Source organism: Pinus tabuliformis, chromosome 3_2 (genome assembly GCF_031772625.1).
Source record: "Pinus tabuliformis cultivar Carrire ecotype Pingquan chromosome 3_2, CPIR1, whole genome shotgun sequence".
In the NCBI taxonomy this organism is placed as follows: domain Eukaryota; kingdom Viridiplantae; phylum Streptophyta; class Pinopsida; order Pinales; family Pinaceae; genus Pinus; species Pinus tabuliformis.
The window spans coordinates 485,620,741-485,764,919 of NC_142302.1; positions in this window are offsets into that span (position 1 = coordinate 485,620,741).

Sequence of the window (144,179 nt, forward strand, 5' to 3'; positions counted from 1 at the left end):
GTGTTGACGGTCTTGGACCCACCAACATGTCAAGGGATCTCCCCGGTAAGAAGTCCCAACTAGACCTCAAATCGTTTGGTGTAGGAGTCCCAATAGTGGGTTGTACGATATCGCCTTGATCACAATTGTGTGCAGAGGCAAGTAAGATGTCCCTGTTGGTAGCAAGGACGTGACATGCGCAACAATCCAATGAAGGTAAATGAATGGTTCCAACACACGGAAAGTGAGGTGAGTGTGCCCCTTGGAAACCTGTGAAAGCACGCAACTAAGAAGGGAACACATGAGCAAAGATGCATCACAAACTGGAAGGAAAGTAAGTTAGCAATCCAAAGTGATGGTTAAACAAAGAACACATCTCAATAAGATTCATACATACTTATATAGAAAGAGTCCATACATGCATGCGTAAGAAAACATATACATATATCATTAGAGTAAACAAGATAGTTGAAATAAAATAACAACATATGCATGAAACGTGTTGGCTCTATTATATTAAGAAGTGAAAGTTCCAATCATACAATACAACCATGAACAACCACTAGTCCCGATAGCAGAACGTTACAGTCACTGCTGCCTGCTCCTCCAAAGAGATGTACTAGCTCTGCACTATGGAGAAGCCAAGGCTCGTTACAATACTCTCCAAGATTTCTCTATGATACTCCTATTGAAAGCTTGGCTGACTAAAGGCCTATACAATGAGTTATGAGGGACTATATATAGAAAAGGGTTGGGTGACCCTTGACATTCCCCTTTGTGATTGTTCATCTATCCTCATGACTCTTCAACTACTCTAGGACTGTTACATTCAACTATTGACACTTGAAATTCCACTTGACAAGACGTTACATACAATCTGCACATGTACCCATGTGAGACAAAATAGGCTTGAGAAAGCCATGCAAGACATCACTATGACTTGGACAACTCTGGGAAGAGTAGCTCTTTCACATCCTCATGATGGTTGACCATAGTGAATTGATGCCAAGCTCGGTAGTCCGCGATGGTGTCCATGTACTCTGCGGTGACATCTTTCTTGAAATGAACACTTGCCACTGTTGCATCTGGGTACACTGCTCTGGATCCTCTGTCCAAATCATCTAATATCATGTGCATCATTGTCTTGATTGTGGCCATACCAATGAAATACTAATGCATAGTGTCTGCATTGATCACCAAGACTGCGCTGGTGGCTATGCGCATCAACTCGTCAAACTACGAGTCAAGCTCCAGTCGGACTTGTGCCTTTGTCTTTGCCTCGGCGAGTGTACCAATAGATGGGATCACATGTGCGTGCACAACAACATCGATGCTTCTTAATACCCATGCATGGGAAGCTTGCAAACTAGTGATGAGCTACAAGATTTCTTCATAGTTCTGGATCTGACTTCGGATACGTGAATTAAGCTCAACATATTTGGGCTTCATCATCTTGGGAAAGTGTAACGGGGCTCCCTTGTATCTCATTGTCCATGTTTTCATGTGGTCAACAACGGTATGAAAGTTTGACAAGGTACGTGCTCTCCTAGCACATCGTTGTTGCCAACCATTGAGATGGATAGTTGCCTTATGCACGATACCAAATCTGGAATACAACACCTGCATGACTTTCTCAAGGGCCGATACTTCATCCAGTATCGCCTTCTTCAACTATGCTCAGGAAGATGTTGTAACCAATTCTCCTCCCTGCTTGGCCGTTTGTAATTGTTTAGCCATTCGCTCGTTCTCTACTATTAAGAAGTGAGCACTCGAGCTAGTGGCTTTGGCATATGCTATGGTAGCATTGGCCAATGTCGCCGGACGTTTGCACATGTCAGATACGATCACTTGTTCCTCAAACTGCACAAGAAATGTGTGGACATCCGGAGTAGACACTTTTCTCGATTGCACAACTCTATGTTGTGACTTGTCGAATGATATGTTGTGCATCTCTTCTTCTGGATTGTCTCTAAGGATCTCAATGTCCCCTTGGTCGCTCAGGACTTGCTTTGCTTCTGGATCTGGTGAAGCCGCTGGGTCGACCTCTTGGTGGTAATGCATGAGGTCAATGTCTTACTCTAACTCTAGCTACTCCATCTCGGTATCCATCTACTCAAGTGCTCGTTCAATCTCTTGAGCGAAGTCCTGCACCTGGGATGGCTCACCCTTCTTTCTTTGTGTCAACTACTCGGATGAGTCTACCACTTGTACAAGCACAATTTCATATGTTTGTACATGTTGCGCCCTCTCTTATATCTGTCCTTGTTGCACTTCCTTCTTCTATCTGTGCAACTCCTGTTCCTTCCAGAGTTTCTCCTTCAACTCTTGCAACTCCTTCACTGTTTCCTCCATCCTCTATTTTTCTCTCTAGATTTGCGCAGTCTTCCTATCGCGTTGTTACCTCTTTGTCTCTATTGCCAAAACTGCTTTCTACACAACTGGGTCTGCTCTGAACTTGCAGCTTTGTTCTACCTCTATGTTGTCAACAATCTTTCTCTTGCCTTTGTCATGTGCCGGTATGTTTACCTCTATTGCTGTTGCTGCTGGTGTTCTCCTAGATGCTGCTTCACCCTACTTCGCTAACCATTCCATAGAGATGTCGATCGGTTCATTGGGCCTGGATCCACAAAAAACTTACACTCATGTAGTGATCCTTCACAAAACAATGTGGGTCATACAGATTAAAGCTTCTGGTGCTGAAAGGATATTTCTTGAACTCTTTTGTTTCGGCATCCGCATGCTTGAGATTGTGTATCTTGTACAACCCAATCTGCAACGGAAGAGTGGGTAAAGGTGATTTCTTCTTTTGGTGCAACCTCGCTGACATTCATGGCGAGATGTGGTACGATACTTCTTAAATGACAAGCTTGTCCATGGAAAACTTCGGCAAAACATGCGGAAGTTTCTCCATGTTGTACATCTATATGAAGGTGTCAGACGATGACGCATACCAATCTACTATGTCGATCATTGCCTCCATTTCTTCCTTTGACATGCAAGGTGGATCCTGCTCAAATATCATCTTGTATATCGAGGTGAAAAAATGATTTGACAGCTGTGTGATGACTCCTAGAAAGTTGCATTCGTAAAACAATTTACAATAAGTACTAATAGAGGTTTCCGTTGGTATCCATGACCACTTCAAACCCGGGAACTACTGTCAGGCATAGATTGCATCCAAGATGTAAGAGGACGTGTATATTTCTGCTTGCTGACCTTTGGGCAGTGTCGAGCTCCTGTTACCTATCCCTTCAACCTGTGAGCCAACATGTCAGACCAGTTGCATACTTTACCTTCAATGACCAGCTGGTCCAACCCGATCACCCAACTCTGTGAGAAGGTCTCCATGCTCTCTTAGCCATACAAGCAACATGAAAATATGACCAAATACTGATACGCCTTCTGTAGTATCTTTGTCTTGTAAATTTGGTTGGGTGTCATCCAAAATTTGGCTGGCTCCTTCACCCAGTTCTTCAAGATAACCCTAGAGTTGGTATTGTTGTTGGGTATGTTGAAGGGTGTCTCCATGGTGATCATTGGCTTCAGAAAGTGGTACATCTGCTGATAATCTTGTGCCCTGAAGGTAGAAATCTCTGTTTCACTGACACTGCTTAATGCCATTGTCTTGGGATCAGTGTGCGATACGATCCAACGTATTATGTCCGTGCATGGGAACGTGGGGTATCTGCATGCAATCTAGTACAAGCTAGACTTGTGAATGTTCACATAGACTTGGCGGTATTCAAGATCTTCCCAAAATGTGCCTGAGAATGCATCATTGACCTCTTTCCACTTCATCTTGACGTCTTTGTCTATGATCATCTTGGTGTCTTCTTATATCGGCAAACTCATAGAAACTCGCTTAACTATTGCTCCAATTGTGTTTTCGTCGGTGTCCTTTGACCTTGCTCTCTTGAAGGCCATTGATCCTGAATTTCTAAGAGACGGATGAACACCTGCTATATCTGGAAACATTGGGACATGCATGGCAAGAAATATGTCAATTAAAACCAAATCAAACTTGAGGACTGACATGCAACATACCCGGGGAACTGTTGGCAAGGATTATGCAATTTTCACTAGGAAGTTGGGAACTGAATATCAAAACTACTCAAAAGGTACTCTGGGCTATCAGGAGGCTGGTGAATTGCTGGAATTGTGCAATGCATAATCTAAACTGGCTTTTTGGGTGCTGAGATTGCGCAATACGCAGTTTCAGCTGGCAGGTGATGCAGGCCCAAGGACTACATTGCACAATTTTCTGGGCCAGCAGTCACTGCCTCTCAAAATTACACAAAGCAAGATTGGAGGGCACTCACTGGCCAGATTTGTGCATTTTATGGGAGGAAGGAAGAGCCTTCCCTCTCATAATTGCGCAATGTTGTCCAGGTAAGGCAAAGTGCGGGCCAAGGTTGCCCAAACTTTCCGATGGGAAACTAAAAGCATATGAAGATGTGAATGCATGGAAATACTGAGTGTAGGAAGGAGTGAATGATCATGCATTCAAACATCGAATGCAAGATTTAGAAAATAGAACGACATGTGCGTGTGTGAAACAAGTCACCGAATTGGCGATCATTCGTGCAAAATAGTGTCATGCATATGACAACATTGAGATGAAAAAAAACCTAAAATGGTGCTTATACAAGCTAACATGCATGCAAATAATAGAAACCATTCATAGAAATCAAGCAGACAATACTCACACAAGCCAAACACAAAAAGAGACAAAAATGCTGCAAAAGACAAGTAAAGTGAACTTACCCAGAAATAACTGAGCTGGATGTGCCGAAGACTCCTGGATGTGTTGTGGGATGTCAAAGCTCCAAGATCAATGTGAAGAATTATCTCTAAAGCATTGAATAAATAAGTTTGAGGCTTATGACACGCATGCCACAAATCTAGGAAAAAGTGACAGTTGGAGGAAGTTTCTAAAATGATCTTTCCATGTAACCTTGAGCTACTAAAAATAGATCCTTAAAATCTAGGGATGCTTTTTTGCATGTAGCTTTTTTCTATTTCGTGAAAAAGCAGCCCATGCTCACAAGTCAAGTTTTCTCGGTCCCGGAGGGAACTAGTCAACCTGAAGGCACATGCAACAACTTGCTTGATTGAGAGGGATTTTTGCACAATTTCTGGGAGGAGTTAGGTTGGTTTTCCAGAGGGAATGTATAATTTTTGGTAGGAGCAGCTAACTGCTGCCCAAAATTGCACAATTTCTAGGCTGAGCTGCACTACTGGGCTATATTGCGCAATTTCCTTCAGGAAGGTTATTTGACAAGATTGAGCAATTTCTAGGCCCAATAGGCTACCAGTCTGATTTGCACAATTTCTGGAGGGAAGGTTGGTTCCCCTCTAGAATTGTGAAATTTTCTGAGGGAGTTGCTCAACCAGTAGCTGGTCCAAGTTCGAGATGGAAGCCTGTGAGTGGAGTGAAGCAAACCATCATGCACAGGCTAGCAAGCTGCTAGAAAACCAATGAAGCTTATGTACTTGACACTGCAAGGCATGCTACTAAGGATGGTTAGTAGGGAGGCTCCAAAACGAAGCTAAGGCAAAATTTCGGAGGGTGGTTGTAGCCGCTACAACACTTGGTGACACACTAGTAGAACTCGAGCTCTCTGAATGGACCTTGTTTGTCAAAAGAAAGTCTAACACCTCCGGAAGTATTGTTTAGTTCTCTGTTCGTATTGGTTTCTACACTTGCTTGATTATAAGATATAGCATCTACCAAGCTCTTGGTCGGTCAGCACACATTCCAAGCCAAGTCAACATAGTTTTTTTGATTGGGGATGAGGGGTATATTGGTGCACAATCTTTATGGTCGTTAGAGTTTTAGTTTCGTCTCTGGTGTTGCTCCACTGCTAGTAGGCCTAGACAGTACCCCAACAGAGTCACGCAAGAACACAAGCATCGCTATACTATATGCGAGCTTATTCAGTACCCCGACGGAGTTACTTGCATCACCTCTCTGCACAGGAAGCCTTTCTCTTCTTTCACCTCACTCATTTTTCATATTTTTTATGAAATTTTAACATTTTCATTTTTCATTATTCATTTCAATAATTGTGCATAGCACTTATTCATTTCATAGGCAGAAGAGGGATCCCGACTTATTCAGAGCTGAAGAGGATGTTCCTTCAGAGAAGTAGTTTATATGTACCTCTGACGTGCTTGTTAAGGTTTTCCCCCTCACATTACTCTACTTGACTGAGCTTACAATTGTTAATCTAGAACCACCAACTAGATTAGGTGACACTAGTTAGTGTGCAAGCGTTGTGTTTTCACCAAGATTCACTTTGAATAGTGTGTATTTTCCATTGGTGTATCATGGTCTAAAGATAACAATTTCTTCATACAGAGGCAAGACAACATATAACCAAGTATTGCTAATTGCACAAGTCCTCTAGTACTTTACCTAGCTTGTTTCAAGAGTCGCACACAGTTCCATATGAAACTAACCTATGAACGTAAACAACAAAGCAAAGAAAAAGCAGAATAAAATGTGTAAGAAAATTGAGTAATCAAATAAGAAAGAAAACAAACAAACATGCAAAGTAAGAAGCAAACATGCATGCAAGAAAACAAACCAAAAGAAAACACTACTCCTACTCCTAAGCTAACGGTGCATGGGTCTGCTCATGTGAAGTGATACTTCCAATGCAGCCACTGGTGCATTGGTTGACCCATGTTGGTGAAGGCATGGTTCACAAACAACACAGTTGTGTGAACCAGCAAACATGAAAGATATAACAATGAATACAAACACACTCTGAGTTTAAATGTGTCCACAAAGCATAAGTGAGTGCAAATGCATGACATGCAATCCGTGGACTTACCATGGTACTATGTGACACTGTGTGCAACCGTTAAGCATACACATACTCTTGACTATGACATGCAAGCAAACGAAATAAATAAAGATAACTTGCATTGTGAACACGTGCTTTCTATGTAAGATTCCTCCAATGCATGAGTGATGGGATTGTGTAGTTCGAGTGGAGGAAGCATAATCTGTGTGTGAGATTGATCTTCAATGCATACAGATGAGTGATGAGGAGCCTTTAGTGTTTCACAATTTCCTGATCAGAAGTGAAAGCAACCTCGGGACAACGAGGGCCTGACATAACCATTAGCTCGGGTTGAAGTGCCTTGACAGTTTGTGGGGTTTTGACTTCAGCAATAGATAGATCATCATAAACAGGTGGCTTGGAAAAATCAACTGTGATAGAATCATCATCATGATTGAATACAGGAGTAAATAGATCATGACATATATGATCAAAAAATCAATGATTTCATCGGCATCCTCATGATCTGATGAATCAAACAGAGGAGCAGATGAGAAGCGGGAAAATTCACCCTCTGTGTTTCCAAAAAAGGTAGATGAAAAATCGAGTGGATTTTCAATGAATGATTTGTCCTCTTTGTTGTCAGATGATGGACTAACATCAAGTGTATTCTACGAATGATCAACAATGGGTGCATCCGTAGACAGAGATACACATGTGAAATCAATGATGGAAGAATCACCAAAGATGTTAGGAAAACACGGAGGAGACTCGAACAGAAGGGATTCATCCTTTGCCAAGGATTGATGCTCAAGCTCTGAGTCATACTCTTCATGAATAATAGCGCAAGTCAGTTGTGCAACACAAACTTCGTCGATAGCTTGATCCTCCTTCACAACAAATGTAGAGTCTGGAATGGAAGAACACAAGACAGTGTAATCCGAAGGATCAACATAACACAAAGACAGAGGTTGAGGCAAAACAGACATGTGACAACCCATGGACTTCACAACCAAATCTATGTTAGAATTGATAGAAGTGATTTTGGGAGGATGTGACAGTTGAACGGATGTGTGTTCCTGTTCTCCAACATCACTCTGTAGTGGTGGAGTTGTTTGATAAGGGGACGGTGGATACTCACTTGAGATAGCGACCGTGTTCGTCTTTGATTGCACAGCTCCATCGCTAAAGTATGCTAAGTGGGGTTTAGGCTTAAAATTCCTTTTAGGATTAACATATTTGGTAAGATATTACTCAAATCTATCCATGAGATACTGGAATTTCATCTGAATTTTCAGAGCTTAAAACTGCAACACACGGAAGCTGTCCCAAAATTCCATAGGTGATTCATGTGGGGCCTTTCATTGTTGTAACATTTTTTTGTCAAGAGGTTATGGATCAAAATGATGGAAAGTAGATTCAATGAGATCACAGAACTACTCAAGTGAGTGCACGCCGCCGGGAGGCAGACTCCAGCACCATTGTTGTGGGGATTCGTGAAGTGTGTATGCAAGAAGCAGATTGCCTTCTTCTACATAGAACTTGTCTGCATCCTCAAGGAATGCATAGAAGTCTTCTAATTACTCAGCCCAGGCTACTTTTCCTTCACCATCATACGTGAATTTGGACAAGAGATCAAAAAACTCCCTCGCGATGTTGAGAGGTTTGGCATGCGAAAGACATCGCGGAGGGATGAGTGTGATAGAATCCATGATAAATGTACAAAGGTTCAAAATAGGATGAGAGGACATAGTTTGTCATTTTTCCCTCCTTCTAGCGCTAGAAATGTTGACGGTATTAGACTTGCCAACAATTTGGACCTGCCAACATGTCAGGGGATCTCCCCAGTAAGAAGTTCCAACTAGACCTCAAACCGTTTGGTGTAGGAGTCCCAACAGTGGGTCATAGATTATCGCCTTGACCAAAGTTGTGCACAGAGGCAAATAAGATGTCCCTGTTTGTAGCAAGGGTGTGACATGCACAACAAGCCAAGGAAGGTGCATGAATGGTTATAACACATGGGAAGTGAGGTGAGTGTGCCCCTTGGAAACCTGTGAAAGCACGCAACTAAGAAGGGAAAACACGAGAAAATATGCATCACAAACAGGAAGGCAAGTAAGTTGGAAATCCAAAGTGATGGTTAAACCAACAACACATCTCAATAATACTCATACATACTTATACATAAAGCATCCATACATTCATGTGTAAGCAAACATATACATATATCATTAGAGTAAACAATATAGTTGAAATACAATAACCACATATGCATGAAACGTGTTGGCTATGTTATATTAAGAAGTGAAAGTTCCAATCATACAACACAACCATGACCAACCACTAGTTCCAATAGCGGAACATTATAGTCATTGGTGCCTGCTCCTCCAAAGAGATGTACTAGCTCTGCACTGTGGAGAAGCCAAGGCTCGTTACAATACTCTCCAAGCTTTCTCTAAGATACTTCTATCGGAAGCTTAGATGACAAAAATCTTGTACAATGAGTTATGAGGGACTATATATAACAAAGGGTGGGGTAACCCTTGACATTCCCCTTTGTGACTGTTCATCTATCCTCATGGATCTTCAACTACTCTAGGACTATTACATTCAACTATCAACACTTGAACTTCCACTTGACAGGACGTTACATACAATCTTCACATGTACCCATGTGAGACAAAATAGGTTTGAGCAAGCCTTGGAAGACATCACTATGAATCAGTCAACTGTGGGAAGACCATCTCTTTAACGTCTTCACAATGGTCGATAGTAGCAAACTGATGCCAAGCTCGGTAGTCCATGATGGTGTCCATGTACTCTGTGGTGACATCTTTCTCGAAACAAACTCTTACCTCTGTTGCATCCGAGTACACTGCTCTGGCTCCTCTATCCAAATTGTCTAATAACATGTGCATCATTGTCTTGAGTGCGATCGTACCAATGACGTACTGATGCATAGTGTCTGCATTGATTACCAAGTCTGCGCTGGTGGCTATGCGCATCAACTCATCAAAGTACCAGTCAAGCTCCAGTCAGACTTGTGCCTTTGTCTTTGCCTTGGTGAGTGTCCCAATATATGGGATCACATGTGTGCACACAACAACATACATGCTTATTAATACCCGTTCATGGGAAGCCTGCAAACTAGTGATGAGCTGCAAGAGTTCTTCATAGTTTCAGTTCTAGCTCATGATACATTCCTTCAACTCAACCACTCTAGGCTTCATCATCTTGGGCAAGCGTAACAGGTCTCCCTTGTATATCATTGTCCATGTTTTCATGTGGTCAACATCGGTATGCGAGTTTGACAAGATACGTGCTCTCCTAGCACATCGCTGCTGCCAACCGTTGAGATGGAAAATTGTCTTATGCATGGTACCAAATATGGAATATAACGCCTGCATGACTGTCTCAAGGGACGATACTTCATCCAATATCGCCTTCTTCAACTCTTCTCGGGAAAATGATGTAACCAATTCTCCTCCCTGCTTGGCCGTCTGTAACTCCTTAACCATTCGCTCTTTCTCTGCTATCAAGAAGTGAACACTTGAGCTAGTGGCTTTGGCATATGCTCTGGTAGCATCAGCCAATGTTGTTGGATGCTTACGCACGTCAAATACGATCACTCATTCCTAAAACTGCATAGGATGTAACACCCTCTGGGTTAAATTTTCATATAAACAACATAATAGGAACATAATACAATAAACATATCAACCATCAAAATCCAATGTTCCTATTATGTTTTTTATATGCAAATTTAATCCAGAGGGTGTTACATCCTATGCAGTTTTAAGAACGAGTGATCGTATTTGACGTGCGTAAGCATCCAACAACATTGGCTGATGCTACTAGAGCATATGCCAAAGCCACTAGCTCAAGTGGTCACTTCTTGATAGCAGAGAAAGAGCGAATGGCTAAGGAGTTACAGACGGCCAAGCAGGGAGGAGAATTAAAATTGACTATCACGTTCCACTTGACCATAGATTGTCTTAGCCAAGTCTCTCTTCAACCAATCACCCCCGTGCCAAATTCCAAGCGTGAATGTGGGACTCATAGAACACATCAAAAAACACCAATCAATGTGGATGCCACCGGAGTTCTCTGCCGACACCGTGAGGAATTTGAGTGCCTCCTAGTCTCTCAGGCTTTACTGTGAATCCGCAGCCTAATCCAGAGATCACTAGGCCAGTGGCTTCGTGCATCCTCAATCTAGTTCAGGGACCACTACCACCATGTGCTTGTCAATTTGGAGATCCACCCCACTCAGCTTCAAATCCAATCTGGCAATCCTGTTATAGGGAAAAGTGTCTAAACAGAACTGCTTATCCCACTAAGGTGTGATAGCTACCTTAGAAACAAACAAAGTAAAGCTACTTTTGTTTTCCATTTATGAAATGTAGATGAGAGAAGAACAAAGAAGACCAACCTCTGTCTTGTGCTAATCTCCTAGTTCGATTCCTCTCTCTCTTGATAGTCTTTCGCCACTTTCTCACTTGTACGCCCAGCTTCACAGAGTACCTGTAAGATCATAGTAGCATAGCACTATACAAGAACATGGATTTATAATCATAAACAATCTAGGATCAGATGTAAATTGACCATACAAATGCATAAAATATAAATGACACGAGTATGGAGGAAAACTTGAATAGCTTTTATTAATAAACAAGAAAAAGCCAAGGGAGTTACAACCAGTTGTTCTGACCCAGCATCATCCTCTCAGCAAGTAAGCCCCTCTTCACCTCATACAAAGCTTAGATCACCCAACACTCTGATGTTGTCTCAAGAAACCAACAGCAATTCCTTACAATATGCAAAATTCCAGCCTCTGGATCTCTGGGATGAGGGATCCATATATAGATATCTGTAAGGGAGATGAGTCAGCTTGTGATTTGATTATTGTATTTCCTCTGATAGTTCTTGCTTCCACTTGGAGATTGATGATCTCTTACTCATCCTTGGTCGAATTCAGAGAGGCAAGTGTCACAGGAGAAGTTTCTGGAAGATTCCATGCCTCTCCACCTCGCAGAATGACACTGCCATTTGTCACTTATCATCCATCGCACCCAATAGAAGGGATTTTTGAAATGCAACGCACCCACACAGTGTATTTAGGTGAGATGCAATGCACTTTGCCTATGGAGCAGCTGAAATGATCCTGTTTTGACCAGTTTTGAGCAGTTTTTCATGGAGAACTTCTGGGAGAAGCTGTAATCAGTTAACCTTGTTCCTTTAGGGGTTAGAACAACACTTTTAGGGACTTAGGAGCCCTTGGTTTATGGAAATTTCATGCTTGGGGTTGTAGTGCCCAAAAATGTCTATAACAGTTGCCCCCTAAAGCATGAGGTCGTTAATCTTTTGATGTCGGGTGAAATGCTTTATTATGAGGATCTGAAGTTCTTTCAAGCTGAGAGGAGACCTGTAATAAGATACAATACAATACATTATCTTCATAATATTTTCATGATCTAGCTGAGGCGGGCATTCCCATGCTCAGCTTTATAAATTCATTTTCATGTACATAGGACAGACAATCGTCTGAGTGTAGACTGATGATTCTGGTAGAGTCATCATCCCTTTGATTGGATAATTATTTGTGCAGCAATAATGTACATTTGATGTCTTTATTTCCCTGAATATATATTGCAGCCCAGATGGATGAAACTAGATCTGGGGTCTTCAATCTCGTTCGATCTTCACTCGAAGTACAAGTCTATCCATGTGAGAGATGTTCTGTAGTCGAACATGGAAATACATCGCTTGATTACCAGCCAATGATGTAAGCTGTTAACAGGCGCGAGAGGAATCACCGATAATGATAATGACCCTCAAGGTACTACAGTACAATTCACGTGGTGTGAATAAAGGACTTGGCGTCGAACACCATGCAAAATGTTTCGGTCGAAGGCCATTGATGTAAACCTGTCGCCGGAAGTGAGAAACTTGCCATTGAGGCATGCAAGCTTCAAAGTACTGACCCGAGTGTTCCTAGATCGACTTCTTGGATAATGAGCTGATGTCGACAAGAAGCGATCCATCACAGGAGGGCCTTAATGAATCCCACATCAATGACACGGAATGGAGCAAATGATTTTAATGGAGGTGAAAACAATCTGATGACATAAGGTTCAGGGTGGCGGTCATGAAAGAATGGAGTGTAAATGTATTGTAGTGGGTGAGACACAGGTGAATTCTCTGAATGACTTCTCTTGAACATATCGGAGACACTGACGTGATGGACTAGTAGCATTAACCCCAAATGTGGATGGTGTGATGGGACCATGGTGATGTGACCGGTGAATGAAACAACCCAACCCGACTTGGATGCGGAGTGAAAGTGTCATGTTCAAGAGCGACTTGCTACCAACAAAGTTTCTTCAAGTTTTCTTCCCAATTTTTCCCCAGTCATTGCTGACCAGTACCTCTTTATTTTTTTCAAGCTTGAGGAGGATAACATATGCTTGTTCTATAATTTTCCCTTCAGGCAAACCCATCGCTATGTTTTAGCGAGCCTAGAGATAGTGAAACTCGTTCTTGTCTGCTATGGACAAGTTTGTCGCTATTAAGTTTTAACGAGTTTAACGACAAAGATAACTCGGTCCTTTTCAATTTTAGAGAGTCTGAAAAGGAACGTAAAGTAAACTCCAAAATTCCTTTTTCGTCATCTAATCCCTTACGTCCGAAAAAGTATAAAACAATACAGAAGGGATGAATTTTTGATACTTTTAACGAGCCGAACAAAACAAGCGCTCGATATTTTTGTGTAATAATCCCTCAGGTCCAAAAAGATTAAAATCTAGAGGAGGGATAGCACTTCCGGTCACTTTAACGAGCTGGAGAGGCCAATGGCTCAGCAATCTTTTCATATTTTACGAGTCAATTGAAAAGAGCTTAAAGGAGACTCGTCTCTTGAGGAACGAGTGACAAAATTGGGTAGCAGCTGATTCCAAGTAAGGTTTGGAATTTTCCAATCACGGCAGTGTTACAAGGATGGCTAGTGAGATCACTCTTGGCAGCTGTTCCTCAAAAGGGGTAAACAATCAAATGGAGGTGAATGATTGACCAATACAGAGTGGAGGTGATGATGAGAACACGACCAAGGCTTTTAAAGGCTGAAGTACTACATTCACGATGGTTATTTACCGGGAAATAGTTCATTTTTTAATGAGCTTAAACGTGGGGAGAAACATTTGCTCATGACTTATGTTTATTTTTTAACGAGCTTGAACTATGTGCTAAAACTGCTCGATACAACGGTCATTTCTTGACTTTACCATAAATAGCTTTGTTCTTTCAGAGATTGTACTGCATTTTCAATTGCTTCATCAAACTAGTTAGAAATGAACAATATATGTTTGAAAAATGAGTTAGAACACTAATATTTTACTCGAATTACATAAAAAGTAATGTAAAAGTGCTTTTACCTCTCATTTTACCATTTCATTTGAACTTTGGTTTGTTGGAGCTTTGGAGGTGCTTTCCCCCCTTGATCTTCATCAGCTGATTTCGGGAGATTCTGTGGACGATTCGCGGTGCCGTCTCGACCAGGTAGAAGCTAAACTTGAGCTCTTTTATTTCATGCTTTCCATTTTGCATTCTAAGCTTGATTCCTAGTTTTTCTGAGCCTCTGGGGTTTGAAAAACTCGCCCTGGCTTCAGCGCACCCCTTGTGTATCGAAAGGTGCGTTGGATGTTGGTCTGTCTACTGGCCATCTGACATGCAACGCACCCAGAGCACTACTGTAGGTGCGCTGGGTGCAAGGAGGGAACTTTATGCACAATTTTTGATGGAAATTTTGCCTGTTTCTCACCAAAATCAGGATCTAACTCTTCTCTTGTTTGTCTTCAGAGATTTTTGGAGCAAGATGACTATTACATGGCGAGAACTTGAGCATGAAGAAGAGGACATGCTTGCTTTACATGATCCGGTTACAGTAAACGCACTGCAGAATTGTGGCTTGCTGAAGTTTTTCCACATTTCTAGCATGAGACAACAAATCAACTTGCTGCAATATTTGCTCGATGCTTGGGATCCTACCAACCAGGTGTTCCAGATTAGGGGCAAATCCATCCCCTTGACTGTAGTGGTATTTCTTGACTGGCTTGTCGAGGCAGGGTGCCCCCATCTTTTTATCAGGTTCAGCTCGAGGAGGTGAATCTGTGAGAGATTATGTTCACCGGTATTGCAGAGAGGGATCTCAGCCGAGTAAAGACGGCAAGATCATCATCCGTGATGTCACTGACAGGTTCCTCAGGACTATTCTGTTTACTTTTGGTAGGATGGCTGGTGGTGCGGCTCTTCATGTAGCCAACCGATCTTATATGCAATATGCCTTGGAATGTCTCCAACCGAAGGTGTTCAACTGGTGCGACGCAGTATCTCTTGTGATGAAAGAACAGTTGACCAAGGTGAAGAGTGGGAGGTTGAAGAACTTTGGGTATGGTTCTATTTTGACTGCCTTTGCCTTGGAAAAGATACCACTGATGCAGCCGCAGTATATTGCACTCGATTTACCTTCACCGACTGAACCACGTATGCAGAGATGGGTCGACCATATGTCTAGGCATGCTGGTCAGTCTTAGATTTCCTTTTCTGATACCTTCTTCGGGTGGTTTGATCGTCAGGAGATGGTTTATTCCAAGTATCCATATGCTGGTATGGATACTTTTCCGGGGTGATCCAGGTTTAGTACTGCCGGCTGGCGAACAGTGGGGCGCCATTGGTAAATTCTTTGACCATATTCCTGTTTATCGTTTTTCTTTTATAATGTCCTTGTGCTTTATTCTGTCAAGACTTAATCAAACTCATCTGTTCATGCAGATGTTGGTCCCGTTTGACTAGTAGTAAACCTGAGGGTGCCAACTGCTGCCCCAGCAGGAGAGGCTGTTGGAAGGGCTATCCTTCGCGACCTCGATGTGGCCGAGACTCTCACAGCATTACAGGAACAGGTTGAGGGCCTCACTCTTGGTATTCCAGATGTGAGGACTGACGAGCTGCCCTTGAGGTTGCAACGTCATACTATTGGTGTGCCAAGACGATGGACACGGCTCTTACGCATGATCGCACAGGCTGTGACTTGCTATCACAAGCATCATTAGACTAGGGTGCCCCCTAGCGTTTTGAGTTTTGGGTCATTTGACCAATTTTGTCTTGGTTACAGAACATTATGTGTAAACCATAAACAGTTATATATATATTTTTGATTTTCGAAGTTTTATTTTGGTTAAGTTACATGATCCAAATGCAAATATTAATGGTATGCTTCTTTTTATAAATGTTGCAAATGCCTATCTAACACATAATTTGCCAATGAGCCAGTTAATGTGTTTAAGGTTCTGGAAATATGCTGATATTCAATAAAATCAAATTGCCTTTCCAAAATCTTAACCGTTAGGAACATGCGATAAATAGCTGGATTTCGGACAGAGTAGATACCAGTGAGTTGTAGTATGACGAGTTGTGAGTCTAGCCTGACAATCAGTCGGCGTATACCATGTGTGATGGCATCAGAGAGAAGTTCTATCAACGCGCTATATTCAGCGATGTTATTCGTTGATCGACCAATACATACCCCTCTGAAACTTACTAACTCGCCGCTTGGATCAAAAATGGCCCAGGCCGCGGAAGATAGGTTCCGCGAACTACGACTCGCTCCGTCAGCATATCCAACACATGACTCCAATAGGTTTGACATCTGAAATAAATGTAAAAAGTGGATTACTTGACCAAAACAAACACTTTAGCGAAAACAAAAACATAACAAAAGCATACAGGTTACTATACTGAATCACGCATAGTAACGCTTGAGGTACAACCCGTTACGAGGTTGTGCCAGTGGAATCCCGTCATAATCCATTAACTCGTAGGCTCCTTTTGCTAAAACTCGCTTAACAATATAGGGGCCCATCCATAAAGACTTGAATTTACATGCCCCCAATTTATCGGATTCTTGGTCATAAAGCAAGACCAACTCACCTTCTAAGAAGACACGGGGTTTGACATTCTTGTCGAACTGTGCTTTGACTCGTTTCTTATGGGCTTCGTTAGCCAAAGCGGCATCACGACGAGTTTCATCCAATTGGATTAGTTCCAAGAAACGAGCCTCCTCTCCTGAAGTTTCGGGGAGAAGGTCAATTGCGAGTTTGAGGGACGAGATTTCACACTGGATTGGTAAGACTGCTTCCAGGCCATATACCAGTTGGAAAGGTGTAAACCCGGTTGCATTCCTTACCGATGTTCGGTAAGCCCACAAGGTTGAGTACAGGATTAGGTGCTAACTTCTTTTGTGAACTCCAATCATCCTTTGCAACATGCGCTTCAGGACCTTGTTGATTGCTTCAACTTGTCCATTGGCTTGCGGGTAATATGGAGTAGAGTTGTCGTGAGACAACTATTTTGGCAGCTAATTCAACCATCATGTGATTGCGAAAATGTGATCCATGATCTGTGACTATAGCTTGTGGGACGCCGAATCTGGCGACTACATGATTGAAAAAGAAGAGGGCAGCTGTTTCACCAGTATTATCTAATGTAGGCATCGCCTCGGCCCATTTGGTAAAATAGTCAACTGCGACTATGATATACCCATGCCCCCCGGTCGAGGTGGGGTTACATGTCATGAAATCGATGCCCCATTTGGCGAATGGCCTGACAACAACTATTGGCTGCAGAGGTGCGGGTGGTCTTCTGGTTTTGCTATCGAAAATTTGACAAGCATGGCAACTTCTGACTGCGGTTATGCAATATTTGAACATTGTTGGCCAGAAGTATCCTACTCGTAAATTTTTTTGCGCTGTAGCATAACCGGATTGATGCCCCCCACACGTGCCTGAATGGCAATCATTCAGGACTTTTTCAGCCTCCTCATGGGTGAGGCACCTTCTCAGAACTGTATCGATACCACGACGGTAAAGTGTATCACCGACGATCACGTAGTCTTTTGCTTGGTATCGAATACGTTTTTGTTCGGAGCGAGAGGTATTTGGCCTATATTTTTGGGTTTGGAGATAAATGATTATATCCCCATACCACAGATTGCTTGAATATATCAGAAACAAATTTTCGTCCACGATCGTTTCTTCGGATGTTTCATCGTTGGACGATGGTGGGAGATCGCATAATAATTCTGCGAATACGAGAGCTTTCTTTGACTTGGATTTTTCAAATTCCAGATCAAACTCTTGTAGAATTGCTATCCATTTTGAATATTTGCCCCCTAGCAACGGTCGCAACAATATATAAGTCATGGGGTTGCAATCTGACAGAATGGTAGTTTTTCAAAAGAGGACGTAGTGTCGAAATCTTTGTATCGCTTGAACAGCTGCGAGCGCTAGCTTTTCAACATAAGAATATTTTCTTTCTGTATCATTTAAGTTCTTACTTAAATAATATATAGGATGTTCAATTCCGTTGTCTTCTTGAACTAAAAACATTGCAATGGTTGTATCCGCTGCAGCCAGATACAGGTTAAAGTCTTTTTGATAATCGAGAGCGTACATTAATGATGCTTTCATTAGGGATTCTTTTAAAGCATCAAAGGAAGCTTGCGCAACCTGATCCTAGACAAAGGGTACTTCCTTTTTCAAAAGACGCGTATAACCTTTAGCAAGTTTGGTGTAATTTGGAATGAACCTCCTTAGAAAGTTTGCTTTCCCTTGGAGTTTCTGAATCTGAAGAAAATTTGAAGGTGGAGGCAAATTTATGATTGCCTGAACCTTACATGGGTCGAGATGAATCCCGTCTTTTGAGACTACAAAGCCAAGTAAACGACAAGAACTGACACAAAATACACATTTGTGTGGATTGAGTCGTATCTTGTAGTGTCGACAACGAAGAAATATCGCTCTTAAATGCTGCGGATGATCAGTCTGCTTTTGTGAATGAGCTGGAAGGTCGTCGAGGTATGGTTGAACGATGTTTTTGATGTCATGGAAGGCATAATTCATTGCCCTCTGAAATTAAACCAAAGGGTAATTTTTGATATGCGAATGTGCCCCATGGACAAATAAATGCAGTCTTTGACTGGTCCTGTGGGCGGATATTTATTTGATTATACCGGAGAATCCATCCATAAATGAAAAGATTTCACATCCGGCGCATTCATCAATTATCTGGTCGATGAAGGGTGTAGGGTAGTTGTCTTTTGGACAAGCTTGATTTACATCCCTATAATCGATGCACACTCTAATTGTTCCTTGTTTTTTCATAACAGGGACAATATTCGATACCCAATCGGTTAGAGGAACCGGGTATATGAAACCAGCATGGAGAAGTTTTTCAACTTCTGCCTTAATGTCAGCGGCTTTCTTGGGGTGCACCTTAATGTCGTACTGGTTTGACATCTGGATACATCTTGATTTCGTGTTCAACGATACTCAAGTCAATGCCTGGCATTTCACTATATGACCAAGCAAATACATCTCTGAATTCGCGAAAAAGAGTGTTATATATTTCCAGTTCTGAAGGAGAACAACATTTGCCAACATAAATATTCTCTACAACATCTGTTTTGGTCGAGATATTTATGGCGATAGTCTCTTCAATGTTGGACAAGTTTCGCTCGGAATCCACCGTGTTTACAGTATTTGATAGAAAATCAAAAACTGAAGGATGATAAAGGTCATCAAGAGTATTTTCTTCACAATCCGGAAGAAGGGAACGATGGTGGTAATCATCCCATGGTGCCCCTTCAATTACCATTGATTGAACAATTCCTTCGTCGGTGACATGCACTCGTGACCAAGGATCTGAAGGGGTACCATATTCCTTAGACCTATCTATCCAAATGCTTGATGAGCGTTTATTTGGGTTTGCCTCCCATGCTAGGAACATTGATTGCTACAATATTTCTGTTGGGCTTGGAGGCAAAACCTGTGCATGATCCATGTCGATATCGTTTTCTAAGATCTTTTTTGAAGATATCATATTGCAGGTTCCTACCGACACTACTTCCGCCAAATTGATTGGAGGTGGAAGGGCGACAGTTCCCATTAATATAGGATCTTTTAGTAGGCCTACTTCGATATTTTGAAGCGAATGGGGGCTTCCATGGATCATTGGAATGCTTCCCGTAACTTGAGAACCATTAGGGAGGAAGTTTTGTTGATCGACGATTGTAATCCCTCCTTGGAAGGGAAATACAATCTTCCTAAAATAGGTCGACACAACAGTAGCCATAGCATATATCCATGGTCTTCCCAGTAGGATGTTGTAATCGAGATTTCCGTCGATTACCTCAACATCTATTTCTACTGTTTTCCCTCCTAGTTCAACCTTAAAGTTACTTAGAATACCATATGGGGTATATGTTCGTCCGTCAAATGCTTTTAATGTCGTCGAAGATCGTGACAAGGATGGAGATCCTAAAGTTTTCCAGCAACTCATCGACATAATACATGTAGATGCCCCCTCATCAATAATTGTTCGATGAACAATTTTGTTGAGGGCTTTCACTTGAACGAGGAAAGCTAGTTGAGCTGGTAACTGAGGATCGTATCCTTTATGATCGAAGGATACAAGATTGGAATCCTTTGGGTCTATCCCACCAATGGTTGATAATAAAGCTTGCTTTTGGGATGGGCAATTTTGTAGTACCTCAAGAGTCGACATAGCGGATGGCGATTGGGCCAAATCTTCCACTATATTATAATGTTGTGCCACTCTAGCGCGGGGATTAAACGTCGACTTGTGTACTACTCCCTTTGGCGGTTTTACTGTCAACTCGGGAATGATGGGTGGCACAACTTCTGTTGAAGTTGTTGTCGAAATACTAGGTTGATATTTATCCTTGTTGTTCGACAGTTGTGGATTCCCATAATCTTTGTTCCATGTCGATATCAAAGAATCATTTTGTTGTTTGAAAACCGACAACATTAGCACTTGACAAGGGGAAGCATTTCCACTGTCAACCAGATTTGTTCCTGGATTCGGAAACGGATCAGTTAATACTGCTGAGGTTTTTGTATTCTTGAAGAATTTTTTAAGCTCAGCTCTGTGTGGAAAATCTGCGGTCCAATGATCCTCATCGCATATGAAGCATGGATTTCTTGGTTTCCTATTTCTAGGAGGGTTTGCAGAAGATTTTTCAGGTGATGATTCTTCTTGTTTCTTCTTCTTCCCTTTGCCTTTCTTCTTGCCCCTTGGTTGCTTGGTTTCTTTGCCTTTATCTGTCGATACGACATTTACTTCCGAGGAAAGAAGTTCCTCTTTTTCATTTTGACCGGAAATCTTACGAGCCTTTTTAGATGTAGCCTTTGTTGATTTCGTGTCTATTGCGCCAATCACGCCATCGCCGGAATGAGAGTCATTGTTTGATTTAGTAGGAGGAGGAACTGAGAATTCCGATCTAGGAGCATCGGTATTTTATCATAGAGTGTGCCGGACTGAGTGTAAATCAAGTCCAAATATTGCGCACGAGTGATAACTTGCTCTTCGGTGACAACTCCCCCTTTTGCCACATCTTCCGTGATGGAAGGAAATAATGACTTAATAAACCATTCAGCTAAAAGCTGATCGAGAACATACGTTTTCACCATTCTACGACGACGTTGCCACTCATGTATATGATCAGATATGTGAGTGGCCGTCGTTTGTTTGAAATTGGTAAGAAGTTCCATTCCCGTTTCGTACCTTATTGGTAACTAAAAATGGGTTAAAAAGGTTGTGGCTAGGGTACTGAAGTTGTCAAATGAAGCTCTATGCAATTCGATATACCATTTTGTTGCCAGACCAGTTAACGTCCTCTGAAAAAGGCGAAGCCTAATCGAATCATCGTTTAGGGTGTTTGATGAACACCACAGATGAAAGGTCATCACATGATTCGACGGATCTTCCCCCGGATTTCCATTAAATTTAGCAATATCTGATGGAAGTTTATGTGGAATCGCTGGCCACCAAGGGGCGTAAGCGATTGGATCGTTTGTTAACCGATTTAAATCAGGTAACTCTAAAGTCGCCACGAAGGGTAACTATTGATTCAGGTTAGGTGAAGCATACCCAGGATAAGATGGGATTGCCTGAGCAGTTGGTCTTTGCATACCAGCATAATGCATTTGATGCTAGTAACTCTAGTAAGGTTGGTGGGCATGACCATTGTAGAATGGTTGATTTTGACCGTTTTGAATATACGGTTGCCCACTATTTGCAAAGATTTGTTGCTTAGAACCTTGGTATACTTGTTGGAACTGTGGTTGTTGGTATTGTACTAGCCATGGTTGTGAAGCCATGTGTTGTTGCCCGATACTAACTATTTGACCAAGATGAGGGGTGATTGTACCCGTTTGAACCTGTGTCATTCCACCAGTCGGCGATTGTGGTTGAGTTGCAGGATCAAGAGGTTGTTGCATTACAACCTGAGAAACTTGAGGTTGGTATACAACAGGTAGCGCTTGAACTTACGACACCATCACAATAGCTGGCGTAGTTGGTATACTTGACATAGGTAAGCATTTTTGCATCGAATATACAACTCTTGGTTGTTGAGGTAGTATCGGTACCCAACCGCTTGACGTAATTCCAGCATAACCTGAATTTTGTTGTGAACTCCCATATGGTTGTCCTCCCGGAGGGGATAATGAAAGGGTATACTTCCCTCCATACGGTGGTAATCTGGTACTTAAGGGAATGGTTTGCCCTTGAGGGCCGGACTGCCCAAATTGACCTCCAAATGGATCAATTTGTTGAGACTCAACATAAGAGTTTCCGGATATTATTCTGGATGAACAAACTGGAACAGACCATACTGTCAAAATAGCCCCTGAGCAGGCTCCTTCTAGCGATTGAGAACTAGTTGGGACAGATGGTATACCGGCAAACATTGTTGGAGTGATAGGCGGAAGTTCTGTCGTCGCTGTGTCAGACGACACAGTCCTAGATGTTGACGGTTGTTCAGACATTTCTAGTCTATCCAAAAGATTACCTAGCGATTCTACAGGATCTTCCGCTGGCGGTAGACTAATTTCTGATGAAGAAGGATACAAAGTGATCCCGACTTTGCGATGGAGTACTAGCTGGAGGATCTTCCCAATCTCTTCTATAGCAATCAGACCAGGTGGAAGGGGTAGACCGTCAGGTCCGTAGAATATTTCTGGTGCCGAAGAAAGTATGGAATCTGCAGCGACAGATGTTTGGGGAGAAACACTCTCCGAACCAGTTGTAGATGGAACTGGTTCAGTGATACAAGTGTTTACCCTTAGACTAGGATCAGTACTACTGTCCTTCTGTGGCTGCTGAACTTCTTCTGTAAAGGCAGGGATACCAGAAATGTTTGGAGTAACCGGAGTCTTTGATGTTGTTGGAACACTTGTTCTAACTTTACCAGGAGATTTGGAACTAGTTAAACGAGTTCGCTTTGCCCGTACTTGTTTCGATTCCGGAGACAAAGACGGTTGACTCGTAAGCCTCCGCGAATGACGAGGTTTCAATTGACTTTCTTCCACGATTGCGGATTACTCGATCAACTAAAAATCAAGGGGAAGTATGTTTCTGAATTAGATGAATTTTAGACGCTTTGACACAACTTGTTTTTTCAATTTTTAAGAGTCGAGAAAAAACAAAAGGTTTCTCTAGTTGCCTTCGACTTTTAATGAGCCTGAAGTGACAAGTGCTAAGATGGACCTTTTCCGTTCAGGAGTCTGAAAAGGAATGAAAGGGACTGCTCTGGAAATCTAGGTAGAGGGATTACCAAACCAATCGCAAAACTGCAGAATACTTTTTATGGTACGACAGTCAATCTTCTCGAATGTTGTGTTCAGTGCATTGCGATCGATAGGGCGGCAGACACGGCTTCCTCTGGATAAAGGATTAAGCCTATTGTGGTCTCCCAAAATATACTCGACGGTACGTGGGAGCACAAGTCCGTACTGGCACATATCATCTCAAAGTGGAGGAATCACCCAACCATCAATGAGAACAACAGTTACCAGGCTTTACGACGCCAGAATATGTCTCCAGCCTAGACTTCTAAATGTTGTGCGTTAGGTTCCAAAGCGTTGTTAGATTCATTGAATTTATTTTATAGTTGATCTTGTTTAAGAAATTTTCCTTTCAGGTTCACCGCGAGATGTAGATGTATAATTCCTAAAATGAAATCTAAGATGATAAACAGTCTTTTATCTTCTTTGTGCAATGAAAATCCTAGCTACTAAGTGATGCAGGAGCATTAAGGGCGTTTTTTTATTTTGTAAATATGTTAAAAGGGGGTGTGATGATTTTTAATATTTTATTAATTTGAATAAAATAGGAAAAGGTGAGGATTTTTGTAAATATTTTTTTATTTAATAAAAGGATATGAGGGAATTTAATTAGTTGAAGGATTTTAGGGATAAAGATCTATCATTTAGGGATGTTGAGAGATTTAGGGGTTTGTTGAGGAATTGAAGGGATTGAGCATTTAATTAAATGATTTTTTTAAAATTGTATAAATAGGAGGGGGTTTTGAGAGAAAAACACATTGAGATTGTGAGAGGTTGTGAGATTGAGAGTAGGCTTGAACAGCAAGGCTGTAAGCCTTCAGTATTTGTAAAGGGCCATGAGTGTTGGATATCAGGCCAAAGATAAATTTGTAAGTAGCCTCATTTTGTTTATATGAAATATTGCTCCGTATTATATATTTTGATTGATGGATTGAGGAACTTTATATTCGATTTCTGAAGTGAGATTTTGGAGTAAATTATGTATGTGAATTGTGAAAAGTGATATGCCAATTTTGTGAAGAATAACAAGGAAAGTTGTGTGTGGATTCTGGTTAAATGCATATGCTCGAATTGAAGTATCTACTATGGGAGACTCGATTAAAGGAAGTGTGCAATGAACAGATCGATATTTATATAACAATTGTTACTGTGTGAGCTTATTTCTGAATGGCTATTTTAAATCGATCTGTAGTTTGTAGCCAGCACCAGAATGGAAATAGAACAGCGCTTTTCCCTGAAGTTACAAGTCATGGTATGGGTGCATGGCGCTGTTGGTTGAATGACATTGAATGTTGGATATTGCAGTAATTAATTTGGATTGATTGTTGAAAAAAATCGATGCATATAAAAACCGATTGGAGCAATTGGGTGTTTGCTGTATTGAAATTATGATTGAAGTCTATGCTGCAGGCTTAGATGTGGTCGACTTACAGCGTTGAACAAAATAGGATGGCACAGAACCCAAGTCAACATTTGAACAGAGGACGGAGAAAAATCGATCATCTCAGAGAAAGGATTGGTTCGAATATCAATCAAGAGGAGATTGATTCCACGGCTGTGGCAATTCATTTTCCGGAATGGTGAAATCATTTTTGAAAATCTAAACGAACTGTTGTATGCGCTGATACTTATAATGTGTTAACGTTTTACAGAATGGAGCGACTGCAATCCTAGCAGAGATAGAGGAGGTACTATGCAACAACAAAAGAACTTAAAGGTATACATTCATATTCAGTCGATCTGTGAGTAAAATTGGATTGCGGAAGTATGAGTTTGTCACAGTAGTTTTATGGTTAAATCGGGTTGTAGAATCCGTGATATAATCAGATTTGTTCGTAACCTATTAAAGACACAAGGTATATAATTCGAGATAGAAGAATTGGCGGAATTCTAAGGCATGAATGGACTGTAAAGGCGTTCCAAGGCGCAGTTAGGAGAAGGAATCATAAAGAAAAATTACAGTCAATATGATAATTGATGCAATTGGTTTAAAGCTGCATAGCCCAGGTATGGTTTATTACAACTAATGGTCTTTTGAAATAATATCAATCTCATAAATCGAATGCTGAGATCCAGAATCTAAGGCGCGTTCTGAAATGTGAAGGTAAATTAAAGTGTGGCAGTTGTTGTTGACATTCGATGTGTAACAAAACCTGAATATTGTAATTTACCATAGCTGGAAATAAATGCACAAATGTGTTGGGTTTAATAAATCAAATTTGGAAAGTATTAAAGGGGACAGGTATATTTTTACCAAGTCAAAGATTTGATTTCAGATGTTGAACTGAAGACCATGTATTATTGAGAAAACTGAATATGGATCGATTTGCCATAGAATGAGAGAAGAGTGACCATATTGTGTTATTTGGCATTTGAATTCTGGTCGAATTAGAAAAGTAAGGGCGCATTCTTGAATCAAGCCATATGTGAATGAGAAGTATTAAGATTGCTTGTGGAAGCATTGAATGTTTGATTTGGTTTGAATGATGATAAGTTTTCTTTGTGTAATGATTGTTGGGTCCTGATTTTAAATCATAGGATGAAGATAGTAGTGGGCGAGTTTGGCACATGAATATGATCGTGCAAAAAACAAGCTTCTTTACCCACCGCTACCAGCTGCTACTCTCATACTCCCGTCAGAACCAGCGCTTGATATCCGAGCTAAGTACTTGGGCTTTGATCCTTGGATCACATGTTCCTCTTGGTTGTCCCTGGTGTTCGTATCTGCTGTCCCTCGGGCATTGAGGTATAAAATTTGGAAGATGATGAGATGTATGTTTATATGCACAAATGAGGGAAAGATTCTGGGTATTGCAGGCCTAGCCCTCTGTCACTAAGGAAAGAGAGACAATATTCTTTCACAAAGAGCAAAGAGCACACTCTAAATGCACTGTCCTAAATCAAACCAATCAAACAGTCTAAATGCAAATGCACATGCATGTATTTGTTTTCAGCTTTCTTAGTATGTGAATGGTAAAAAGAAATCTAATGCACAAATCTGAATTACTTTTCAAGCGACAATTATTAACAAGTTTCTTTTCAAAATAAAAAATGGAGACAATCAAAACATTTTACGATTTGGAAATGAATACTTGTTTTGGACACTGGAAACTACAAATTCAGACCAAATACAATAGTAACAGGATAATCAACTATCTACAGCAACCAAACTCTTTCCTATGACTGAAAACTACACTTGATACACTTTCAAATCAAAGGAAGACAGTACGATTACGTTACTTTTTGTAAAGGAGAACTGAAAATGACTCAACAAATACACAAAAACATTTACAGTTATTTTTCACAAAGGAGGCGGAATAACAGCAAGGAAAAGGGGTTTCAAATAGAGATATACTGATTACAGGCAGCAAAATTCATGAATAGAGCTGAAAAGAATGAATCACAGAAACCAAAACTGAACAATGCTTAGTCTGATCAGTGCACCTGTAACACAGGGAATTTGAAATGCAGTGCACCTACTACACTCGGGAAGTGCGCTGAATTTCAGATTCACAGAACAGTACCTGCACTGGGCCAGAGACGAGACATTGCTTGGGTTCCGGGTCATAGTTTGCAGTTCAGTTCATGGGTTTTGGCCGAGAAAATGGTAATCAGTAATGCAACAATTAGGGGTAGATCTAAGGAGGTTCTAAGAGCTACCACAAGGGGCAATCAGAGAGTTTGTAAATCAGTTGTTTAATTTATAAACAAATCCCGGAGATTGACTGAAGTGGCATTTATCTACTTTGCATTTGCATAGCAAATGCAGTTCGAAAGCTACTTGGCTCGACTTCAGGATCCGTCTGTAAGTTTATAAAATAAAAAGTCAAGGAAGATAAACAAACAAACTAATTCGTCCCCAGTGGAGTTGCCATTTTGTTACAGGGAAAAGTGTCTACACAGAACTGCTTATCCCACTAAGGTGTGATAGCTACCTTAGAAACAAACAAAGTAAAGCTACTTTCCTTTTCCCTTTATGAAATATAGATGAGAGAAGAACAAAGAATACCAACCTCTATCTTGTGCTAATCTCCTAGTTCGATTCCTCTCTCTCTTGATAGTCTTTCGCCACTTGCTCACTTGTACACCCAGCTTCACAGAGTACCTGTAAGATCACAGTAGCATAGCACTATACAAGAACATGGATCTATAATCATAAACAATCTAGGATCAGATGTAAATTGACCATACAAATGCATAAAATATAAATGACACAAGAGTATGGAGGAAAACTTGAATAGCTTTTATTGATAATCAAGAAAAAGCCAAGGGAGTTACAACCAGTTGTTCTGACCCAGCATCATCCTCTCAGCAAGTAAGCCCCTCTTCACCTCATACAAAGCTTAGATCACCCAACACTCCGATGTTGTCTCAAGAAACCAACAACAATTCCTTACAATATGCAAAATTCCAGCCTCTGGATCTTTGGGATGAGGGATCCATATATAGATATCTGTAAGGGAGATGAGTCAGCTTGTGATTTGATTAGTGTCTTTCCTCTGATAGTTCTTGCTTCCACTTGGAGATTGATGATCTCTTACTCATCCTTGGTCGAATTCAGAGAGGCAAGTGTCACAGGAGAAGTTTCTGGAAGATTCCATGCCTCTCCACCTCGCGGAATGACACTGCCATTTGTCACTTCTCATCCATCGCACCCCATAGAAGGGATTTTTGAAATGCAACACACCCACACAGTGTATTTAGGTGAGATGCAATGCACTTTGCCTATGGAGCAGTTGAAATGATCCTATTTTGACCAGTTTTGAGCAGTTTTTCATGGAAAACTTCTTGGAGAAGCTTTAATCATTGACCTTGTTCCTTTAGGGGTTAGAAAAACACTTTTAGGGACTTAGGAGCCCTTGGTTTATGGACATTTCATGCTTGGGGTTGTAGTGCCCAAAAATATCTATAACAGATCCCCCATAAAACACATGAGAGAACACATCTCATCAAAGCTATCACGAAATGGAAAGGCTAGGCTGAAAATACTGTCACACCTGGAAAAACCCATGCCATGGTAGAAAAGAAACACATGAAATCCCATGCATGCCAAATCTAGCAAGGAAAATACACATGCAATTTGATACCTGCAATGAAGCCTGTTGTAGTTGCTTGATCCTTGCTTCCTCTTGCCTTCTTTTGCTTTCTTTCTCCAATGCCAAAGTGCTCCAAGAAAGATCTAAGTGTCCAAGAGTATGAGAGAGAGATAGAATAATGAGAGAGCTCCAAAACTAAACTCACCAAGTCTTTCCCACTGATCCTCAAAGCCTTTTTATTAATGAGGCCTCTATTTTCTTCATTTTCCACTATTTTCCTTCAATTTCCTCCTCACATGCAACATGTGACCTTTCACCTTCCTTTTCTCCTAGTCTCCATTATTTTCATAAATAAATGTCCCAAAAATGCCATTTTTCCTCTTTAATGCCTTAGCCATTGCCTTTTCCAATTTCCTTAGCCATAAACAACCAAATGAACACCCCCTAGGAGGTATTTCCCACCATTCAGCTTGTAATATGTGTCTCATCATCTGTGCTATTTATATATTTTTACATGGAATTTTCACTAGGGATATTACAGAACCCTCCCCCTTGGGGGAACACCGTCCTCGGTGTTCAATGACACCTATAACCAACATGAATGCTAAAAACAAAACATACTGCCCATGGAGCTTTATAACATAGCTCATTACAGTATTTACAAGGAATGACCTGCTCAAAAGAAAAACATCATGACAAAATGACCAGATAAAAACCATAGCGCATGTTGGAGCTTTATAACACAGCTCATTACGGTATTTACAATAACCACATATACACATATGCACATCTGTTAAACCAACAAATAAGAGAATATGATGCCCATATACATAACAAGGGAATCCAGAGGCTCACACCTCTACCCTCAAAGTAATACTAGGATCCACCTCGTTCCCAGGAAGTCCAAGACCCACTGCAAAATCAAATCTACCTCCAATGTCCAATGCTATAATCCTGCGCCACTTATCTTGTCAACGAACAGTCATCGGCTCATTGTTCTAGGGCGCACTCCCAATGTGCATGTGATTCCATATGGCAATGCTAATGAACAAACCAAATCCATCCACGACCTTCCCTTCTCTACTACAGTCCCTCGGGAATCTGGTCACCTCTTCCATGCAGTCACTCACCTTCCAAGTTTCACTGGCACCCCCATCCTAGGCAGTCCATCCCTTGGCAAGGCTTCCTCGCATCGAAAGATGAAAAAACCAAGGCATATACCTACCTTAACACATCATACCAGTTATAGCATGCTCATGGCAATTAATGGATACTACTAGGTAGCAGTGTCCCACAATGGCCCTGTTCCTAAAGTGATTTACCAACATACTGCTGCATTTCTAATTTATTTCACTATTGTTGCTACTAATTCTTGTAGTCAGTTTCAATCACCCAACCGGGCATTTCATGCATTCCTGTACCAAGCACATAACTTCCATTAGATTTGAAATAAATTGAAATGAATTAACATCATACCTCATTGGTAGCTCGTCAATAAGGTACATTTGCAATCATGTTCGCTTCCTGTCACAACAAGTCAAACTAGCATATTTGACCAAAACATGTATAAAAATATCACATCGGGTTAGCTCCACACATAACCATCAAAATCATAAATCACATGTAACCATCATAACCAAAATCATATATCACATGTAATCATCATATACTAGAATCATAAATCACATGCATAATAAAAATGAAATACAATACCAATACTTGTCCTTCATTGATCCTTAGCTTCTACCTTTGTCTTAGTTCCATACGCACTCCGATTTGGTTTCTACACCCAAAAAACACCCAGTGCCTTCTCCTCAACCATGTGCATAGACACATAGTGTGCATCACACACATAGAACCACACGGCATACCACACCATTCAATACATGCATCTACACCTGACATACAACACCTACACCTACACCTAGTGTATACAATACAATGCATCCATCTATACCTGATGTGAAGTACCACCCAATACATGTACCTACACAGAGTACCACACAACGAGTACACATGCCACAATACCATGACTACATGATGCACATACACAATACCACATGCCCTCAACACAACATGTATGACATGCACATAATACCACACGTGCACCAATACCATACGTAGAACATGTAAACAGTAACAGTTGTACACGACACTACCTGCACAATGTGTGCACAACATCACATGTACATGGCACCACCTGCACAATGTGTACACAATGCCACATGTACACTACACCACTGTATAATGTGTACACAATACCACATGCACACAGTACCACATGCACGATGTGTACGTGATACCATATGTACATAGCATCACATGCACGACATGTACACAACACCGTATGCTCATAGCACCCTATGTACAACATGTACACAACACCACTTATACAATCATGCACACAACACCATATCTACATAGCACCATATGTACAACATGCACGTAGCACCACGTGTACATAACATCATCTATACACAACACTGCATATCCAACATGCAGATAGCACCATATGCACTTAACATCACATATCCATCATGCACACAATACAATATGTACACAATAATGCATATCCAATATGTACATAGCACCATCTATACCCAGTATTGAATATGTAACATTCATACAACACTATCTGTATCATCTTGTACATAACACTGCATAAAAAACACGTACACACACTATATATACATAACAACGCATGTGCACACATCATATATGAGACATGTACAACATATACAATATATGCACAAAAGTAATACCACACATCCAAAACCACATTGTTCTTACCAAGAAACCTTGCTTTCAACTTCTTATCCATTCTTATCCTAGCATGAAACAGGCCACATTGCTTTGGCTTTGCTGATGTATCCTTCAACATACCTGTCATAAAATAAACATAGGCATAATACAAGTATACAGTATCAAGTCATATCCACATGATACTGACCTCGTATATTTATCATGACTATTCTTCCCAATTGATTCCTCGTAAGACCAAGAACCTCTTCATGTCGTTCTCTTGCATAAGCAATCATGCCTCCACAAGAATGATCCTTGACAACCATGTCAAACAAAGACATAGATAGATAGATACATACATATATAATCATTATCATAAAACAATCACCATCCTGTCATACAACGACATATATATATATACACACACACACACACACATTAATGTTAGCATTAATAATCATGATCCATGACAACCCTGTCAAACATAACATACATACACACCAACATGTATACGTATATATAAACATCAACATAATTATGATCATAACGTAATTTTACTAGATAACATAAGGTCTAGTTTAAGAGAACTTCATTATTTGGGCACAACATTGAGAATCACAGTTCCCAACTTAGCGAAGGCATATGACACCCCAGATCCATTTACTTTACCTTCTCTGGTTACATTTCTCATGTTTGTACTGCCACCGTCCATTTACCACAATGGACCCAACCAATCCAACCGGTTGAAATAGTATTACCTTCTGTTGCGCTGACTCATGCACCAAGCTTCATTCATGTATTAAATTACTTGTTGGGTACCACGCATCTCTCCCTAAGCTCCATCAGTTTCCTCTTTCCCAACCAATTCCCAAGACTCAAAACATAAAATGAAAGACAAGAAATAAACATGAATAAGACCATAAAAACCAATAACAACATGACTCTGCAAACAAAGTGGTATGGCCATACACTGACATAAAAAAATATGCAAATCAAGCACAAGAAAATCACAAAATACCTTAAGCACAAGACTAACAACAAACACCATGACTCAATCCCCATGGTTCCCAGTGCATCCAAGGGAAAGCTCAACCTGAGCCTTCTTCAAGATTTCATGGCAACTTGTCTTGTCATGCAACTCCCTGCATCATGTTGCCATAAACACATAATTGTCAATGTATAAGTAAGCATAATAATACACTAGTTACCTCATCTTATTGTGTCAAGAAAGCTGCTTGCAACTGAACACATCCATACCATCTCTCAAGGGACTCTAATCCTTTAACAGATCCACCTATAGCTAAAGACTAGTTAATATACCTGTCAAGTACAAGTTCATGAATATAGCACATATCCACATAATGTCAAACAAAATCAAGGTTACGAAGACTTCCTGTGTGCAAAGCACTCATTCGTTTGGAAGTATGGTTTCCAAACATAGCCAAAGGAATTCTTGTCCAAATCCTTCCTTTTACCTTTTTAATTTGATCAATCGAGTCTTAGTATATACTGTCACATCACCCGACTGTTAGTGATATAAACACATAAACTACTACTTTGTCAAGCTAATACCAACATGTTTCCTATAATTGCTCACACATGTCAACCACATGTTCCAAACATCAAGACAATCATATGTATCAAATTGAAATTAACTTTTACAAACAATCATGTCATAATCCATAGTCAACTCATAATCATTAGACATAATGCTACAACTATCACCTACTATACTCAAGTACATATCCACTGTCTCAATACATATGTGTTAGTAAAATCATATTTAAATAGGATCAATTGAACACATAATCATATTATGCAACTCATCAATCATTCATACCATGTTAAATAAATTGACTAGATGACATAATCAACAGTAAAGCACCAAATAAATGACATAAGCAACTGATACCTTAATGTATCTCGGAGGAGGTTATCTTGTCTGCACAATCAATCTAGTTAGCACGATATAACTTTATGACACATCAGCTCAATCACTCATAAGATCATGATATCCATAAAAATATATAACTAACATCTTCACATCATAAACTCATACATAACTATCATTCACACATATGAAAATTAAATATAGATTAGTATGACACCATCTCACAAATATGTCTATTCATACTTGAATATCACAATCATAACCATCTGCATAGGTCAAACCAGGTTAACACAATACATATAACATCAATATCTTTAAGGCAATGAACATAACCATCACTCATATGACCAATCCAAATTATAACATCAATATCTCAATGAAATAACCCTAATCATCAAGTTAATAGCATATAAAAACAATAAGATATATATCATGTTCATCAATGACATAAAACGGAATCGTCAAGCTAATTGTCATATAACAATCAAAAAGTTAACCTATAACATACTCATTAACAACATATAGCATAATCATCAAGTTATCTAATATAAAACAACAATATCAATGCATACAACTACAAGCTACTATCATTCATGACTATTCGACTCATGTGCATATAACTACACTAATCAAATAACATCCATGGCAAACATCTATCAAGGCTAGCAAACAATCAATAACATCTGAAAACACTAGCATAACAATCAAAATAACATAAACCTAATTTATATAAACCTAATGCATATAAGAATCCTTAACTTACATCCTTGCATGCCAAACATACACTACCTGTATGATGATCTTCTCTTATCCCAAAGTCTAACGCTGCAACCTCATTATGATGATCTGCATCCCTTGCTCTATCTCAACTAGCTCATTAGCATCATAACAACCAATAGCATCATGATGACCTAAATTTCATACAATGACTTTACAAGGCATGTTTTACCTACTATTCATGCATAACTATAACTAACACCATACATGCATAACATTTGCACATGAAAATCAAGGAAATGAATTTTTCATTAATAAATGCAATGAATCAACCGATGATGGGACTACCACATTCCACCTGACCATATATTTTCTGAGCCAAGTCTCTCTTCAACCAATCCCCCCCGTGCCATATTCCAAGTGTGAATGTGGGACTCATAGAACAAACCAAAAAACACCAATCAATGTGGATGCCGCTGGAGTTATTCGCCTACACCGTGAGGAATTTGAGTTCCTCCTAGTCTCTCAGTCTTTATTGTGCATCCGCAGTCTGATCCAGGGATCACTAGTCCAGTGGCTTTGTGCATCCTCAATCTAGTTCAGGGACCACTACTGCCATGTGTTTGTCAATTTGGAGATCCACCCCACTCAGCTTCGAATCCAATCCGGCCATCCCCCACAAAACGCATGAGAGAACCCATCTCATCAAAGTTATCAGGAAATGTCAAGGCTAGGCTGAAAACACTATCATACCTGGCAAAACCCATGCCATCGTAGAAAAGAAACACATGCAATCCCATGCATGCCAAATCTAGTAAGGAAAATACACATGCAAGTTGATACCTGCATTGAAGCCTGATGTAGCTGCTTGATCATGCCTTTCCCTGCTCGATCCTTGCTTCCTCTTGCCTTCTTTTCCTTTCTTTCTCCAATGCCAAAGTGCTCCAAGAAAGCTCTAAGTGTCCAAGAGTATGAGAGAGAGAGAATAGTGAGAGAGCTCCAAAACTGAACTGACCAAGTCTTGCCCATTGACCACTGATCCTCAAAAGCCTTTTTATTAATGAGGCCTCTATTTTCTTCATTTTCCATTATTTTCCTTCAATTTCCTCCTCACATGCAACATGTGACCTTTCACCTTCCTTTTCTCCTAATTTCCATTATTTTCATAAATAAATGTCCCAAAAATGCCATTTTGCCTCTTTAATGCCTTTGCCAATTTCCTTAGCCATAAACAACCAAATGAACACCCCCTAGGATGTCTTACCCACCATTCACCTTGGAATATGTGTCCCATCATCTGTGGTATTTATATATTTTTACATGGAATTTTCACCGAGGCTATTACATAGGATATGTGTGGACATCCTAAGTAGACACTCTGCGTGATTGCATAACTATATGTTTTGAATCGTCGAATGATATGTTGTGCATCTCTTCTTTTGGATTGTCTCCAAGGATCTCAGTGTCCCATTAGTCACTCAGGACTTGCTCTACTTCTGAATCGGGTGAAGCTGGTGAGTCGACCTCTTGGTGGTAAGGCATGAGGTCGATGCCTTGCTCTGACTCTGGCTACTCCATCTCTGTATCCATATACTCAAGTGCTCGTTCAATCTCTTGAGCGAAGTCCTACTCTTGCGATGACTCACTCTGCCTGCTTTGTGCCATCTGCTCGGATGAGTCTACCACCTGTACGGGCACAATGTCATCTATCTGTACATGTTGCAACCCCGGCTGTATTTGTCCTTGTTGCACTTCCTTCTCCTGTGTGTGCAACTCCTCTTCCTTTCGGAGTTTCTCCTTCAACTCATGCAACTCCTTCATTGTTTCCTCCATCCTCTGTTTTTCTCTCTGGATTTGTGCAGTCCTCCTGTCGCGTTGTTGCCTCTTCGCCTCTATTGCCAAAACTGATTTCTACACAAGTGGGTCTACTCTGAACTTGTAGATTTGTTCTACCTCTGTACTGTCGACAATATTTCTCTTACCTTTGTCACGTGCCGATATGTTTAACTCTACTACTGCTTCTACTAGTGTTATCCTGGATGTTTCTTTGCTAACCATTCCACAATGATGATGATCGGTTCATTGGGCCTAGAGAAGTTGTGACAATATCTCCATGGGTGTTCCTTAGCCTAATGACACGCCCCGTGGATCCACAGAAACTGTAATCTCGTGCATTGCTCCTTCACAAAACAATGTGGGTCATACGGATTAAAGCTTCCTGTGCCGAAAGGATATTTCTTTAACTCTTCTATATCGACATCCGCATGCTTGAGATTGTATATCTCGTACAACCCGATCCACAAAAAAAGAGTGTGTCAAGGTGCCTTCTTCTTCCAGTGCAGCCTAGCTGACAGTCATGTCGAGATGTGGTACGATACTTCTTGCATGATGAGCTTGTCCACGACAAACTTTGGCAAAACATGCGCAGGCTTCTCCGCACTGTACATCCATATGAAGGTGCTAGGCAGTGAGGCATACCAATCTACTATGTCGATCAGTGCCTCCATTGTTGCCTTCGAGATGCAAGATGGATCCTGCTTAAATATCATCTTGTACACCGGGGTGACAAAATGATCTGATAGTTGTGTGATGACTCCTCGAAAGATGTATTCAGAAAAAAGTTTACAATAAGTACTGACAGAGGTTTCTGTTGGGTCCGTTAGCACTCTAGGAAGCTCTCCTAGGTTGTAGCTCGGAGATGCCTAGAAACATATAAATCTTCAATATCGTTCTTTGAAATATTGGAATGGATTGGTGTTTGGATCAAGTCAGATGACTATTTAAACTCTATTTTCACTCAAAACATGCATGAACACCCTCAACTTGACAAGGCTTTCAACCGCTAATGCTCAATAGTTTATAGATTCAATGAATAGATGGAGAAACCTAACTATACTAGTAGATATATACATAAACACATATGAATGGCCAGCTACAGAAAGTAAATGAAGCTTACAAATCCAATTTATCAACGTAGAGATAAGATGATAGTTATCTGGCATTCTATAGAGAAGAAAACATGAATAACCCATTCAAGTGTAAGCTTAGAATAGAGGGAAAGATGGTGATTTGATATATAACAGCAAAAGAAGCTTGTATTACTGGGATGAAAATGAGACATTGAGAGGAGCAGAGTCTCCACAGTCTCCAAAAGTTGAACCTTTGATCCTCTATACTTTCAACCTTTTATAGGCCTTTTACAATGCTCTCAAACCCTCTGAGGCTCGAGAGGTCTTAATCTATCCTTTCTGTCGTTTTAATGACTTGATGCCATGACTAGACACGTATGAGCTTGGAGGTCTCTTTTTTCTAACAGCAGAGTAACCACATTCTGGTAATTTTTCCACGCTGTCAGGTAGCTCGCTTGTGCCAGCAATGCTCCATGATCATTTTTGTTGGTTTAGTTGTGTTGCATTGTTGTTTTTCCCTTTTTCGACTTTCTTTCTGCTTGAATCCCTGAAACAGGCACTTTCTATTAACACAGAGAAATGCATTCAACTATGAAAATCCGCCAACAACATTGTTCACCTGGACTTCAGATGTCCTCAAATCTGACCTATTTTTCTATCGGGTCCAACCTCAATCGCTATCGCAAGTCGCTTCGGCCTTGTTTCCAAGGTTTCCTTTCGTATTTCGAGATACGTTAAAAACACTAAAAATCCTAAAAAATTGGCTTTGGTGGACCGGAAATATTATATGTTTTCATTCCCGAACCCCTTCAGGTCCGGGTTTTATGGCATCAGTGTTGTTTCTTTATATTTCATTAAGAAACAAAATATGCGGAAATACATTAACAAATGCCTGTTGGTGGATCTCAAAATCTATGCAATGATGCTTATATAGCCATCAGGTCCATCTAATCGCATCGCACATATACATGTGCAGAGGCCACGCTCCATAATGTTTCTCTGATTGCGATATCACGATGCGATTGATCACAATCACATATTGTGATAACCCCAGTCCGTTTGGTGAACGCTCTATTGTTGTGTGCCGATTGCGATTAGCCGATTAGTTTTGGACCGTTGATCGGCCAGATCTGACGGCTGCTGTGCCAAGTTTCTATAAGCCTCTGCTAAGCCTTATTTCACTATTTTCTTGTGTTTTTAGCCTCTCGATAGTGTTTTTCCGCATGTTTGAAGGTTCCCCTTATGTGATGGTTTTGATCTTTTGAATGATTTTAAGAAGGTTTCGAAGACTTAGAGAGTGTTTTGGATCTGTTTGGTTGAGCACCTCAGGGCTAGCAGGACCCGATGCAATTATAGATGCGAGAGTAATATTTTTGAAGTATGGCTTATGGACAGAGTAGAGCAAGAAGAGACATGGTTGTCAGAGCTAAAACAGGGGACATTTCCGCTAAAAATGGCAACACTGCACCTCAGAGGCTAACGTTGGCTCCTTCTGGGGATGAAAGCCTCCCTGTGAGGTTTCAAGAACTACAGACTACTACCTTTCTAGTAACAACCAAAACAAATTATTTCCTAGTGTTCCATTGGGCATTGAGTTTATTTTCATAGAAAACAAAAATTGAAAAACCTATTACAATATTAAGGCCTTAAAGCCTCATATGAAGTAAAGTTTCAAAAACTGCCCATTGACTGGGCCATAAAAAACACCTTCCCCCTCCAAATTGTGCAGAATGAAAGTATTGTTCATCTGAACTTGAGAAATGACAAATAGTCCCATCCATAAGGCATCAAATTTACCACGGTTTCCCTTCTTTTCCTTCAATGCATCCCATTTGAGAACCCAGTCACCAACCTGAAAACTGTCCATTTTTGCCTTTCTATCAAAGGTTTCTTTGATCTTCTTCTAATGAATTCTTGACTTCTCAACCAGTTGTTCTCTAATCTGCTATAATTCAACCAAGTTACTCATTCTCCTTGCTATGTCATTCTCTTCATCCTGTTCTTCTTGCAAGAATTTAGCCATAGGGAGAATCAGCTGGATAGGAAAAACAACATCAGTGCCATAAACCAGCTTAAATGGAGAATTTCCTATGGACTTCTTTTTAGTAACTCTGTCAGCCCATAGTGCAAACTTCAACTTGGAATCCCAGTTCTTTTTGTTGTCCTCCAGTAGTTTTTTTATTATCCTTACAAGACTCTTGTTAGATGATTCTGCCAAGCCATTGCCTTGAGGGTAATATGAGGTAGAATGCACCAATTGAATGCCCATGGATTCACACATTTCCACCAATTCTTCTACCCTGAAAGCTGATGCATTATCAGTGACTAGTTTGGTTGGGCAACCAAATCTAGTGAAAATATTCTCATTCAAGAACTTTATGATAACCTTATGATTAGAATTTTTAGTGGGTATGGCCTCAATCCATTTGGTGAAATAAGCAGTGGCTACCAAGATCCATTTTTGATGGCCACTGGAATGTGGATTGATCTCACCTATGAAGTCGAAGCCACACTGCTGGAAGGGACCATTGACGTGTATTGGCTTCAAGGGCAGAGATTTTAGTTGTTGTATTCCTGTAAACCTCTGGCATTTCTCACAAGATTTCAGAAAAGAAAACACATCAGAGAACAAAGTAGTCCAATAATACCTAGCTCTCAAGATCTCGTGGGCCGTAGTTTTCTAATAATGATGCCCTCCACAGATGCTAAAATGGAACTGGTGCATGACTTCCACAGATTGTCTTTTGTCTAGACATCTCAAGAGGATGCCTGATGGGTCTTTCAAATAGAGCATGTTTTCATTAATGCAGAATTTTGTTGATCTGAGCTTAATGGCCCAGGCTTGACTTGAGCTATGCCCTGGAGGGACTTCTAACTTCTACAAAAAAATGAACTACACTGGAATACCATTCATAAGTGGCTAGATTTTCAACCAATGATTGATTCTTCTCTCGCTCTACTGCTGCTTCCTCTGTCCGCTCACCACCTAAATTTGAACCCACGCAATTGATGTCTAACAAACTACAATTTCCCTCAGCCATAAGCTTAGCCAAGCCCTGGCCCTTGACAATCTTGGTGGGCTTCACCTCTATGTTGAACTCTATGAATTTTGCAACCCATTTAGCTCTCTTTCCATCAATATCTGGCTGAGGTTAGAACATCTTTTACTGAGGTTGACGGTACATATGTGATCACTTTGGAATGCAGAATATAAATTCTGAATGCCTTTAAAGATTTTATGAGAGCATAAGCTTTTTTTTCAATAAGGTCATACCTTATTTCAGCATCCCTCAGAGTTTTGCTGAAAAAGGCCAAAGGGTGTTCTACACCTTCATTGTTTTTCTACAATAGAACTACTGCAAGTGTATCATAAGAGGCAAAAGAGAAGATATAAAACTCCCTGGTATAATCTGGGCTAATTAGAGTGGGAGCTTCCATGATATCTTGTTTGATGGCTTCAAAAGAGCTTCTTGCACCATCTGTCCAGTTTATTTCTGATCATTTCTTCAGCATGGAAGTGATGTGGTTCACTAGCTCTGCGAAGTTTGGAATAAACCTCCTAACAAAGTTAATCTTACCCAGGAAAGATTGAATGTCCATTTTTGACCTTGGGATGGACAATTTCTGAATTGCTTGAACTCTTGTTGGATTGATTTTCACACCTTCAGTAGAAACAATATGTCCCAGAAGTTTGCCTTCTTCTAGAGAAAATTGTGACTTCTTTGGGTTCACGTAAATTCCAAACCGTCTGCACTTTAGAAACACCTTCTTCAAATGATGAAAATGGTCCTTGTGACTACTGGGAAAGACTGTTATGTCATCAAGGTAAATAAGGACAAACTTGTCCTTCTCTCCCATAAAGGCTATGTCCATCGCCCTCTGAAAAGTAGCTCCAGCGTTCATCAATCCAAAAGGAATTTTGGAGTACATGAAAGTGCCCCAAGGAGTAGTGAAGGGAGTCTTTTCCTGATCTTCTAGATGTACAACAATCTGATTGTAACCTGAAAATCCATCTAAGAAAAACATGACTTTAGCCCCTGAAACTTTTTGCAGCAAGTGTTCCATCTTAGGCAGGGGGCGGTTGTCTTTTTTAGAGCATTTGTTCAGATTTCTGAAGTCAACACAAAGCCTGATTTCTTCATTCTTCTTTCTTACTACCACAAGGTTAGCTATCCAATTTGAATACCTTAGGGGAACTATAATCTTAGCATCCAGCAGCTTCTTGATTTCCTTTTCAATCAAAGGCAATAACAGAGGGCTGATAGGTCTTAATTTCTGCTTAAAAGGGATGGTGTTCTTCTCTAGCGGAATCTTATGCTGAATGATGTTGGTGTCATAGGTCTTAAGATCATTGCATTCCCAAGCAAAAATATCAGCAAATTGTTTCATCAAGGTACAATGCTCGGAACATTGGGCAGAAGACAAGTGAGTGGATAGATTTATGTACTTTGGATGGGCTGGACTCCCTACATTATGTCTATGAACAAAAGACTCGTTTTCTTCTTTGGCAAGCTTATAAGGTATATCATTATGATCAAACAGCTTCTCTACAGGCACCAATCCTTTGGGTATATAGTTACTAGGCAGTTGGACAATGCTTTCCTGGCCAATCTCATCCTTTAGCTTGGACTATTTGCATTCCTCATTGGTTTCATTTTCTTGGTCAATGTGCATTTCAAAAAATTCATCAATGACTTGTAAAATCCTATTAATTTCATCATCATCTTCAAAAACTTTCCAGTACATTGTCTAGAAGAGATGGTATATATTTCACCTGAACTTCATAAGTTAATTTAGGAGGAAAAGGAGGAATAAATGTGCTAGCAGACGTAGCAAGGGAATCAACAAGCTGGTTCATCATTCTAGGGATGTAAGAAATGCTGAAACTATTAAAAGAATCCTTGAGCTTCCATACCTCATCTCTATATGCTTTCAGCCTTGGATGCTTTGCTTGGAAAGTTTTGTTAACCTGCTGAATGATAAGGTCTGCATCTCCAAACACCTTCAAACATTTGATGCCCATTTCTTTAGCAGCGTTTAAGCCCAATATCAAGGCTTCCTACTCTGTTATGTTATTTGTGAACTGAAAAGCTAATTTGAAAGATAAATGAATGCATTCTTGTGTGGGGGACACAAGGACTACACCTACCCCTGCAGCTTCCTTAGAGCAAGCTCCATCAAAGAACATGTCCCAAATTTGTGGGCCTTCTTCCTTTGTGATCCGGAAAACCGATTTCGTAAGCTGCATGGAGGCCAATTAGGATTCTTCAATCTGAAGAATACATGCTCCAAAATCAGTTTTGACAGCATAAATGGGATGATTAGTGGGATTCCTTTCATCACTAATGATATAAGCCAACTGAGCTTCTCTGTATAATCTCCTACTCTCACATCCAAAAAGTTGGGCAGTAGCATAGGACATATCATTTTGCAACATTCCACCTAATCTCTTGATCCAACCTCTGGAAAGTAACATGCCAAACTTGGGGGGTACATCCGCAACCGCAATATCTATCATTATGCTCTTCATAGGCAGCTGAGACAAGGTGACTGCTAGGTCTTTTATTAATCCAAAACATTTCACTTTTCTAGAGTCAAAAGAAAACAGGTCATGATAAGGCTTGGTAATGTCAAGACCCAACTCATCCATGACAGCCTTGGGCATTAGATTATGGCTGGCTCCTGTATCCAGAAGGTAGTTGTGGAGCATTTTGTCATGAATAGTCAAAGAGACATAGAATGATGGGGAGTCGTTATCACAGTTTTCAATCATTGGGTTGAGAACAACAGATGGTTTGTCGTCTTGCAGATATACATAGTTAGTGGAGGCTTGGATGGCTTTAGGCTCAAGGGCCTCAAGGATAGATCTCTTGAAGGATTCATTATTCACTAGTTCAATCAAAGGTATAGGTATGCTTAGCTTCTGAATTTATGATTCAAAATTGAAAGAAGAAGGAGACTTGTCAAGGCCTCTTACCTCATTAGATGGAGCTTTGAGGATGATAGGATCAATTGCTGGTCGTTTCTACTTTTTGTCTTGTTGTATCATAGGGACAACAGCTCTCTAAATAGGAGCTTCCTTGGCATTATTCATCTTCGACCTCCAATCATATCTATGCCAATCATCAGTTTGCAGAACATCTTGACCATCCCACTCTTGGCTGATCTTGTCATTGAATAATGACTTTTCATAGGCATCTGAGGTCAAAAAGGAGGCAATGCCTTTGTCTTCTAGTCAATGGATCTCCTCATCTTCTTCAAACTGCTCTTCTTCCATGACTACATTTTGGAAATGGGTCTTCACCCTTTGGTCTTCATTGGCATCTTTGCTTCTTTGCAGAATCTGGAATTGCTCATTAGCTCTTTTATATGGATTTTGGTTTCTAGGAGCAAAGGTATTAGGAATTCTTCCTTTCCCAGGGTGCTGCTCAACCTTTAATTTGGAGATTTCAGAGGCTAATGACTCTATCATCTTAGTCATTTTATCTATCTTGGGATCTGAATATGATGAAGATTTTCCTCCATGTCTCCTTCTATCAACATTCCCCTTCAGCTTCTCTATAGCCATGATGTTTGATTCTACTTCCAAGGCTACGTCCTGCATATCAGCCAAGGTAGCACATCATCTCTCCCTCAACAGCAGACATAAGTTAGAATCAAAGGCAATGGCATAGGTGAGTTTAGCAGAAGTAGTGGTGGGTTTTACTTCAGCTGGTATCTTGTTGTACATGCGGTTAAACCTCTTATTAAAATCAGACAACAACTCACCATTTTCCCTCTTTAAGTTCCCAAACTCGGTGTGGTAGTAGATTAGATCCTTCTTATCCCCCCAATGCTTTAGGAATGCATCATCTAAAACCTCAATATCTACTATAGACCTTGGGTTCAGTTCTCTGAACCATTTCCTAGCCTCTCCATCTAGACTTTGGACAAAGACTTTCATCCATACATCATCTTCACTAATGTCCAGGTTATCAACATAGCTATAGAATGATTCAAGATGTTCCTCGGCTGTAACACCTTATGTTCTAGTGAAATTAGGCCTATACTTATGATATTCTCCAGTAGGCATGGCATTCAAAGGAGTGGACAATACTAGAGGTCCATACCTTGCAGCTATGATTCTTTCCATTTTGGTAGGTGCTTGTGGACCTACCATAGCTCTGGTGGCTATGAGGGGACTGGAAGTCTGAATGACAGAGGGTTTAGGAGTGACTGATAGGACTAAAGGAGTATGATGGATAGGAGGAGAGGCTTGCTTCAAGCTTAGAACGAAAGGAGAAACTAAACAATAAGGAGCTCTATGAATCTCTGATATTTTTTCTTCACTACTAGCATTAGATTCTATACTCTCAATATGTATTTGTTCTATTACAGGATTTTCTTGAAGAGACATAGAATATTGTTTAGAGCTACCTGAACCTAATGCTCCTTTCTACAATGCCTTTCTTTCTTTGATGATTTTTTCAGGGTCAGAGACTGGGTCAACTTGTGGCTTCTAAGGATTTATCCGAGTATGCCTCACAAAATGAGCTAGAACTATGAAGTGGAGTCACCAAGAGGTTCATCCTCCAATAGAGTCGCCTGATAGATTATTACAGCCGAAAAAGTGCCTAGAATTTGTTTATCATCAAAGCTGGATCTGTGTCGTCTCTCAGGGAAGCTGAGCTTCAGTCTCCTCTCCTCGACAACGACTCCAATTATGTTAGCACTCTAGGAGGCTCTCCTAGGTTGTAGCTCAGAGATGCCTGGAAACATATAAATCTTCAATATCGTTCTCTGAAATATTGGAATGGATTGGTGTTTGGATCAAGTCAGATGACAGTTTAAACTCTATTTTCACTCAAAACATGCATGAACACCCTCAACTTTACAAGGCTTTCAACCACTAATGCTCAATAGTTTATAGATTCAATGAATAGATGGAGAAACCTGACTGTACTAGCAGTAAACACATATGAATGGCCAGCTACAGAAAGTAAATGAAGCTTACAAATCTAATTTATCAACGCATAGATAAGATGACAGTTATATGGCATTCGATAGAGAAGAAAACGTGAATAACCCATTCAAGCGTAAGCTTAGAACAGAAGAAAATATGGTGATTGAACATATAATAGAAAAAGAAGCTTGAAGATGAGATGCTGAGAGGAGCAGAGTCTCCACAGTCTGCAGAAGTTGAACCTTTGATCCTCTATACTTTCAACCTTTTATAGGCCTTTTACAATTCTCTTGAACCCTCTAAGGCTCGAGAGGTCTTAATCTATCCTTTCTGTCTTTTTAACGACTTGATGCCATGACTAGACACGCATGAGCTTGGAGGTCTCTTTTTTCTAACAGCAGAGTAACCACATTCTGGTAATTTTATTGCGCTGTCAAGTAACTCGCTCGTGCTAGCAATGCTCCATGACCATTTCTATTGGTTCGGTTGTGTTGTGCTATTGTTTTTCCCTTTTTCAGCTTTCTGTCTACTCGACTCCCTGAAACGGGTGCTTTTTGTTAACACAAAGAAATGCATTTAACTGTGAAAATCCACCAACAACATTGTTCACCCAGACTTCAAATGTCCTCAAATCTGGTCTATTTTTCTATTGGGTCCACCCTCAATAGCTATCGCAAGTTGCTTCGGCCTTGTTTCCAAGGTTTCCTTTCGTATTTTGAAATACATTAAAAACACTAAAAATCCTGAAAATTTGGCTTTGGCAGATCTGAAATATTATATATTTTCATTCCAGAACCCCTTTGTGCTCAGGTTTTATCGCATCGGTGTTGTCTCTTTATATTTCATTAAACAACAAAATATGCGAAAATACATTAGCAAATGCCTTTCGGCTGATCTCAAAATCTATGTAATAATGTTTATATAGACTTCGGGTTCGGCTAATCTCATCGCACATATACATGTGCAAAGGCCCCACTCCATAATGTTTCTCCGATTGTGATGTCATGATGCGATTGATCACAATGGCATATCACGATAACCCCGAGCCGTTTGGTGAACACTCTATTTTTTTGTGCCGATTGCGATTCGTCGATCAGATCTGGACTGTTGATTGGCCAAATCTGACAGCTGCTGTGCCAAGTTGTTGTAAGCCTCCACTAAGCCTTATTTCATTGTTTTCTTGTGTTTTTAGCCTCCCGATAGTGTTTTTCTGCCTGTTTGAAGGTTCCCCTTATGTGATGGTTTTGATCTTTTGAATGATTTTAAGAAGATTTCGAAGACTTAGAGAGTGTTTTGGATCTGTTTGGTTCAGCACCATAAGGCTAGCAGGACCTGATGCAATTATAGATGTGAGAGTAATATTTTTGAAGTCCGTCTTATGGCCAAAGTGGAGCAAGAAGAGACGTGGCCATCGGAGCTAAAACAGGGGACATTTCCGCTAAAAATAGCAGCACTACACCTTAGAGGCTAACAGTGTCCATGCCCACTTCAAGCCCGGGAACTACTATCAGGAACATATTGCATCCAAGATGTAAGTGGACATGTATATTTATGCTTGCTGAGCGGCTACCGAGATCCGGTTACCTGTTCCTTTAGCCTATGAGACAACATGTCAGACCAATTGCATGATTTACCTTCATTGGCTAGCTCGTCCAACGCGATCACCCCACTCTGCAGGAAGGTCTCCATGCTCTCTTTGGCATACAACTGGCATGAAAATATGACCAAATACTGATACACCTTCCACAGTATCTTTGTCTTGTAAATCTAGTTGGGTGTCATCCTAAATTTGGCTAGCTCCTTCACCCAGTTCTTCAAGATATCCCTGGAGTTGGTATTGTTGTTGGGTATGATGAAGGGTGTCTACATTGTGATCATTGGCTTCGAAAAGTGGTACATCTACTGATAATCCTGTGCCCTGGAGGTAGCATTCTCTGTCCCGCTAACACTACTCAATGCCATCATCTCGGGATTAATATGCGAGATGATCCAATGTATCATGTTCGTGCATGGGAACACGGGGTATCTGCATGCAATCCAGTAAAAGTTAGAGTTGTGAATGTTCACATAAACTTAGCGATCTTCAAGATATTTCCCAAATGTGCTTGAGAATGCGTCATTAACCTCTTTCCATTTCATCTTGATGTCTTTGTCTACAATTAGCTTGGTGTCTTCGTATATCGGCAAACTCATAGACACTCACTCAATTGTTGCTCCAGTTGCGCTTCCTTCGGTGTCCTTTGATCCTGCTCTCTTGGAGGCCATTGATCCTGACTGTTGAGAGACAAACGAAGACCTGCTATATCTGGAGACATGGTGACATGCATGGAAAGAAATCTGTCAATTAAAACCAAAGCAAAATTTAGGAATGACATGCAACATACATGGGGAACTGCTGGCAAGGATTGAGCAATTTTCATTCGGATACCGCGAGACTGACTGTTGGACCTGCGCAAAAGGTAGTCCAAACTGTCGGGAGGTTGGTTGGCTACTGGAATTGTGTAATGTGAAATCCAAATTGGCCTGTCAAGTGCTGAGATTGCACAATGTGCAATTTAAGCTAGCAAGTGATGCAGGCCCAAGGACTGTATTGCGCAATTTTCTGGGCCAGCATTCACTACCTCTCAGAATTGCACAAAGCAATACTAGAGGTCACTAACTGGCTAGATTTGTGCATTTTCTAGGAGGAAGGTAGAGCCTTCCCTCTCAGTATTGTGCGATGTTGTCAAGGTAAGGTAGAGTTCGGGCCAAGGTTGCCCAGACCCGCCGACGAGAAACTAAAAGCATATGAAGATGTCAATGCATGGTGATATTGAGTGTAGGAAGAAGTGATTGATCATGCATGCAAACAATGAATGCAAGATTCAGAAAATAGAACAACATGCAAGTGTGTGAAACGAGTCGCTGAATCGGTGATCGTTCGTGCAAAACAATGTCATGCATGTGGCATCAATGAGATGCAAACGAAAATTGAAATGGTTCTTGTACATGCTAACATGCATGCAAATGACAACAAGAGTTCACAAAAATCAAGCAAACAACGCTCACACAAGCCAAAACACAAAAAGTGACAAAAATGCTACAAAAGAAAAGTAAAGCGAACTTACCCAAAAATAGCTAAGTTGGATGTGCTAAAGACTCCTCGATGTATTGTGGGATGTCATAGCTTCAAGATCAATGTGAAGAATGAGCTTTGAAGCATCGAATAAATAATTTTGAGGCTCATGACGCGCATGCCACAAATCTAGAAAAAGCGACACTTGGAGGAAAGTTTCTAAAACAATCTTTGCATGTAACCTCGAGTTGCTAAAAAGAGATCCCTAAAATCTAGGGATGCTTTTTTCATGTAGATTTTTTCTATTTTGAGAAAAAGAAGCCCATACATGCAAGTCAATTCTTCTTGGTCCCGGAGGGAACCGGTCAACCTAAAGGCACATGCAACAACCTGCTTGACGAGAGGGATTTTTGCACAATTTCTAGGAGGAGTTGGGCTCGTTGTCCAGAGTGATTGCACAATTTCTGGGACGCGCAGCTGAATGCTGCCCATAATTGTGCAATTTCTGGGCTAAGCTGCACTACCAGGCCAAATTGAGTAATTTCATTCAGGAAGGTTGTTTGACAGGATTGTGCAATTTCTGGGCCCATTAGGTTGCCAGTGAGATTTGTGCAATTTCTGGAGGGAAGGTTGGTTTCCTTCCATAATTACACAATTTTCTGAGGGAGTTGCTCAGCCAACAATTGACCCAAGTCTGGAATGGAAGCCTGTGAGGGGTGTGAAGCAAACCACCATGCACAAGCTATCAAGTTGCTAAAAAACCAATTAAGCTTATGTATTTGAAAGTGAAATATATGTTGCTAAGGATGGTTGGTAAGGAGGCTCCAAAATGAAGCTAAGGAAAAATTTTGTAGGGTGGTTGTAGCCCCTACAACAAGAAGATGGCCTGATAAGTGGCTCATATCTTGGAGCCCATGGCACTGAACTGGGATTTTAGGTCATAACTACATGGGAGTAGGCCTGTGTGTGCGGTTGGGGCCTCATAACCACACTATTTCCTTGTTGTACATGTGGTTGGGGTGTTAGGTTAGAGAAAAAGGGTTCCAGTTCACAGATTGATCACTTGGGGTGGTTGTCAAACTCTTGAGTGATATGTAATACCTGTGGGATGTTAATAAGTGTTCAGTTTGTAGGCCCCACTTCCTTAACTGGAACTTGGTGTTCAAGTCATGTCATCGTGACACTCATCTCATGTTTACCCTGGCGTGCTTGTGAATTTGGGTAAATTTAGGAGGAGGCATTATAAGGTGGTATCATAACTTCTAGGTTCAAACTCTTAGACTAGATGGGCTGGATGTGATTTTTATGCATGCATGTTAGTCGTATGCATGCATTGTAGTGGCTATGGTTGTCATGTATATAGTCAATGTTACTGTTGAGTTATCATGCATGATGTGAGATGTTGGTAGGATGATGTCATTATATGTCTGTGTGTACATGTATGTCGTGCTAATTTGAACTTATTTGTGTAGACGAGATAGCCTCCTGTTGTACTCTACAACAACCCCCCATTTCTTATCATTTTATTCACAAAATTATCATATGAAATGGGTCCCTTTAGAGTTTGATTGGTATCAATATTGTATTATTTAAAAAGGTCCGAAAACCAAAGGAAAATATTATATAAAACCTTTTTGAAAAACCCATTTTGATCAAATAAATCAATTCTTAATCATTGCGATAAAGCGATCGCATATCGCAATGACATAAGGAGCATATGTAAATAACACATTGGTTCCCGCCGATGCGATATCGCTATCGGCGATCGGCAATACTCTATGCACATTTTAAAGAGCGCCCCCGGGTCATACCCCCGATGCGATGCGATATCGCAATCGGCAATCGGCGATACACTATCTATGCACGTTGTAATGCCCATTCACCCCGATGTGATGCAATTTCGCTATCGGCGATCGGTGGTGTGCTATCCATATGTTTATATAATCCCAATTCTCCCGATGCGATGCGATATCGCTATCGGCGATCGGGGTTTCAAAATTGTCAACATAAGGTTTAAATGTTCCCGACACCCGATTATTATATAGCGCGGATCTAAAAAAGAAAGCCATTAAAGTGGAGGGATATATTGATCAATTCATATTTAAAGCTTGATCTGTCGAACAATGATTCACCTGCGCACAACCGCCAAAACATCTCTAAGCACGCTTAAAGGAATCATTTGGCCAGTTAATGGTATAATGGGCATTTAAGGATTGGCAAGTTTTAAATGGCCATTTAATATAATTGTAAGATCTTCCCATGGATCGTATCCGTGGCCATTTTTTAGAGTTAATCTCTTAGCATGCTTTGATCGATATATCTTTCCCATATTGGATTTTCATTGTCATCTCTCTGTGTTACGTGTATTTTCGCCTCTGTGCAGAATTCATCCAAAGGAGAAAGCTCAGGCAAAATGGGGAAGAAATCCAAGAAGACCACAGGCACTTCCGCTGCGCCAGCTGCAGGACAAGCTGCCACTGACAAAAAGAAGGGATTGATATCTGATACTACATGTTTGGGTCTCATCGGAACTACTTGGCAAGGCACCTACAACCTGATTGAAGCTGAAGAACCAGAAGCAACAACAGTACAAGCCACTGTGGATTTAACTCGGAAATCTGAGGGTACTCTTAAGGACTTAGCTGACTCCTTCCTTCACCGGATAGCAGCTAGGGAACAAATTCTCCCATACACAAACGTAGTGCGGTGGGAAATTGAAGAAATCCCAATCCTGGATAGAGCCTTCAGCACCAGAGACGGGAGAATTTTCGGGTCATTCAGGGCGGATGATCTAAGGAAAATGTATCATTTGCCTGAGCCAGAGAAGATATATAATAAGGCGTTCCTGGAGAAATTCGCAAACGAAAATGAAGTTGAATCCGAACCCATCCGGGATTGGAGACAAAATCTGGCAAAGCACAAACATGAGTCGTCTGGTAAGTACTCAGTTGATTCCCTGGCTTCTCCTTATTGCTATGCTGGAATAATGATGTGTAGATTGTTGGGATTGCATGACTCTGCTAATTTTACCATAGAAATGGTTCCCCTAATGGAAGCAGCATGCAATAGTGTAATTATGGATTGGGCCACTATTCTCTCAGATAAGCTAGCCTCAGCTCTTCTTGAATTTAGGAGTAAGACCCACGTTTCTGAAAGGATAATTCCCCCATTCTATTACAGTGCCTATATCTTAGATACCTTGTGTTTTAATTCTGAATTTCCTGTGCTCGGCTGGAGTTGGAAGCCACAAGACCCCATGCCTATTCACATATACCATCAGAAATTATGGAAGTCCTCCTATAAGCACCATTTGTACCAAGTCTGCAATGGTTTTATGTTACCTGTTCATTATTCTATTTTTGATAAACCTGCTCCCAAGATTTCTTATCAAGCTGGAATTGACTTAACCTCAATAGGAAGATGGTTCGGGGAGGAGAACTTCACTTATGTAAGAGTTTTCGGTAGCCAAGACGATCCTCATGTTCTCCCTTTATACATACCAGATAAACTGTTGGCAAGAGAAATCTCTTACCAGATTATGGCTGAGAGTGTTACACAGACTCTCAAGAAGAATAAGAAGCAGGGCTGGCCCTCTTTTCCCTTGAGATGTGGTGTCTATACTCTGCATGATCTCAAACATGCAGAAAAGGAAGCCACGAAGATTAAATCATTGACTCTGGCGACTCTCCCAAATAGGAATTTTGATCCAAACAAAGTTGCCTATACTGCACTAGAACAGGCCAAATTGACAAAATTTGATCATAAAGAAGATATGTTTGACGACCTATTCTCTTCAGCTGAGACAATAAATCAAGTTAAAGCATTCGCCAAAGTGAAATATAATGATGAAGGGTTGACTGAATTTAATAAACTTAGAGAACAGAGGTTGCAAACTCTGCCTCTAGATTTACTAGCAACAACCCCAGCGACATCGTCAAGCGAGCCTGATCGGCAACAGTCAAGGGAACTTCCGGTTATAACAAAAGATCAGTGGTGGGCTCCAGTATTGTAGCAATAATGCTACAACTCCTGGAGCTTCCTATCTCTAATTTTATCAACCCGGTAGTTCGTACAAACTTGGAAGCGACGGTGCTGTATGCACAAGTACTAGCTCTTGTCGCAGCTGTCACTTGGTCAGCTGGCACAAGTCTGCTAGGGCTCAAGCCAACTTCTATATGCTCTCAGAAGAAGCTTGCTAAATGATGGACGAAGGCTATCTTAAAGGAAATTAATCTATTTTGCAAAAATTAACTGAAAGCCAACAAAGCATGAAAACCCTAGTAAACCCTAATTTGACTAGCTAGGCCCTTACAATGCAAAACTGTGAATGAAACTTCTACCAATGATGCCATTACTTGCAGTGAGCTGAAATACATGCATCTAAGCTACTTGCATCTGAAAAGACATGTTTTTGTATTTTTTCATTAAGTGGTTGGATTTATTGTGATGATGCTTTTGATTAGGGTTTGACTGTGCAGGAGCGGTTCGAATGGAAGGAAAGCATGGGCAAGGTCAGGATGGCTAGGAGAGGTCCCAGAGGGTCCCTAGAATTGGTCCACAGAAGTCTACAACGTTCGGATGCTCGGCAACCAAGTTTGCAGGCTCCTACAGGATGTCTGCAGGGGATCCTACAGGAAACTAAGGAATTTCTACAGGAAGTCTGCTACCTTCTACAGGATGTGATGTAGGTGGAAGTTTTGTGTGTTGGTGAAGTGATGGAGTGGTATGGGAGGATAGGTGAGATGGAGATGGAACTGGTGATGGCTCAGGAGCAAAGAAGTCAGATGGAGAAAGAGTGCATGCAGTGGGTTGATGGCTGGAAGGATGGGATCAACGAAAGGTTAAGTAAATGGAGCTACGTGAGTAATGGAAGAGCTGGAAGGTAAACGAGCTGAACAGAGGTCGGTTGAGTGGCTTTAGGTGTGGTTGACAAGAAGAGGAAGGTAATGGAATGGTGTGGAGCAGTGTAGATAAAACAAATTGTCTTTGAATGTCACCAAAAACGAGAACTCTTTAACCTACGTTAACTATGCTATTTTGAACCAATGAACAGCAGTGCAATTTGTGAAAGAAACTCATGCATGGAAGTGGAATGAAGAAGTAATGATCAAGACCAAAGTGCCTGGATGGATCTACAACTAAAGTAACTGTTGCAGCTTGCACGGACGTGAAAAGAACTGCGTTTGGTTTTGGTGGTTGGTTCAGACTACATCCCAATCCCTAACAGAGATGGCAGTGAGGTCCTTTCAACCTTTTTTTGGAGCTCCAATGAATTATAACTATCCTCTTCTAACCTAAGCAACTGGAAGCAAATTCACCATAAGCTAATCCTATTCAATCTCATAAAAACTAAATCAGCAGACTATAAATTCGAATTGCATGTCAAAGTAAAGAAACGAAGTGTTGGAACGAAAGGCAAATAACATTACAACACAGAGGAGGTCTATTGCTCTCAGGTTGGGCCCTAACCTGAGAGCTATAGCTCCCTTAGAAACTCAGAATGAGATCAAAATCTGCCTGCCTTTATTCATAACCAAAAATCTGATGTCATGCCAAAACTGGCTTACAAAAAGAACCAACACCGAGCTGTAGCTCGTACTTTGAAATTACAATAGTAATGCAAAAGTTCAAAAAGCTCCTATCAAAGGCTACGACCTCAATATTTATGCAAAATGATAATCCAACAGGTTTCCTTGATTTGTGGAGCTCGGCTGTCCAACTGAAGGTTAAACTGTTGATCCTGTAGAATAGTTGTAACTGTTGTTCCTGTAGAACGGTTGGCTGCCTCTAAGCTCGGTGGGGAGATTGGTTGGAGCTCAGAGCTATGGTGGGAATCATGAGGAAGGTCCCCAAGACTGTGGACATCCTCTCCTAAAAACCAGCAGTGCCACCTTACTGTCTCCTTGTCTCCTTTTTCGTGGTCTTTGCTCCCTTTTAATGCCAAAAACCTGAAATCATCATGTATTAGTCACGTAGATAGAATGCCTACCCTTCTTCCTACAAACAACACGAATAAACCAAGAAATGAATGCATCAGCAATAAAAGATGAATGGTTGAACAAGGTAAGTAGGCCAATATGAGCCCAAATTGTACCAAAAATTGGGGCTCATCAATCAGAAGAAGGAACAAGAGGAAAAGCAGAAGAGAGAGCAGGAAGAAAAGCAGAGAAAAGAAAAAGAAGAGAAGCAGAAGAGAGCGCAGGAGGAAAAACAGAGAAGAGAACAGGAGGAAAAGTAGAAGAGAGAGCAGGAGGAAAGGCAAAAGAAAGAGCAAGAGGAGAAGCAGAAGAAAGAGCAAGAAAAAGTGCGGAAGGAGTCCCAAGCTGAAAAGCAAAAACAAACCACCATTGATGTCAATATAGATACTCATATTGACCCTAAATTGCTCCAGGAATGGAAGCAATTTGATTCCATCATCAGTGGGTTGGAATGTTCAAAGGACACAGATACTTCCAAGACAACGGATACACAGGACATCACTTCATCACAGGTTCTGAGTGGAACCAGCGACCCACCCATTTCTAAAGAGGTTGAGATAATACCAAAGGACCCCTCCGACCAAATCATTTTGCAGATAGAAGATATTCCTCCCCTAGATGTCTTCTACGGCCCAAGGCATAAAGCAGTGATTAAACGACAAAGGAAAAGAAGAAGGATTGATCAACCTTCCCTTTTCCCAGAGCAAACTGTTACGGGCAATGTGGTTTGGAAGGAGGAATTTGACCCCTCCGATGACCTAACAAAACTGTCACAGTATGCGGGAGCCTATTCGGTAGTGACAATTGATAAGGCATCAGAGGTAAGTCTTCTCCTGAAAACCAAGGATCAAGAGATTTTCTCATTACAGGCGCAGTTAGCTGAGACAAAGGAGAAGGCGGAGCAGGCAGAGCAGCAATTGTTGACGCAACAACAATTAAACAGTCAACTAACTCGACAATTGCAAGCAGAAAAGCAAAGGATCGACCAAAGCGCGATCCAGAAACAGAAAGAATTATCAGAGGCATTGACACAATTAAAGGCAGCAAATGAGCAAATGATGAAAGCAAAAGATGAGCAAATTGCTCAATTGTCATCACAGCTCGAAAAAATAAAGGGCATTCCACAAGTGGCTGAATTTAGAGCAGAAGCATTGCAAATAAACACTGCATTAATATCCCAAATTAAGCTTCTATGTCAACAAATCGCCCAGGCAGAGCCATTGTGTGAATTAACGGCATCCATAAATAAGCAAGTAGAGAAGGCCATAACTGAATTGGATCAAGCCGAAGAAACCATAGCTGCATTTCTTGACTGGCAAGATTCTGATCAAGGACAAGCGGCGAATTTGCCCAGGATCCTAGAACCACATAAAGATATACTCTTCACAGAATGGCAATCCCAGTTAATGAAAGCAGAGAGGGCGGCTTCAAGATGTAAATCAACTTCCAACAATCTAGTTGAACTAGTTAATAATACTCTCTACTTATCAAATATGATTTCCCAGTGTACACTAGGAAAGTTGACAACTTTGAAAAAATTGGAGCAATCATGTTATCCAGATCTAGAAGAAAAAGGGAGATTAATCGCTGGGATTAACAGTTAAACCTGGGATACATATTGGTTCTTCCTGGTAAAGCCGCATTCACAGAGAGCCGCCCTTAAGTGCCTAACAGATGCAATCGGGTATATTATTCCCGATATTCAAGATGCCACCTATGCCGCCCAGCTCAGCTCGCGCCTCAACAAACCACCTGAAGTAGAGCCAATGCTTGCGATAAGTCAGCTCAGATTTAAAGGCAAGCAGCCTACTTGATGAATCATGCCGCCGACTACCAGATCGCTGAAGAAAAATAGGATCAAGATTTATTGATACCAATTAAGTAGGATTTCTGTTTTATAGATAGATAGATTAATTAAGTATTTATAGACCCTTTCATTGTTTTGGAAAGGGTCGTAAAGTTTTGTACCAGACTTAAAGACTGAAGTTTGCACTATTGTGCTTCAGTCAATATTCTTTTATGAAACTGGACCAGTTGTTCTTAATTCGACAAGGAAGCTTTTTATGCAATTGTGCACTATTGTCTTTGTTGAGAATGTTTCTGCGTTGAAGGAAGAATTACAAGTAGCGATTGATATTGGGAGTGTCAAGCAGCTCATATGGTATTTCTATCTATGTCTGAATTCATTCCTTTCATATGAATTGTTATGTGATTATCCTTGCTATTATTGATTATATGCATGCGCTGTAACAGCAGATCTACATTCCTTCCACTATTGGATGTTTTATGATGTGCATTTCTTTTAATCATGTATATGTCAATGATATAAATGATAAGTGTGGTAATATCGCTTTAATCGCTTTGCTTAACTATTTAAGCATAGTAATCATGAATGAAATAATGTCCATGTCTGTTAAATGGAGTCATCTATATGCCTGTTTATAGACACAGACCATCAAGCGCTGCACTTTAAAGTTCAATAAGTTCCCGGGATAGGTCATAGTTATTGTATTCTTGTTAATAGATTTAGTTATTCGCCCATCACTAGCTTAGTTAATAAATCATACATTCATCCCGTTTATCCACTTTTGGGAAACTGGTCCCATTATCCCCAGTCGGAGCCACTATTCCAAACGGAAAAGGAGCTGTACTAAGGTCCAGACCGGGTGATTATCCCCAATGTTGTTGCAGCGATTTTCGAGGCATCAACATTTTTGGCGCTAGAAGGAGGGCCTGACTGTGAATGGCACATAAACCAAAATCTATAAGCCATTCTAAGAGTAATTCTCCCTCCGAATCCCCTCGAACTTCTCATTCGCATGCTGGTTCTCCAGTATCCAAACAAGAAGAAGAGGAATCAACTACCACTGCTCAAACCCATCATACTCCAGAACATTTAAGTCTTGAATCACCTGAAGTCCAGTCTCTTATCCACAAACTTTAGAGCTTCTCGATTTCACCACAGAAATCTGAGGTATCACAAAGCAGTGCGACTTCGCAGTTCAATTTACCTCACCCTCTCACCAGACTTCAGAGTGAAAAACTCGGTATTGAACCCACTGAGTTCCCTTCACCCAAAAGGAAAAAGGCGAAGAAAAATACTGAAGGATCTGACAGTGAAGAGCCTTCATCCACATCCTCCATTGCATCTTCTCCTCTGCAAAGTCAACCATCCACTCCCCCATTACATATTGTTGTTCACCAGGGATTAGGAGCTTCAGCATCCCAACCTACTCACTCCTCAACATTATTTCCTTCCCAGACATCTAGAGTTCCAACAGTAGTACCAACCACTACTGCTATTATAATGGCAGATCCATGGACCAGACCTGGTGCAGTCAATATGCCTACACCATTGCATCCATTACCAGATGCTCCTGAAAAATGGCTACCCAAGTTTAATCCAGATGATGGGACCCAGGCTGAGGAACACATTAATAATTTCATGTTGGCAGTCAACCTGAAAGGGGTAACAGAACAAGATGTTGTTGTTAGACTTTTTCCTTACAACTTGCAAGGATCAGCAGGATCCTGGTATTTTTCTTTACCCTCTGGTTCCATTACCAGTTGGAACACTTGCCAAGAGAAGTTTCTTACCAAATATGGAGATGATAGGTATTTGGCCACCCTAATAAACGATCTCTCCAATCTGAGAATAGAGCATAGGGAACCAATTAAGGAATTTAATGCCCGCTTCAATAAAATCCTGAATAAAATCTCTACAGCCTCCAAACCAAGTGAACAAATTCAAAGCGAATGGTATATCACCGCCCTACCTGCCAATATAGCCATTTTTGTAGACAGGGCTGGGAAACCTACCTTAGCTGAAAACATGAGAGAAGCACTTGCTGTGGAAAAACGCATCAATGCTCTAGAGAAGAACGCTGCTCTGGAAGACAGAAAAGCCAAAAAAGTCTCTTTTAAAGATGACTCAAGAAAGAAAACCCCAAAAGACCCATATGACATGGAAGGTTTGCAAAAGGTCCTAAAAACTTTATCAAATGAAATGGTTGAAATAAAGAAACAGGTAGTCGAAACCTCAACCAAGAGACCTTTTAGGACTTATAAGAGAAATGAATCAAAGCCACCAAATGTCATATCTAATGCTGATTCAAAGCAAGAAGAAGAAGAGGAAGAGGAAAAAATCTCACCAACTGATGATGAAGAAGAAGTAGTGGAATGTCATTGAATGTGGGATTTTATACTCCCCAACTCCGATACCGATAATGAAGAAGAAGCATTCCCGGTCACTACTAGAAGCAAAAGTACTTCTGAACCTGTTCAGGTAACGTCAAAGAAAAGGAGTGCAGGTGCCGCTACAACCAAAGAAAAAATACCTGCAAAGAAATCACCTGTAGCAGTTCCCCAAAACCAGCCTTCAACTTCTAATACTCCTTCAACATCTAAAACATTAGTGGTATCCGATTCAATGGAGTACAACATTGTTGATGACATGAAGAAAACTAAAGCAAACATTACTATGTTTGAACTTAGTAAATTAAAGCATCAGCAGAAATTACTTCTTAAAGAATTGAATGTTGTTCCTTCTACACCTCTTCCCAGTGCTAAAGCTGCTAATGATTCAGGCCAACCTCCCCCCGGTATGGTTGAAGCTACCGATTCAGTTCTGATTGGAGATAGATCAAATTCTCATACTCCACCCTTCCTTCTAACCTATGAGATCTATAACAGAAACCTGCACAACTGTTTGATTGACTCTGGGGCATCTTCTAACATAATGCCAGCTTCAGTTTGTTCTAAACTGAACATTGAACCCCAGAAGTCTGCTATCCATATTGTACAGTTGGACAGGACCAAAGTGCAGGTTGTGGGAGAAATTAATTCCGTAACTATCAGGTTGTCTGCTGATCCCAGAGTAGTACAAAGGATTGACATCCTAATAGCTGATATACCTGAATTTTACGGTTTAATTTTGAGTAGGGATTGGTCTGAGAAATTGCATTGGTATATTTCCACTGATTGGTCACATATGTGTCTTCCCTACAGGGGTAAGCCAAATCAAAAAAGGATCGATCGGGAAAAACATATGACCCATACAGTTACAGAATTCGAACAAGAAAACCAGCCGGTAGCGTTCAACAACAACATTTTGGGGAATTATTCATCAGAGTCATTCTTTGGCAACTTCGTTGCCCAACCCTCTCCGTTCTCAGTAGACCATTCTACATCTCAGATCGAAAATTTTTCACAAACAGATCGGTCGAGATGTTTCAATGATGCTGAGAAAACTGTAAATACAATTGTTAATACTTCTTTATTTTGGTCTTTATATTTCGATGGGTCCAAGTCTAGTGAGGGCTCAGGAGCAGGATGCATTTTGATTAGTCCACAAGGAGAAAAGACAATGTTGTCCTGTAGGCTAGAATTTGAATGCACTAACAATACAGCTGAATATGAAGCCTTAGTCTAGGGACTATATAAAGCAATCGGCCTTAAAGTGCAATATCTAAACGTATTCGGCGATTCTGAAATTATTGTTAAACAGGTGAGGAATGCAATCCATTGTCTTTCAAATCACCTCAAGCATTATCAATCGCTAGTACAAGAACTTACCTCGCACTTTTCTGCATTCAACATTTCCTCCATCCCTAGGTATCAAAACTCGGCAGCTGATCTCCTAGCCAATGTAGCTTCCAAGCTCCTACCTTCTGAAGACTACAGCCCAGATAGATTTTCCGTAGAATTGCTTTTTAGGCCCTCAATTCCTGACAATGTCACTAATTGGAGAGTATTCAACCATGATGAGGATATTTTACAATTTTTAACTTCTGAAAAGTCCTATGATAATCAAATTATTGAGGAAAATGAGCATGACTCTCAAATGAGAGAAACACCTCAGGAAAATTCAATTCCTAAGCCTGTGGTAAAGCTAGAGGATCTTTATGATATTAAAGACAGGTTTAAACCTGTAACTAATGCAAAGCTCCAAAGCTCTACCCTAAGGTTTGAATTGATAAATCTAGGTACTGAGCAAGCTCCTCAAAATATTAATTTAGGATTAGGACTTTCCTTGGAAGAGAAAGAAGCATTCATTAAACTGTTAAGGAAAAATAAACAGGTTTTTGCTTGGAAATATGATGATTTGAAGACTTATGATACATCCATTATCCAGCATACCATTCCAGTGCTTCCCAATCAGAAACCAATTCAAAAGAAGTTAAGGAAAATACATCCAAACTTAGAGAGCCAGATAAAATCAGAACTTAACAAACTCTTGAAAGCCAAGATTATTTTTCCTGTCCGACACTCAAACTGGGTCTCTAATATGGTGCCAGTCAGAAAGAAAAATGGCGACATTCGAATTTGTATTGATTTCAGAAATTTGAACAAAGCGAGCTTGAAAGACAATTTCCCATTACCTACTATGGAGCAAATACTTCAATCAGTAGCAAGCTCTGAATTGATGTCCTTTCTAGATGGTTTCTCAGGATATAACCAAGTCCTGGTTCATCCTGATGACCAGCTTAAAACCACATTCAGAACAAAATGGGGAACATATGCATATCAGAAAATGCCTTTCAGACTTATAAATGCAGGAGCGACATTCCAAAGAGCTATGGATATAGCTTTTAAAGGGTTGATTAATAGAACAATAGTCGTCTATCTGGACGATATCACTGTATTCTCTAAGGAGAGGTACAATCATTTGCATGATCTAAATCAAATTTTTCAACGTTGCAAAAGATATGGTATTTCTCTTAACCCTAAAAAGTCTTTCTTTGCTCTTGATCAAGGGAGGCTCTTGGGTTTTATTGTGTCCAAAGATGGCATTTATATTGATCCTGATCGGATCAAAGAAATCTCTGAAATCCCTTTCCCACACAATAAAAAATCAATGCAGTCATTTTTAGGCCAGATCAATTTTGTTAAAAGATTTGTTCCAGATTTTTCTCAAATTATTTTGCCACTTCAAACAATGATTAAGAAAAATTCAGTCTTTAAGTGGGGATCAGCAGAAAAAGAAGCTTTTGATCTAATCAAGCAATCAATAATCAATGCCCCAGCCTTAAATACTCCAAATTTTTCTAATCATTTTACATTGTATACCATCGCATCCAACTTGTCTTATGCTGCAGTACTCACGCAACTAAATGATCACAATCTGGAAGCACCCATTTCATTTTTTAGCTCAAATCTTCAGGGTGTTGAATTGAATTACTCCGAAGTAGAAAATCAAGCCTTTGATGTATTTAAAGCAGTCAAACATTATAGACCCTTCCTTTTGAAAACCCACACAAAAGTTATAGTTCCTTTCCCTGCAGTTAGGCAACTATTAATCCAAAAAGAACTGGGTGAAAAAAGGGCAAATTGGGTCACAGCGCTTCAAGAATACGACTTAGAAATTAAGCCAACAAAGATTGTTAGGGGCCAAGGTTTTTGCAGGATATTGGCAGGAGCATCCAACATTCCAGAATCAAGTGATACAGATCAAACTAAAGAAATCAACCAGATAAGTGTTACTGATTCTGAATCTCAATATGCAGATTTAATCTTTTATTTAAAGAATGGTTATGCACCTCCAAACCTGTCTTACAAAAACAAAAGGGCCATTAGGTTAAAAGCAAAGAATTTCACAATTATTGATGATGTGCTTTTTAAGCAAAATTATGATTCTATTTTATTAAGATGCCTTGAGAAACCTGAAGCACAAAAGGTTTTGCAGGAGTTACATGATGGACCAGCAGGAGGACATTTTGGAGCTGACACAACAGCTCACAAAATTATTCATGCTGGATATTATTGGCCCACTCTGTTTAGAGATGCCCACGAGTATGTAAGGAAATGCCTCAATTGTCAAACTTCTAGTGGAAGACAACGCAAATCAGCTTTCCCTCTGCAACCAGTCAACATTGAACAACCATTTGAGCAATGGGGATTGGACATCATTGGGGAAATTACTCCACCATCTTCCAAACAGCATAAGTATATCCTTACTGCTACCGATTATTTTACTAAGTGGGTGGAGGCAATTCCTTTGAAGACAACAAATTCTGAAGCAACCATTGAATTCATAGATCAATTCATCATTACCAGGTTTGGTGTCCCAAATGCTCTTGTTTTTGATAATGCATCTTATTTCTCAGGCAATGCTATGTTTGATTTCGCTATTAAAAGAGGATTTAAATTGAAATATTCTGCTAATTACTATCCCCAGGGTAATGGTTTAGCAGAGTCTACTAATAAGAATCTGATCAAGATCATTAAGCGAACTATCGAACAGAATCATAAAAACTGGCACAAATCCTTAATGTTTGCATTATGGGATGATATGATAACACAGAAAGCTTCTATAGGATCTTCTCCGTTTAATCTTGTGTATGGAAAAGAAGCAGTACTACCCACAAATCTTGTTCTTCCTTCTTTAGCCCTAGTACAGTTCATTGAGGAAACTCCTTCTTCTGCTATTCAGCTTAGATATGATCAAATTCTAAAATTAGAAGAGGAAAGAGAAAAAGCCAGGGTTACTCATGCCAAACATCAGCAAATCATCAAAGCAGCTTTTGATTCAGTCTCATCCGGTTCAAAACAATTCCAAGCCGGTGATTTAGTTCTGAAATGGGACAAAGCCCATGAAGACAAGGGAAAACACACCAAGTTCCAAAAGGTGTGGCTTGGACCATTTCAGATCTGTGAGAAGATAGGCCATTCAACCTTCATGTTGCAAGATTTATCAGGTTTGAGAGATTCTCTCCCTGTTAATGGCCTTATCTTGAAGAAATTCTTTAATTGAGGAGGTAACCCCTTCTCCTTTTAGCTTTGTAGAGTTTTGTAGTTTGTAGGATTTTTAGAAAATAATGTTGTAAGGTATCTTCTATTGACCTTTGTTGTGTTTGAAAACTTAATCCACAGAAGTAGTATGGATATTTGCTTTTAAAATATTAGAAGTCTTAACCAAAAGGGATAATTTCTAGGAAACTAGGTATCATTGTATTCTGAGACCACACTTCAAGTTTTGTGAACAACTCTCAAAGTTTAGAAGTATTGTAAATCATTTTCTGTTTTCAAATTGGTCTCAAAAGGTTATCAATATCAAGATAGAAGCTAATCCAATTTCAGCATCTTCAACTCTTACCCTGTCATCCATTTACTCTTAAGGAGAAGATTGTTCATCCCATTCACTAAAGTTTATGATTACTTAGAGTGTAATTCTAAAATATTTGATATAAAAGATAAGAGGTCTTATTATAAGCCTGCTTACCATGATCATCGGGAAAATAGTTTAACCGACATTACCAATACTACATACCATAACAGGGTAATGGCTTAAAATTATAAGACAAGGGGTCTCATCACGAGCCGGCTTGTTCGGTTAGATTACTACCAGTGAATGGCATTGTCAATAGCTGGCCACCAAACCAGGACAATGGCTTTTTATCTTATCAATAACAGAAAAAGGAAATGAAATACAAAATATGAAAACATGTTTTGAATTCATTCTGTTAATCACACTCTTAATTGGATGGGACAATGGACAATAACATGGTTAAAAGGTATCCCTGTCGAAACTATGAATGTTTGCTGGCAGCAGAGGCTCTACCTATGACAGATGAGTTCACTATAAAAGCTGATTTGGAAAGGTTTTCTGTTTTATCATTATAAACCAATAAAGGCCTATTTAAATCTTAGAATGTATCTATTTTCTTAAAAAAGAAAGGAAGTTAGCAAAATAGTTTCATTTCATTCGGAATGCATATATACCCAGTTATATTAGAATTTTCCCTTTTGATTAGAACTCTATTTTGAAAAAGTTTAAAGTATTACTATACTTTTCAGAGATAACTGTTTCTTCCAGCGAATCACCAATTGTTGTGCTCTACAACAACCCCCCATTTCTTATCATTTTATTCACAAAATTATCATATGAAATGGGTCCCTTTAGAGTTTGATTGGTATCAATATTGTATTATTTAAAAAGGTCCGAAAACCAAAGGAAAATATTATATAAAACCTTTTTGAAAAACCCATTTTGATCAAATAAATCAATTCTTAATCATTGCGATAAAGCGATCGCAAGATCGCATATCGCAATGACATAAGGAGCATATGTAAATAACACATTGGTTCCCGCCGATGCGATATCGCTATCGGCGATCGGCAATACTCTATGCACATTTTAAAGAGCGCCCCCAGGTCATACCCCCGATGCGATGCGATATCGCAATCGGCAATCGGCGATACACTATCTATGCATGTTGTAATGCCCATTCACCCCGATGCGATGCGATTTCGCTATCGGCGATCGGTGGTGTGCTATCCATATGTTTATATAATCCCAATTCTCCCGATGCGATGTGATATCGCTATCGGCGATCGGGGTTTCAAAATTGTCAACATAAGGTTTAAATGTTCCCGACGCCCGCTTATGATATAGCGCGGATCTCAAAAAGAAAGCCATTAAAGTGGAGGGATATATTGATCAATTCATATTTAAAGCTTGATCTGTCGAACAATGATTCACCTGCGCAAAACCACCAAAACATCTCTAAGCACGCTTAAAGGAATCATTCGGCCAGTTAATGGTATAATGGGCATTTAAGGATTGGCAGGTTTTAAACGGCCATTTAATATAATTGTAAGATCTTCCCATGGATCGTATCTGCGGCCATTTTTTAGAGTTAATCTCTTAGCACGCTTTGATCGAAATATCTTTCCCATATTGGATTTTCATTGTCATCTCTCTGTGTTACGTGTATTTTCGCCTCTGTGCAGAATTCATCCAAAGGAGAAAGCTCAGGCAAAATGGGGAAGAAATCCAAGAAGACCACAGGCACTTCCGCTGCGCCAGCTGCAGGACAAGCTGCCACTGACAAAAAGAAGGGATTGATATCTGATACTACATGTTTGGGTCTCGTCAGAACTACTTGGCAAGGCACCTACAACCTGATTGAAGCCGAAGAACCAGAAGCAACAACAGTACAAGCCACTGTGGATTTAACTCGGAAATCTGAGGGTACTCTTAAGGACTTAGCTGACTCCTTCCTTCACCGGATAGCAGCTAGGGAACAAATTCTCCCATACACAGACGTAGTGCGGTGGGCAATTGAAGAAATCCCAATCCTGGATAGAACCTTCAGCACCAGAGACGGGAGAATTTTCGGGTCATTCAGGGCGGATGATCTAAGGCAAATGTATCATTTGCCTGAGCCAGAGAAGATATATAATAAGGCGTTCCTGGAGAAATTCGCAAACGAAAATGAAGTTGAATCCGAACCCATCCGGGATTGGAGACAAAATCTGGCAAAGCACAAACATTAGTCGTCTGGTAAGTACACAGTTGATTCCCTAGCTTCTCCTTATTGCTATGCTGGAATAATGATGTGTAGATTGTGGGGATTGCATGACTCTGCTAATTTTACCATTGAAATGGTTCCCCTAATGGAAGCAGCATGCAATAGTGTAATTATGGATTGGGCCACTATTCTCTCAGATAAGCTAGCCTCATCTCTTCTTGAATTTAGGAGTAAGACCCGCGTTTCTGAAAGGATAATTCCCCCATTCTATTACAGTGCCTATATCTTAGATACCTTGTGTTTTAATTCTGAATTTCCTGTGCTCGGCTGGAGGTGGAAGCCACAAGACCCCATGCCTATTCACATATACCATCAGAAATTATGGAAGTCCTCCTATAAGCACCATTTGTACCAAGTCTGCAATGGTTTTATGTTACCTATTCATTATTCTATTTTTGATAAACCTGCTCCCAAGATTTCTTATCAAGCTGGAATTGACTTAACCTCAATAGGAAGATGGTTCGGGGAGGAGAACTTCACTTATGTAAGAGTTTTCGGTAGCCAAGCCGATCCTCATGTTCTTCCTTTATACATACCAGATAAACTGTTGGCAAGAGAAATCTCTTACCAGATTATGGCTGAGAGTGTTACACAGACTCTCAAGAAGAATAAGAAGCAGGGCTGGCCCTCTTTCCCTTGAGATGTGGTGTCTATACTCTGCATGATCTCAAACATGCAGAAAAGGAAGCCACGAAGATTAAATCATTGACTCTGGTGACTCTCCCAAATAGGCAGTTTGATCCAAACAAAGTTGCCTATACTGCACTAGAACAGGCCAAATTGACAAAATTTGATCATAAAGAAGATATGTTTGACGACCTGTTCTCTTCAGCTGAGACAATAAATCAGGTTAAAGCATTCGCCAAAGTGAAACATAATGATGAAGGGTTGACTGAATTTAATAAACTTAGAGAACAGAGGTTGCAAACTCTGCCTCTAGATTTACTAGCAACAACCCCAGCGACATCGTCAAGCGAGCCTGATCGGCAACAGTCAAGGGAACCTCCGGTTATAACAAAAGATCAGAAGAAGGAACAGGAGGAAAAGCAGAAGAGAGAGAAGGAAGAAAAGCAGAGAAAAGAAAAAGAAGAGAAGCAAAAGAGAGCGCAGGAGGAAAAACAGAGAAGAGAACAGGAGGAAAAGCAGAAGAGAGAGCAGGAGGAAAGGCAAAAGAAAGAGCAAGAGGAGAAGCAGAAGAAAGAGCAAGAAAAAGTGCGAAAGGAGTCCCAAGCTGAAAAGCAAAAACAAACCACCATTGATGTCAATATAGATACTCATATTGACCCTAAATTGCTCCAGGAATGGAAGCAATTTGATTCCATCATCAGTGGGTTGGAGTGTTCAAAGGACACAGATACTTCCAAGACAACAGATACACAGGACATCACTTCATCACAGGTTCTGAGTGGAACCAGCGGCCCACCCATTTCTAAAGAGGTTGAGATAATACCAAAGGACCCCTCCGACCAAATCATTTTGCAGATAGAAGATATTCCTCCCCTGGATGTCTTATACAGCCCAAGGCATAAAGCAGTGGTTAAACGACAAAGGAAAAGAAGAAGGACTGATCAACCTTCCCTTTTCCCAGAGCAAACTGTTACGGGAAATGTGGTTTGGAAGGAGGAATTTGACCCCTCCAATGACCTGACAAAACTGTCACAGTATGCGGGAGCCTATTCGGCAACGACAATTGATAAGGCATTAGAGGTAAGTCTTCTCCTGAAAACCAAGGATCAAGAGAATTTCTCATTACAGACGCAGTTAGCTGAGACAAAGGAGAAGGCGGAGCAGGCAGAGCAGCAATTGTTGACACAACAACAATTAAACAGTCAACTAACTCAACAATTGCAAGCAGAAAAGCAAAGGATCGACCAAAGCGCGATCCAGAAACAGAAAGAATTATCAAAGGCATTGGCACAATTAAAGGCAGCAAATGAGCAAATGATGAAAACAAAAGATGAGCAAATTGCTCAATTGTCATCACAGCTCGAAAAAATAAAGGGCATTCCACAAGTGGCTGAATTTAGAGCAGAAGCATTGCAAATAAACACTGCATTAATATCCCAAATTAAGCTTCTATGTCAAAAAATCACCCAGGCAGAGCCACTGTGTGAATTAACGGCATCCATAAATAAGCAAGTAGAGAAGGCCATAACTGAATTGGATCAAGCCGAAGAAACCATAGCTGCATTTCTTGACTGGCAAGATTCTGATCAAGGACAAGCGGTGAATTTGCCCAGGATCCTAGAACCACATAAAGATATACTCTTCACAGAATGGCAGTCCCAGTTAATGAAAGCAGAGAGGGCGGCTTCAAGATGTAAATCAACTTCCAGCAATCTAGTTGAACTAGTTAATAATACTCTCTACTTATCAAATATGATTTCCCAGTGTACACCAGGAAAGTTGACAACTTTGAAAACATTGGAGCAATCATGTTATCCAGATCTAGAAGAAAAAGGGAGATTAATCGCTGGGATTAACAGTTTAACCTGGGATACATATTGGTTCTTCCTAGTAAAGCCGCATTCACAGAGAGCCGCCCTTAAGTGCCTAACAGATGCAATCGGGTATATTATTCCCGATATTCAAGATGCCACCTATGCCGCCCAGCTCAGCTCGCGCCTCAACAAACCACCTGAAGTAGAGCCAATTCTTGCGATAAGTCAACTCAGATTTAAAGGCAAGCAACCTACTTGATGAATCATGCCGCCGACTACCAGATCACTGAAGAAAAATAGGATCAAGATTTATTGATACCAATTAAGTAGGATTTCTGTTTTATAGATAGATAGATTAATTAAGTATTTATAGACCCTTTCATTGTTTTGGAAAGGGTCGTAAAGTTTTGTACCATACTTAAAGACTGAAGTTTTCACTATTGTGCTTTAGTCAATATTCTTTTATGAAACTGGACCAGTTGTTCTTAATTCGACAAGGAAGCTTTTTATGCAATTGTGCACTATTGTCTTTGTTGAGAATGTTTCTGCGTTGAAGGAAGAATTACAAGTAGCGATTGATATTGGGAGTGTCAAGAAGCTCATATGGTATTTCTATCTATGTCTGAATTCATTCCTTTCATATGAATTGTTATGTGATTATCCTTGCTATTATTGATTATATGCATGCGCTGTAACAGCAGATCTACATTCCTTCCACTATTGGATGTTTTATGATGTGCATTTCTTTTAATCATGTATATGTCAATGATATAAATGATAAGTGTGGTAATATCGCTTTAATCGCTTTGCTTAACTATTTAAGCATAGTAATCATGAATGAAAGAATGTCCATGTCTGTTAAATGGAGTCATCTATATGCCTGTTTATAGACACAGACCATCAAGCGCTGCACTTTAAAGTTCAATAAGTTCCCGGGATAGGTCATAGTTATTGTATTCTTGTTAATAGATTTAGTTATTCGCCCATCACTAGCTTAGTTAATAAATCATCCATTCATCCCGTTTATCCACTTTTGGGAAACTGGTCCCATTATCCCCAGTCGAAGCCACTATTCCAAACGGAAAAGGAGCTGTACTAAGGTCCGGACCGGGTGGTTATCCCCAATGTTGTTGCAGCGATTTTCGTGGCATCAACACCTCCCCCAAACTTCATTAAGTTATGTTTGATCATGTTTCTATTTAGTTTACCTAACATGGTATTGTTGAGATTGCAACAAGATGATGGAGCTTAGTGAAAAGAGTCGCCTTCACTAAGTGGGCCCGCAGGCAAATTATGGCGCAAGTTCTATTTTTGGATCCTAGCAGGGATGATCACAACAGGAGTGACCACAGCAGGGATGATCACAGAAGGAGTGACCACAGTAGGAGTGATCACAGTATGAGTGACCACAGCAGGAGTGATCACAGCAAGAGTGATCAAAGTCTATTTTTAGACTGGCTGTCCAAACTAGAAAAGTCAAATATTATTGTCTCATAATAATATTTGGAATATAAACTTGATCTTATTCTCTTGGAGCACTTCAGTTTGAGCTACAGATGTGGCCCATGCAGCTGTCAGAAGGAAGTACACTTTTCTTATGAGTCAATTGAGTTGTTGCATGCATGACTTCAGTTAGAACTCAATCAGTTAAGTTTGGTGGAGTTGATGGAGTTGTGTTCAGTTTGACTTGGTTAAACTAGTTGTAGTTAGTCTAAATGCAAATAGACTAATGATGAGTTGTTAAACTAATTATTAACTCATAATACAACTATAGAATACATCAGTTAACTCAGTTGCATGTCAGTGCATGTTCAGTTCAGCAGGGACAGGTGTTAGAGAATCAGATTGCTATCAGTTGTGACTATAATTGTGCATCAGATCTTGCACAATCAAGGGATTGAGTATGCCAATGAGTTTGATCATGTATTTGCCCAGTATTATAGCCTCTGCTCACGTCTAACACAGTGTGAGTGATTCTTTGGAGGTGAAATACGAGTTTGGTAAACCATTCTCATTCATTCTTGAGCAGGTATTGAGCAGTGGAGGCAGGCAATGAGTGTGTAATAGGTGGAGCTGGTACTGGATTGCTTGTGATAAGCATTGTACTTTGTAATGTTACATGGTCTCAATCATTAATATATAGATAGTTGGGGTTTTTAGCGAGATGCTTTCCCCGGGTTACATACTGTGTTAATGTGTGAATGCTCTTGATGTTTTATTGTTATTGATGCTGCTATATTGATGATCAATGTAGAGGAGCTTATGTATTGTGTGTGTATTCCGAAATAGTACATGATCAGGATAATCTCCATTGAATATGTGTTAAATTATTCAAAATTTCTACAGGTATGTTTTTAGGAAGAAGAAGGTCAGAGATGACGATAAAAATAGTGGATTACAATTAACATTAATCTCCTTTTCGATCAACTAAGCAACAAGGAGATGAGTATTCTCCTGATATAGAAGATACACTAAGAATTTTAAAGGCATAAATCAGAATTTGTAAGGAAGATAATAATAGTTTGATTGAGGCACAAGAAATTATTTCCAGAGTTTAGAAAAATCAAGTAGAGGTTAATGCAGCGATCCTTCGTATCTTGTTAGATTTGCAGAGGCGTGGACAACCACAAATCAGTTATGGATAGGAGGAAAGGACTAATGGGGCATATGGTAATAGGAATCGATTAGGATACAGGTTGGACAAGGATGACACAGTCAAAGGTGGAAGATGGTTGGATACACCTAATAGGAGAGGTAGTGTTTATGGATTTTATTCTAGTTTTGGTTCAAAAAGACATCTTATTCATCATTTCCATCATACTTATAGGAGGAGTGAGAAGAAATACTTTCTAGATGAGTTAAAGAAATCCACACCTCCTACTTTTGATGGGGATGTGAAGAGACTACAAGATGAAAAAACATGGCTACTTATGATGAAGAATTTAGTTGAATTGCATGATTATAAATATAACATTAAATCCATGATAACTTTCTTTAGCCTTAAGGGAAAATTGAATATATGGTGGGAAGACATGAAGCATGTTAGGGCATAAAGACAGAGGAGTTGAGTTGGCATGAGTTTGAAAGACTCTTTCGAAAGAAGTACTTATCTAAGAGGTATTATGATGGAAAGGCTAAGGAGTTCTATGAGCTGAATATGGGTTCTATGAAAAATGAAGAGTACACAACTAAGTTTCTAGATATATTGAGGTATGTGTGTTACCTCAAGGATGAGAAGACAAAGGTACAAAGGTTCATCAGTGGATTTCCTTTATCATTTAAAGATCGGATTGAGTACGATGAGCCTCGGTCATTAGAGGAAGTCATCGGGAAGTTGAAGCATTTTATGAGAAACTAAGCGTAAGTTTGAGCCTAAAATTTATTGGAAAGGGAATGACAAGACTAAAGGAAAGTTACTTAAGAAGTGAGGAAGACCTTGGGATTTAGGTGATAAGGAGAACGTACCACCTTATGAGAAGTTGATAAGATATTGATCAAGGACCTCAGTGATATCTCAAATTTCAAAGTGTTTGAAAGAGTGTAGAACCTGAGTGACCGGATAGATCTCGTCTTCTTGATTCCGGCACCATGAACGGTTCAAAAAACTGATACCGTATGAAGGAGTTATCGCAATTTGAAAAGTCCAGTAAACTACAATTTTGGACATTTGACCAAGATTAATTTGGCTTTTGAAAATATTAAGAAGATTAATATTCCCTGGAATTTTCCCCTTTGGGTAAGCGGTAAAACTTTCCTTAAGCGTCTTTCTTTAAGTTCCCTATTGAGCACATGGGTAGTATTTGGAAAGTGGGAAATGGTATCTCGCGTGGCAAAAAAGCTGTAAATGTTATTCTACGATTTCACGTGATCAACCTTAGCAGTCGACACGTGGCATGGGAAAACTACTTTTCTCGTGCGCTCTCGACCTAATATCGGTCGTGCAAGAATCTATGCGAGATTGCGTGACAGTCGTTCGATTGGACGGGTCGCATCGACATTAGAGATTTTTTGGGTTAGTTGGTGAGCAGACAGCGTGATATCCGTTGGATCGAGTAGGATAGATCGACGGTGGAGATTCCGCTATTTGAAGTGATTCTGGTGACGATTATCCCTAACCGTCGGGATTTTACCGCCTCATATGCATGCCCAAATAGTTATTGTAACGGCTCACCTCCAACGGTCAGCTTGGCAGAGTGGCTAAAAAAGGCAGAATGCTAAGTTTAACTGGAGTTAGGTGCAATTCACCAAATTTGGTGGAGTATCCATAGGGGATATTAATTAAATGCACTCTAGGAGCAGTTTTCAAGCAGAAAGAGATGAAACAAGAGGCTAGCTAGGCTAATTGGAGCCTTCTGAAGCTAATGGAAGAGTCCAGAGAAGCTGAGGAAGTCATCTTCATAGAGATTTTCATCTAGGGTGATTTTGGAGCTCACGGCCACCAGGAGTTGGAGGCAGTTGTAGGAGCTACCAGTACTCATACTCAGCGAACCAATAGTCATTCCTGACTATAATGAGCCTTCTAAATCCATTGCAATTATTTTTAGAAGCATTTGAAGATTTCTAAATGCTGAGATGTTACAAGGAAGTTTAAGGCAACCTAGTGCCAACCATGGAGGAAGGCCTAGTTTGGGGATGCAGTTCTCATTTTGAGAAAATGATCAGTCTATTTTCAGTGTCTGATATGTGCTGGAGATAGTAGATGAATTTTAAGTGACATTTGGAGAATTTTGAAGGATTTAGTGCCAACAAGAAGCAAATGGTATCTCAGAGCACTGATTGAAAGAATCAAGTCTAAGGGAGCGTAGATCTATTTGCAAAGTGATGACAGCCATTACAAGGATATAGATGGTATTCTAAACCCATTGGTTCAGTTCAGTAACCTTTGGAGTTAAGTGTGGAACTTGTAAGAGAAACTTTTCCATAATCCCAAAGAGCCAAGTCAAGATGACAAAAGCTCAAGGAGACGTAGCCCATGATATTCGGGTGAACTCCTAGATTAAATTTGTTGTTATGTGTGGATGTTTATTTGTTGCATTATATGGTTGTTATATGTGTTTAATATCAGTAGAAACAAATGGACTTAAAGCACTTAAATAGTTAAAAGAAAACACACACCTGTTTCAAGTATTTAATTCCGCAAATGTCATATATAAGCTAGATCATTTATTTTTTTAACTGAGTGGGAGGTTCTTGTAAGCATAACAAGTTATCAAACCCCCATTTCAGATCAGGTGGTATCAGAGCAGGTTGCTTGATTGATAGAGCAATAGGTTTCTTGTTTGACTTGAAAGGTGTTTAAACAGTATAAAGAATTTGACTGTTTGATTGTTTGTAAACTGACTGATGTTTGAGTTTTTGAAGGTGAAGGGAAAGATACTAATAGCTAAGTCCATGAATGGACAAGAAGGAAGAAGGGCTGAAGGCATTCTCCTTACCCAAAGGACCTCAAGGTAACCATTGAAGCACAAGAGGGTTTGTTTGCAAAACACTGCTTGAATAAGAGTTTGACTCTACAACCATTAGTTCTTTGAAAGCTTTGTGAATTTTGTTGAAGTTCTTTTGTTCATTTCTATAATGACAACTTCTACAAGTGGGTTTTCAAGATCCTCCTCCTTCACAAGATTCTTTGATGAAGACATGAAGCGAGACTTGTTCATCATGATGGATATGGTGAAACAAATGTATGAAGATGAAAGGAAGAGCACAAAACTTCGAGAGCAGTTGAATTCCATGAAGGAAGAGAAACAATTTCTTTTTGACAAGTTGCAGGAAATGGAGAGCCAACTTCATATTGCAAATATGAACCTAGAAAGGATGCATGAGTTGGAGACACAACTCCTTGTTTCCAAAGAAGCCTTATTCAAGCATCAGTTTGAAGAAGATGTAAACAATTCTAGTTTGTCTTCAATTTATTCTAAGAATGTTTATGTTGGTTCATTTGCAAAACATACAAGAGACATAGGGTCCAAGTTGATGTCAAAAATGGGCTATGAAGTAAAAGGATTGGGCAAACATGCACAAGACATTGTTGATCCAATAATGGTTGAGGAAAGGCCTAAGTATTTGGGTCTTGGCTATGGACAATATTATGGAGAAAGTTCCAAAGAAGCGATGAAGGCAATTGAAATAGTTCCTAGAAGGAGTTTCATTTTAGGTTCTCTACCTCAAGTTTGTAAATATTGTATTCATGGGGAATGCAATTGTTTGAAACATACTTTGCAAGAAGAAGGTGTTCATAAGCATGCACTCGAACAAGGGAGTTTTGAAAGCTCAAAAATCATTTAAGAGATTGATGGTGTTCCGAAGGGAGCCACCTCTTCATTCAATTCACCTTCTCATGAAGGCAACAAAGGTGAAAGAGAAAGGTATAAATCTGATTTCAATCACATTTCTTTTGATTATGTTAAGCATGGTAAATTTCCACATAAGCATTGGAAAAAATTGCATGTTGCTTTTGTGGTTTGGTTAACCATAGTGTTTCTAGATGTTGGAAGAAAATGGCCACATACAGGAAACTTTTGAAGAAAATGAGGCAAGAAGCCAAAGGTCCATTGGACAAGGCAAATTATGTTGTAAAGAGGATGAACATGTGTTGTAATTTTGCCATAAGCAAGGACATGTTGCTGAAAACTATTGGATTTTGAATCCAACAATGCTTCCACGAAATTTGAAGAAGGTGGAAAAAGAGAATGGAAATAATGGAAAGGAAGTTTCCATAATTGATGTGTTTTAGGATGATTCACATGTTGATGTCGATGTGCAGTTAAAGGAAGTGCCTTTGATGTGGATTGGTAAGAAATGGTTAGAGTTCTTATCCAATTAAGGTTGCATGTCTTTTGATTTGATACATTTCTTTGCCAATGGAATGCAAGTTGCAAGGTTTTACCAAAAAGGTGAATGAAAAAGTTGAGTATGATCATTTCAGCTTTGTAAGTACATTTACATATGAATGAGGATCTTGTACTTATGATTGTGCTTGAGAGAAAGTTGAAGAATGGAATACATGCATAAGAATGGTATGTATGAACAAAGGAATGTTCATGATTTCACTGTATCTGAGCATGTATGTGTAATTGACTTGATGGTCGATCACTTTGTTTAAACATGCATGCAATGTCATATCAATTTGGAAAAGTTGATTTTGTCTCCAATATTGGAAAAGGGAGATAAAGATGAAGTGTTTCACAAGAGGTGGAATTATTTCTACTTTGAAAAAGAATCGTCAAGTTCTTTTTGTACATGCTTGACTTGGAGACTCAGTTGTTTGAAAAGGTATGTTTTTGTCGGCTTGTGATTGAGTCGAACATTTGTACACAAGATGTAAGCGACATGGTGATGATTCACATAATATGAATTTATGTCGTCAAGTTGTTTTTTTTGCATTATGTTGTTTTTGACAAGATGTCAGAAGAAGATTTGCAGCAACAAAATTTGCCATATAAGTGGCTTGGTAAGAAGTGATTGGACTTCTTGACACAGTAAAACATACTTTCATTGATACATATGCAAATTTCAGTTAAGTATGCATATATTTATGATGTAATCTCACGTTTGTTTGAGCCACCTTGGGTCGATGATCAAGGAAGCGATGTTCAGCTACCTTCTGTAAAATTCTCAACAGAAATTCTCAATGAGTTCAAGGAAGACGGTTCTTAACAGGAGGACAAGCGCATCCAGGAAGGGAAGTGTCGACTACCTTCGAGTTTTGGTTCTAAGGCACTAGCCATGCAAGGCAAGTGTATGGAGGCTAAAAGAAGAGGATGTTTTATTCTCATCTACTGTACAGATCAGTATATCAGTCTTTTGGGGTCCAAAAGATTCCTAATGGGGAGGAGTGATCAAATATTGATCAAGAACCTTAGTGATAGCTCAAATTTCAAAGTGTTCAAAAGAGTGTAGAACCTGTGCGACCAGATATATTTCATCTTCCTAATTCCACCACCGTGGATGGTTCGAAAAACCAATACCGTATGAAGGAGTTATTGCAATTTGAAAAGTCCAGTAAACTGCAATTTTGGACATTTGACCAAAATTAATTTGTTTTTGAAAATATTAAAAAGATTAATATTCCCTGGAATTTCCCCTTTTGGGGTAAGCGGTAAACCTTTCCTTAAGCGTCTTTCTTTAATTTACCTACTGAGCACATGGGTAATATTCGGAAAGTGGGAAACAGTATCTCGCGTGGGAAAAAAGTTGTAAATGGTATTCTACGATTTCAAGCGATTAACCTTAGCAGTCGACATGTGGCACGATAAAACTACTTTTCTCGTGTGCTCCCAACCTGATATCGGTCCTGCAAGAATCTGCGCAAGATTGCGTGACAACCATTCGATTGGACGGGTCACATCAATGGTAGAGATCGTCTGGGTTAGTTGGTGAGCGGATGGCATGATATCTGTTGGATCAAGCGGGATAGATCAACGATGGAGATTCTGCTATTTGAAATGATTCCGGTGAGGATTATCCCTAACCATTGGGATTATACCACCTCATATGCATGCCCAAATAGTTATTGTAATGGCTCACCTCCAACGGTCAGCTTAGCGAGTGGCTAAAAAAGGCAGAATGCTAAGTTTAACTGGAGTTAGGTGCAGTTCACCAAATTTTGTGGAGTATCCTTAGGGGATATTGATTAAATGCATTCCAGGAGCAGTTTTCAAGTAGAGAGAGAGTGAAACAAAGGGCTAGATAGGCTAATTGGAGCCTTCTGAAGCTAATGGAATAGTCTAGAGAAGCTGGGGAAGTCATCTTCATAGATATTTTCATCGAGGGAGATTTTGGAGCTCAGGGCCACCAGGAGTTGGAGGCAGTTGTAGGAGCTACCAGTACTCGTACTCAGTGAACTAATAGTCATTTTGACTATAATGAGCCTTTTGAATCAAATGCAAGGATTTGCAAAATCATTTGAAGACTTCTAAAGGCCGAGATGCTACATGGAAGTTTAAGGCAGCCCAGTGCCAACCATGGAGGAAGGCCTAGTTTGGGGATGCAGTGCTCATTTTGAGCAAATGATCAGTCTATTTTTGGTGTCTGATATGTACTAGAGACAATAGAGTAATTTTTAGTGATAGTGGGAGAATTCTGAAGGATTTAGTGCCATCAAGAAGCTCAGGGTAGCTCAGAGCATTCATTAAAGGAATCAAGTCTAAGGGAGCTTAGATCTGTTTGTAGAGTTATCACAGCCATGACAGGGATATAGATGGTATTCTAAGCCCATTGGATCAGTTCAGTAACCTTTGGAGTTAAGTGTAGAACTTGTAAGAGAAACTTTTCCATAATCCCAAAGAGCCAAGTCAAGATGACAAAAGCTCAAGGAGACATAACCCATGATATTCAGGTGAACTCAAAGATTAAATTTGTTGTTATGTGTGGATGTTTATTTATTGCATTATATGGTTGTTATATGTGTTTAATATTAGCATAAACAAATGGACTTAAATAACTTAAATAGTTAAAAGAAAACACACACCTGTTTCAAGTATTTAATTATGCAAATGTCATATATAAGCTAGATCATTTATTTGTTTAACTGAGTGGGAGATTCTTGTAAGCATAACAAGTTATCAAACCCCCATTTCAGATCAGAAGTTCAATGTAGTTGACAGAGGACATGGATTTCAGTCTAAGGAGCAGAACAATGGTGACGACAGAAATCCTTTGTAGTGTTGGACTTGTGGTTGAGAGCATTGTAGAAGATATTGTCCACAACACCATGGTGGAAAACCTCAGATTTACAGTGCTCGGGAGGTGAAAATAGTTGGGGATGATGGTCATATTATTCCTCAGATCTATGCGACACTTGATAACAAGAAGGTAGACCATTAAAAATCCATTATTAAGATGGAAGTTAAGCTCTGTGATCAAGTTGTTTCCATTTTGATTAATCATCGATCTAATTATAGTTATGTCAGCCCTGACCTAGTGGACAAGTGTGGCTTGAATAAAGATTCTTGGTTGGTGTAGTTGGCTACAAGGACCAAGAAAAGAGTTCATCATTGGGTGAGAACTTATGAATTTGAGTTGAATGGTATTCCTACATCAACACATCTAAATGTGTTTCTTTTGGGTTCATATAGTATGCTTTTGGGCATGGATTGGTTGTTCATTCGCAAGAATAAAGTGGACTGCGGATGATGATGGGGAAACAAGAGTCGTACAAGGTAAGAAGAAGACTGCATGAGTGAGAATGGTTACATCTATGAAGGAAAAGCATAGTTGCAAAAAGGGATGTGTATTATTTTCAGTTCATATTCCAATGAAAAAGGGAAGCATGTTGAAGATGATGAAGTTCTAAAGAGGTATCCTATTTTGCAATAGTTTCAGGATGTGTTTCTAATAGATATTCTAGAGTTACCATCTCATAGGGAAGAATATTTATCTATTGAGTTGGTACAAAGGGCGACACCAAAATTAGAGACACCTTACATGATGAGAACTCCATAGTTGGTGGAATTGAGGCTGTAGCTTAAGGGAATTATTGATAAAGGATACATAAGGCCAAGTTTTTCACCTTGGGGTGCATTAGTGTTGTCTGTAAAGAAGAAGGGCGGTACTCTCATATTGTGGATTTATTATAGGAAGTTGAACAAGGTGAATATAAAGAACAAGTATCCTTTTCCACTGATTGATGACTTGTTTGATCAATTAAAGGGAGTAGTAGTGTTTTCGAAGATTGATTTGAGATTAGGATATAATTAGGTGCACATTAAAGAAGAAGATATTTACATACCACATTTCATACCAGGTATCAAAATTATGAGTTTGTAGTGGTTCCTTATGGTATTACTAATGCTCCAGCTATTTTCGTGTGTTTGATGAAAAATATTTTTCATCCTTATTTAGACAAGTTTTTGATAATGTTCATTGATGATATATTAATATATTCTAAGAATGAGGAATAGCATGCAAAACACCTAGCGAAAATATTGAGATTGTTTAGAGGGAAACAATTGTATGACAATCTTAGAAAGTAAAGTTTCTTTCAGTCTCAAATTCATTACTTGGGACATGTTATTTCCAAGGAGGGGATATCAATGAACTTGGAAAATACTAAAGTTGTCATGGAATGACCAACTCCTAGGAATGTCGATGAGGTCAGATCATTCATGGGACTAGCAGGCTATTGTAGGAGGCTCATCAGGAACTTCACATGGGTTTCATATCATATTACATCCTTGTAGATCAAAGGAAATAATTTTGAAAGGACTAAGGAGTGTGCAACTAGTTTTTAGTTGTTGAAGTAGTTGCTTACAAATGCTCCGGCCTTGAAGATTGAATATCCTGATAAGGCGTTTGTGGTTTGTATAGATGCTTGCAAGAAGGGACTTGGTGGAGTCCTAATGCAGGAAGGCCATGTGGTATGCTATGAGCCAAGGAAGTTGAATGAGCATGAGTAGAACTATGTGACTCATGATATTGAGTTGGCAGCTATCATTCATGCATTGAAGATGTGGAGACATTATCTGTTGGCAGGAGGTTTTCTTTCAGGAGTGATCATAGTGGATCGAGGTACTTATTTGACCAACCTAATCTGAATTTTAGACAAGCTAGATGGTTGGATACTCAATGATTTTGAATTTGAGATTAGGTACATTAAGGGAAAGGAGAAGAGGGCTATATATGATATTAGTAAGAAAGTGCAGGTGAATCATATTGCACCAGTGAGTTATTATGGGATAGATTTACAGAAGCATATCTTGCAAGCAAGGAAGCATGATGACAGGTATCAACAGTTGAAGCACAAGTTGCAGTACCAAGGCGAAGGTGATAAATATTAGGAGTATCATCTCACGACATATTGCTTGGCCATATTTAGGAATAGGATTTATGTGCCATATGAAAATGAGATCAAGAAGCTTATCTTGAGGGAGTTTCATGTCAAGTCGTATTCAAGTCACCAAGTATATCATAAGACATTGACAGTTATGAAGAAGTTATACTATTGGCCAAACTTGAAGAAGGAGGTGGATGATTTTGTTGCTAGATGCTTGGATTGTTAGCAAGTGAAAGCTGAGTGTAAGCATCGAGCTGGTTTACTGCAGCCTTTTCTAATTTTAGAGTGGAAATGGGAGGTCATTTCCATGGACTTCATTACACGTTTGTTGAGGACATTGAGACAACATGATTCGATCATGCTTGTGGTTGACAGGTTGAGCAAAGTAGCTCACTTCATTGTAGTAAAGTCTACAAATTCAGCTAGTGAGGTAGCTCAGATATTCATTAGGGAGATAGTGAGGTTGCATGGCATTCCTAAGAAAATTATATCAGATAGAGATGTTAAGTTCAATTCCAGGTTTTGGAAGGAGTTGTTTGCAGGTTTGGGGATAGAGTTAGCTTTCAACACAACTTCACATCTGCATACAAATGGATAGACAGAGAGGGTTAACAAGATTCTTGAGGACATGTTGAGGATGTCATGTACCAACAAAGGAAGTGGGAGGATTATCTTCCACTGGTAGAGGTTGCATATAATAATGGGTATCATGAATCCTTGAAGATGGGTCAATTTGAGGCTCTTTATGGGAGGAGTTGTAATACTTCTATCAGCTAGAGTGATCCAATGAACAAGGTAATGATTGGACCGGATATGTTGGATTAGATGGGACAATAAATGTAGATTATTAAGAGGAATTTGAAGGCAACACAAGATAGGAAGAAGAGTTATGCAAATCAACATAAAGCGGTCGAGTTTTAGGTTGGGAAGCATGTGTACTTGTGCATCAAGCCCAAAAGGAGATCCTTGAGGATTGGGTCATGTGCCAAGCTAGCACCTCAGTATTGTGGGCCTTTTGAGATCCTTGAGAGGATTGGACCAATGGCCTACCGACTTGCACTACCACAATAATGAAATTCCATGATGTTTTCCATATTTCATTTCTTAAGAGACATGTCAAGGATGTTGATCATGTGGTTGATTGGTTAGAATTGTAGGTGGAAATAGAGGGAAAGTTCCCAACAGAACCATAATGCATATTGCAATGGAAATAGCTCATGGTCTGGAACTGAGAAATTGTGTAACTTAATGTGTAGTGGAAGCAGTTTAGGCCTGATGAAGCTACATGGGAGATGATTGATCAGATGTGGGCTATGTATCCTTCCTTATTTTTTGGTTGAGTAGATGTGTTTGGTATATGTTTTTTGGTTTATGTTTATATATAAATATGTGTATCGTAGATACTACAATGAGTTGTGTTATATAGCTCCAATAATCAGTATGTTGTAAATATTGCATTGAGTTGTCTTATAAACCTCCAATAAGCAGTATGGTGTTCATGGTTTCAACAAATTGGTATGATGTAAATGTTGCATCGAGATATGTTATAAATACCCATGAGCAGCTTGTGTTTATTGGTTATACATTTTATAAAAAATCGAGGACGGTGTTCCCCAAGGGGGAGGGGTTTGTAACAACCCTTGGTTGATTTTCCATGTAAATAAAATAAAACCAAGGTCATGGGACACGTATTCCAAGATGAATGTTGGGCCAAACGCTTTAGTGGGAATCACTTGTAATTCATTAAGGGCTATGGAAATTAGAAAATGCATTGGAAAAGGAAAAGAGTTAATAAATGGCATTTAATTATGAAAATAAAGGAAAATGGGAGAAAAGGAAGGTGAAGAGAGATATTTTCATGCAAGGGAAATTAGAGGGAAAATGAAGAAAATAGAGGAATCAATAGTAAAAATGCTTCAAAGAAACAATTGCTAGCTTTTTTCAGTTAGGTATTTGACTCCCTCATTCGTTCTCTCATCCTCTCATACTCTTGCAAACTAGATCATTCTTGGAGAACTTTGGAATTCACTTAGATTTGGAGAAGGAAGGTAAAGGAAATCAGGGAGCACAAGGAAACAATTGGATCAACAACTACAACTATATTTCTTTGTAGGTAATAGGTTGCATGTGTGATTTCCTTGCTGACTTTTGGATGCATGGTATATGAATGGGATTCCTTGGTTATGTTTTGTCATTAGCATGGACATTTCCCTAGATTGATAGTGGTTTCAGCCTTGCCTTACCATTTCCTAGATAGCCATGGTGTGGTGGGTTTTTCCACTTGTTTTTCCAATTGGTTCTCAGGTTCCCCATTGCTATGGGCTGGAACGAACATTGTAAAATCCCTAGAACAACTTTGTTTGAGTTACTACTTCCTGGAACCTACAGGTCAGGACAAACACTCTAAAGCCTTGGTGGTTGAGTTACTACTCCCTAGAGCTGTGGGTGGAACACACACTTTGGAGCCCTTATTTAGCTGTGCATTGAGTTACTAGTTCCTCGAGCCCTGGACAACTTGGGTAGAGACCGATCTAGTTGGTGTTAGTGATTTCCAGGCTGTAGAGGTGGAATCACTATGGTTGAGGATTGAGGTGGTTTGGCCTCTAGAAAGATCTTGTTGGTTTTGTATTGGTTTATTCCATGAGATCCCACATTCATGCTTGGAATATAGCGCGAGGGTGATTGGTTCAAAGAGAGATTTGGTTTAGTCCAATCTATGGTTGGGAGATACATGGAAGTCCCTCACTTGGTTTGAATTTTTCATATGTTAATAAGAGTTATTTTCCTATTGTGATCTATGAGCACTCGTAATAGTTATTATGGTGATCCTATGGTTGATTTACCATCATTTATGTTCTGGTTGTTTGTTGGTTATATGATGTATCTTATCAATGGATCTTGACATGTTTTGATAATTTATTGATTGGTTGATGAATGCAGGGACTAACAAGATCCATTGTAGCTAGCTAGAGAGGGCTTAGAGTCTTCGTGGTGATTCTCAAATGAATACTATTAGTTTATGATCATATATGCATTCATGACCTATATCTTACATGTTTTCCATATGTTTGACGAAATGTCTATTATGGATTAGGAAGTCCAAGTCAAGTTCTTACTTCAATTTTGAATGTTTGACATTATTTTCATCTTAATTATGATCCTAGAAAGTTATAGGTAGTTTTGGATAGTGGTATGGAGGCTAGCCTAAAAGGTTGCTCAAATCTCGGAACCGTTGGCACTGAACTGGGAATTTTAGGTCACAATCGCATGGAAGCAGGCTTGTGCATTTGATTGGGGCCTCATAACCACACTCTTTCCTTGTTGTGTGTGAATTTGGGGTGTTGGTTCAAAGAAAAAGGTTCTAGTTTAGGGATTGATCACCTGGGGTAGTTTTCCAGCTCCTTAGTGAATTGTAGTCCCTATGGATGTCAGTAAGTGTTAGGTTTGTAGGCCCCACTTCCCTATCTAGAACTTGGAGGTTAGGTCATGTCATAGTGACACTCGTCCCTTATTTACCCTGGCAAGCTTGTGAATTTTGGTAATGTGGGAGGAGGTATTACAATTTATATGGGGAACCCAACTAGGAAAAACCCCACTTGCTTGTATTAAATCAACTGAGCAATCTAATCTATTACACAGAATTTGCTTCAAGCTTGAAGCTCCCTGCAATACTAATCAACTCTATCTCAAGGATTGCCCAACACTTAGGAAAAATAAGGCCTGCTAGGAGCTCCTATTTCCTAGCCCCTAAAAAATAGGAATTTATCTGATTTCCTTGCACAATTCCCAAGAGAAATGCTCTATTTTCTTCTGAAGCTCTGCCCACAAAAACATGTATACCATAATAAATACAATTTGTGCCTTCATTCAATCTCAAAAGGAAATTCAAATTACATGACCTACTAGGGCTAATTTTAACAGTTGCAACTAGTTAATTAAGAGTAAGTTGAGTTAACAGAAAATCAACAACCCAACTAAACTCATACTATCTCTATTTTAGAAATAGAAATTGATTAAATGAGAGAAAATATAGTTAACTCCTCTAGATAGCTAATTTTAGCCATCAACTAATCCATAACTCACTGCATGTCATCTAACTCGAATTAATTGACTATAAATTAGTGATAGGACACAACACACATGTTAACTTACAACTAACTCAAGAATCCATGAGATTGAATTTGAAGTGGCATCTTTGACTAAGGCACAATTCAAAGAAGACATTGCTTGCTACAATTTCAACACACAATCACAAATTTTATTGGTTATGTTCACCTATATTCGACTATGTTAGATATTCAACACTCTTCAACTTCAATAAAAAATAATCTCCTTTTAATATTATCGATTAATATTAATAATCATGCATAGTAAACCACATTAGTAAAATGTAGACAAACATAGTCAAACAAAGTCAACCATTAGTCAAATATAGTTGACCATAATGGTTAATCAAGGTCCTTATGGTCAACCATGGCCAATCTTCCTCAACCATGGTGAACCATGATCAACAGTGGTCAACCATTGTCAACCAAGGTCACCCAAGATCAACATGGTTAGAATGGTCAACCAAGATCAACCATGATTGACCATGATCAACCATGGTAAATAAGGTCAACCAAGATCAACATGGTTATAATGGTTGAAGATAGTCAACCATGGTCAACCATAGCTATGCATAATGGTCAACCATTATCAACCTGCATAATCAACCATCATCAACCATAATGGCTAATCAAGATCTCTATGGTTAGAATGGTTGAACATGGTTAACCAAGATCAGCCATGGTCAACCAAGATCAACCATGATCAATCGAGATAGACCATGATCAATGGAGATCAACCATGGTTAACCTTGATTAACCAAGGTCAACCAACTTAGATCAACATGGTTTAAATGGTTAAACAAGGTCAACCATGATCAATGATGGTCAAATATGGTCCACAGAGATTAATAATGGTCAAACATGGTCCACTAATCAAGATATCTTTGGTTAGAATGGTTGAACATGGTGAGCCAAGATCAAACATGGTTAATCATGGTCAAACATGGTCAAACATGATCAAACATGATCAAACATACTCAATGATAGTCAAACATGGTCCACCAATATCAACCATGGTCAACCAAGATCAACCATGGTCAACAAAGGTCAACCAAGATGAACATGGTTAGAATTGTTGAACATGGTCAACGAAGGTCAACCATGATTAAGCATGATTAACCTTGTTCAACCATGCTCCACCATGATTGACCATGATCAACCATGATGGTCAATTAATATCTCTAAGGTTAGAATGTTTGAACATGGTCAACTAAGGTATTTATGGTTGAATATGGTCAACCATAATGGTCAATCAAAGCCTCTATGGTCAACAATTGTTCACCGTGATCAACCATGGCTAACCATGATAAACCATTGTCAACCATGGTCAAACATGGTTGAATATGATTGACCATTGTTAACCATGGTCAACCATTGTTAATGAGAATATTCGAACATCAACCATTTTCAACGATGGTCAACCATGATCAAGGTCTATATGGTTCAATATGGTCAACCATGATCAACCATGGTCAACCATGATCAAGCATTGTCATCTTCGTCAACTATAGACAACCTAGAACATACCATGCTCTACCAACTCATAATGGCCAACCATGGTCAATCATGGTTAGAATGGTTCAACATGGTCAACCAAGGGGTGACTGCATGAAGATGGGTTACACTTTTGGGCCAAATGTGGCAATGAAATTTCAAGTTTTTCCACTTTTATCAAATTGAAGCCCTCAAAATTCATATTAGCACTGCGAATTTTGATTCGAAGTAAAAAAGACAAATTGTGGATAATTATGTTGTTTTCCTAATGATAATTTTTGCAAAAATGTTTAATGTTATATAATATGTAAATTTTCCATTAAATGAAATGATTTTTCTTACAATTTTTCACATATCTTAAGAGGTATGTGTGTGTTCACGTAGCATAACTTAGTCTAAAATCTGCAATTTTTAAAAATTATATATATGAGAATGACCTACATGGGAGAGCTAAGTTTTTCATATTAAAAAATTAATTTTTTATGCAAAATTATATTTTTTATTATTTTTCTAAGTTGGAAGATTAATATTTCAATTGTATTTTGAGACACGTGTTCATGTAAGGTTTTTTTCAACTATTTAAATAAATTGAAAAACCAAGAGTACCCTTTTGAAGAGGACTCGTAAATGAAGAGAGTGGTATTTTTTGAATTTTAAATACGTATTACATAAACAAATTAAATTGTTGTATGACATCAAAATAAAAAATAGAAAAGTATTTAAACATAATAAATTAATTGTTAGTATTTTAAAACTTTTGAAATATAGAGGAGAGAGAGTGGGAGAGAAGGTTAAGAGAGAGAGGGGGGGACACAAAGATGGAGAGAGGGAGAGGAGGAGAGAGTCTCCGAGAAAGAGAAGGAGCTTGAGATATTGACTTGGAGGAAAATATATGGAAGGAAGAAGTTCAAAACATATATAGAGAGAAATGTGGAGAGGGAGAGAGGGAGTGACAAGGGAGATATGGAGAGAGAGAGTGTGTATGTTTGGGGGTGAGATAGAAAGACAAATAAGGAGAAATGGAGAGAAGGGGGAGAGAGAATAAGAGAGGGAGGGATATAGTCAACAGAGTTTCAGGATGAAGCTCGAAAGAGAGAGAGAGAGAGAGAGAGAGAGAGAGAGAAAGATAGATATATATAGAGAGAGAGAGAGAGAAAGACAGTGAGTGACAAGGGGGAGAGATAGAGGGAGGTGGGAGAGAAAGAAAGAGAGAGAGGACTTGAGAGGGAGAGAGAGGGAGGTAAGAAGAAAGACATATAGAGATAGAAATGTGGAGACAGAGAGAGAGATGGAGGTAGGGAGAAATAAATATAGAGAGAGAGATGTTGGAAATAATACTAAGAGATGGGGTGAATAAGTATTTACAAATCAATATTTCCATTATCAGATTTCTATACGCTACTTCAGAGAAGGGAACTCGCGTGTGCACACAACTGTTCTTAAGGCAACTAGCGTATATCCAGTGAACTTATGATTTAGTTAATTCATCGTATGTTGATCTTTAATCAGTGCATCAGTTCTTTATTAAACATTAAACATTAACCATGTGCATAATAAACCATCACACATAATCAAAACACATGAACACCAAGATTTAAGGTGGAAACCCAATGTGGGTGAAAACCACCTGCTGTTGTCATCTCTATCTTCTTTTAATAATAATAAAATATGTTTACAATCTTGTACTGGTGCATACTCATACCAGTATGTAGGCACCCACTTGCAAAAGGCTACAACCTTCTCTCATTCTCCAGATTCTACTGGAAGGGAGCTACAACCCCCTCATTCTTGTACTAGCTGATATGTTTACTGGTACCTAGGTTATGACCTACAGAAGGCTACAACCTTTACTCGTTCTCCAACTGCTATTGGAAGGGAGCTCCAACCCCCTGATCAAATCACCAGCCACCACTGGCAGGAAGCTTCGACTTCCTCACTAAAGGCTCCAACCCTTAGTATCCTCCAGGGACCACATTTCATAATTTTTCACACTGGATACTCCTAGTACACAACACTACAATATGAAGGCCATGTTTCTTCAAATTTGCACACTGGACCCATTAGTAACATTGAAGCTCAAAATTAATCACCACTACAATACAACCATCAAATACATATGCATCAACCAATCATTGAAACCCAATCATCAATCTTTGATATAAATGAAACCCAATCATCAATCTCGGATATAATTGAAACAATCAATCACTAAAACCTCTAAACCTTTGACACAACTGAATCAAACAATCACTAAACCTCTGAAACAACTAAATCAACCATTCATTCAAACTTAATTAAATTCAACCAATCAACTGGAACAGATAGATCACTGTAACCAGTCCACAGATCTGAACCCAGAACACTGCAGCAACAACCAGAATTAACTGTAACCTCAAAAGGCATGTGTCAGAATGTGTATGCTCCTTTAATGAAGCAAACCTGTGTGTATACGCTACTTCCGTTTTCCCAACCTACGTACAATTCTAAAGATACTGAATCATAAAACCTCTGAACCACAAACTGTACCAACGAGTGACATTTTGAAGATATATTGTCATATTACAAAGTTCTAAACAGATAGAAACAAGGATCACCCTTCTTTCTCAATCAATCAATCAATCAGACTCAACTTCCTTATTCATTCAGTTCTACTTTCACATCTAAGAAGACATCATTGACAAATAGAAGTAAAACAGCAGCACTGATCTGATCGATCAATCATCCTTTAACATCAAGGTTTTCTTTTGCATATGCTACTTGGAAGAGTCGAACCAGTGTGTATACACACCTTCATTAAAGCTAATCATTGTATAGATCTACAAATACTTACTTATAACTTTGTTGCAATTCCTGAGTTTAGACATACCCAAATCATTAAAGGATAAAACATGTGTTAGCAATCAGATCTAGCCCATCCATTATCAGATCACATAATGATAAGTCATTATGATCCTGATCCATCATTAGAACTCATCCATCATCAAATGCTCAGGTGCATATTTAGTCTAGATCAAGCAAAGCATCAGAAACCCATAACATGAATATTTGCTTTTTATCTAACACTTCATAAGATATTCATTACTTGTGTACTTATCCATTTTATCTTCTCCTCCTTATATAGTTTTAGGCATTTCTCAATACCTTGGACCGAAACCACATAGGACCAATACCTTGGACCAAATACCTCGAACCAAAACCTTGGAACAAATACCTTGGACCAAATACCTCGGACCAACTACCTCGAACTGAATACCTTGGACCAATACCTTGAACCAAAACTTTGATTTTCCATCCCATACGCACTTTTCCTTCCGTGAAAGTGCATGCATACATATATGCTTCTTCTGTTCCATGAGCTCGCTTGTATACGGTACTTGGAAAAGGTGAACCAGCGTATACTTCTTAAACCATTCTCTTTCTTCAATTTCTTGATTCTGATATGTAGTCCTTTGTTCCTTCATCCTATTATTTTGTACCATTACTTTGTTCCCTCTAAATAGACTTGTTATAATGTGATTTGCCATATTACTTCTGAAATGATTCCTTTGAACTGCCCTGCATTTTATCACATCTGTGTATCTCTCTTGTAGGTTCATCTAGTTACGTAGATTCATCTAGTTACCATATGCAGGTGAGTTGCTCTGCTACAAGTGGGTTGCCATCAAGTACAACACATGCATCATAATGCCAACAAGAGAGAGAGGGAGTGGCAAGGGAGATGGAGAGAGAGAGAGGGAGTGAAAAGGGAGATAAAGAGAGAGCGAGAGAGGAGAGTAGGAAGGAAGAGAGATAAAAGGGGAGACAAAGGGAGAGAAGGGGAAGAGAAAGAGAGAGGGAGAGGGAGAGGGAGGGAGATATAGATAGATATGGAGAAACAATGTGTATGCTTGCAAGGTGATATAGAGATATGAAAAAGGAGAGACAGAGGGAGATAAATATATAGGTGGAAAGGGGAGAGAGGGAAGAAGAGAGAGATATAGGGAGGGAGGGAGAGATAAATAGACATGAAGAGAGTGTGTGGGTGTGTGTCTGGGGCAGTGAAATAGAGAGGCAAAGAAGAATAAATGGGGGGGCGGGGGGGGGGGAGAGAAAGGGAAGAAAATTGCTTGCACTAGATGCACTGATTTCAGTGCACATATGTTGATTTCTAATCCTATTTGGTTTCTTGCATTAGATGCATTCATTTCTATGTGGATATTGATTTCTAATTCTATTTCATTGCTTGCATTAGATGCATTAATTTCATTAAATATATTAATTTATAATTTTGTTTTATTGAGCTTGCATTAGATGCATTGATTTCAATGTCTATGTTGATTTCTAATCCTATTTGACTGCTAGCACTAGATGCATTGATTTCAGTGTACATGTTAATTTCTAATCCTATTTGATTGCTTGCAGCATTAGATGCATTGATTTCAATGTAGATGTTGATTTCTAATCCTATTTGACTATTTGCATTAAATGCATTGATTTTAGTGTAGATGTTGATTTCTCATCCTATTTTATTGCTTGCATTAGATGCATTGATTTTAGTGAAGATGATGATTTCTGATTTGATGTAACTAGATATATGGTGTACATTAATTTCAAGGTAATTAGTTTAACATTGTGCATTGATTTCAGTGTAAGCAAAAAAAAAATATTGACGATGTGCATTATGACTAAGCTTTTGTAGGTAACCTCAAACAAACTAAAATTGAATAAAACTTGTATTTGTAACTTTTACATCTCCGCATCTTTTAAAATTGAATATAACTTATTTCAATCATATTTGAGTTTTAAAAATTTGATTAAAACCTATGTCCATCATAAGGAATTGATTGAAATACTTGGATAAGTACTTGTAAATTTAGTAAAGTTGATTTCATAGAAATGTTGTCATATATTATTTTTTGAACTATATATTAAATTTCAATATGATTGACTTGTTTCATATTATGACTAAGCTCTTGTAGATAATCTCAAAATAAATAATTTTGAATAAAACCTATTTTTTGTTTACATGACATCTTTTAAATTTGAATAAAATTCATTTCAATCCTATTTGTGTTTTTTAATGGAAACTTGAGATAATAAATTGATTGAAATACTTAAATGTAGAAATTAATGTGTGGATTCGAAACTGCTCATGAAAATTACTATCACAAGACTCAAAGCTACTCTATTGATCCACGAAAGTTAATTCACCATTTAGAACACAAATCATAGACATGCAAAAGGAAACATCACACATGCACAAAGATTTATCTAGGGAAAGGCAACTTCTCAAAACCCCTTCCTATATGTATTGTATTAATCATAGGATAGAGATGAATACATATGCTTGCTCAAGCTTGAGCACACCCTGCAAGTGTATAGTCCATCCCTCTGCCTAACTGACTGACTTTGGCCAACACTTAGCCAATTTTCAAGGCCTACAAGCTCCTATTTCCTTGTGACGTTCCTCCAAGAAATTAGCCCCTATTATTTAGGAAATTCCATCTATTGAATTGCACAATTCCTCTAGGTCCTTGTTTTGACCGCATGCATGACCTGTACAGATTAGAATAGTCTACAGTTGATAGTACATTGCCTTGGAATCTCCATATCAACTGAGTAACTCATATTCTTTGCATGCAACAATTATTTTGGGCTAATTGAACAATTAATTAGTTGATCACTGAGTGAGGTTGAAGTTCCACTTCCACAACTTGACCTCCATTATTTCTTATGATAGTTAGAACTAGTTTATCTTACACTAACTCAAATTAACTAAAATATATTGCTACAAATTAGCAATCAATCATACTAAACTGAAATCAAGCTTCCCCAAATCAAATTAACTGAGTGACAAATTCCATGTCACCTCAGTTAACTACGACCAAGATTTCTACTGAAATAGAAATTCAATTTTTCTCTAGTTTGACCAAGGAAAAGTGAAACCAAGATTTTCTTACTACATTTTCAACACTCCCTCTTAGCAAGAAAGAGATTATTAACCACCCCCTATCATGCACTATGGAACTCGAACTTCCCTCTTGATAAGGCCTTTGTCAAAATATCATCTTGTTCCTCTTTCGAATGTATTACAACAACATAATCCGCCTCTACACACAATTCTCTAAATAGTGGTAACGGATATCAAAATGCTTTGATTGATCATGAAAAAAGGGATTTTCAAAAAGATTAATGCAACTATGATTATCACAGTAAATCACAGTTGGATCCATCATCTAACCAAACAACCCAACAAATATCTTTCTCATCCAGATCGCCTCACATGTTGCTTGACCTGCAGCCATGTATTCTCCTTTTGTCGAGCTTAGTGCCACAAATCTTTACTTCGTGTTGTACCATGAAACCACTATGGACCCAACACTGAAAATTCCACCTGAAGTAATATTTTGGTATGATGGACTCCCCACCCAATCTACATTTGTGTAGCCACATAGCTGCACTCCCTCTGTTTTTCTATACCATAGTCCAAATTGGGTAGTGCCTCTGAGGTACCGTAGAAAATGCTTAGCTACCCTCGAAAATAGTTTGGTTGGACTAACCATAGCTTGGATCAGGTGGTTGACAGCAAAGCACATATCTGGTCATGTGTTCACAAGATACATGAGTGAACCCACCAACTACCATTAAATAGTAACATTCACTTCCTCACCTGAAGTGGCATCCTATTTCCTCTAGCTTGTGACTAGAGGAGTCTCCATGGGTTTGCACCTTCCTAATCAAAACTTATGAACTATCTCGTTGGAATACTTTCCCTAAGAGACAAACAGATCCCCATCACCTTTCCATACTTCCAATCCAAGGAAGTAGTGCATGCCACCCATGTCCTTCATCTCAAACTCTCTTACAAGGTCCTCCTTGGAAGATCTGATCAACTGCTCATCACCAATCAAAATCAAGTCATCAATATATAAGACAATAATCAATGATTTACCTTCTACCAAAATATGATAGAGGTTTGCACTCACTTCACTTTTGGTGAAGCCCAAACCAGTGAGATAGCTATTGATCCTAGTGTACCAAGCACATGGTGCTTGCTTGAGATCGTACAATGCTCGGTTGAGTCTGCATACATGAGACTTTCAATCAAAAATATCGAAGCCTTTTTGTTGCTCAATATACACCTCCCCCTCAATAGCTCCATTAAGGAATGTTTGTCAACCCCCTCAACTTGAGAGTACCCCTTGGCCACAAATCTAGCCTTGTACTTTTCTATTCTACCGTATGCTGCATGCTTCACCTTGAAGATCCATCTTGAACCCACAGTTGATTTGTCTATTGGTATTGGACCACTTCCCAAACATTATTTTTTACAATGGATTTGTAATCCTCCACCATTCCATCAACCCATACATGTTCCTCTATTGCTTCCTTGAAAGAGGATGACTTAGTATCTACCAGTTCAGTCATTAGAGCCATGTAGCTAGTGTACCGAACTGGTGACCTTCTTTCTCTATGTTGATTTGAAGGAGCACCCACATTCTCCCTTGCATCCTGCACAAGTCTCTCAACTTCCCTAGTCCTTTTCCTACCTTCTCTGGATGGTTCTGCTGGAGTGTTGTCTCCACTCTTTGCTCCTCAACTTATGGTTGGTCCACAACATCCTAAGGTTCCTCCTTTGGAGCTAAAATCTCCTCCTCTAGTGGGATTTGAAGCTCCCTCTCAAGAGAGCATCACATGGCTTTGTCTTCACCAAATTTTACATCCCTTCGCACAACTGTCATTCTAAGGGATGGAAAGTACGCACAGTAGTTGTGGGGAGTTTTTGTGTGACCCAAAAATACCCCCAACTATGTTGTTGGCTCTAGATTCTTCCTTGATTCTTAAGAGACATGGCAATAACTAGAGGCTTCAAAAATCCGGAAGTGCGGCACATCCTACTTCCTTTCTGAGAAAGCCTCCTCTAGTGTAATCATGCCAAGAATATGACGAGGACTCTTTTTCTGCAAATAGACCATTGTGTTTCATGCTTCAACCCATAAGTTCAAAGGTAAGATTTTGTCATGCAACATCACCCTTGTTGCTCCCACAATGCTAAATTTCTTCCTTTCAGCCACACCATTCTCCTGTGGGTTGTGGGGTGCTATAATGGCTTCTTTTGCATAGAATTTTTTAAACTCATTCGACACATACTCACATCCATTATCACTCCTGAGAGCCATCACCTTCTTGCTCGTTTCTTTCTCAACCAATGCCTTGAACTCCACAAACTTCGAGAATGTCTCATCCTTCTTTCACATGAAGAAGATCCAACACTTCCGTGAGAAGTCATTAAAAAATGACAAAATATTTGTGCCTGGCAGTGGAAGCTATCAAGAAAGGTCCAAAAACATCAGAGTGGATCCTTTCAAGGATAGCATGTGCTCTATTGTCCTGATCATGGAAAGTTACTTTTCTAAGGTACACCCTTTACATATATCATGTTGCTCTAGTGATCCTTTCGGGAGGATTTTTGTTATCTACTCCATGATCTTTAAAGTGCCATGATGCAAATTACCAAGTATTTTATGCCAAAGTTCACTGACATCACGACTCTGCACCTTCTCCGCCTTTGTGCTCAATGCATCACAATCCTCCACATCTAGCTTGTAGAGGTTCTTCACTTGAACTTTGATCTGCTTCACCTATCATGTGGCTATGTGTCTCTGGAATTCATTTCCTATGTTCAAGACCACATCATAACCATGGTCTTCCAAAACTACAATGGAGACAAGATTCTTCTTTAGACCCGGAACAAGCATCACATCCTTGAATCTGAGAGGGGAGTCTGAATCCCTCTGAAAGGTGAATGTACTAATTTTTTCTGTGCTATACCTTCCATCATATCCCATCTTGATGTGGATATGGAGATGTTTCTCCTCCAAATCACTGAAAAAATCTCTATTCCCTGTCATACGGAACGTGGCACCACTATCCAGGTACCACACACTTCCCATCACTGTGCTGGCCATGCATGCAATGAGAGTAAAATGAAGCTCACACTGTGAAGCCAAAGCTTCACCTGCTACTCCTCTTAAGGTCTTCTTGATTGTCTTCTTATGTGGATACTTCGTGGCATAGTTCTCAAATTCATGACAGTGAAAGCACGTGATTCTTGACAAGTCTTTCTTTTTGCCCACTTGACTAGATTCTGCTTTGGATTGGGATTTCTTCCCTTTCCCCTTCTTTTTCTTTTTATCCAAGGCACAATTCTCCTCATCCTCTCCCTTGGATGAAGTCTCGTCTTTGGTATTTTGTCTTATTTCCTCTTGTACCAAGTCGGACCATAAGTGCCTCCAAATCAATAGTTTCTCCCTCCCATTCACTGAATCTTTATAACTATGCCAGCTCTTAGGAAGGCCCAAAAGGGCTAGAGCTACCAAGTCTTCTTCAAGGACATTAAAACCAACCCCTCCAAGTTCATCATGAAACTGAGTAAACTTGCTCAGACACTGTAGAATTGTTTCATTCTTCTGCCTCTTTATACTTCAAAGTTTTTCCTTGAGTGTCAGCTTCATGTGGTCACTACTATTCTCGAACAATTTTGTCAGTGCTTTCCACATCACGAACAAAGTTTATTTTCTATGGATATTTGAGACAATATGATCTTGTACTCCCTCTAATATGATTCTCCTCGCCTTGGCCAGATATTTATTTCATTGAGCAAGGTTCCTGGCATCAGATGCTTGAGGTTTTGCAACATATGTCTTGATGTATTCTAGAAACCCATTGTCATCCAATACTAGCTCCATGTTGTCCTTCCATGCAACAAAAATGGAGGTTCCTTCCAAGGAATACTCTAGCCTTAGTCCATGTAAATCTATCTTCTCAGCTCTAAAGAAATCCTTCTACGCTGATCTTCAAATTCAAACCTCCTGCAATGACAACTTCGAAATCTCTACTCTAAAATGAATCCAACTCTTATACCATGTAGAAATTAATGTGTAGATTTAAAACTAATCATTAAATTTACTAAATCACAAGACTTGAAACTACTCTACGGAGCTGTGGAAGTTAATTCTCCATCTAGAACACAAATCATAAACATGCAAAAGGAATCATCACACATGCACAAATATTTATCTAGGGGGAAGAAACTGCTCTAAACCTCTTCATATTTGTATTTCATTAATCAAAGAATATAGATGAATACATATCCTTGCTCAAGCTTGAGCACACCCTACAAGTGTATAGTTTAGCCCTCTGCCTGAATGACTGAATCTATCCAACACTTAGCCAATTTTCAAGCCCTCCAAGATCATGTTTCCTTTTGTTGTTCCTCCAAGAAATTAACCCCTATTATTTAGGAAATTTCCTCTATTGAATTACACAATTTCTCTAGGTCCTTCATCTGACTGTATGCACCACCTATACACATTGGATTATGCTACAATTGATAGTACAATGCCTTGGAATCTCCATCTCAGTTGGGCAACTTGAATTCTCCACATGCAACAATTATTTTGGGTTGGTTGATTAGTTAATTGGTTGATCACTGAGTGTGTTTGAAGTTCCACTTCCACAACTTGACCTCCACTAGTTCTTTTGACAATCAAAACTAGTTTAACTAACAATAACTCAAATTAACTGAAACAGATTACTAAAAATTAGCAATCAATCATATTGAACTCAAATCAAGCTTCCCCAACTCGCATTAATTGAGTTAATTGGGTGACAATTTCCATGTCACCTCAGTTAACTACCTCCAACATTTCTGCTGAAATAGAAATTCGAAGTTTCTCTAGTTTGACCAAGGCAAAGTCAAATTGAGATTTTTTTGCTGCATTTTCAATATTAAATTTTTCCATGCAATTGTATATGGGTGGTTCACAAAAAAATTCATATACATATTTTTTATTATAATATGGATGACTTTATAATTCAAATAATTTAATTTTAAAATTGAATTGTAATAACATACATGTTGATTGCACTAAAATACACTTTCTACAAGCCAATATGAAGCATGATTGGAATTCTTTCCATGTTCAATATTAAATTGATACATGATATATTTTAGTTCATTTTATGTATCAAAGTGATTTGCATCATAAGTTAAGATTGTACTTATTTTCAGTCTATGAATCTGGAAATCAAAATTGAATTTACTAATAAAAGTTATAATATATAGAAAAAAATTTAAATTAGCAAAATAATTTTAATAGATCCATAAACTTCAAAAATTAATGAGCATCCATAAAAAAAGATTAATACAAATCCATAAATTGAAATAGTGAATACATGTATCAATAATCACATGAACATCCATAAACTTAAATAATAAGCATCCATGTTGTAGGTGGGAACACCTTAGGTTCTTGGGTTGAAAACCCCAACAGAGTGGAGGGCATACAACAACAAGAAATGCGTAAACAAACAATCTAAATGCTTAAACTACCGAACTGGGAAGAAGTGGCCTTACCCGGAGGTCCTACTTTCGGGGTTGATCCTGCAAGGTCCAAACCCTCTTCTTCTTCTGACTCCTTTAAAACCTGTAACTTATTCAAGAAAAGCATATACAATAGAAGTAATGGAAAGCATGTTCATGATATACATGCTAGATCATATAAGAAAATGAGGAATTACGCATTAATATAAGATTTATAAGCAAATCACAACATGGATCAATGCATAAACACGATAAATATCATGAACAAAACATCATTTATTTATTGATGTAAGCTTAATGAAAGGTGGAAAACTACAACTTGAATCTTCCTCCAGCTCCAAGAAGAACTGTCCTCCGAATCCGTCCTGTCCCAGCCTCAGCAATCTTCCTCCATCGATACACACAAGTATGTCATAAGAGGTATGAAGGACATCTCAAAAGAGGAAACAAAGGTCTCCTATAACTTGGGAGTGCAAGAGGAACAAGGATTTCTTCAGACTCGATCAGGGATCAATCAACTATAATATCAATATCTCATCTCTCCTCTCCCTTTAGGCCTTCCCATGGAGGTTTATTTATACTTCTCCAAATTATTTTTCTCAGTTGGGAAACAGTTGGACCACGGGCTATAGTAGGTGAGTAACAGGTAAAACCTATAAACTCTCCTTGAATTTAAGGAGATTTATTATTTTTTAGTGTTTTAACACATATACGCGAGTTGGGTATATACTAACCCACGTGTACACGCTTTTAACACAGGGACAAGTAGCATATGGGAAATAAAATACTTTTTTTTAGAATTTGGACCAAGTCTGGAAAGCAAGGGTTTCCCTAGGCCATAACCAAAGCATTAAATCTACCAAGAGTGTTAAATGGTGCTATAACATATGCCCCCTAATATATGAGGTTAGAAGGGGTACATGATGGCCAAAATGTATTAAGTGTATAGAAGGAATCATGCCAAGACCGAAGAGGAGTTCACCAGAATTTAACCTACCAAGCCAGTGAAAGAGACCAGAAAGAAACTATTGTTTGAGGCGAGCATACCCATGATCAAAGATAATAAAGCATGTCTGCATGTCAAGTACAAAATCAGATCCAATATGCATACAATGTGTTAGTGTCAGTCTTTCCAGCCTTCCTACAGTGATCAAATATGCTCTTACAAAGTGGTCTCAGAGTTTCCAAGTCAAATTTTGTCACTTCAAAGAGTTTTCAAGCAAAATTTGGTCACTAGGAATTAGGTCTAGGGTTTGCCCAAATGTCAGTCCATGTCACCATTCAGCTGAGCCTATCATCATTCAGAGGGTTGTCATTATCATGTCAGTGTCGAACGAGTCATTTTACACCTTATTCATGCTTCAGTTGTGCCTAGGTAAGGTCATTTCCCTCTCCTAGGGTTTTGAAAGCTAATATCTCTTGGACGGTCAAATCATCGACAAAACTTGTATCCTGATGTTCATACGCCTTCCCCTATCCTTAAAGTACCTTATCAAACACTTCCCATCCCTTAGATCCGCCAAATTCCTCATTTTTGCACAAACCCTAGTTCCTAGCTACAACCTGGCAATTTTCTAGGTTGGGCCTGTGTTTTGCCCTTTTGGACCCCTTCCCCTCGCTCAATCTCTGAGATTCTACTTTCCCCTGCTTCCTAACATCCCTCCCCACTCCCAAAAATTTCCTCAAGAATTTAGAAGCCCCCTATCCCCTTCATTTCGCTTCATTTCGACAAAATTCCTCATTTCACACATCGGGACAAGTTTCACTCAAATGATGTTTCAGAGCAATCAAAGATGAATTTTGGGAAACTGAGAGAGGTTTTTGTCTAGAACATGCCAAAGAAGAAAAAACTCCTTCACATTTTGCACAGGTGTCATGGTTTGAGAGAAATGTCAAGAATACCGTTGCCTCAGGAGAATCAAAGACACCTCTGAAGTGACCTTGGAAAAATCAGTTTTTCTCCTAGCTTGGTTGGCCAAAAGATTTTCTTGATGGGTAAAATGATAACTAGACACAAATAGATTTCCAATGAGCTATCATGAGCTCAATTTGGGTTGAGAAAGGCATTCAAAAGTTGACTGCAACAGCACTCTTCCTTGAGGCAGCCTCATTTGGTGCTTTTTGACCAGTCTTAGGATATTTGATTTTTGACAGGTCAAATGAACTCTAAATTGAAAAATTCCAATTGGGTTTGAAAGTAGACTCAAATACCTTTCCAACAAGCTATCTTTCACCCGATTCCGACATCGGGAAGGCCTCCAAAAGCCTCCTACAAAAGCGCGACCCGTTGAGAGCTCTTCTGCAGTTCAAAAAATCAACGTGCGCGACCCGTTGGGGATTTCTCCACAGAAATTTGCCAGTAAGCTTCCAAATGACCCCAAATCTCTTCAAGGTTGCAGGTAGGCCTCTGATCATCAAAGTATTTTGCTTGATAGAGAAAAATGAGCATGGGGAATGTGTTTTAATGCCATCAAGTTGAAATGAGAAGTTCATGTATATTTGCTTTAAAAATGTCAAAATGCAAGTAGAGATAGGGTTTTGTTTTGCTGCTCTCAAGGTTATCCCTTTCACCCCCTGAGGTTGTTCATGAGGAGGGAAGGCCATCACAGTAGCATGATATTCTTGAGACCAGACATGTCAGCTCTCCTCCATTGGTCACAGAGAGGCCCAAGGGCCTTATTTGCAGCAGCTAGGCGAGTACTATCTCCACAGCAAGTGGAAGGGGTCTCGCCTTCATCATCAGCTCAGCGAGTGTTATCTCCACATCAGGTGGAAGGGGCCTCGCTTTCTTCACCATCACATGTACTACAGAGGGGCAAAGAGCCCATGATTCATGAGGATCCGGTGATTGATCTTGAGGTCAGTTCTCCTAGCCAAGAGGCGAAGGAGATCATTCAGCATCTCAGGGCTGAAAATGATGTTTTACAGAGGAGACTTGAGGGTGCCCAATGGACTATTACTTACCTGGAGCAGCGGAACAAACAGTTAGAGGAGGAGAAGGCACTTGATGAGCTATGGAGGATTCGTAGCGACCGAGTCTTGAACCGTAGAAGACCCGGTGATCCATTGCCTGCTGACCGAGAGTCAATGCTCATTCAGGAGAATGCTCACTTGGAGAGGCTGTTGGCTAAGGCCAACCAAGAGAAAAGGCTGTTGAGAAACATGAAGAATCACTATTGGGCAAGGATGCATGTTTGCAAGGCCAAAATGAAAATGTTCCAAAGGAGGTTGTTCGAGGCTCTTAAGCGGAAGAAGAACACCAATCCACTCCGTATCTTGGCTGAGGCATCCCTCAAAGATCATGGCACTCACTAGCATCAGCTACAGCACAAATCCCAAAAATTTTTGAGAATTTTGGGTAATTTTGGTATTTTTTGGAAATTTACAGGTTTTGGCTTCTCAACGGGTCTCACCCCCAGTGAGACCCTTTGTCATCGTAGCTCCGTTTTGAAAAAACTCAGCATTTCTAGATTTTTCATGCAAAGTTACATATGCCTATGGATGGACTTGAGTTTTTATGGGGTTTTGGGCCTCCAGAAGGTCAAAATACATGCAAAATTTTACTTTCTGCCTCTTTTTTGAGTTGCAGAAGCAGTCTTGGGAGAATTGACTTTTGACTGGGCAAATGACCTCCAAATCCAAAAATTCCAGTTGGGTTGAAAATTAGACTCAGAGACCTTTCCAACGAGCTATCCTACACCCAATTCTGATACTGGGAAGGCCTCCAAACAGAGCTCCAAAGTGCACGACCCGTTGAGAAAATGTGTGCGACCCGTTGAGGAAATTGTGCCAAATTTGACCAGTTCAGCCCAGAAAACGCAGTTTGGCTCCAGTTTGACTTTTTGAGGTTGATGGTGGTCCTCTTGGATGTAATTGTGACACTTTTTGGATACTTTTACTCTTGTTTAACTCTTCTAGAAGTTTCTTTCATGTAAAGGGTAAAAATTGAATGTATGAACTGGTTTCCAAGTTTATAGAGGCAAGTTGTTTTGACTGCCTATTTTGTAGTGCTTAGTTTAGAAGTGGTTCAAACAGCTCCTAGGATAGTGAGCTCGACCCATGGAGGCAGGGAAAGAGGTTAGATCATCTATATTATGTACTTTCTTGCTCATTTTCATGGTTGGACTCTTGAGGGAGAAGCTATCACTGTATTATTTCACTTGTATCTCTGCAATTTTTGGCTAAGGAAGACCAGGGTTTTGCAGTCATCTTTGGGATTCTTGTGGACTCATGTGTTGATGGTGTGTTTCTCCATGTTATTGTAAGCTTTTTTATGTGATTCATTTCCTTTCTATATTGCTGCATATTAAACAAATGAAGTGATAAAGTTAGAATTCATGCTTGCCATGCTCTACTTTTAAATTTGTTTAATTTCTATGTTTTCTACTGTCTAAAGAGAATTCAAATTCATTGTTTGCTCTCTTTAGCCTTCTTATCTTTCTTCCTAATCATCCACTTTAGCTAAAGACATCAATACAGGCTTCTACCTCGCCCCAAAGACTCCCCTGCAGAAACTGTGTCCAATCCCCGCACCCTAAATTGCAGCTCCTCAATTTGCCACCAAAAACCCACAAAAAAACCCAAATCAACCTTTTTAATCAGTTTACTAGCCTAATATCAGTGTTACCTTGTTGGTCATCTCATCCCGTTGAAGATTTGCCGAGATCGACCGGAGAGAGCCTTCTCCTGCCCCGTAGGGCTAGCTACGAGGCTGAATGGTTTGATGTAGCCTTGAGGTTTACCTTTCTCAGCCTGAGGTGAAATTTCAAGCGCTAACACAATGTATAAAGGAACTAAAAATACATAATGAATCATCCGATCATATCCAAACAAGTACATGTCTCAATATCACATATAAATAACTGATCAGGGATGTTGAAGTATGAAGCTGATCACTGAAGTCATAAAGTTGATCCAAAAAAGTACCAAGTCAAATGGTGGAATAAATGGTACTACATTGCAACTCGGGTGCCAACATATAGGATGTCCCTGTAAGGAACTGCAACATATAAGGTGGATGGTGTCAACTAGTAGAAACAAGAGTAACTGACAAGTGAACCAAGAAATGTTGATGCAAACCCGAGGTCTTCACCGACCGCTGTGGTACATTTCTACACAATGGGAATAAATGATCTGAAGTTGACCATGTGAGAAATCATTTGATTACCAGTCATTTATGTATACCGTTAACAAATGCGAGACTACTCACTGATAATGATGATGAGAGCTAAGGTACCCAATACAATCTAACAAGTGCGAATAAATGAGTTGTAGTCGAACACTTGGAAGAATCTATCAATCAGGAGACAATGATGTTTTCCCACTATCGATAGCAAAGGAGTCTGCCACTGATGACTGCAAACCCTAAGGTACTGCCAAATGGACTCTAGATCTTGTTCCCAGAGAAATGAGTTGAAGTCGATGGGAAAATATCCACTAGAAGGAAGGCATTAAGGCATCCTTCATCAATCCAGTGCAAGTGTAACCCGTAGGCCAATAATGTGGAAGGAATCAGACGACTAAAGATATAGTAACCCAACCGAATCATGTTTCTGGCATACACAAGATGTAGATAGTGCACTATAGAAACCCTCTAAACCAAACAATAATGAAAGTTGACACAGAGGCAAGGAATCCACCAATAGGGTCAAATGGAAACCAAGATACTGCACAAATCCCAATGTGTGATAATGAAAGCTGACGTCAAACACAAGGGAAACCACGCATTCAAAGACCCATGACACTGATTGATGTTGAGCACAAGGTTACCTATCAATAATGAAAATAGGGCCAGGGTGTGGCTCTAGATCTGCTCTCAAAGAAATTTTTCATAGTCGATAAGAGCAAGACCCGTTGGCAAGAAGTCAATCGAGACCTTCTCAAACCAGCACGAGTAAAGGACCAAATAGATGATGTGATAATGAACACGACTCTGACAACTAGGAATGGCCAACTGAAAAATAGGTCAAGAGACACTGTAGAAAGGTCAGCTTAAGTTTACTTCCCTTGAACAAAAACACAACTCAAATGTGACTATATGGAAGCATATGATAACTTTGTATAAGTTTGTCATGCAGGAGGCATAAGAAAACTCTCCATATGATTGGAAGAGATAACCAATAGGAGGAGTACTAACTCAATAACAAGGTTAAGGCTCTCCTAAGTCAAACCAAAGCCCATCCCAATGGAGGATAGGCTTATTTTTTTAGTGCTTTGTTCAAGGGCGACACAACTGACTCTAGCTGCCATCAATTATGGAAATAATGTCCCATTCCTGCTCTTTTTGGGATATATTTTCTTTTTATCTTTTTCATATTCATGAAGCCTAAAAAAGAATAAAAGAATTCTATAGTACAGTGGAAAGAACGAGTGTCTAAATACAGATGCGCTAGTTCCTTGGAGGGGAAAATTCCTATGCTTAATGCAAGGTGACAAAACTGGTCAATGACACTCAAAGGAATGTTCTTTCCATGGGTGAAAATGCGTGTCAAGTTGCAAAGCCAAGTTATTGCAAGGTTGATTTCACAGAAGACATGGTCAAAAGGTGGCTTAAACACGAGTCCAAGTGAAGCTAGCTCAAGGCCAAAAGGTACAAATGGTCAACATGCAATGTAGGAGTACAAATCAACACAAAGGAACCTCTAGGGTATAAAGCTAGAAAAATAGCGAAGAAGTAAGAGAATGAGGCTTCATCGAAAAAGTCATGGTGGGACTAAATAGGACTCCCAAGCCTAAGAACAAAAGTTCAGCATGGGTGACAAGTCACAACAAGGTACTATATAGGGTGCCCATGATAAGGGAAGCTCTACCACACAAGTCATGACACTTATAAGCAATGAGAAGGTTTTGTGTCATATCTTGGTGGGCCGATCCTAAGGCCAAAATAGAAAAGGAAACTGATAAATGCATAATGCAGGTGAAAAACCTAACCTATATGCCAGTTTCAAGAACCAATACCTATCAGAGCGAATCAACCATAAAAATTTCCAAAGGAGAAGTCTTCCAAGTTCTATAGACATAAATAGGAACACTAGACGTTAATACATACCATATATAAACTTCAGATAAAATCTTGTGTTACAAAATACAAAACCTGAAAATTCTTACCTTATATGTACAATATGGTACAAGGAACCATGCAGCCTTGTGGCTTACGCATAATAGTTCTTCAGGACAAACCCCTTGCGAGCCTCAGGCCAAGGAATCCTTTGGTAGTTAAAACTCATGGCTTCAAAACATTCCTCCTGGGAAGGCAAATCAAACTCCAAGAAATCATGAGAACTAGAAGGATCAAAAGAGGGAATTAAGGGGTCCCAAGTCCCCATAGGAGAAATCACTTGTTCAATTATCGGGACCAAGTCCCAATAAGGAAAATAATAGTTCAAATGATCCTTCTCAGAAGAAATTGAACATTGAAGATTTAATGCCACATAGTTCACCCATGGCGGGGTAGAGTCTACTTGAACACTTGGAACAAACCAAGGGGTATTCTGTAGCAAATTTGAATTAGGGTGGTAATTATCATATGCAAGTTGATCAATAATGACAATATTTTCGTTATGAGGAAAACACATCACTCGAAAGAGTGAAGACACGACAACATTCATAGCATAGACAAAATCATGCCCTAGTAGCATATTAAAGTCTAAATGGTGATCAACCACCATTATATCGATTAAGACAGTCTTCCCACCTAAAGTAATAGGAAATTGAGGAAGAACACCCATAGATTCACCATGTCTTCTATCATAGGCTAGCAACTGATTATCAGATGCCAACAACTTTGGAGAACCCAAATATTTCCAAGTCAAGGAGAATATAATACTTGCAAAGGATCCTTCATCCACCATACATCGATAGACGTTTGTGGAATTAACTCTAACCTTTATTTGGAAAGGTGCAGCTGAAGGAAGATGAGGCTCAATAAGATTATCCCAATCAAAGGAGACACTCCTAGAACTTGGACGAGGTACATTCGGAAGGACCGGAATCCCCCCTAGACTGGAAGAGTTAGTAATAGAAATCAAGCAAACTCTGTTGTTAGGCACTTCACCCCCAAAAAGAGAAGTGTAACCAACCAGATATTGCATTGGCTCAACCACTTCATCAACCAATAGTTGATGAGACTGTTGAGAAACCATAATAGATTCAGGAGTAGAAGAACCCTCAGACTCGGAGCATATCCTTTGTACCTATGGAATACCAGGGCACAAATGAGTAAGATGGTCTCCCTCACATATCTTACAAGGGAACTTAGGTTTAAAACTTCCACACTTAAGTTTCTAGTCAACATCCATTCCGCCAACAGGACTAGCAGTGGTTGATGGAAAGTCCCTAACATGACTTGCAAAGTTTAGTGACTCTTTCCCAAGAGAGATAAGACTTGTGCCCCCAGCCCTACTCATAGAAGTAGGTGAGTCAATAGAAATATGACTCATAGAGGTAGGTGACTCATTGCTAGTATGACTCACAATGACTAGACTTATACCCCCAGCGTGACTTGCAGTGGCTGAAAGCTCATCTCCAACATGACTAGCAGAGGTTGATAATGATTCATTTCTAGTATGACTTGCAGTGACTGGACTTATGCCCCCAATGTGACTTGCAGCGGCTGAAAGCTCATCTCCAACATGACTTGCAGGTGTTGGTGATGCATTGCTAGTATGACTTGCAATGACTAGACTTATGCCCCCAACATGACTTGTAGTGGACAAAATCTCATCCCCAACATGAATAGAAGAGGTTGATGATGATTCATGGATACAACTATTCTTCTTCATCTTCCTCTTCCTCTTCTTTTTAGATCTCTTATTACAAGAGGGAGGAGAAAGAGCAATCCTAGATTTCTCTTTCAAAGAAGATGAACAATTAACACCCATTTGATGCCCTTGAAATAAAGAATTCATCTGAGAAGCTTCAAGAACATATGGAATATTTGGAGTGGACCACAACCAAACTGGTAGTCCAACATTCAATCCAATAATATTCAAAGTGGCCATCAAGGGGGTACCAACGTTTCCAAAGAAAGGAATGCACAAGGATCCCCTTTTGGAAGGGTACCTTTGTTGGTCTCCATAGGAATATTGGCCATACCAAACTTATTCGTAGATCCTTCCCTTGCAGGAATGTACAAATGACTTTCCAAGGAAGAGAGATGCACAATCAAAACCTTTTCCCTTAAGGAGGCAACTCCACAACTTTCAAAAGAAAGATAAAAAGCCTTTCAAGATTGGCGGAGTGGTAGGTCAGTCACTCAGAATCTAAGGTCCAAAACTGACAAGAAAAAACCACCTAAATCCAACTAAATCCAAAGAGAAAAGAGCACTCAACTATAAATTCCCTAAATATGCAACCAATCAAGCGACTTCCAAGTATTTCCACTCCGGGTGATGACGACTGGACACCAAAATACAAGAAAGTGAAGTAAGGGACCTTCCAAAGATAGTTTGGGATAATAACGGCCCAAGCCTATCAGCGAAGGTAACAGAAACATTTACGCTGACCTCCAGACAAAAGCCTTTCTCGGTGCAAGCATCCAAGCTTCAGAAGGGTACCCTCCAGAAGTACTAATTAATTTGATGCAACGTCTACCTCAGGTGCCACGAGATTCCCCTCCGCAGCCACCTATATGATTCCTAGGAAAGGAAAATATGGGCACAAGCTCGTATCAAAATCCAGGCAGAACAATCTCGAGGTGGGATCCAACAAGTAGGAGAGGGGGTATATCTCTTCCTTGTCTTCACTCTCCCTCGTGCTTGACTCCCAGTCACAAAGATTTCCCCATATTTCTAACGACATTGGATTTCACACATTATTCAACTTCTATGTTTGATAGTTTGAGTGGCGTTGGATAGTTAAGTCTCTACTCACCTATTCCAAGGCCCTAAATAACTTAAACTTGTTGGTGTTGTTAATGAGAAAATTTAAAATTTTTATTTCTTTTTATTAAATCGCTTGATTTTAGAGGAATGTTCTTTAAGTCAAAGGTGTAACGAGAGTGAAACTTATGATGTTTTCGACACAAAAGAAACCAATAGAAAACTAACCATATGCATGCAGTTATTTTCTTTCGATGAAAAGGGATTTCTACTTGGTTCTGCAAAAAACTTATATAAGCACAATACTCTTTTTCTTTTGTTTTCAGGAACACTCCACACACACTCAAAATCTAAAAAGACTAAGAATGCTTATGATTCAAACTAAACTAATGAAAATTTAGATTATGATGCAAGATCCTAAGACTACTCATATGATAAGCAAATGTGCTTATTTATAAGGTCAATAAGCCAACTTGACAATAAAGAGGGAAAAAATTTAAAAATAAATTTCCCTCAAAACCAAGCAAAACAAATTGAAAAAGATCACAATTGCTCAAAATAAAACAAAATAAACCAAAAAAAAACAAAAGCTTGGAAAGAAAAAGAAAGGCTAAAACTATGTTTTTGTATTTTATTTTAAAAAACCAAAGAAATTTTTGAGGTAATACAAAGAACTACTAAATTTCAAAGATCAAGAAACAAGCACAAAGAGTCCTTAAACCTTGCAAGTTATAAAAATCATTAATAAATGAAACTTGAAACAAGAAGGACTGCAAATTCATACAAATTGATCTGAATAGTAGTAAAAGACTTCAACGAACCGACAAAATATCAAGAAAGACTCTCAAGATTGCCGAAGAGACACTCAAAAATCACGAAAAACAACAAGGTCAACCAAAAGGGAAAGAAAAGCAAAGCAATTCGAAATCTGGGTTATAAACGAAACTGAAACCAATTTCTTGTTTTAGAAAGCCAGAACATCCAAGAACTTCAGACAAAAGCTTTGAACCCAAGACACAAATCGAAACCTTACTCAAAAAGTAATCCTAGGCCAACTAGGATTTTCACTTAGAAAGAGATTCGAAATTGAAAACTTAAAAGAGAACATAGTTCTACCGATTGTGGATGACCAACAAATAGCAGAATTCACTAGGCAATAGACCTAACTGGCCAAACTATTTTGAAAAAATAATTCAAAATTATGCATACACGACTATGTAAATACATAGAGGCATGCACATGTGTTTCAAACACAGGAAACTCGCGTATACGTGAATCCATTTGACGAAACAAGTGTGTATACGCGATTGTATCCCAAGAAAAACGTGTATAAACAGCTCAATCGAGAAAAAAAAGAAATCAAGGCCTGATCCAGAAGACCAAACTTGATGTTTGGGAAGCTAATAAGTCAATGACACTGTAAAAACAAGAAATCAAGAAAACAAACCCTGATTGGGAACAAACAACCCAAACTAGGAAAAACAAGAATGTTTTCCCCAACAGAATCGCTAATTCTGTTGTGGGTGGGAACACCCTAGGGTCTTGGGTTGAAAACCCCAATAGAGCGGAGGGCATACAATAGCAAGAAATGTGTAGACAAACAATCTAAATTCTTAAACTACTGAACTGGGAAGAAGTGGCCTTACCCGGAGGTCCTACGTTTGGGGTCGACCAGCAGGGTCCAAACCCTCTTCTTCTTATAACGCCCTTAAAACCTCTAACTTATTAAAGAAAAGCATATACAACAGCAGTAATGGAAAGCATGTTCATGATATACATGTTATATCATGTAAGAAAATTAGGAATTACGCATTAATATAATATTTATAAGCAAATCACAACATGGATCAATGCATAAACACAATAAATATTAGGAACAAAACAACATTTCTTTATTGATGTAAGCTAAATGAAAGGTGGAAAACAACAACCTGAGGCATCCTCCAGCTACAAGCAGAACCATCCTCCGAACACGTCCTGTCTTGGCCTCAGAAATATTCCTCCATCAATACACACAAGGATGTCATAAGAGGGATGAAGGACATCTCAAAAGAGGAAACAAATGTTTCCTATAACTTGGGAGTGTAGGAGGCACATGGATTTCTTCAGACTCGATTAGGGATCAATCAACTCTAATATCAATATCTCATATCTCCTCTCCCTTTAGGCCTTCCCATGGAGATTTATTTATACTTCTCCAAATTATTTTTTTCAATTGGAAAACAGTTGGGCCACGGGCTATAGTAGGTGAGTAATAGGTAAAAGTCATAAACTCTACCCGAATTTAAGGAGATTTATTATTTTTTAGTGTTTTTGTTATGAAACCAGCTCAAGAAAAGATAGAAAAGATAGATCAACGCCTTACATTACATAAATGAACAATTCTTGGATGATACAAATGACAAAACCTCCTTCCTATATATAGGAGTCTAAGGAGTCACAATATAATCCAGCCGACCTAACAATAATAATATAAAGCCACAAAAATAACAATAGAGGAATTCTATGGGGCACAGAAATAATAATATGGGGGTAATAGGGGCACAACAATATAAATAAGGGGTATAACTACAATAGTAATGGGGTAATCACTAGTATTATAGGGACCCAACATGCCCCTCTCCTTCAAAAAAGTGTTGTCCTCAACGCTTGAGTAGTTCTGGATACTTCTGCATAAAATTCTCATCCTCCCATGTGGAATCTTCAGCGGATAAGTTCTTCCACTTGATAAGATACTCTGAAATTGATCGATTTCGTAGCTGTCGAGTTCTTGTTTCTGTGACTGCTTCCGGTTCCAATATAATTTTTCCTTCCTCGTCAAGTTCTGGCAATATTGTTTGAACTGGGAGCTTGTCGCCTATAACCTTCTTTAAACATGAAACATGGAAAACTGGGTGCAATCGAGAAGCTGCAGGAAGCTCCAATTTGTATGCCATAGTACCAATCTTTTCCAACACCTTGTACGGACCATAATACTTTGGTGATAATTTATTATCCTTCTTAGCTTGCTTTATGGACATTTGCTTATATGGTTGTAGCCGTAGGAATACCTAATCACCTACATCAAAACTTCTTTCACTGCGATGTTGATCTGCCTGTTGTTTCATTCTATTTTGTGCCAACACAAGGTTATCCTTTAAGAGTTGGAAGACTTGTTGTTGATGTTCGATGTGATGTTCCACTGCTTGAACCTTAGAATTTTCTCTTAAATATGATGTGATTGATGGTGGTTGGTACCCATAAAGTGCCATAAATGGGGTCATTTTTGTTGCTGTATGGAAGGAAGTGTTATACCACCATTCAGCCAGAGGCAACCATTTGACTCATTGTGTCTGTTTATCAGATACAAAGCAACGAAGATATCCTTCCAAACATTTGTTTACTATCTCAGTTTTCCCATCAGATTGAGGATGATAAGATGAGCTATGAGCTAACTGAGTACCTAGACAAGAAAATAATTCTGTCCAAAAATTTCCAGTGAAAATGGGATCTCTGTCACTTACAATAATCTTTGGGTTTCCATGTAGCTTTTGAACTATTTCCATAAATGCAGTAGAAACTGTACTGGCTTTAAATGGATGTGATAATGCACAAAAGTGTGCATACTTGGTAAGTCTGTCAACTACCACCATGATGACACTCTTTCCCTCAGACTTGGGTAAACCTGTGATAAAATCCATTGAAACCTCCTCCCAACGTTGGCTTGGAATGGATAAAGGTTGTAATAGACCCGGTGTCTTAATTGTTTCAACTTTATTTTGTTGGCAAACCAAACATTCCGCCACAAACTTTTGAATATCTGATTTAAGGCCATCCCAAAAAAATTCCTTCTTAACCCTGTGGTAAGTTTTTAAAAATCCTGAGTGCCCTCCTAAGGGAGAAGTGTGCAATTCCCTAAGAATCTTTTGTTTTAGCTGGGAATTCTTACAGAGGTATAAGCGATCTTTGTACCATAACGAATCATTTTGCCAGCTAAATGTATCAGAAGTACTGGAATCTTGTTGTAGCTTTCGAATAAGTGCCCACACTTCTTCGTCATTCTTCCATTCCTCCTTTGCTTCGTTTATCCAATCTGGTTGGATAATAGAAATGGCACACAACAATGCTTCCATATCCTCATCCTTTCTTGAGAGTGCATCTGCCACCACATTTTGCTTCCCTTTTTTGTAGATGATTTCAAAGTCATAACCCAACATCTTTGTGACCCACTTTTGTTGCTCTTCAGAGGATAATCTTTGTTCAAAAAAGTATTTAAGGCTATCATGATCTGTTTTTACCTTGAAGTGTCTTCCCATTAGGTAGGGTCGCCATTTCTTAAGTGCATGGAGTATTGCCAACATTTCCTTCTCATAAATAGCTTTGCTTAAAAACTTTCCCTTGATTGGACGACTTTCAAAAGCAATGGGTCTTTCATCTTGCATTAGAACAACACCAATTCCATTTCCTGAAGCATCACATTCCACAATAAAGGTTTTTGTGAAGTCCGGTGTAGCTAAGACCGGTGCTTGGCACATTGCCTCTTTAAGATGTTTAAAGGCCTTTGTTGCTTCCGGAGTCCATGAAAATGAATCTTTCTTCAATAATGTTGTTAGAGGTGCTGCTATTCTCCCATAATTCTTAACGAACTTGCGATAATACCCTGTCAACCCAAGAAATCCTCGCAGATGCTTTATGGATGTGGGGATTTTCCATTCCTTAATGGCTTTAATTTTGCTAGGGTCTACCTTAACTCCTTCATGAGATACAATATGACCCAAATATTCCACCTCCTGGACTCCAAAGAAACATTTGGATCTTTGTGCATATAATTGTTTCTCCTCCAATAGTTGTAGCACCTTGTCAACATGTTCAACATGATCCTTCCAAGACTTGCTGTAGATTAGTATATCATCAAAAAATACCAACACAAATTTTCTAAGGAATGGTTTGAAAATTGAATTCATCAAACCTTGAAATGTTGAAGGTGCATTGGTAAGGCCAAAAGGCATGACCAAAAATTCATAATGACCCTCATGAGTTCTAAATGCCGTTTTCGAAATGTCTTCAATCTTCATTCTGATTTGATGATATCCCGAACAAAGATCCAGCTTGGTGAAGTAAATTGATCCATGCAATTCATCCAGTAATTCATCAATGACAGGAATCGGGAACTTATCTTTAATAGTGAGCTTGTTGAGCTCCCTATAATCTGGACACATGTGCCATGATCCATCCTTCTTGTGCACCAATACTACTGGAGCTGAGAAAGAACTTTGACTCGGTTGAATTATACCAGCCTCTAGCATTTCTGCAACCATACGTTCAATTTCACTTTTTTGGACATATGGATATCTGTATGGCCTGATGTTTGGAGGAACACTTCCTGGAATCAGATGAATAGCATGATCATGATCACGCATAGGTGGGAGACCTTTGGGAGTCTCAAATACCTTGGAATGATTGTCCAGGACTTTTTGGAGATCTGGAGAAATAGATGATTCCAATGTGGAAACATCTAGCGAACATAATTGTGCAATTACACCTCTTTGCTCCTTTTTTAGAAGCTTTGTCATGCCATTAGAGCTGATTATCTTTCCTGGTTTCCCTGCAATACCCCTTAATTCAACTTCCTTTCCTTCCACAGAAAATTTCATGAAAAGTTCTTGAAAATTAAAAGCTATTGTACCCAAGGATTGTAGCCATTGGACTCCTAGTACAACATCAGCACCTCCCATTGGAATGGAAAGCATTGGGCTAGTCAATACATATTCTCCCATGGATAGCTTGATATTATGGAACTTTCCAGAACAATTTATTGTTCCTCCATTTGCAATCATCACTTGACACTCTGGTGCTGGATATAGGAAGCAATTCAATTCTTTTGCTACCCTACAATGAATAAAATTGTGGGTGCTTCCTGAATCAATCAACACTATTACCTTTTTCTTCTTGATTTGTCCTTCTATCTTGATGGTTTGAGAAGTGGTAATTCCCGCCAATGCATTACAAGATATGGTCGGATTTATTTGTTCTTCATCTAGGCTTTGTTCCTGGAATATATTCTCTTCTTTTGACCTTTCTTGCTCCTTTTCTTCTTCCTCTTCACAATCTATGTAGAATAATTTCTTCTCAGCACACTTATGACCTTTTTTGTATTTTCTATCACAATTGTAACAAAGCCCTTTTGCTCTTTTTTCTTCCAATTGTTGTGGTGTCAACCTTGTAGGTTGTGGAAGACTATGGGAAACAACACTTCCGTCTTTATAGTTGTGAATGGTATGCTTTCTAGTTGCCATAATTTTGCTTTCCATTTTTCTTGCTAACTTGAATGCCTTCTCTAATGAATCAGGTTCCCAAAGGCGCACATCATGTTGGATATTATCCTTTAAAGACCCTATGAACACATCAATCCTATGCTCCTCTGGAATATATTTTACCCTTATGTTCAATTTTTGGAACTCCTCAATGTGCTCCATTATTGAACCCTTTTGTTTGAGATTATCAATTGGCTAAAAAAAGTGTTGCTTTTTGTATCCTCATAATGTGCTATCAATTCTTCCGTAAAAATTGCCCAAGTGATAAATTGTTTACGAGAACAAAGCCATTGATACCATACAAACTGATTTGGTTCCAAATATAAAGTTGTCATACGTACCTTTTGTGTGTTTTGCACATTATTGAGATCGAAGAATTGCTCCATCTGTAATATCCATGTGGCGGGATCCTTGCCATCAAACTTCCTCATATCGATTTTTGGGATGTGGTGATTCTTCGATCCAACATTAGCATCTATGGAATCATGATTAACATTTCTTTTGTTCTCATCATGAGTTTCCTTTACTACCTTTTCACCATTAGTAAGTATTTCTTGTAGAAAATTAGTCAAATCTGTCTTCAAATCTGCCATGCCTGTCTTCAAATTTGTGTTCAAATCTATCTTCAAATTGTCCATCTTAGCTTCCATGCCATTCATCTTAGCTTCCACGCCATTTATCTTAGCATCTATTAACTTTTTGTGAGCGTGACATTTGTTGCACTTGTTCTTGTAATTTTGATATATCATGTAGCATTTCTTCCTCTTCTTCATGAGTCATGCTAGAGATTTCAGGTTCCTTACTAGGTGTTTGCATTTTCTTTCCTCGGGGCGTCAGTTACCGATAATAATGCTCTACTATGCCCTTTGAATTCCTTCAAAATAAATTTTCAAACCAAGCTTAAGCAAAAATTTAAAAAATCTACACACCTTTTTTCACTTTGTAGGAGCTCGATATTGCCTCTGATGTATCTTTGTGCTTTCCAGTCATCTAGTTCTGAACTTGTGACCTGTAGTAGCTCTCTGTGTCCTCTTTCCAATGCCACAAGTCTGACCCAAATTGGATTCTCCAAGGAAGAGTTATGCGAAATCTCCCACCGTGACTTGATTATAGACTAGTTCAGTAGAGCTAACTTGTACGACATGCCGCGAGTCACTGTTTCGACCTTTGGATCTAAAAAACACCCACAAGAAACTACAGTCCGTCCTCTTTCTGTACCTTTTTATGAAATTTCAATCCGATCCTCAGAGAGAAAGTTATGACGATTTTCCCCAGGTCACCTGTTTTGAATGTAATTCAGGAGTCTGCAAAAAGACCAACTTCCTCAGATCATATCTCCGAAAATATCGCGCGAAAAGATCTCAAATTTGGACCCAAGGTTCAGCGCCAATTCTTCTCAAATGGGTTTTTTTTGCGACTTCTGAAACGTCACAGAAAAAAAATTATAGCGAAAATTCCACGATGACCTGTTTGGAGCAGCGAAACCCTAGAATCCAAAGCTCTGATACCAAATGTTATGAAACCAGCTCAAGAAAAGATAGAAAAGATAGATCAACGCCTTAGAATTCAGCCTCTTCGAGGGGGCAACCTCCTTTACATTACATAAATGAACAATTCTTGGATGATACAAATGACAAAACCTCCTTTCTATATATAGGAGTCTAAGGAGTCACAATATAATCCAGCCGACCTAACAATAATAATATAAAGCCACAAAAATAACAATAGAGGGATTCTATGGGACACAGAAATAATAATATGGGGGTAATAGGGGCACAACAATATAAATAAGGGGTATAAATACAATAGTAATGGGGTAATCACTAGTATTATAGGGACCCAACAGTTTTAACACATATATGCAGGTTGGGTATATACTGACCCGCATGTACACGCTTTTAACACAGTGCAAAGTAGCGTATGGGAAATAAAACATTGTATTTTAGAATTTGGACCAAGTCTGGAAAGGAAGGGTTACCCTGGGCCATAACCAAAGCATTAAATCTACCAAGTGGTAAATGGTGCTATAACAATACATAAACTAAAATAATGTCCATGATGTACATCCATAAACTGTTCATGCGTGAAAACATGTAAATTTTGTATCACATGTGAATGTTCCCTATGAAATGAGCCGAAAATATACAAACTATCACACTCTAAGTACCATCATAACTCCTATGTGAGTTTCGTCATGCAAATTTAAGTGTCCATAAACTGGTACCGTTATATAACACATTCAAATTCAAACTAATTAGATCATTTGATCCAGATTTAAACGGGCACACAATAAAGTACAGAAATAAAAACAAATACAGAGATACAGCAAAAATAATACTTCATTTCATTAATGGATAATACTGAAATATGCTTTCAAACAGAAATGGAAATAAACTAGCTCGGGTGATGGTAGCTTATCTCTGAGAAGAGATGTGGTGGCTACATGCCTATGAACTCACTTACAATGAGGATCAATGGCCTTTTTATTATTTAACAATAAGAGAAAACCCTAAACAACCAAAACCCTAACCCAAGGAGATGTAACACCAAGAGTTTATGGGCCCCGTTGGGGTGAGTTGGACAACCAACTTCCTAGGGTAGCGACTTGGTCATATTATCTCTGTTTGACGTGCATGATAACCCGTTGGAAATATCTCTCCGAGGACTACGAAGAAAAGATGATTTTAGGTAGAAAAGAAATGGTGGTGGATTTCTGAAAAAACGTTGTTTAGGGCCTCAAAACAACTCCAGAAGTTTAGGACCCGAAAAACTGCTAAAAATAGTAAACTGTGCTACAATTAAGGAAACTGAAAAAATGAAGAAAAAAAATGGTGGGAGTCCAAATGGAATTGGCAGGTGGCCACCAATATCCACCTGGATCATTCCTCCCCCCCTTAGGAAGCAATGGTCCCCATTGCATTGAGTTCCATGAGATGAGGAAACTTCTGCTGAACTTGGTCCCTGGTGAGCCACTTGCCCTGGTGAAGGAATTGGCCTGCTTTGACAACTCGATACCATTGGATCTTCTGCTGACAAGTGTGCTTGACCTGTGTGTCCATGATCCAATCACTTGCAACTTGTTCCATGAAATCTAGATTTAACTCTGTTGCTGTGAGCTATTCTGTAATCAGTCGGACGTGTCTAGTAATGGTGGAAAGTATGGCCGAAATTGGGCCACATTAAACACTGGGTGCAAGCCAAGGAATGGGGGAATGTTGAGCTGAAATGCATTGTCCCCCACAACCTTGGTAATGGTGTAAGGACCATATCGGAGTGGTCTGAGTTTTCGATAGGCTTTGGTAAGGCGTTCCTTTTGCAAATGCAACCAGACTTTGTCGCCCACCTGAAACTTGTGTGGAACCTGATGTTGATCATGTCGCTGCTTATACTTGGAATTTGATTTCTCCATAATGTCATGGAACTGCTAGCGAATATGTTGGATGTGCTCAATGAAGCTGTTTGCCTTATCTATTTTGGACTGGACATGAGCCGAATCTACCTGAGTAGTTGCAAATGGCATGGCCACATCAATGGGACATAGTGGTTGTAATCCCAAGCCCACCTGAAAAGGGTTGTGGCCAGTCGAGCTGTGGAGAGCCTGGTTATAGCTGTGCTGAACTTAGGGGAGGCTCTCATTCCATGTGCATGGATGCTTTGAGTTGTACATGTGCAAAATATGTACAATCATCCTGTTGATAACCTCTACTTGGCCATCAATTTGGGGATAGAAGGTTGTGGACTTAGTGAGTTTGGTGTCCAACATTGACTAGAGACTGGACCAAAATGTACCGAGGAACCTACTGTCTCGATCTGAGATGATAGACTATGGGATCCCAAAGTGTACCCACACTTGTTCAAAGAAGAGTTTAGCAGTGGCTTCTGTTATGATATTCTTCTTGCATGCCACCATAATGACCATCTTCGAGAACCTGTCGACGACCACAAAAACACAATTGTTTCCATGCTTAGTAGAAGGGAGGCCCGACATGTAATCCATGGAGATGGATTCCCAAGGTCGACTAGGGGTGGGCAGTGAGGTATATAAGCCTTGCTTCTTGATGGTCGGTTTAGCAACGGCACAAGCAGTGCAGGATCTAATGTACTTCCTGACATCCTGTTGAAGATTCGGCCAGTAGAAATACTTCTGCAATACTGCCACTGTTTTCTCAACCCCGAAATGCCCAACAGCCTGACTGTAGTGTGCTTCCAAAATCATCTTGGCACGCTCGCTTGAAGGAACACAAAGGTGACCCAGGTGGCATAAAATGACATCCTAGAGGTGAAAATTGGGCACATGCTGACCCTCCAAGAGTGTCTAGTATGTGTGGTTGAATTATGGGTCGCTTTCGTATAGAAGTGGCCAACCAGAAGTCTCGTGCCCACAAGAGTTGAGCACGATGGTTAATGTCTTGATCGGTGGTCGACTCAGGCAATCTGCAACATTATTGGTGCTGCCCTTCTTATACTTGATATTCAAATGGAACTGTTGCAGGTACGTTGACCACTTCTAATGGCGATTATTCTACAACTTCCCTTGGGTCTGTATGAATTGCAGGGGCTGTGGTCTGTGTGGATGATCGTTTCCTTCCCCGAAATGTAATTCTTCCATTGTCGGTAGGCCTGCACAATGGAATACATCTCTTTGTCATAAGTGGGATACTTCTGGACTGTGTCTGAAAGTGTCTCACTGTGATATGCCACTGGATGCCTGTGTTGAGTAAGGACTGCCCCAATAGCATAGTTAAAGGCATCTGTCTCGATCTCAAATCGTTGTTGCAAGTCTGGCAATGCAAGCACTGGTGCCAAGTAGAGGTGATGTTTCAACTCTGTGAATGCCTTTTGTTGAGGTTCAGACCAAAAGAATTTTGCTTTCACTCCTCCCTTGGTGACTTGACTCAAGGCCCAAGTGATGTGAGAAATTCCCAACACGAACCTGCGGTAGAATTTGGCGAGACCCAGAAATTTGCGGAGCTCTGTTAAAGTGGTTGGAGATGGCCAATCCAGAATGTCTTGGATCTTGGATGGATCCACATGCACCCCCCGTTCATCAATAATGTATCCTAGATACTGAACCTGGGTCATGCCAAAAGTGCATTTCTTCAAATTGTCACATAACTTGTGTTGCTGCAGTGTTTGGAGAACCTACCAGATGTGGTGGAGGTGCTCTTCCCAACTCTGGCTAAAGATAAGGATGTCATCCAAGTATACCACTACAAATGAGTTGGTGAATGGATGCAAGATGTCATCCATTAGCCTCATGAAGGTTGTAGGAGCATTCGTCAACCTGAAAGGCATAACCAACCATTCGAAAAGGGCCTCCTTGGCTTTGAAGGCAGTCTTCCACACATCAGAGGGTTCGATTGGTACCTAGTGATATCCTGACTTCAAATCGATCTTGTTAAAATATTCCCCCCCCCTTCAATTGGTACAGAAGGTCATCAAACTGTGGGATCGGGTACCTATTCTGGACAATGATCTTGTTCAGCACCCGATAGTCAATACAGAGTCTCCAAGTCCCATCCTTCTTCTATACCAACACGATCGGGCTCCCATAGGGTGATGAACTCAGTCGGATGTGACGTTTCTGCAGCAGCTCCTGAATCTTCCTCTTGATTTCATCGTTCTCCATAACAAAGTTCCGATAGATTGGTCCATTGGGCAGCAGCGCACCGAGGGTCATGTCGATGGAGTGCTTGACCTGACAGTGCAGAGGAACCCTTGTGGGGGAGGTGAAGATGTCCACGTACTCTTCCACGACCTTATCCATCTATAGTTTTTGTGTGGAGGGGCCTTATCTGGAGGTTGTGGCCACCGTCTTCTTCTTTCCTTGAGGACGTATCATCAGGAAAACAAATTTTTCTGTTTTGGAAATGAGCTTACTACATTGTTTTGCAGTAACCAAAGAGATGGCGGTAGGCAGTGCTACCTCCAGTATCTTGTACAACTTATTTCCCAAAGTAACAATAATAGCACGAGGCCTTGATTCATACACAACATGTCGCTTCCACAAGTATGGTTGGCCTAATAATACATCACAAACATCAAGGGGAGCAACATCACACAATACGTCATCATGAAGGTCTTGATGTTGTATGGAAGGCGACATTGTTGGCTCATGTGAAGATCCTGTTCTTGGTGAAGCCAACCGATGGTGTACAGTTGTGGATGTGTTATGGTCAGTAAGCCTAGTTGCTTCACGGCCTCTGCCTAAATGAGGTTCTTTTGGCTCCCACTGTCAACAATGAACTGTAGCGAGGAGCCCTTTACCCACATCTGGGAGTGGAAGAGGTGCTCCTCCTCCTCTAGATCTTCGGGTTCCTCCTTCTGGATCTTTGTGGTGGAAATGGTGGCATTAGGCTCCGCATTGATAATCTTCTTCCCTTTGTCATTCCCCTTTTTGGGTTCTGACTTAGAGTTGGAACATGCATTTGATTCCAAAGCCTTTAGCTTGGCCACTAGTGACTGCTTGGTCCGACACTCACTTATGTTGTGAGTGGATCTCTTATGGAACTCACACCACTTTCCCATGTCCTTCTTCGGCTTCGCAACGCTGTTCTTTGTTTGCGGCTTTGGCGGGTTGTCCTGGGCTGCCTAGCCTTTGCTTCGTCCTTTATTCTACGGTTTGGGGGCACCTTTCTACTGCTTCATATTCGCAGATCCAAAGTCTCGCTTCTTCTGTTTAAACTTTTTCTCTATCTTGACAACATATCGGTATGTCGTGCTGAGCGAGGAGATGTTCAAGAATTCTATTTCATCTTGTATGTAACTGTGCAGGAAGCCGCGGTATTTGATTAGCAAATACTGCTCCGAATCCTTGATACCAAATTTTGTGTGAAGGGTATAAAAAGTATTGGTAAACTCTGGAATTTCTTGGTCCCTTCCCTGCCACAGCATGGTCCACTTTATTTATTGATCCTCATAGCTTTCGACAAGGTAGTACTGCTCCTTGATGGCAACTTGGAATGAATTCCAAGTGGGTGCGGCTGAAAACAGTGAGGTCATACTTTCATCCTTCTCCTCGCAGTAGGTTTCCCACCAGTCCTTGACGTGGGGGGCGGCTTTGAGAAGAGCGAAAGTAATCTTTTCTCTACCGAAAAAATCATGAACATAAAAATAGCCTTCTAGCAAATTTAACCATTTATCTACAACATCTGCATCTATCTGACCCTCAAATATGGGAATTTCAAAGTTAACTTGTACCTTAAAGGGTGTGGCACTTCCAAAGTAGCTGCTAGGAGTAGATGTGTCGCCCCTGGGTAGCCGTTGGAGGATCGGGGCAAATTTGTCCATTATCGCATTCCTTTGTCGCTCGAGGGCCTCTTCGAGCAAGATTTTGATAGGATCTCCTGCCACTTCGTATTTCTTTTCATTTTCCATGGGAGGCCATTGGGATTTGCAAGGCTGATCTTTCAAAGGTTCAACCAATTCAAGCCCTAACTCCTTATATCTTGACCTCGTTGGGGACATGCAAGGAAAAATAGAGAAAGATCAGACCGCTCTGATACCACTAATCTAGATGTAAACAAGAACGCAATAAAGTACAAAAATAAACACAAATACAAAGATACAGCAGAAATAATACTTCATTTCATTAACAGAGAATATTGAAATATGCTTACAAACATAAATGGAAATAAACTAGCTCGGGAGATGATAGCTTATCTCTGGGAAGAGATGTGGCAGCTACATGCCTCTGAACTCACTTACAATGAGGCTTAAGGGCCTTTTTATTATTGAACAATAAGAGCAAACCATAAACAACCAGAACCCTAACCTGAGGAGATGTAACACCAAGAGTTTATGGGCCCCGTTGGGGTGAGTTAGACAGCCAACTTCCCGGGGTCACGACTTGGTCATATTATCTCCGTTTGACATGCATGATAACCGGTTTCAAATATCTCTCGAAGGACTATGACTAAAAGAAGATTTTAGGAAAAATATCGTTGGCTGTAGATTTCCGGAAAAACGTTATTTAGGGCCTCAAAATGGCTCTTGAAGTTTAGGACCTGAAAAACTGCTAAAAATAGTAAACTGTGCTACAATTAAGGAAACTGAAAAACTGAAAGAAAAAATGGTGGGTTCCAAGTGGAATTGGTGGGTGGCCACCAATATCCACCTGGATCATCATTATCTGTACAAAATAAACAATATGGAAATTAATTATTTTGAACCACATTTTTAATTACATATACATGAATCTACTAACCTAAGTCAAGTCCAAATGCAAGTCAGATAGGATGGGGGTCTAATGAATCTAATTTTAGTGCTCCCCTGTCTATGGCTCAATTATTGGGGCATGCATCGATGGACCCACATCATCAGTGCCTCTAAACCAATCATCCCACTCATGTCTCCACATAACAACGACATCAACGAAACTCTACATATGGGATTGTGTACACAATGGAAAGGAAAAATTACATTTAATCTACAAATTAATTAGCATATATGTGACTTAAAAAAAGAAAATGTTAAATCTTAGGAATAAAAAATTTTACCTCAACTATTGGTCCATGTTGTTGTACATAGTGACTTTCCTCCACATTAGTGAACATATGAGGTGGAGGAGAATCCATGGCAACATGCTCTGGTTGAGGATGGATCGACTGATCAACTTCCCCCTCGGATGACTTCATAAGCTCATCAATGTACCTGAGTTGTGTCTATATGTTATTACAAACTTATTAATATAAGTTCACTCTAATATAAACTAGAAATTAATATAAATAATTATGCATAATTTGCAATAAGAGTCAAAATTTCATATATATATATATATATATATATATATATATATAGATATACCTAGCCTGTGTCACGTAGGTTATGCACCCTCCAAGTCTCACGAATGGAATCACAATACATACATGTATATGTCAAAAGTTGGTCAAAGGGTGAACTCACGATAAATGCATTATCATATAAGAGAACTGGTGGGTCACCTGGAAATGGTGGTGGTCTCCTAATATCTCCATCCAATGCAACACGTGCACTGTCCAATGACATTTGCATGTTGTCTGCAATAGTCTCCCTAGTCTCACCAATGAGTTGCGATAACTCCTCTAGCTTTGTCAGTAATACCAAGCTCCGAGACGGTAGTGGCAACAATATCGAAGGTGGTGGTACATGCCCAAGGTCCCTACGAGCCTCATCGCACTCATAGGTACATCTAAATTCGGTTCCATTATAACAAGATATGGTATTAGTGTAATCCATCCTCATATGTAACACAAATTGTGCATATAAAGGTTTGGAAAAATAAATGGAAACCTGTTCATCGTGGGGAATCGGCCCCAAGCTCCAATGAATCTATCATACACAAAATGGGTTACATCAACATTCCTAAAATATTTTAGTGGAATCAGACCTCTATGTCTAGCAGGGAAATCTGGAGGGATGTCAAACAACTCCCCGTGAACATCAATGTCCTTCGTGGCCTCTTTCACCACCTCCCAAATATTTGGGCCTCTAACCTCATGCCTCCTAATCCTCTATATGGACTATAAGAGGTGGCTATGTGGGCCCGACCTCTGGTATGTCTCGATCAACCTATTGATGCTATCCAACATCAAAGACAATGCAAGACGAGTCGGTGAATTGGCGTGGATGTTATGTATCTCTTTTGTGATCCATGTATGATGAGTCGTAAAATCCTCCAATGCGATATGAGTTGTAGCATCATCCCATGTGTTATCACCCTATAATTGGACCTCTAGGCTGATAAAGGTTTATAGGGGTAGCAACAAACCTCTTTTGGTTAGAAAGATGGCCTTTTCCAACCAGAGGGGGTTCCCTCACATGAAATAAAATCAAATTATGTAATCAATAACGCTCATGGATATTTAAAAGAGGGGAGATATATAAAGATAAAATAGGATTTAAAGAAAATTGTTTATGTAATTGAGAGGGACAACCACTGAGCATGGATTCATTTTTCATAGTTTTACATAAAATTATCAGAACTTCACACTTATGAAAACAGAGGTAGGGTAGGTACTATTCCAAGTCACAAGATTTGGTTATAACATAGGATGAGTTTTAAAAATAACTGGAAATTACACTAAGATATCCAACCATATGTAACAGAACATGAATTGAAATTTTGAAACATATATTTCATGATCAAATATCTAGAGGAACACTATAAAGGAGCATGTAGTTAAAGTGAATTACGTTATAGTTCAGAAATAAGAGCAATCATATAGATCATTAACATAAATGAATTCTGAAAAATTGTCTTAGAAACAATTTAGAAGTGAAAAATTGAAATAAAGACACAGTGAATAGCATACACATAAGAGAGGTCAAAGAAACTTGAAATTCATACCATAGGAATCTCAACTCAAGTGTCAAATCCCTGCACTGATAATTTTATTTCAGTAAGAGAAAAAAAAAAACATACACAGCCATTCTCCACAAATCGGAACCGTTTCTTCATATTCTTTTTGGCTTAAATACAATTTGATATAGTAAAAACATATACTAGGTTCAATGTATCAGCTATCCACTGAGTGGATCGAAACTAATAGAAATAGAAACATCCAACTTTAAAACTAATACTGAAGTAAAACTAGAACTAAAACTACAACAACAACTCCAAATAAAGTAGTGTTATCTTATCCACTTCTTTGACCTCTATCTGTGCCTTTTATCCACATCACCAATTATCCAAAATAGAAATGTCCAAACCTGACAAAAAGACAAGAAACAATTGATAAATGTGTTACGCAGCACTTGCGCAGTGGGCTCTATCTTGGCGTGGCTACAGGTTGTCACTGACAAAATGAGATGAGGGGGATGATGATAACGTTGTTGAGTTGGACTGGGCCCTCCATATGTCTTTTCCCATACGTGTATCCTTTAGAATCTTCCCAGTCAGCACTTGCACAACAAAATTTGAATTCTTTGATTTTGACTTTCATAGTTGTCTTTTCCCGTCCTAACACAAAATATAGTTCCATAAACCATCATCTATGCCTTATACCGCCTAGTAAACATTAAACTTGAAAAAAATGACTCCCAACAGGATTAAAAACATTACTTATGATTGCAGAAAGAGCCTCTGGCTACACAAAACTTGAATGTCAAAAAACTAAGACAGATTGGTGAGAAAAAATGAGAACTTAGTAAAAAAACAAGATCTACCTCCTCTTTTTGCCAGATGAAGGTTTGCTGGAGGATGTTTTTCACTTCTTGCAGGGGACTTCTTTGATCTCTTCAACTAGATATGATTGTGCTTTTGTAGGCAGCTCACCATATAATTGTCTAAACTTTCTTAATAGTCTCCTGACCTTTGTTACCTTGTGCTTCATCAGTCTCAATCTTCTCCTCATAATTAAATTTCTAGTATAATAATGCTTCACCTGTCTATGCATAGGGAGATTCCACTTTAAGACCATTTTATTCCTCTTAAGTGCCTTAAGAGCTTCAGTCATTTGGTTGTCAGCTTCCTTAAGGACTGCAGTGATGTCCCTCTTGTAGCTTTCATGACTCCCTTTTAACTAGGTGAGCTTACTGCTAACAACCTTCAAATTCCTCAAAAAGCCTCTGGTACTCTTTCTATTCATCGAATGGTGGCTTCTCAGATGATTGAAAGGCTTCCTTCATTTGTTCCTTCCAGGTAGTTGTTGTTGAACTTGTCATTGGATTTCTAGGTTGCACTTTGGGTTCCTCCATTTCTTCCACATTAATCACTTGTTTCCCCTTTTCCTGAATTGTAGGCATAGGAGGTTTCTTGGACATGCCCACTTCATTCTATTGGGTAACCTTTTCTGTTGTGTACCTGAGGTCACTATTTTCCCTTTGTAAATATGCAATTTGAAGGTGAGATTTGGAAAGGTATCTAGTAATTGTGCAAGATCAACATCTTTATCCTCATCTTGTACATTTTTTTCCTCTATCTATAAATATGGTTCCTCCCTTGGAACATCTGGCTCATCCACCTGAACATTTGGTTCCTCCACTGTAACCTTCTCAGGTGTGTCTTTAGGAATATCAATGGTTTGTTGAGGAGTTGGATCATCAATCAATTGTTGTGTGGAGGATCTAGCCCTCAGCATAAGCTGAAATGGTGTCTTTTCATTTTCTTGTGTTGTTTGGGTCTTGCCCTTCCCTTCGGTTTTTATTTTCTTATCCTTTATTATTTCCTTCAATGTCTTCTCGGTCCCAAGTTCTTTCTCTTGTGCCTCCTGTGCCTTCTTTGGAGACATATCAGTATGGGGAAGCAAGCCCATATTTGTCAGAAAGTCATCCCATGGCATCTTCCTCCTCTCAATCTCACGCAACACCATTAGTTTAATCAGAGAAAAACGAAAAAGGTTGGATAAGTGTTTATCACCTTTTGATTGGACCTGGTGAAATGCATGAGTAGTCTAATATGGTACTGGTACACCTTACTAAATAGACCTTCACATGTAAAATATTATTAGAAAACCTTCAACAACTAACTATAGTGTTCTAATAAATAGGTTCTTTGGAAGGTGGTGTCATACGTGTTTTTGAACTGAGGTTTAGAAAACTCCTTGAAGTGTGTAACATCCAACTCTTTTCCTTTAAACCAGCTCTCACCCTGTAAAGGAATTTTTGTGTCTTGAGAGATAGTTTCCTCGAACACCACAAACTCCAAATCACCAAATTTAACTTCTGCATCCTTGAAATTTTGGGCAAACATGTTGGCAAGTTGGAAATGATGTCCATGAGTTTGGAATTTTTCATAAAACCGTATACACCCTGCTTATTCAAAGGCTACTCCAATAGCTGCGTTGAAATTTACCATATCCAATCTTCTTGGTTCAATGCAGAATACATCCCCTCCTCTGGCTTTACTTCGGCTAGCTGGGATCTCCATGTGGCTCTCAAACACAATGACACAATGTTTCAACCCTCAACCTCTTTACTCGTCTAGCACAAGTGCACAAGGTGACTGAGTGCAATGGTGGAAAGGCAACAGAAGAAAGACAACACAACAATATAACTAAACTGATAGCGTGATGGTTCAATAGATAGTGCAAGGTGACTGAATGGGCGCTTTAATAAAAACAAAAGAACTATCCCTGTTGATGCGCAGCTAATGCTGAGTATGCACTGGGTATGGGCACACTTTATGAAATTCAAATGTTATGCTTTTGACTCTTCTCACTTCGACCCCACACACTTAGACACGCAAACCCTACGCACCAATGTGATTGCAAATTCAGAATGAGACTATAGAAAGGGCTTACGTAACTTTTATGCAACAACCTGTACCGAGATCATAATCTACATCTAATTTTGCTTTAAAAGACAAGACATGGTTGGGAATGGTGCCTCCTACCTCAGACCACAGGTGAAGCCAATTCTAGCACAATGCGACCTTTGCAGTGAACAGGGGAAAATTGCGTAGCAATTGTACAGAGGGTGCGTAGATCAGGAATTATGCAGCTATTACGTAGCAGACCTCCAGCAGCGAAACACAGTTGAACTTTCTTGGATCCGATGGCCTTGACTTCGAACCTCTGGCAGCTCGACTTCGACTATGTATGTTGTGTCAATCTCCTTTAGAAGAGCGCACGATCTTGCAAAGTGAAGGGCAGAAAAATAGTGTGAAAGAGTTTTATAAACACGCCTCAGTCACTGTAGTCATTAGCATAACTTTGGATATGGATCATTATGGTTCTCATGCATGAAATGTAATGCTAGTCGAGGTTATGGGGGGTATTGTGGGTAGTGAATAGCAATGATAGTCATGAATTAGGAATTAAGGAGCTTAGGTAGTAATGATGAGAGGTGCGTTTGGGAGGGAAGAAGGGTGAGCATGAGCATGTAATGTAGTGTAGCGCAATGTAATGTAGTGGTGTAGGGAAAAGAAGCATATTAAATAGGTTGTATAAAGGGAGAATGGAAAATAAAATTGCATGGTAGTGATGTACGAAAAAGTGGATCATAATTTATGAATGGTAGAATGATGAACCCTAACATAAACAACAGAACCTTAACAATGAACCAAATTGTTTTTTTATGGTTATGACCAGTGACTAATGACACCTAAACCCTTTGAACTTCATAACAAATAACTTGATGACCTTCATTGACTTAGAATTTGTCAAGCTTTGTCTTGCCTACAAAGACCCTTTATGAAACATTGGTTATGACCAAAGTCTCTATTTAACTTGTTTCCATGATTTGGTTCTTCATCTTGTCCTGACGATGAACCACACTTGTTGGTTCGAAACACGTCGACAAATGAATTTTGATTTGATTATCGTCGAAAAACATGTCTAAAAAACTTGACATGGATCACAGAAGCCTTAATTCAATAACTGGTAATGATGTTGGATAGTGACCTTTATGCTATGAATGCAATAGCTACATAGGCTAAATTGTTACATGAAATATTAAAATGAATAGAAGAGTCGAAGAGATTTAATACTTAGAACCTAGGACCCTAACACCATGGAGGGATCGATGTTGCACTTTGATCCTCAACTTTGACTTGTTGAGAGTCTGCAAATCATAAACATAATTTAACATATATAATTAACAAACTAGAAGCATAATAACATACACATTAAATTCAAACACATGCATTGAAGACAATTTAAAAATTAAAGACAATTTCAAGACATAAACACATAAAGTTTAAAGAGGACTTAAAAATCCAGGAGATGTACCTAAAATAGGCAAAGAAGGTCCACTATAGGTAGCATGATCATCAACAGAGACAGAAAGACTACCTCTGACACTCTGACTAGCGGTAGAGGCAAGATCTATGAGTAGAATGTGAAATATTGGTGGGCTACGTGATCTATCACGAGCCCACCCACGTATAACAGAACCCCTAGCATTGCGATGGCCTACAGTTAGAGCATGTATATGGGATGCCTTATCATATTGCATATAATACATATAAACTAATCCAAGAAAAAAAAATTGACTTAGAAAGAATGTTGACAAGAAAACCATTTATAAACTCAAGCAGAATAATCTAGTCTGAAGTCATAAACTTTAGAGTTCATTTTTTGATAATTTATCAACCAAAATATTGAGTTCCATGTAAACACAATTGAAAGAAGTGATCAAATCTACCTTCACACTTTTTCTCGTTTCTAAATAATACATTTTATTCATAGTGCATAAATATGTAAATATATATGTAAAAAATTGAAATAAACCTATTTACAAAACTAATAAAATTTCATGTCAACCAAATACTCCAATAAACTTTAAGTTCTTAATGTTTGACTTTGACACATGACATGTACTAGGTGCAAGCACATGAAGACAATGTTTCTTGTACAACACACTACATAATGAAACAATATGGTACAAATTAGAAAATACTCTAAATGATTTTATTTACTAGACCAAATACACTTTTCATGATGAATTTAATGTATCTATCAATAATACATTATTAAAATATATATATAATATTTAACTTAGTTATATATATATATAATATTTAACTTAGTTATATATAATATATAATATTTAACCCCATATATATATATATATATATATATATATATATATATATATATATATATATATATAATAACATCATATCTAACTATATATAAAATAAAACTATTTATAACATATATAGTTTTAAATAATTGGGATATGCTAAATGTTATAATTATTAACATAAAATTATTTATAACATATATATAGTTTGTTGAGGAATCTTCGGCGAAAATCACATAGAAAAACTTTTGTCGACGTGTTTCGAACCAACGAGTGTGGTTCATCGTCAGGACAAGTTGAATGAGCATATCTTACTAAGCACATTAAATAGATAGAGCAGAGAATCCCATGACTTAACGGTTAACAACCAACAGCTAGAATTGACTGGATAACGGCTAGATTGACTCAGATAAAGGGTCAATTACTATTAGTATATATATATATGTGTGTGTGTGTGTATATATATATGTGTGTATATATATATATATATATATATATATATATATATATATATATATATATATTTCTTTTTTTTTCATATTCATTTTATTATTTTAATTAATTTTAAATTATTATTTTTTTTGGTTCTTAATATTAAAATTAAAATGTAAGTGACAATGTTAGAATTAATATATAAATGTTGTAAATATATTAATGAATATAAATTAAAATGAATTAAATTAAAAGTTTATGTAAAATAAATTAATTTCAAAAATATATTAGTTAGTAATAAATAAAAAATGGAGTAATAGTTAATTATATTATAGTGTTATAATATTAAAATTAAAATAGTAAATTAGCTTTGAATTATAAAATAGATTAATTCTAAATTTATTTTATGTGAATTAAAAATAAAATTAGTAGATAAAAAATTTTAGTTAGTAATAAATAGAAATGGTTAATAATAAAAAAAAATATATATTTTTATGAATATTCGCCCCAGAAATATTAAAAAAAAAAAAAAAAAAATTATATTAGAATATTAGTTTTAAATTAAAAAAAAAAAGGAGGAATAGTTTAAATTAATAATTGAAATTAGTAAATTTATAAATAAATCAAGTTTAAATAAGAAATCACAAAAAAAAAATCACAAACATAACAAAAATAAGGGGGGAAAAGAAAGAAGACGACTATGAGGAGAGGGCTGGGACCCAACAACTGCTAATCTTCCAGCCATCTTCTCTAGTAAGATTGTCCGAGCAATCTTACTAGAGAAGATCGCTGGAAGCCGTTGTTGGGTCCCAGCCCTCTCCTCATAGTCGTCTTCTTTCTTTTCCCCCCTTATTTTTGTTATGTTTGTGATTTTTTATTTTTATTTTTTTTTGTGATTTCTTATTTAAACTTGATCTATTTATAAATTTGCTAATTTCAATTATTAATTTAAACTATTCCTCCTTTTTTTTTTAATTTAAAACTAATATTCTAATAATTTTTATATTATAATATTTCTTGGGTGAAATAGAGAAGATGGCTGGAAGATTAGCAGTTGTTGGGTCTCATCAGTCGTCTTCTTTCTTTTCCGCCCTTATTTTTCTTATGTTTGTGATTTTTTTTTTGGTGATTTCTTATTTAAACTTGATTTATTTATAAATTTACTAATTTCAATTATTAATTTAAACTATTCATTCTTCTTTTTTTTAGTTTAAAACTAATATTCTAATATAATATTTTTTTATATTATAATATTTCTTGGGCGAATATTCATAAAAATATATATATATTTTTATTATTAACCATTTCTATTTATTACTAACTAATATTTTTTAACTAAACTCTTGGTCTATTATTTTTATTTTTAATTCACATAAAATAAATTTAGAATTAATCTATTTTATAATTCAAAGCTAATTTACTATTTTAATTTTAATATTATAACACTATAATATAATTAACTATTACTCCATTTTTTTTATTTATTACTAACTAATATATTTTTGAAATTAATTTATTTTACATAAAATTTTAATTTAATTCATTTTAATTTATATTCATTAATATATTTACAGCATTTATATATTAATTCTAACATTGTCCCTTACATTTTAATTTTAATATTAAGAACCAAAAAAAAAAAATTAAAATTAATTAAAATAATAAAATGAATAAGGAATATATATATATAGATATAGATATAGATATAGATATATATATATATATATATATATATATATATATATATATATATATATATATATATATATATATATATATTAATTGACCCTTTATCTGAGTCAATCTAGCCGTTATCCAGTCAATTCTAGTTGTTGGTTCATGGGATTCTCTGCCCTATCTATTTAATGTGCTTAGTAAGATATGTTCATTCAACTTGTCCTGACGATGAACCACACTGTCTGGTTCGAAACGCATCGACAAAAGTTTTTATTTAATGTGCTTAGTAAGATATGCTCATTCAACTTGTCCTGACGATGAATCACACTGACTGGTTCGAAACGCGTCGACAAAAGTTTTTCTATGTGATTTTCGCCAAAGATTCCTCAACAAATTGATATGGATCACAGAAATCTCAATTCAATATATATAGTTTTAAATAATTATGATATGTTAAATGTTATAGTTATACATAATATTTAATCATAAATAATATTTAACCCTATATATATATATATATATATATGGTTATGTATATATTGTTTATAGTATAATATAGTTCTATAACTATTTAATTCATAAAATAAAATTATTTATAACCTATATAGTTTTATATAGTTTTAAATAATTATGATATGCTAAATTTTATAGTTATTAACATAAAATTATTTATAACATATATATAGTTTTAAATAATTATGATATGCTAAATGTTATAGTTATACACCACATATATATAATAAAATTTATTTTTATTTTTTTTATTAATATTTTATTCTTAATAGTATTATATTTATTATTTAAAAATATTTAAAATATAAATTAATTTAAATTTAAAATAATAAAATAATTTTTTTTTTTAATTTTATAAATAGACATTCATCATGAGCAACCATATTCATCATGTCAATTTTAAGTTTCTAATTTACTTATTTATTGTTGGTTATAATTTTGTTGTTTTATGTTTTGAAGTTTTTTGGGGTATATTTTCTATCAAATTTGTTAGACATTTAAAATTCATTTTAAATAACAAAAAAAATCCAAAATTTATTTCACAAAATTCCTAAAGAAAAACTCTAAAACCTAAATAATTAGAAAAAAATGTTTTTACCATTCAAAATGAGAAAATATGCATATAATGAAGAAAACATTTCAAGTAAGAAAAAAAATTAAAACCTAAATTATAGTTTTTTGTGGTTTTGAAGGATTTTTTTATGGTTTTTTGTAGTTTTCTTAGTTGGTTTTATGATTTTCTAAGTTCTTTTGAATGGTTTCATGGTTTTGTATGGTTGTTTTTTTTCTTTTAAATTAATTGGTTTCCATGGTTTTTGTACATGATTGTGAATGCTCCATGCTTCAATTGCTCAATCAAGCTCCAATACTCTCCGTCGAGCTATCATCATGCTCTTGATCAATCTTTGAAATTACCTGCAGTCTGTGCAAATGGCGTGCATAGACCACGAGACTAGTATTTAATAATAATAAAAAAATAGCTCAATGGAGCCTTAAAGCTAGATCAAGCCATAATTCTCGATGAAGTGTTATAACTCGATTGAGGTTTTTCTTTTAATCCTCGATCGAGCTACTATTTTAATGCCCAAGGAACTCAATCGAGCACTTAAAAAAGGCTCGCTCGAGCACTTAAATGGATCGATCAAGCCATCATTTTTTCCACCCAAACACACCCTTTCTCGCCAAATGGTGTAACCCAACTCCATGCTTTCACCCCAAGGTCTCTATGGTTGAATGTATTTAATAATAATGATCAATCAAGATCTCTATAGTTGAATATGGTTAATAATTCTCAACCCTCTTCAACCATGGTCAACCCCATCAACCATCTCAACAATTAATGTGACCATTTTCGTAACATTAATGTAACATTAGGGTTAACATTAATGTAAGCTTGACCATGGTTAGCCTCATCAACCCTTGTCAACTATGGTCAACTATGGCCAATAAATCCACCTCATGCACTTCATTTGTAAGTAACACAAGACACATTTATTAATGTGGATGTGCTAGTATTAATAATAATACTATTATTATTATTGAGTCCTCGTAGCACAACCGGTTGAGAAAGAGTTTATTTAGTAAGACAACCTTGTCCTGTGCTCAAACATCTCCGGGTTGCTAAGCATGTGTGCTGGGATGAGACATATATATATATATATATATATAGCATAACAATAACATTATTATCAAGATTAACAATATTATATTAATAATAATAATACATTAATTATAATGTAAATACACTATTTATATCATTAATAAAATAATATTGTTATATGTAACAATGGTATTATTACATGTAACAATTCATCTTATTTTAATGCAATGATGCTGTTATAATATAATATTGGTTTTATTATTATCATTATTATTATTATTTAAATAATAATATTTCCATTAATATTAAGAATATAAACATTATTAATATTAATGTTAATAATATGAAACTAATATTAACAAATAAACAAACAAAAAATTATATTTTTTTATTTAGATTAACATCATTATTATTATTATTAAAAAAACATAATAATAATAATATTAATATTAATAATAACATTATAAATAATACTAACACATTAGTTATAACATATATACACTATTAATATCTTTATTATAATAATATTACTATTTAACAACAACAATATTATTATTATTAACAATAATAATAATATTAACGTAAATAATATTGTAAGCATAACAATAATATTAACCTTATTGTATAATAATAATAATAATAATAATAACTCATTCAATATAACCTTGTTGTATTTGTTACTATTTGGCTTATGCATATATGTGATATGGACCATTATGCTAACCTACTCTAAATGATAATATTTTCTTTGAATCTTATTTTGTCGTTGAAGGGTGTAGTTCATTGTAAATTCCACCATTGATCATATAGTACCTCGTTCCACCTTGATTCACACTAATTGCTAACATGGATTCTTCTCTCTCTCTCCCTCATTCCATAACCCATCTCTCTCTCCCTCTCCCTCATTTCATAACCCATCTCTCTCTCTCTCTCCCTAATTAATTATTTTTCTTCCTTACTACCCCACTCTCTCTCTCTCTTAGGGTCTCTCTCCTCCCTCCATCTCTCTTTTCTCCTTCACTCCCTCTCTCCTCTCTCCCTCACTTCTCTATATGTTTTCCTTATCACTCTCTATTTCTCTCTCCACCTCTCTCTCTTATTCCCACTTTCTTTCTTTCTCTCTCCCTCTATCTCTTTCTCTATCTTGTTCCCCTCCTCCTATGTCTCCTCCCTGCCTCTCTCCTTGCCACTCTCTCTCTCTCTCTCTATCTCCATATTTATACTTTTCTCTATGTCTCTCTCTATTGTTCCCACTCTCTATCCCTCTCTCTGCCTCCTCTAATTCTATATATATCTCCCTCACTCACTCATTCTCCCTCTCTCTCACCCCCCTTCTCTCCCTCTCTCTCATCCCTCCCTCTCTCCTCTCTTCCTTACTTCCACTCTCCTTTATCTCCCCCCCCATCACAATATATCTCTCCACCTCTCTCTATCTTTATCTGTATTTTCTTCCCTTTCTCCTTATTTCTCTCTTTGTCTCTCCCACCTCTGTCTCCATATTTATCTCCTACTCTCTTTCCTTTTTTCTCTCTACACCTACCTTCCGCCCTCTAGCTTTATCTCTATTGCCTTCCTTCTCTCCTTCTCTCTCACTCTCTCTAACTCCCTCCCCCTCTCTCGTTCTCTTCCCCTCTCACCCCATCATCACTATCTCAATCTCTCATTCTTCCTCTCCATTCCCCTTCCTCCCAATAACCCCCATCTAAATTTATCTCTCTCTCCTTCTCTCCCTCTCTCCCTCTATGTTCTATCATTTCCTCTCTCCTCCTCTTCCTCTCTCTCTCCTCCCTCTCTCTCTCTCCTTTTCTCTCCCCCTCTCTTTCTCTCCCCCCCACTATTTCTCCCTCCCACGTCTCTCTCTCTCTCTATCTCTCCCCCCTCCACCGATTTCTCTATCTACCTCCCTCTCCCCCTATCTTTCTCTCCCTGCCACTATTTATCCCTCCCCGTGTCTCTCTCTCTATCTCTCCCCCGTCCATTTATTTCTCTATCTCTTTCCCTATCCCCCTCTCTCTCTCCGTCACACCCTCACTATCTCTCTACCTATCCCTCTCTCTCAATGCCTCTTTATTCCCTCTCCCCCCTCTAGCTCTATCTCTATCTCCCTCCCTTTATATTCTCTACCTCTTGATCTCATCCTCGCCCCCCTCTCTCTCTAGTGTGTCTGGGTGTGATTCTATCTCCCTCTCTCTCTCCTTCTCTCTCATTATCTCATCCCCCTTCATTTATGTTTATATCCATCCCTCCCTCAAGCCCTCCTTAATAAAAAAAACCTCATTTAACTCCCTCTCTCTCTCTCTCTCTCTCTCTCTCTCTCTCTCTCTCTCTCTCTCTTCCCTCCAACTTTGTCTCTATCTCCCTCCATCTATCCTTCTCCCTCTCTTTCCCTATCTTCCTCCAACTCTCTTGTTATCTTCCCCTCCCCCTCTATCATTTCTTTATCTCTCACTCTTCCTCTCTCCTCTCTCCCCCTCTCTCTCTATTCCCCCTACCACTCTCACTCTCTCTGCTCCCTCTCCCATTTTCTTTCTCTCTCTCCTCCTCTCTCTATCGCTCCCTCAATCCTTCCTTCACAACAACCCCACCTCAACCATTTCCAATGCATTAAAGTTCCTAGTTGCAAGAACACATGTGTGTTATTAGCAACAAGAACATGTGCACATTCCTAGCAACAAGAATGCATGCACATTCCTATCAACAGAAACACATATGAATTTTTAGCACTAAGAACACGCACATGGTGTTTTGAATTAAATTTTTTCTCGATGAGAAGCTTAACTACACAATGAGTTGGTTACTTCATATGTAGGTTTGGAATCACAAACTTGGTTGTTTGGGTTGTAAATACATGAAACCAACATTTAAATTTGAGAAAATGTATCAATATCTTTAATTTTGATGTTATTTTTATATAGGATAGACAAATCCATTGTTCATGAAAATGCAAACACATATTAAGTCATCTATGCATATTATAAATCTACAATATTAGAATAAAAAAAATTATTATTTTTAATACATTTTTCTCTTTACATCAAAATATTAAAATACATCTCTCATTTATTTCCACTATAATGTTAAAATCCTTTTAGATTTGCACTAACATATGGCCTTGTAATTTTGAGAATAGAATGACTTTCATAGTTTAAAACCTATGCATTCTATTTTGCATGAAAAATAACATATCAATGGTAGAAAAACTCAAAATTTCCATTTTTGAAAAGCTAATTCATTTTTCTACATTTCATGTTATTGCACCTTTTTCCAAGTTATTACATAAGTACCTTTAATAATCATTCAAAATAATGTTTTTTTCAAATTTATATCACCACTAATGCTTTATAAAAGACCATTATTAACTTAAACCCCCACAAACACATATATATGAGACAACCTATAAAAATAAATAAACTAACATATAAAATAAAAAATAAAAAATAAATATCAAATATTTAAAAAACCATATTTCTTAATATGTAATTTTTTAATTACAAATAAATTTATAAATAATATATAGATAAATAATTTAAAAATATATAAATATTAAAAAAAATTAATCAAAATCCAATTTAAAATAAATATAAGATGATAATAAATTATTAAACCAATAAAAATAAGTAACCAGAACCAATAAATAAATAAACAAACTTAAAAGGAAAAAAGACATAATACACTACAACCATTAGTTTGACAAAACTAAAAAGTAATTCACAATAAATGTCGCATTTAATTTGTTATTAAATTAGGATTAGTTTTTTAATTAGCTTTTAAATTAATTAAATATGAAATAGTTTTGGTTATTATTATTCATAGATTTTTTTTTAATTTTTTTCAGGGGAAATGCATTCCTACTGAAAAATAAACAATTTATTTTTACACATATTCGCAGAAGCGAGATGTACAACATGCTACGGAGCAGTAAAGCAAAATTGGTTACATAGCTGGAGAGCAGCGATTCATGCACCGTGAATCGAACTCAGACGGAGAGGTTATAAGCGACCGTTCCTAACCACACGGGACAAGCGAAATTGGTTACATAGCTGAAGAGCAGCGATTCATGCACCGTGAATCGAACTCGGACGGAGAGGCTATAAGCGACCGTCCCTAACCACACGGACAAGCGACCATGTGCAACTTTTTTTGAATTTACAAATTCTGAACTTTCTATTGGATTGTTTATTTCCAAAATAACAAACCAAAGAAAATGATTATGCTAATTTTTATATGGTGAAACAAAAATAAAATATATATATATAGTTTTGAAAATAATTTTGCAGATATTTTCAGCTGTAAAACAAAAACAAAGATAGATTAGCCAAAAAGATATATTTATAACTAATATCGTTTCTGAAGGACAATGTAATATTGTGCAATATTTTTTATTTTTATATTACTCTTTATATATATTTATAATTACCATCATTCTGCACCATACTACCGACTATGATGCACATGCCAGATGGGAAATAGAGAGTTGTGTCAATGCCGTGCATCACACGTGGTTTAGCTCTGTCGTATGAGTGTGCAGATAGAGACAGCGCATTATGATAATACGCAGTTCTTGAATGGTCTGCTTCAGGGACGTAACCACCCCTATCTTCACACATTATCATCACAAACCACATAAATAAATCACAACTATTTGCCAGATTCCTAGTTGACATTTGGACTAGGAATTTCCAATTTTGGGCGTGCGTAAACACATTTGGATGTCCATGCCTCCCCTCCAAACATTATAATCTTTAGAATATTGAGAAAAACTCCATATGCATGACAAATCGGTGCAAGTTTTCTTATACTCTGGTTTATGAAAACGGTTTTCTATATAAATAATGTAAATATTGTGGTATAGGAAAATAATGAAGGTGAGTGGTGTATTTTTTGATATGATATAGTACAAAATTGATGTTAATTTATGTTTTACTTAGATTTACTAGATTATGTATAATAAAAAAATTTAATAAAAATCACATGAGAAATATTGTGTTAACGCGTTTCAAAAATCATCGAGTGTAGTTTATCGTCATGACATGATCTTGTTTTGACGATGAACCACACTGGGTGGTTCGAAACGCGTCAACGCAATATTTCTCATGTGATTTTACCAAAATATTTTCATTATACAAGGAAAACCTCCCTTTTTAATCTTGATCAGATGGTACCCACTCTTCACATTAATCTTAGAAAAGCAATTAGCACTACTCAAACAATCCAAAAAATTATTTATGTGAGGTAAAGGAAATTGATACTTGATTGTGATTTTATTCAATGCTCTAGAGTTTATACACATGCACCAACCACCATCATTCTTAGGGCTTATCATAGTCGACACTACACATGGACTAATGCTTTCTCTAATAAGTCCTTTATCTAACAACTCTTGCACTTGCTTTTTTATTTCTTAATTTTCTTAAGGGGTCATTCTATATGCAACTTTATTTGGTAGACTTGCTCCCAATATCAAGTCAATATGGTGACTTATACTCCTCACAAGTGGTAACCCATTAGGAAAGTCATCCACTATGATATCACTATACTCATTCAACATATCTTGAATCTCAAAAGGTAAATCAATCACAATAGTGGAAGTAAGAATTACCCTATGTTTACAAAGAAAAGCAAAGCTCATCTCATTACCTTCCATATGTTGTAAAAATTCATTCCCACTCAGTAAAAATGCCTTGGAATCAGTGTTTTCTGATGTCCCCTCTTCTTTCAAAGGCAACAAGGTATGGTTTATGCAATCCTTCTAGAATTTGTAAATTATTCTTCCTATCATGCACAACACTTCTATAAAATTGCCACAATCTGCCTAATAGAATGTGGCACACATCCATGGACATGATATCACACAGGGTTTTGTATTTATAGTTTCCTATATGCAACTCCACTTTGCATTATACATTCACCAACAATTGATGACCCTTTTGAATTCATGACATAGGTGTTGGATGCTTCATCCTTTTCAGATTCAATTTCTCCACCACTTCCATAGAGGCCAAGTTCTCGATGCTTCCATTTTCAATCACCACCTTCCACCATTTCCCTTGGAATTTGCAAACATTCCCAAACAAATCCTTCTTTTGAGTTATTTCAACAACTTACTTCTTTGGTTTCAACAAAACTTTCTTTAGAAATAGAGACTCTCCTATCTCTGGTACTTTTTTTGCCTCCTATACCTTTGGTTCCCCTTCTTTTGTCAGGGAAACAATAACACTTATTTGGCCTACATCTCTTTTTTCTGGAAATTCATATTCCATATATCCAATATTTCCACACTTGTAGCAACGAATCTCTCTTCCTTTGCCACTTTCGCGTCCTCCAGAAAAGGATTTTTGGCCTTAGAAGTCTCCCTCTTGATGTCGTTGCATGCTTGAGCTACTAGCTCCACCCTTTTGTGCAAAATATATTCCTCTACTTGATTTTTGTCCTCTTCCTATAGCAATATTTTTCCCTCTACTATACTACTTCCTTGCAAGCTTTTCCTCAGCCTTCAAAGCTAGCGGGTATGCTTCTTCCATTGTTTTGGGCAATAACACATTGATTTCATCTTAGATGTCCAACCTAAGACCATTAACATATTTGGTTATCTTCTTTATGGACTCCAATACATATCCAACCCTGATATTCACCTTATATAACTCGTTTGTGAACTCCCTCGTAATCAAAAATCTATACCTGAGATTTTGCATCTCCTCGAATAAAGTGAGTCGATAATCCTTTGGCAAGAACTTGCCTCTGAGATTCACAACCATTATGTCTCAACTCTTAATCTTATGCTTATTTTTCCTTCTTTAAGCATGTACATCATCCCACCATAAAGTTGCATGTCCCTTCAATTTGGTGAAAACAAACTTAACTTTCTTCTCCTCATCCATCTCCTCGTATTCAAAAAACTTATCCATCTCATTGATCTATTGTATGAGTTCCTCTAGATTCATGCTGCCAGTGTAGGTGGATAGATCATATTTCAACTTTGTGACGGGTCTTAGAACTGCCTTCAATATTATAGCTTGTACGAGCTCTTTAGATAATTCTTCCTCTGTGGACTCTTCTTCTTCCTTGTTTACATCTCCAGATTCAGGTTCCCTTTGTATGCTAGTTTCCATGGCTCCCATTCTTTACTCCAAACACTGCACAGTTCACATCACTTCATCATTTACTATAGGAATTTTTCCTCTTTGGCCTCCTCTGGAACCTTGTCCAACTCTATGTGTCATAGTCAACTAACTTTTCCTAGAGTAGATGCATGATCTTCTCTAATACCAACAGGTGTAGGCCTTAACTTTTAGAAAAAAATCTATATAGGCAGAAAGATTAAACTCACCCCTTTTCCCCCAAACCCATAACCACCATGGTCAATATCTTTTATATAGCCACTGGAGACCACAACGTTAAATATTTTTGAAAGGAGAATGGCTCACCTTATTCTAAAATCACCAGCTCAAGTGATGATGTTAAGAGAGACCAAGCACTTTTAAATAAGTGTTAATAACCCATGTGGCCCCACTCTATAAGCTCTTGGCACTTGAATTTCACCTCTCGCTCCACGCAATGCGACTAAAGCTCAAGACTTGGGTCCCTAATCTTTTTCTTAAGTGCATGAATGTGCCTACTCCCAAAACTCCTCAGGAGACGAACTCTGGGATGTGAAATTTTTTCGTCTACTACAACATAGATATTCCCCATTTATTTATGTCCTCAACCCTTTTTAAAAGTGTGTGCCTCAACTTTCTTCTGGTAAGAGCCAATAGTCCCTCATGGCCACTTTCCATTTATGCTATCTAATAGAGTGGGTCCCTTCACCTCATGCTCTCCACCCTATCTAGCTTCACATGTCACCCTTGCACTCCATTATCCCAGTTGTTCCTTTATGTGCTCCTCCTTTGGTTTTCCAGGGAAACTATCTTATGATGGAATCTCTTGATAGAACCTCAATTCCATCTCCTCGACACCTATTAACAGATGAACTTCCATCAAAGATTTTAAAAAACTAGGTATTTTCCTTCTTCACCTATATACTCTAACTCGACTATGTTAAAGTTCTTAACACAAAATTATATGAAGGTTGAAATATACTCATTAATGGCTCTGTATCTGATTATGGGGATTAATACAATCCTGGGGCATGGTCCAAACCTAATGCAATGTCTAAAATTATAAAAGTGTATGCATTTCAAGAAATGGAAAACAGATTGCAGAAGGAATGGCACACATGATTCATTTGGAAAATCCACACTCGCACTCCACCACACTCCCTACTCTTTTATTAATTTAAGAAAACGATAAATAATACATCATAGGTCACTCCAAATCCATGAGAATAAGATCAGATGAACTATTCTTAGCATAACATAACAAATTACAACAATTTTATAAATTAAATATATTACATGTTAATTAAAATCAACTCCTATGCTAACAATCTGTACATTAAGGAACAAACTCCTCTAGTAAAAGATTTTGACGTCTTGGTCGACCAAATTTTATGGATGCCCCTACATCACCCTTCCTCCTCTCCTCCCCCCCTCTCCATTCCTCCCTCTCTTCCCCCTCCATTATATCTCTATTTCCATCCCTTTCTCCTTCTCTATCATTCTACCTCACTCCCTCTTCTCTCTCTCTCTCTCTCTCCAACTATATTCATATCTCCATCCCTCTCTCCTTCTTTATATATTTTCCTTACCTCCATACTCTCTCTCTCTCTCTCTCTCTAGGTCTCTCTTACTCTCCATCTATATCCATCTTTGTATCCCTCCCTCTTCCTCTCACTCTCACTCTCTCTACCCCCCCTCTCTTTCTCTTTATCCTTCTCTCTCCCCTCCCTCCCTTTGTCGTATCTCCTTCAATCCCTCTCTCCTCTATCCCTCACTTCTATATATATTTTCCTTATCAATCTTTATTTTCCTCTCCACCTCTCTCTCTATATATTTCACTTATTCCGCCTCTTTCTCCCTCTCTCTCCTTCCCTCTTCCTCTCAACCTCCATCTATATTTATTTTTTTGGTCTTCTTCCCTCTAACTCTCCCTCTCTCCAAACTCCAACTTTTTCCTTATCTCCCTCCCTCTCTCCTTCTCTCACACTCTCCCCCACTCCCTCTCTCCTTATTTCTCTCTGCCTCACTCCCTCTCTCTCCAATTTTCACTACTCTCTCTCTCCCACTCTTTCTTTTCCCTCCAATTCTCTCTCTCTCTCTCTCTCTCTCTCTCTCTCTCTCTCTCTCTCTCTCTCGTTCCCTCTATCTCCCCCCTCCAATGCTTTCTCTATCTCACTTCCCTCCTCATCTATCTCCTCTCTCCCTCTCTCCCTATCACTCTCTCTTTATCTCCATATCTATACTTTTCTCTGTGTATCTCTCTATTCTTCCCACTATCTTCCCCTCTATCTCTATCTCTATCTCCCTCCCTCACTCTCTCTCACTCCCTTCTCTCCCTCTCTCTCCCCTTCTATCTCCCCTTCTCACTCTCCTCCCTCCCTCTCTCCTCTCTTCCTTACTCCCACTCTCCTATCTCTCTCCCCCCCATCATTTTTTCTCTCCACCTCTCTCTATCTCTATCTCTCTTTTCCTCCATCTCTTCTTCTTTCTCTCTCTTTTTCTCCCCCACCTCCATCTCTATCATTATCTCCTCCCCTCTCTCCCCTTATCCACCACCCTCTATCTTTATCTCTATCCCCTTCCCTCTCTCCTTTTCTCTCACTCTCCCTCACTCCCTCCCCTATCTCATTCTCTTCCCTCCTACCCCACCAGCACTATCTATATCTCTCATTCTTCATCTCTATTCCCCCTCCTCTCTCTCCCTCCCTCCCACCTTCACAGTAACCCCCATCCAAATTTATCTATCTCCTTCTCTCCCTCTCTCCCTCTCTTCATTCTATCATTTCCTATCTCCTCCTTTTCCTCTCTCTCCCTCCCTCCCACCTTCACAGTAACCCCCATCCAAATTTATCTATCTCCTTCTCTCTCGCTCTCCCTCTCTTCATTCTATCATTTCATATCTCCTCCTTTTCCCCTCTCTCTCTCCTCCCTCCATCTCTCCTTTTATTTCTTTCTCTCTCATTCTCTCCCCCTCTCTTCTCCACTCCCCCACTATTTCTCTCTACCCCCCTCTCTCTCTATCTCTCCCCCTCCATATATTTCTCTATCTCCCTCCCTCTCTTCCTATCGCTCTCCTCCTCACACCCTTACTATCTCTCCCCCCTCCATCTATTTTTCTATCTCCCTCCCTCCCTCCCTCTCTTTCTCCCTCACTCCCTCACTATCTCTCTCCCTCTTTCTCTCTCTACCTATCCCTCTTTCTCCATGTCTCTTTCTTCTTCCCTCTTTCCCCCCTCTAGCTCTATATCTATCGCCCTCCCTCTATCCTTCTCTACGTCTCGATATCAACCCCACCCCCCCTCTCTCCATGTGTGTGTGTGAGTAACTACATCTCCCTCCCTCTCTCACTATCTCTCTCTTCCCAACCTTCTCTCTCATTCTCTGCCCTCTTTCATCCCCTTTCTTTTATGTTTATATCCCTCCCTCCCTTAGTCCCTCCTTCACAACAACCCGCCTTTAACTCCCTCTCTCTCTCTTCCCTGCAACTTTGTCTCTATCTCCCTTCATTTATGCTTATCCCTCTCTCTTTCCTTAGCTTCCTCCCACTCTCTTATTATCTTCCCCTCCCCCTCTATCATCTCTTTATCTCTCACTCTTCCTCTCTCTTCCCCCTTCTCTCTATTCCCCCCCTGTGACTCTCATTCACTCACACTCCCTTTCCCCTCCCTCTCCATTTCCCTTTCTCTCTCTCCTCCTTCTATATATACACTTACATCAATCCCTCCCCAAAAACCCCCTTCTAACTCTATCTCTTTCTTCCTCCTTATGTCTCCCAAGATTCTCTTTGCCCCATACCATCCTTGTCTCTCCCTTCCCCATCATCTTTCTCTATATCTCCCACTTTTCAACTCTCTCTCCCCCTCTTTAACCCTCACTCACTCACTCCTTATATTCCAATCCCCACTCTCTATCTCTCTTTCTCTTTTTATTTCCTTTAGTGCCTCTATCCCTCCCTCTCCCCCCCCTCCCTGTCGCCCCTAGTGCCACCTAATCCTTTCCCATGTGTTAAAATTACTAGTGCGTGAACACATGTTTGTTATTAGCAATGAGAACATGTGCATGTTTCAATCAACAATAGTGTATGCACATTCCTATGGATAGAAACACAAGAGCAATTTTAGGACTAAGAATATGCACACGATGTTTTGAATTAATTTATTTCTCAACGATAAGCTTAAGTGCACAAAGATTTGGTTGCTTCATATATAGGCTTGGAATAAAAACTTGGTGGTTTGGGCTACAAATACATGAAACCACCATTTAAAATTGAGAAAATATATCAAAATCTCTATTTTTTATGTTATTTTTCTATAGGATAGACAAATATATTGTTCATGAAACTACAAATGCTTATAAAATCATCTATGCATATTATATATACACAATCACATATATAATTTTTAATAGAATTTTCTCTTTACATCAAAATCTTCAAATACATACCCGGATGCGGGTGTTAATATGCTGCATTTATGAGGGTTCGCTCAAGGTAGGCAGCTGGCCCTGCACCTGGCTGGCGGACGAAGGTTGTAGATCTCCATGGCATGCGCATTTAATCGGCTGTTGGACGGAATGTTGGTCGCACAGATTGGCATTAATGTGCGCCTAGTTCGAGAGTTCATGCTCAAGGTTTTATGTATGGCTCGGTATTTGGTTCACGCCATCGCTCCTGGTTCTTTTCACCTCCTCCCGTTGTTCTTCCCGCACCCCTGCCTCGCTCAAATTGTCTGGAAGCACGCCTGGTTATTTGGTATCGCTGGGTTCCTCTGTGCTCAGTCCCTCTCCCGTCAGCTCTGCCATCTTCCCTTTCTCAGCTGGTCTGTCATTTTGAGAATGCCTCGCTGTCGAGGAGTCTCTTGCCGAGGAGGTAACACCGGTAACAGAGGCAGAGCTTCTCGGTCTGCTCCTCAGAATGTCATCCCCATTGCTTCGGCCTCCCCGTCCTCACCGCCCTCTGGCCATGCTGGGCCTCTCCCGCACAATTCCTTTCAAGCTACCGGTTCACCTTCCATAGCAGGCTCAACAGGCCAGTTTTGTCTGCTAGTATCACGGTTATTCTTGCTGAGGAAGAGGACAA